Below are 125,033 nucleotides of genomic sequence, written 5' to 3' on the forward strand. Positions count from 1 at the left end.
AATATTATAAATTAATTCTAATTTATAATATTACCCATTTTTGGTCACTAGATAGAGCTATTCCCAAAATTGCAGCATTGCAAAATTGGGTAAAAAGCCCTCGCTCTAGTGAGCTCTCAGCATCCCCCCCTCCTTTATCCTGGCTAGTGCCGGGATAAACGAGGGGTTTGAACGGTGTAACCTCCTACACTGTGTGTCGCCATTTTTTGAGCTAACACACAGTGTAGTAGGTTTACATACAGTAGTAAACACACACAAACACGAACATACATTGAAATCGCTTACCTGCTCCTGCCGCCGCGGCTCCCTCCGGCCCGTCCGCTCCGTTTGCTGCCGCTGGTCCAAGTGCACAAATCCGGAAGCCGCGACCGGAAGTAGTAATATTACTGTCCGGCCGCGACTTCCGGTCCACAGGAAAATGGCGCCGGACGGCGCCAATTTCGAATTGGACTGTGTGGGAGCCGCGCATGCGCAGTTCCCACACAGACGCCGTACACTGAAGTCAATGGGACGGGAGCCGTTCGCAGTCCCTATGGGACTGTGGCTGCCGTATTCCATGTCTGTATGTGTCGTTAATCGACACATACAGAAATGGAACAAAAAATGGCAGCCCCCATAGGGAAGAAAAAGTGTAAAAATAAGAAAAAGTAAAACACAAACACACAAATAAATATAAACGTTTTTAATAAAGCACTAACATCTTTAACATATAAAAAAATAATTTGTGATGACACTGTTCCTTTAAGTTGGGGCCCATCTGCTTCTATTGGCACCCAAGCGTGGTCTGAACATGCTCGCATTTACATATATGTTTCCTTTCCATCCCTGGCAGTGGCGTCTAAACACCAACCTGCTTGATGATGCCGTGTGTAATACAGCGATTGCCAAAGCCATCACAGAGTTTTTCTCTCACCACGCTGCGGATATTACATCTCTCCCCATCCAATGGGAAGCTTTTAATGTGTTCTTAGGGGCATTTTTATACAGCAGGGTTCTAGGCTAAAGAGGGAAAAATCCGCAACCATTATACGGACCCTGCAAAGAATCAATGATTTAGAACAGGCCCACAAGTCCACTCTTAATCCTGATGTTTTTATTGACCTGACTAGTTCCTAATATGGAGATAGGAACAAACAACTTTACTGCAAATTTACTGACAAATGTGGCGCCCCTTTATCTAGGAGCTTACATCACAGGGCAGCTCAGATTTATATCCTGATGATTAATTCGCCCTCTGGCCAGTACATTCATGATCCCTGCCTTATAGCTGACACCTTTCGAAACTATTATCAATCTTTATACAATATTAAGGTACAATTTTCGGACATGCCCCCTGTAAAGAGAAGTGTTCTATATATTTATTTATATGTACATGTGAGTGCAGATATTCCTCCAGAGATAGGTGTGTATCTCTACCCTCCGGGGGGCGGGGAGAAGACAGTGGATACATCCAATGCATTCTCACTGCCTGCCCTCCCCCCCCCCCCTAACCAGGTAATGAGATTCCATGGGGGGCAGCCATAAACAGTCCCATGGCCCCCCCTTGCACGTGCTTGAGCATGTGATGTCATACAGACGTGCACGAACAAGGTATAAGAGGGGCAACAGGCATACTGATCCCTCTCACACTTCCTCCACCCATCACAGAATCTCAATTTCCTGCTCCCCACCACAGACCAACAGCACCGCTAAGTATCCGCCCCATCACTTTCTCTTATCCTACCCTTCTCCCCATAACCCCTACTTCCCCTGATAACATTTTTCCTTCCCTGGTATAGAGATTTCTCCTAGTATTTAACCCCTTGAGTGTATAGGGAAAGTTAGAGCCAGGTGGGGGAGGGTCTCATAGATAGTGAGTGAGTGCATTGCATTGTATTGTATTGTATTGTATTGTATTGTATTGTATTGTATTGTATTGTATATGTATGTTTAGATAAGTGGGTGGTGCTATAGATAGTATTGTGATACCTCGTTTATAATACTGTGCCACATGTAGTGTCATATTTTATATCTTAGAGTGATTACTGTTTGTATTATAAAATATTACCTTTATTTACTATACAGTTGTATACACTTACGTACTTAGCAGCAAAGTGATTACATTGGCGTTAATACAAGGAAAAGGTAGGGGAAACTAGGCATAATCCTAGTGACCCAGATATAAGTTAGGTAGTAAGGGTGGGCGACACTAGCCAGTGAACCCCACTATTATACCAGCCATTTAACACCCCCCCCCCCCATCTTTTTCAGGCTACAATCGACAAATATATAGCAGACATGGCCCTTCCTACTATATCTTTAGCTGATAGGGAGGTTTCAGATTCTGTATTTACAGAGGAGGAGGTTGCTTTAGCCATTAAACTTTCCACAACTGGTAAGAGCCCGGGATGGCTACAATGCCAAATGTTCTAACATTTTTGCTACACAATTGTCCCCTTTTTTGACCAGGGTGTTTAATTCTATTTCACAATTTTTCCCGCACAAGACTTAGAGGTTCATATTGCAGTCCTTCCTAAACCAGACAAGGAATGCTCTGATTTTTTACCTATTTCTTTACTTAATATTGACATGAAATTATACTTTAAGATTTTGGCCTTGATATTAGCCCCATATTTGTGGCATTTGATAAATAACGACCAGGTGGGGTTTGTACCATGTAGAGAAGCTAGGGATAATACCAATAAAACTTTATTACTGATTGCATCAGCAAAATCCTGCAACATTCCAACTTATGTCCTCTCTGTTGAAGGCCTTTGACCGGGTTAACTGGTCTTTTCTTAGAAGCACTTTGATCCAAATTGGTTTAGGTTCTACTATGATTAATAGAGTTATGGCTTTATATTGTGGACCACTGCAAAAGTGCGTTCCAATGGGGTTCTTTCTTCCTCTCTTAGTATCGCAAATTGAATGAGACAGGGATGCCCTCTTTCTCCATTAATGTACTGTATGTCCTTGTTATGGAACATTTAGCGATAGCATTGTGGTAATAATCCGAATATAAAGGGTTTGGTGGTAAATAATAATGAATATAAGGCTACACTTTACACAGATGATCTTTTTTTGTATGTCACTAATCCTAGGATATCATTCCCGTCCATTTTGAAATAATTTGATAGATAAGGGTTTGTGAGTAGTTATAAAGTGAACCTTGCCACAACAGAAATTCTAAATGTTTCCCTTTCTTCTGTGGAAGTATTAGCTCTTAAGGACACGTTCCCCTTTCGTTGTTGATCTCAGTCTGTCAGATATCTTGGTGTTCAGATGCCTTCAGACGCCTCTCAACTTTATGGCCTAAATTTTCAACCTCTGCTTTCTCGCAAATTAAATGAGCTTAACTCCTATAATAGGACACTGTTGACTGGGTTTGGCACAATAAATGTGCTTAAGATGTGTCATGATCTAGGGGTATGTGAACCCATTAGGCCGCTCCGCCGTAGCGGAGAGGCAGCTGACCAAGTCACAATATGTGCCCTCGTCACCTTTCGGATATGGATCAAGTTATAAGCTCCGCCTAGATCCAGCTTTGTGAACACCTTGGCCCCACGAATTCTCTCAAAAAGTTCTGACTACCTGCCTAACTACCGTGTGGACCACTTCATCTCCAACTCCATGGGTAAGACTGGCTATACTGGCTCCCCTGGTGTTACCAGGTGGACATAGTCTTTTCACTTCTGACCATTTCAGGTTAATCCTTTTCCTGATTTGTGTTCTGGATCTTGCAGAGAATACCTTTTTGTATAGTTCTTTAAATAGGACTGCATATGTGCTTGATACCTCAAGGCTACGTATGGCGACATTTGAAATAAACGATAGTCAATTTACCTAGTACCAGCAGTATGAGACTGTATTTGCTTAATGATCCTGGTTATTAACTAATATTGAGATTTGCATTGTATAGCAACAATACCATGCCTGTGTTTGTATAGTTCTGTGATTGATCCACAAATAGACCTCAATTTTTTAGAACTTCGTTGTGTTTTTATATATTTTGTGCGTATATTATTGTATGTAATAAAGAATAAAACTTATATTTTCCTATTACTTGTGGCGTAATGACTCCTTGTTCTCAAGTGTTCGTTAAGTTCTGAGATAAGCAGTAAAGGATACTTAGTCGATACATGGACGAAAAGATCCATCCTATTTCTTCACGAAGAAGATGACTTCCGGATGAAACCTCTCTCGAGGTTCTCCTTAAAGTAGGCAGACATTTCTAGGGTCTCTGGCAGGGATAGAGGATAAACTCGACCTCGAGGTGGCGAGCCGTCAGGAAGTAATTCAACAGGGCAATCGTAGATGCAATGGGGAGGAGGAGTCTCCGCCTCCTTCTTACTGAAGACGTCCACAAAACTAGCATAATGTGACAGTAGATCAGAGACCGACTGTGGTAGTGGAGTCGAAACAGGGCAAACCTGTGGCAGGCAGAGGGCAAGGCATTTGGGCCCCCATTGGAGAACCTCTCCAGAACTCCAGTTGAGAACCAGAACATGTAGGCGAAGCCAAGGCAGGCCCAGCAGGACAGGGTTGATGGCTTTAGATATAACAAGGAATGTAATCTGTTCTGAGTGAAGAGCTCCGATTTGCAGTATCAGTGGTTTAGTGATGAATACGACAGGATCAGGCAAAGGTAGTCCATTCACAGAGGCAACCGCCAGAGGTCTCTCCAAAAGAACTGTGGGTAGATGTAGGCGATCCACTAGATCCTGCTGAACAAAGTTTGCAGCTGGTCCAGATTCATTGGAATGATACATTCCACGAGGAAACATCTACAGGCTCTATGGTCACTGTCATAGCAAAGAGTGGAAGGGAATAATTAATTAATTAATTACATATGCGTGTGCTGGCCCTTTAAGGCCAGGAACCAGCGTACGTGCGCGCCATCACGTGGACATTGCAAGACAAAGTGGCCAGATGCGCTGACGTCTCTGGGGAAAGGATGGTATTGGGGAGGTGATGAGCAGTGCTTGTTTTCCTCCAGACATGACGCTTAGAATTAAGGCCAAAAAGTTCAATCTTGGTTTCATCAGAATACAGAATGTTGTTTCTCACAGTCTGAGAGTACTTTAGGTGCTTTTGTGCAAACTCCAGACAGGCTTTCATATGTCTTTTACTGAGAAGAGGCTTCTTTCTGGCCACTCTGCCATAAAGCCCAGATTGGTGGAGCCCAGATTGGTGGAGTGCTGCAGTTATGGTTGACCTTCTGGAAGTTTCTCCCATCTGCACACAGGATCTTTTGAGCTCAGCCAGAGTGACCATTGGGTTCTTGGTCACCCCTCTTACCAAGGCCCTTCTCGCCCGATTAGTTTGGTGGGGTACCCTGGACCGTGTATCTGCCGGTTACATCAGAACAAGTCAGCCATCTAGCCTGCCTGAATCTTAACTAATTTTCAAGGAACAAGGCAGCACATCCAAAAATAGGAATTTTATTTACTCAGAAATGCGACGTTTCAGTCCAGCAGGACCTTTCTCAAGCAAGGTCCTGCTGGACTGAAACGTCGCATTTGTGGGTAACTAAAATTCCTATTTTTGGATGTGCTGCCTTGTTCCTTAAAAATTGTTGTTTTGATCAGGTTCCTGTAAAGGCTTGCACCCATCATATTACATCAAATATTCTCTCTGGTGCTGTGATCATCTTCCTTTCTTGAATCTTAACTAAGTTTGTGCCTCTCAGTAGTTAGAAGATTGTATATGAAGCGATCTTTATCTTTACTTTTAACGCATTAAATACACAGTTTTTTTAAATCAGTCAAAAATGTATTAACATAAACAAGAATACATTAACAGTCAGATATGAACTGTATCATCATCATATACAACATTTCCAGTAGAGCATCATACAGAAAAACCCCAACATTCCCCCCCCCCTCAACCCCTGCACAGCCCCCTATCAGTATCTCTATCATTCGCACTCAGTACAAATTTAGTTCTACTAACAGGACCCAATGTTGCACCTCCGGTCTACTCTTGACGTTACTAGAAATGATCTGCTAGACTCGTGTCTGTATTCTGCACAGGTCAGAAGACACCACCCCAGGTCAGGCCAACCATCTTCCCCACTGCTTATCAAATTTCTTCACATTGCCCCTTTTCGAAAATATTTTATATTCCATCAAAATATTATGATTCAGCATTCACACAATTTCCCTCTGCACGGGAGGCTCCACATCCAACCAGTGTTTAGCGATGCACTTCCCAGTCTGATATAGAATTTTTGCAATTGCCAAGCATTCCAACCTGTCACCCCCCCCCCCCCCCCCCAGTTCGCCCACAGACCCCAGCAATAACATATTTGGATCCAGCCGCCAATTCCAGACCATATAATTTTTTTTATCAATTACAATATCTCCCCTCATAAGGTTCGTAAAGCCCCACATGTCCAGAACATATGGTAGATGTCTGCTTTCTCCTCCAGGCACCTAGGGCACTTAGCATTCGATCTGAGCCCCATCTGTTTTAGCACGCAAGGGGTTCGGTAAACTCGGTGTATCAAGATAAGTTGCGACCTCCTCTGCGCCATACTGAGAGATAGATGGTAAGATGACGCCAAGATCTCCTCCCACTCTTCTTTGGGCAAAGAGCCTATATCCCGCTCCCATTTCACTCTCACTAGCTCCATAGGATCTCCCGTGTTTTGATAGCAAGCTCTTATAAGCCATCGAAATCAGCCCTTTAGATGTCTGCCTTAGCCATATATTCTACGACCCCCGTCACACAAACAGCCAGGTCCACCACATCTACCTGCGCCCGCTGGGCATGACGTGTCTGCAGATATTGGTAGAACATACTGTGTTCCAGTTGGAATTGGTCTTCCGATTGCTGAAAGGACTTCAGTGTGGTACCATCATACAAGTGACTCAGTCATACAACACCTGCCATTTCCCATTTTTGCATGCCCTCCAATTGATACAATTCCCACAGATCCGGATTATGCCATATGGGAGTATATGTCGTACACATCCCTATGCTCAATATCTGTTTAGATTGCCATACTTTATGTATCAGGAGTAATGTCGGTTTAGTAGTCGACTCGTGAGTCTCGTATACGTATGCGCTTCCAGCCCCTCCAGCGGATTAATCCCTCCCCCATATACGACAATAAGTGTGCACTGGATCCCCAGTTCTCTTTGTCCTCCCAGCCTTTAAAATGTTGGCTCTGAGCAGTGTGAAGAAACTTTAACCTGACTTTTTCAATGGCCTATCAATGGCTTTTGCTGTGTGACATCACACTGCAGCAAATTATCAGAGTCAAGATATATTTAGCTACAAAGAATTGGTAGGGATTTTAAATCCCAGAAGGATGTTCAGCTCACCAGGTTGACCTCCAAGACTGGATTGTAACACACTATAACAAAGAGGGCACTCCAAATGTTAGCTTAATCCAAATAATACATTTATTCAGCCATAGTGAACAGGAAACATTTTGACTCTACCATTTTCAAGCCTATAACCACTTTTTTTTGCCTGTCAGAGTGGTAAAAGATGTACATAAGTTTCATGGCTGTGTGCACAATCAGCACCGGCAAAACAACTGTATATATTTTTAAAGTAAAAGTTTAAGTTGACACTCCTAACTTTTATCTTTCCCCGCAACATCCCTTCCATGGTATCTGCCATGTTGCCTCACCTTCCACCACCTCACAGGTCCATCAAATTCAACCTTTCTCGACACTTGTGGTTCATTGTGTGAAGGGTCCATTTTTTCATACATATAAATGCACTTAAATAGTTTTTCATTTACCAGAAAAGTCATCTGAATAAGGAAGTTTTTTGTCCAAATTGTATTAAACCATAAAATAATTTTCAAGTTGGGGCCTATTAATGCAAATCTGTTTATAAGGCCAAAAAGAGGGAAATTTAGGGGGGGGGCAAAAATGGACAGAGGGATTGGCTCAAAGTTAGAGATTGTCCCTCCAAAAGATGAGGTATGTATGTAATCAATACACGAAGTAACATGCTTGCCGGGAGAGCATCATGAGACCCTACTGCTACATATTTAGCCGTCTTTACCTTGACCTTTAAGGCATTAAATATACTGTGGCTAGATCATTTATCTTGACCTTGTCAATGACTTTTCAATGCTTATCAGAATCAAGATAAAGATGGCTACATCTGTATGTCTACCTTTACCCAGCACAGCTTTTATTGAGACAGTTGTCATATTAACAGGGCAGTTTTCCACTGTCACTGCAGCTGCTATGTATATATATACAAACATTAGCCCCTTCCCTCTTTAGCCACTTTTGACCTTCCTGACAGAGCCTCATTTTTCAAATCTGACATGTTTCACTTTATGTGGTAATAACGTCGGAATGCTTTTACCTATCCAAGCGATTCTGAGACTGTTTTCTCATGACACATTGGACTTTATGTTACTGGCAAAATTTGCTCGATATGTTCAGAATTTAATTGTGAAAAACACCCAAATTTTGCGAAAAATTGCAAAAATTATCATTTTTCTCAACTTAAATGTATCTGCTTGTAAGACAGGCAGTTATAACACACAAAATTGTTGCTAATTAACATCCCCCATAGGTCTACATTAGATTGGCATCGTTTTTTGAAGATCCTTTTATTTTTCTAGGACGTTACAAGGCTTTGAACTTTAGCAGCAATTTCTGACATTTTCAAGAAAATTTCAAAAGGCTATTTTTACAGGGGTCAGTTCAGTTGTGAAGTGGCTTTGAGGGCCTTATATATTAGAAACCCCCAAAAAGTCACCCCATTTTAAAAACTCCACCCCTCAAAGTATTCAAAACAGTATTTAGAAAATGTCTTAACCCTTTAGACTTTTCAGAGGAATTAAAGCAAAGTAGAGGTGAAATTTATAAATTTCATATTTCTTTGCAGAAATTAATTTTTAATCCAATTTTCTTTATAACACAGAAAGTTTTACCAGATAAATGAAAACTCAATATTTATTGCCCAGGTTCTGCAGTTTTAGGAAATATCCCACATGTGGCCCTAGCGTGCTACTGGGCTGTAGCATCGGCCTCAGAGGCAAAGGAGCACCTAGTGGATTTTGGGGCCTTATTTTTATTACAATATATTTTAGGCACCATGTCAGGTTTGAAGGGCTTTTTTGGTGCCAAAACAGTGGAAATCCCCCAAAAGTGACCCCATTTGGGAAACTACACACCTCAAGGAAATTATCTAGAGGTGTAGTGAGCATTTTGACCGCACAGGTTTTTTACAGAAATTATTGGAAGTAGGCCGTGAAAATTAATATCTACATTTTTTCAAAGAAAATGTAGGTTTAGCATTTTTTTTTTTCATTTCTACAAGGACTAAAGGAGAAAAAGCACCACCAAATTTGTAAACCAATTTCTCCCGAGTAAAACAATACCCCACATGTGGTAATAAACGGCTGATTGGACACACGGCAGGGCTTAGAAGGGATGGAGCACCATTTGGCTTTTGGAGTTCACATTTAGCAGGAATGGTTTGCGGAGGCCATGTCACATTTACAAAGCCCCTGAGGGGACAAAACAGTGGAAACCCCCAACAAGTGACCCCATTTTGGAAACTACACCCATTGAGGAAATTATCTAGGGGTATAGTGAGCGTTTTGACCACACAGGATTTTTGCAGAAATTATTGAAATTAGGCCTGGAAAATAAAAATCGACATTTTTTCAAAGAAAATGTAGGTTTAGCTAATTTTTTCTCATTTCCACAAGGACTGAAGGAGAAAAAGCACCGCATAATTTGTAAAGCAATTTCTCCCGAGTAAAACAATACCCCACATGTGGTAATAAACGGCTGTTTGGACACACGGCAGGGCTTAGAAGGGATGGAGCACCATTTGGCTTCTGGAGTTCACATTTAGCAGGAATGGTTTGCGGTGGCCATGTCACATTTACAAAGCCCCTGAGGGGACAAAACAATGAAAACCCACACAAGTCACCCCATTTTGGAAACTACAACGATTGAGGAAATTATCTAGGGGTATAGTGAGCGTTTTGACCCCACAGGTTTTTTGCAGAAATTATTGGAAGTAGGCCCTGAAATTAAAAATCTACATTTTTTTCAAAGAAAATGTAGGTTAAGCTAATTTTTTTCTCATTTCCACAAGGACTGAAGGAGAAAAAGCACCACAAAATTTGTAAAGCAATTTCTCCTGAGTAAAACAATACCCCACATGTGGTCATAAACGGCTGTTTGGACACACGGCGGGGCTTAGACGTGAAAGAGCGCTATTTGGCTTTTGGGGATCACATTTAGCAGGAATGGTTTGCGGAGGCCATGTCACTTTTGCAAAGCCCCTGAGGGGACAAAACAGTGAAAATGCCCAAAAAAGTGATTCCATTTAGGAAACTACACCCCTTGAGGAATTCATCTAGGGGTGCAGTAAGCATTTAGACCCCATAGATGTTTCATCGAATTTATTAGAATTGGGAAGTGAAAATAAAAACAATCCTTTTTCTTCAATAAGACGTAACTTTAGCGCAACATTTTTCATTTTCTCAACAAATAAAGGAAAAAAAAAGAACCCAACATTTGTAAAGCAATTTCTCACGAGTACGGCAATACCCCATATGTGGTCAGAAACTGCTATTTGGGCACTTGGCAGGGCTCAGAAGGGAAGGAGCGCCATTTGGAGTGCAGATTTTGCTGGATTGGTTTCTGGGCACCTGTGGGACCAAAACAGTGGAAACCCCCCAGAAGTGACCCCATTTTGGAAACTACACCCCTCAATGCATTTACCTAGTGGTGTAGTGAGCATGTTAACCCCGCAGGTGTTTTGTAGAAATTAGTGTGCACTCCGTATTGCAGAGTGAAAATGGGATTTTTTTCCATAGATATGCCAATATGTGGTGCCCGGCTTGTGCCACCATAACAGGACAGCCCTCTAATTATTATGCGGTGTTTCCCGGTTTTAGAAACACCCTACATGTGACCATAATCTTTTGCCTGGACATTTGACCAGGCACAGGAGTGAGAGAGTACCATGCGAAATTGAGGCCTAATTTGGCGATTTACAAAGTATTGGTTCACAATTGCAGAGGCTCAGATGTGAAATAATAAAAAGAAACCCCTGAGAAGGGACCCCATTTGGAAACTGCACCCCTCAAGGCATTTATTAAGGGGTGTAGTGATCATTTCACCCCACAGGTCTTTTCCATAAATGAATGCGCTGCGGATGGTGCAAATTAAAAATGTATATTTTTCCCTAGATATGCCATTTCAGTGGCAAATATGTCATGCCCAGCTTATGACGCTGGAGACACACACCCCAAAAATTGTTAAAAGGGTTCTCCCGGGTATGACGATGCCATATATGTGGAAGGAAACTGCTGTTTAGGCATGCTGTAGGGTTCAGAGCAGAGGGAGCGCCATTTGGCTTTTGGGGAGCGGATTTTGCTTGGTAGTAGTTTTGTTTGAGTATTGCTGGTGTTTCCGTTTATAATGTGGGGGTACATGTTTGCTGGGCAGAGTACATCAGGGGCATAGTCAGGTGGTATAATAATGGGGTAAAAAAAACAATAAAATGATCCATAGATGTGTGTTATGCTATGAAGCAATCCTTTCTGCACATGCCGGTGTTGCTCTGATTTATGGCGTCCTTTATTATCCCCCTTTTGGTCCACACTCCGCACCTTTGCAGTTTGGGGAATTTTGCTGGGAAAGTTTTGTCCTGGTATAATACGGGCACCCTCGCTTCCAGCGGATATGTTTGGGCCCTCCCTTTCCTGGTTCCCTAATTTTAGGTCCTTGATAAATCGCCTCTTCTAACAACTGCATATTTTTTATTTCCTGACTTATTGGAGCCATAACTCATTTTATTTTTTCATAGACGTAGTTGTATGAGGGCTTTTTTTTTGCTGGACGAGCTGTAGTTATTATTGGTACCATTTTGGGGTACATTCGACTTTTTGATCACCTTTTATCCTATTTTTTGGGAGGCCAGGTAAACAAAAAAACGCAATTCTGGCATAGTTTTATTTAGGTTTTTTTATAGAGCGTTCACCAAGCGTTATAAATTACATGTTAACTTTATTCTGCGGGTCAGTACGATTCCGGCGATACCTATTTTATAGCACTTTTTTATGTTTTGCAACTTTTTGCACAATAAAACTACTTTTGTAAAAATAATGTATTTTTTCTGTCGCCAAGTTGTGAGAACCATAACTTTTTTATTTTTTTGTCGACGCAGCTGTATGAGGGTTTGTTTTTTGCAAGACGAGCTATAGTTTTTATAGGTACCATTTTTGGAATAAGTGCGACTATTTGATCATTTTTTATTCCTATATTTATAGGTCAAAGTGACCAAAAAACAGAAACACTGGAATAGTTTCTTAAGTTTTTTTTAAATGCGGTTCACCACATGCAATAAATAATATAATATTTCGATACCTCAGGTCGTTACGGTCGCGGCGATACCAAATACGTATGGTTTATTATTTTTTTTCAATAATAAAGGACTTGATAAAACACAATCCCCCTTTTACTCTTATTTTATTACATGCAACTTCTATTGTTTTCAAACTTTTATTTTTTTCACTTTTTTTTTACACTTTTTTATACTTTTTTTTTTAACTTTTTCTCAAGTCCCACTAGGGAAATTGAAGGTCCAGCTGTCAGATTTATTTTTTTCTAATACATTGCACTACCTACGTAGTGCAATGTATTAGATCTGTCAGTTACTCACTGACAGCAAGCCGATTGGGCTTCGCCTCCTGGCGGGGCCTAATCGGCTTCCGTAATGGCAGAGCGGGAGACCATTGTGTCTCCTGTTGCCATAGCAGCAGTCGCCAGTCCCGATTGCCTGTCAGAGCTGGCGATCTGCTAGTAACCGCTACGATGCAGCAATCGCTTTCGATTGCTGCATCGAAGGGGTTAATGGCAGGGATCGGAGCCTGCTCAGGTTGCTGCCATTACAGGTGGATGTCAGCTGTAACATACAGCTGACTTCTACCGCTGATGACGCCGGATCAGCTCCTGACCCGGCGCCATCTTGCCGGCGGCTACGGAAGCTGATCAGACTCCGCCGCCAAGCGGATCTTGACCGGTTTCCATGCTATGCAGACCGGGAGGCCAGTATTAGGCCTCCGGTTGCCATTGCAGCCAGCAGAACCCCGGCAATTTCATTGCTGGGGTTCCGATGAGCTGCAAACACCTTAAGTGCAGCACTCGCGTTTGAACGCTGCACTTAAGGGGTTAATGGCGGGGATCGAAACTAATTTTGGTCCCCGCCGTTACAGTCGGATGTCAGCTGTAAGATACAGCTGAGATCCGACGATGATGGCACCGGCTTTGGCGTATGGGTACGGCAATTTGCGGGAAGTCAATGCTTCATACGGCAAATGTCGGGAAGGGGTTAGACATTAGGTAGACATTATGTACAAACATTAGATATTAGGCTTTTTGTACAGATTCCCTTTGTTATTGTCTAACTCAAAGGTCTGCAACACGCGGCCCATGGGCCGCATGCGGCCCCTGAAGCAGTCGTCTGCGGCCCGCTGACAGTGGGAGAGCAGAGAGAAAGCCGAAGGAGGAGCGCCGCACACCCCCCCTGTAGTTAGTGCCACTCCACACACCCCACCATGTGGACAGCGCTACACCCACCTCTCTATGGATAGCTTCATTGTGACTCGCTCTAGGATTGGAATCCCCCAGCCAGAGCGCTCTGGTCGGGGATTACGCTGATAGACGAGGCCTCTGACGTTACTGTGCTTTGGCTAGGGATTCCACTCCTAGAGGGAGCCCCAATTGAGCTATCTATAGGGGGCTTTGTGTGGCACTATTTACAAGGGGGTGTGTGTGGCACTATCTTCAAAGGGGTGTGTGTGTGTGGCACTATCTACAGAGGGCACTGTGGCATTATCTACAGACGGCACTGGGAAATTATCTACAGAGGGTATTGGGGAATTACCTACAGAGGGCACTATGGCATTATCAAGGGGGGTGTAGCACTCCCTACAGAGGGCACTGTAACATTATCTACAGGGGAAGTGGCATTAACTACAGAGGGCACTGTGGCATTATCTACAGAGGGCACTGTGGCATTATCTACAGATGGCACTGCTGCATTATCTACAGAGGGTGTGTGGCTCTATCTACAGAGGAAACTGGTATTATGTACGGGGGTGGCAGTATCTACAGAGGGCACTGTGGCACTATCTAATAAGGGGCAGCCTAATCTTGACATTCTTGTGTCTGCCAAATGCTGCCAACTGAGCAGTCAGACTGCATTTAGCAACACTTAAACTGGAAAACTGCATTGTTAAAATAAGCACGTGAAATAAACTCGAAAATTTCCGGTACTTTTATATTACAAAGTTCACCCTAAAAGGTCAGAAAAGATCTTTGGAAGACATAATCATAATATTATCTATATTATCCAAAATTATTATGGAGGATATAATCATTATAAATATATGTGAAAAACAGTATTGGGACACCTACACATTACACCTACAGGAGCTTTTATAACATCCCATTTTAAATCCATAGGCATTAATATTGAGTTAGCCCCCCTTTGCAGCTAAAACAGCTTCTAGTCTTTCCACTCTTCTGGGAAAGTTTTCTACAAGATTTCGGAGTGTGTCTGTGGGAATTTTTGCCCATTCAGCCAGAAGAACATTTGTGAGGTCAGACACTGATGCTGGACACGAGGGCTTGGCCCACAATCTGCGTTCTAGTCCATCCCATAGGTGTTCGATAGGGTTGAGGTCAGGGCTCTGTGCAGGCCAGTCACGTTTTCCACACCAAACTAACCCAACCATGCCTTTATGAACCTTGCTCAAACTGTTACCACAAAGTTAGAAGCATACATTTGTCCAAAATGTCTTGAGAAGCATTAAGAATTTCCTTCACTGGAACTAAGTGGCATAGGTCAACCCCAGAAAAACCAACAACAATGCATTAACTGTCACCCAAAAAAAAAAATAGAAAAAAAAATACTGTATTAGCCGAAAAAAAAACAACAAAAAAAACATTTTACAGTGTTTAGTCCTTAAAGAAAACCTCTGTCCATATGTCTTTTTATGACATATGGACTTCATAAAGGAGGGCCCCCCACTCGGGATATATTTTTATGAGTCAAAGTGGGGGCTACGTAAAAGTAGCTCCCACTCTGGCCAGTTTATTTGAACCTGGCCAGTTTATTTGAAGACGCAACACGTAATACTTCCAGCTGCTGCTTTCTTCAGCGATACCAGCTGATTTTCTCGGGATCTAGGATCAGCTTATTGACCTGGGTATCTATATTTAGGGAAGTCGTCTACATAAGACAACTCCTTTAAGGTTAAACATACAGCAAAACATTCTAATGACATCAGGTTTGGGATTTTCTGGGTCTTGAAAGTTCTGTATAATGTCCCCTGTTGGTAGAGCATGTGTTTGAATGCTCTGACATAAATATCCTTTTACAATTAGTATTTAAGTATGAAAAATTATAAATGCAAATATTAAAACTAAACTATATAAACATAGTTCCGAACATACCCCAGGGATCTGTACAAGGACTATTACTGTTTGTCCTGCTAAGAAATTCTGCAGAAGTTGGACTTCATAGCACTTTCTCTGTATTTGCAAATGACACAGAACTCTTGTAGATAGATCCTATGGAGCATCTCTTATGCCCACAGGGTAACTTGGAAAAACTGGATAAACGGGCAACAAAATAGGAGATGAGGTTTAAAATTGAGTTTTAAGTGAAAAGTCTAAAGTATAAATTTTGGGGCAAAAAATATACAAGCTGAATGGATCACTATTAGTGGAGTCTAAAATGGAGAAGGATTTAGTTGTAATTATCAATAATGTAAAGTAAATTTTATCAATGCCAGTTTGCTGCATCCAAAGCTAACAAGATATTGTGGCAGATTTACTATACAAAATGTGCCAGAATTCTGGTGCATATGCTGTGTGCCACATTTATTAACTGCATAAATTGAAAACGTGCATAAATTGACATGCGGTGCTGTTTTTTTTAATTTGCAGCATGTCTATTTTTGCTGGAATTCGTTACACTTTTGTTGCAGTTTTTCCCCATTGAATTCAATGGGTAGGTAAAAGCCGCAACAATTAGCAAAAGTTGCAATTTTTGTGGTGGAAAAGCTGCGATTTTGGTGTAAAAATCGCAAATCTGAAGAAACAACAACTCTTTTTCAAGTTTAAATTAAATTAAAAAAAAGTCTATAGTTAGCGCTATGGTGTCGTCATACCGATGTCTCCTTTTCTCCTTTTGGCTATTCTCCATGCAGCCCGGCCTCCTGGTTTAACGTTTCAAGCCCTGTGACTGCTGCAGCCAATCACAGGCTATAGCAGTCACATGGGCTGCAGCGTCACCACAGGAGGCTGGGCTGCACGGAGACCAGAGGGACACGTCGCTACCGCAACGCCAGTGAATGTAAGTATTGGCTTTTTTTCGCAACCACAATTGGATGCGTCTTTCGGACGGATTTCCCTGCTGGTTCTAGGTTGGATAGGCTGTGTACGTTCACGCAATATATCCGACTTGTGTAGACATACACTTAGGGTATGTTCACACGTAGTGTAAACAATGCAGAATTTCCAACTGTGTGGAACTGTGTCCAACTGTGTTTTCGCAACAAAAACTGATATGCTGCAAATTGAAAATCCACACCGCAGGTCAATTTCCGCTTTTCTTTTCTGCTGATTTTTTCCACAGCGTGTGGATGTTATTTATTCAAATCTCATCCACTTTGCTGATACTGTAATATGCTGAATGTCCACACTGACAAATCTGGTCGAAAATTCCAGTGTTTACGCTATGTGTGCCCTCACAACCACACATACTTGCATTATATTTCCGCAAGATAGACTTTCCAATGTATTCCTGTGGGAAAAAATATTCTGCAATGCAAGAACTAGAGAAATCTGTCTAAGTTGCAGAATATTTTTCACATAGGCATACATTGTAGTTTTCCGCAGCATATGTTTATAATGAAACTTGCAGAAATCCATGCACCTGCTGCAGAAACAACCCCATTTAGATCAATGATATAGATTTTCAGTCACAGAAAGTTCTGAAAAAAATCTGACGCATGAACACAGCGTAAAAATTGTGGATTTTCCACAACGGATTGCATTGCAGAAAATTCAGAGCGTATTACAGTAGCAGCAGAGTGGATGAGATTTGAACAAATCTCATCCACATATAGCAGAAAAGATCAGCATAACTTGACCTGAAATGCGATTTTTAATCTGCCACATATCAATTTATGCTGTGGAATCGCTGCTCTTCTGTTGCAGGTTTTCCCCATTGAATTCAATGGGAAGCCAAAACCCGCAACAAATAGGCAAATCTTGAGATTTTTGTGGCAGAAAAGATGTGATTCCACTGCAAAAATCGAAGATGGGAAAAAAAAGCTTTTTTTGGTTTAAAAATAATAAAAAGGTTCACACTTACTCCCGGGTACTGTCATAGTGACACTATTCTCTGTTCTGAGTACAGCCTGGCCTTCTAGGATGACGTTTCATCCCATGTGACTGCTGCAGCCAATCAAAGACTGCAGTGGTCACATGGACTACAGCTTGATCCCAGGAGGCCAGGCTGTACTCAGAGCAGAGGGACGGGTAAGTATCAAAAAAAAAATTTCTAGCAGTATTTCCACACCGTAGATTCTGCCCAAAAATTTTCAGCACAATTTGATGCGGTTTTTTTGGGCAGAATTCCCTGTGGCTTCCAGGACGGATACCCTGTGTACTTTTGCGCAGAATATTCGCCCTGTGTGCACTTACCCTGAAAGGTTGAACTTAAAACACATTGTGGTTAATTTATCAATGTGTTAATGCCAGTTTTATGGCATAAGAACATTTAAAAATATGACTGTTCGGAATGTCCTATTTATGAAGCATTTGCACCATTTCTTACAAAATTTCCAAATGTGTTGGAAAAAGTGATCTGTGTTTCAGACTTGCAGTCCATGTCACTAATTTATCTAGTTTTTCTGACACTTTTCTTGTGTTATTTCTGGTGTAAAATCCCCAGCACTACTGTATATTCATCCATAGATCATGTGTTCTTTTTCTTAATATGGTGAACGCTGCACTGGGGAGGGACTAACACACTGACTGGACAGGGCACCAGTATTAATATATCACCACCATTGTGTGATGAAGAAGAAGTACACAAAAAGTTCATGTAGATCAGGTAGTGAAGGCCAGCAAAAAATGGCCACATGAAGCGGACAGTCACAGCTGTTGCGCTACAAATCCTCTATACTGAAATACATTGATTTTCACTAGAGTCGTTCGTATATTCAGCTTTCAGGCATGCATCTGGCATGCAGCAAATCATTAAGAAGAAAGATATGGGGTGAAAAGCAGTTGCACACAAGTTGCATGACTGCATCCGCTGGGTGACAAGTCTGTGCGTAGCCCCAAGCTAAGAGACTCTAAGAGTATAAGATCAGACTTGGAACATTCACATTAGCACAGGCCTCAGTTTGCATTATTTCCGGAACAGAAAACAGTGCCCAGTATTTCCCTGGTTGATTTATCTTTATATACATGAATTATAATTTCTAATGGTTGTATTAATAAAAAGAGAATTGTTTTTGATACGTATTGTTTTTATTCTTCCAATATGTCTGGGAGGCTGCCCTTTTTTGAGACGAGTGGACTTTTCTCATGGATGATCATGAGTTCATTGGCGGTTCAGTGATGGCAGCAATGACTGGCATGTGTTTCTTGCTGCGCAAGAGCACACCTGCTACTGTGCTGGAAAGAAGGAAAAACACCTTCCCTTCTGTCCTTATTGTCATGGCTATACAAAAAAGAGGACCCAAGTATCTGGTGGGCTGAAGTACACACAAAAACACATCAATATAGCCAAAGGCAAAAAGATTAGCCCTTGTTTCCCAGATACCTATTGAATGTTTACTGATATTGTCAACTTTATTATGAATAACCATAAGCATACAAATTAAGATTAAAAGCGCAATGTGAACTGAAAAGTCTGCATACAATGATACTAATAATACTCTGTAGTCAGTACCATCTAAGTGCAGAGTCAAACTACCATCTCTGATGGCTACACTACCTATATGAAACAACTATGATTCGCGTCTGCAGTTCGCTTGAAAAGGGACATAGAATTGTCAGAACACATTGAATTTTAAAAAAGAAGAAAGAGCCCCCCGACATGTTTCACCACTGAAGTGGCGTCCTCAGGGGAAAATGGGGCTAATGGCGGCGAACGCGGCTGAGTCTCCTATTTATGACCTCACTTTTGACGTCATCTAAACTGATGTTACCAATCACGGTGATCCTCATAAGAACGGCCCCTAGATGGAAAGATATGCTCCACTCAAGCACAGCTAGCGCCCAACCAATAAGGGACTCGCTATCGCTCTCGTGGTAAGAATGATTGACAGCAATATACTCCAATCCTGCAGCGCTACTGCCCGGCCAATCGGGAACTCGCTTTCGCGCCTGCGCAGTGGAAAAAGATTACACCGGATAGATATGTATGAAAATCAGTTCACGACCATATTACAAGCATAGTGAAGATATCTATCACAGGAACACGAGAAAGAAAGAAAGAAAGAAAGAAAGAAAGAAAGAAAGAAAGAAAGAAAGAAAGAAAGAAAGAAAGAAAGAAAGAAAGAAAGAAAGAAAGAAAGAAAGAAAGAAAGAAAGAAAGAAAGAAAGAAAGAAAGAAAAAGAAAGCCACTGTAAGTCTCATTGGATTTAAATGACAAAAGACAGTGGGGAATACAGAATAGATTATAATAAAAGATAACAATATTCCACTGTCAATAAATTTATATCAATATCCATCTCAATGGTAGAATATCTTACGATCAAATGAGGGTTTTACTTTTGTGGGCTTCCTGTGAATAATAATATAAATAAAGATGAGCCATGGGTCGTGAACTTCCTATGAGCTCTGCAGACAACTTTTGTATTTTCAAGTAATTCTTGTTCTTTCAAATATTGTTAACACTGATTTAACTTTATAAACACTTTTTAATATGGTCGCGTTCGCATATGAAAACTCTACTGATATCTTGTCTTGAAATATATATATATATATATATATATATATACATCGCTGGTGTTTCAATTCTTTCAAGATTATTCTCAGATCCTCACAATTTTTTTTTATACATATACATCCATATAAAGTTCCTTTTTTCATTTGTATGTCATAATCCATTGTGGATATGGTTATTATTATTGAGCAATATTTTAGCTCATTGATATGTACAATGGTCTCTCCTTATACTCCTGACAGTCTTTCCATGAAGTTGAGTTCTGTTCGTTCGTTGACTAATATTTTTTTATATTGCTTTACTAAGGATCGTAAGATATTCTACCATTGAGATGGATATTGTTATAAATTTATTGACAGTGGAATATTGTTATCTTTTATTATAATCTATTTTTCCAATAAACTTAAATCTGTATTCCCCACTGTCTTTTGTCATTTAAGTCCACTGACACTTACAGTGGCTTTCTTTCTTTCTTTCTTTCTTTCTTTCTTTCTTTCTTTCTTTCTTTCTTTCTTTCTTTCTTTCTTTCTTTCTTTCTTTCTTTCTTTCTTTCTTTCTTTCTTTCTTTCTTTCTTTCTTTCTTTCTTTCTTTCTTTCTTTCTTTCTTTCTTTCTTTCTTTCTTTCTTGTGTTCCTGTGATAGATATCTTCACTATTCTCATAATATGGTCGTGCTTCAAGTACATGTGCAGTGAACTGATTTTCACACTTATCTATCCGGCGTAATCTTTTTCCACTGCGCAGGCACGAAAGCGAGTTCCCGATTGGCCGGGCAGTAGCGCTGCGGGATTTGAGTATATTGCTGTCAATCATTTTTACCACAGGAGCTATAGCAAGTACCTCATTGGTTGGGCGCTAGATGTGCTTGATTAGAGCATATCTTTCCATCTAGGGGTCGTTCTTATGAGGATCACCGCGATTGGTAACATCAGTTTAGATGACGTCAAAAGTGAGGTCATAAATAGTTGACTCAGCCGCGTTCGCCGCCATTAGCCCCATTCTACCCTGGAGACGCCACTTCGGTGGTGAAACATGTCGGGGGGCTCTTTCTTCTTTTTTTAAACTCAATGTGTTCTGACAATTCTAAGTGACTTTTCAAGCGAACTGCAGACGCGAATCATAGTTGTTTCATATAAGTAGTGTAGCCATCAGAGATTAGTATCATTATATGGAGACTTTTCAGTTCACATTGCGCTTTTAATCTTCATTTGTATGCTTATGGTTATTCATAATAAAGTTATACGTCACAATATTAGTAAGCTTTTAATAGGTATCTGGGAAACAAACTAATCTTTTTGCTATAGTCATGGCTGTCCCAGGTAAGAGCAAAAGCCATGTATCTGTCACATTAAGAGATGCACTGTGGCAGCACATTAAAGGGGGCACAGTGACTATTACTAGTTTGGGGACACTGTGACTGTCACTGTTATAGGGGTACTGTGTCTCGCACTGTTTTGTGTTTAATGGAATCAGGTTGGGAACATTTGGATGTGTGAATTATAGGGTAAAGGCTATGTAAACCATTGAAAGCGATTTTTTTTTACATTATTATTATTATTATTAAAAGGTCAATCAGTGTGTTTTGTGCAACTTTATACTTCGTTTTTTTTTTAGATACAGCTGCTTTGTATTCTGTATACATAGCAGCTGTATCTTACACTGAATCCTGTACCCGTCAGGTCCATGTCTCTGACACGCATAATCCACCTGTTATCCATCATTTTTATAAAAACTAATTATGAAGTTGCACAAAACACACTGATTGACCTTTGTATTTAAAAAATTAAAATTGCTTTTGAAGGTTTACATAGCCTCTTAGGAAGTAATTTCTAAAAGAAGGCAAGTATGATTTCTACAGTACAGGTGGAAGCATTCTGTAAGAATTTCTACTGAATGATTTTTATTGTATATTAGTCCTGACAGAGCTAAATGGTAAATGCTACCAGTATTACCTCAATGACAGTATCTTCATTTTACAATCAGCCTATCTGTAGAGTGATCTTTACCGAGGTGGAACAGGCCACCAGCAGATACAAGCAAACAATCATTGTTGCACTGAAATATGAAAATATCTGTCATGTCAAAATGCCCAAAATATATATTTTGTTTACTATTTTATACCAAACTCAAAGGAAAATTATCCCTATAATAATTATTTGCTTCCAGATCTGATGTATTTTAATTGAACATAACATACGAACTCTTCATTTGTTAGGACTTTAGAGATAACACATCTTTAATTCAGTATCGAAGTCACTTACTTGCTATTTAGAGGGTGTATTTGCTTTACTGCTAGACTATTCTTGGACACTGAAAGTGCTAGCAGTTTAAGTGTATGCCAGAGAAGACAGCAAGGAGAGAGAAATCTATTTCTGTATAGGTGACATCATGACAGATGTCACATACAGTAGCCATGAGAGATCTTAAGAACTTGGAGTTACACAGTGAAGCAGGTGACAGATCTTTAAAAATTAATATTACTAATGTGACAGGATGCAAAATAAGTGTAATAACCCTATAAAAAACTTTTGTCCAAACTTTTATGAAGTCTGAACTCATAGGGCAGATTAGCAAGGAGGGGTTTTGTTAGACCACCCACTCACCATTTATGGCTGCGTATCTGACCACATGGTACCCAGCTGATGGTACTTATGGGCAATGGGTCACGTGTATTTTTTTTGACCAGGGACAGCAGGCTGGTAAGGAGGAAGCAAGCATTTTGCAGAGAGGATTCCTGGTTAGATCTTCCAACTACCTACGACTGCAATACATTTATTAAGCCATTACCTGCTGGCCAGGGGCTGCAGGAGCCTGTTAATCCAAAGCCAAGAATAAATTCAGAGTTATAACAAAACGTGAGCAAGGGAAGGGTGAACGCAAAAATGACGACCATTGATCCGCATCTACAATATGACAACTCATACAATGCCACAGAAGAAATTTACATGCATCAGGAAGAAGACTGGGATAGGGACCTACTCCTAGACCCTGCATGGGAGAAGCAGCAAAGAAAGGTAAAATCATTGGAATATTAATGCTTTTTGTTACTCTCACAGATTATTTCAATATAACCGGAAGTTCAAGGTAAAGAAAGACAATTTGTTGCTTTTATTCACCATAAATCTCTTAGTTTACCATCATGATATTGGTACATAAAACAATGTTGATAATAGTAGTTAATAGCAGCAAGAAAGCTTCAGGCTGAATGTGCTGTGTGTATAGCCGTCTAGTCCGCTGATTTCTGAACAGGTGCTCACACCAGATCTTTCCCACCCACACATGCAGATCCCTTCCCTGTTCTTCGCCTGGCTCAAGATGTTCCACTGATGCTTTTTTTGGAAGAAGTGGGCTCAGCAATAGTGATGGATTGTTTTTCATTCTCTAACCAGCGCCTTCATTTTAGTTGGAGAGCTGCAAGGTGATCCTTGTAAGGGAGACGACATAGGGGTGGGAAAGGAGGCCTGCATCTGTGTTTTTAGGAGCAGCTGGTCCCTTGTAATAACTCTGGCATGGTTGATGCCTTATAGGTTGGTGACATTTTCAGTAGAAGGTGTCATCATTATGTGGAATGTATGAGGAGGGTGATCAGGTGGCCCAGTGGAGACTTTAAGGTTGGGATATGACTTCAACACACAGATATAGAGGCAAGCACGGTTATCGAATCTCTGATGACATCAGTCTAGTTACTTTATCTGCCTGTGTTAGAAATATTTGGGATGGCATTAAACAGGGTTTGATTTATACCAAATGGAGCGTGACCTCCAATTTTCCACAGGCATAATCAATAAAATGTTTGTTGGCAAACACATGCAGCCAGTGCTTAGAGGCTACTAACATCTATAACCCTGGAATATTTTCTGGGTGATCGGACGCGTTCAAGTAACGTGGGGTTACAATTAAATCTCTAATCAGTGATGTTATATGCATTGTTATAGAAAGTAATCCCTGTTCTCTGATCTGAATAAATAACATTAATTTTAAAAGCAGAATATTTGTTTTTTGGACATAGTCAAATTAATGGAATAAATAAACTAAAAAACATTATTATTATTATTATTATTAATAATAATAATAATAATAATAATAATAATAATAATAATAATAATAATAATAATAATAAAAATGCTAAATATTATAACTTAAAAATATTAATATCATTTCGTTTATACCACTTCTGCGATTTGCTTATATTTGCAATGGATGAGAGACATAAAGTAATAACAAATAAAGATGATGATGGTAATAATAATAATAATAATAATAATAATAATAATAATAATAATAATAATAATAAAGAAAACAATAACTACAACCATTCAGAGAAATTAACATCCGTGTTCTTTCTATATTATAATGTTCAGTTGTTAAGTAATCAAATTAAAATGAAACAAATGTAATTATTTAAGAATGACTAAAATCAGGTTTCATACATCCTTTATATATTGTTATAAGTTGTATCTATCTATCTGTCTGTCTGTCTGTCTGTCTGTCTGTCCGTCCGTCCGTCTGTCTGTCTGTCTATCTATCTATCTATCTCACATCTATCTTTCTCACATCTATCTATCTATCTATCTATCTATCTATCTATCTATCTATCTATCTATCTATCATCTATCTATCTATCTATCTATCTATCTATCTATCTATCTATCTATCTATCATCTATCTATCTATCTATCTATCTATCTATCTATCTATCTATCTATCTATCTATCTATCTATCATCTATCTATCTATCTATCTATCTATCTATCTATCTATCTATCTATCTATCTATCTATCTATCTATCTATCTATCTATCTATCTATCTATCTATCTATCTATCTATCTATCTATCTATCTATCCATCCATCCCTCTTGTAAAGAGCCATACTCCTGTCCCAGTTTTCAGCCTCTGGATGTAAACAAGAATGGTACTTTTCACTGACAAGAAGCAGGGATATTTTCATTATAAAATTAAGCCTCATTTACAATAAACTATTTTTACTATTGTGCATCTTAAAAAAAAACATAAGTAACGTTGCAAATAGTCTTGTTTAAAAAACATCCTGCTGTTTTGTGTCTACAGCTCTATGCAAACCAATATGTCTCCATGGTTAGAGACTACAAACAAACTAACTGGGAATTCTGATCTTGCAGTTAGGTGTTACTCCCTTCCATCTCTTCTAAACTTCTTGCTAACATCATTTATTTTGGCAAGATGTAGAGGACACATAGAAAGGAGTAACAATCTTTGACTGTAAGACTGGAAAATGTTTTAATTAATGGCCTATCCTTAGGATAGGTCATGAATATTAGATGTGGAGTGTCCAACCGGCACTCCCACCGATCAGCTAATTGTTGGGGCCCCGGCAATTGGCGCCGCAGTGTTTACAGGTCCAGCGCCATACACATCTGGAGCGGCTGTGTCTGGGATTGCAGTTCCAGTCCCATTCAAGTTGATGGGACTGTGCTACATTCCCAGGCACTACTACCGAGCCACATCAAACTAACACTGCAGCCACATCAAACGGCTGATCGGTGGGGGTCCCTGGAGTCGGACCACCATCGATCTGATATTGATGACCTATCCTAAGTATAGGCCATTAATAAAAAATGTCTGGACAACCCCTTTAAGGTACAAACTTTTCAATATACTTACATTATGAATTTAACTATGCCACGGCATGCTGATCCTGCTGCTAGTTGCTTACTCCTGTACATAAGGACATGGCACCTTACTGAATATTAGTAATTAATTGCAACCTGTCACAGTGATGTTTCAGATATTTCATCTATAGAGTGGGATTCCGCAGTCAAGTGACATGTCATTAGTATGGACAAGGCTGTAATTGCGGTCCTTTTTCCTTTTGACTACTTTCATACAAGACAAGCTCTAGTTTGTGGCAAAAAAAAATATAACAAAACGCAGTCCGCAAATATGTAAGTGTGTCCCCTGGCAGTATATGACCGGAGTCAGCCACATTGTCCCCCATAACATTATAATCCCCAGTGCTGCATAGGAAGTGCCCCCATACAAGTCTCAGCCATAGTCTCCCATAAGGGACAGCCATAGAAATAACACTTAAAGGTATACTCCAGCCAAAGACATTTCCGTAGGATATTCCATGTATATCTGATAGAAGAAAGAGAGAGCAGCAGCACATCACAGTCCCAATATTCATGGAGGGTAGTTCTACCAATGCTTCATGCATCCAGTGCACGCAGTATGAGAGTCGTAGCCTATCAACTCCAAACAGACATCAAGAAAAGTAAAACTGCAGCACACGTGTATTGAAGGTATAAAAAAAAAGGGCAAAGGAAGCTTATTTCACCAACAGAGGAGACGTTTCGACCCTAGTGTGGGTCTTTTTCAAGCCAAAAGACCCACACTAGGGTCGAAATGGCGCTGTGATGGTGAAATAAACTTCCTGTGCCCTTTTTTTTTTATACCTTCAAGACACGTATGCTGCAGTTTTCCTTTTCTTGATGTATATCTGATAGGTGAGGGTCCAGCTCTGAGGCCTTCATCTATCAGGAGAATGGTGATCCTCAGCCCCCCACTCGCAGTAAAATGTCCATCATCCCCCCACTCACAGAAAAATGACCATCACCCCCCCTCACAGTAAAATAACCATCATCCCCCCTCTCAGAGTAAAATGACCATCAACCCCCACTCACAGTAATATGACCATCATCAACCCACTCATGGAAAAATGACCATCAACCCACCATTGACAGTAAAATGACCATTAGCCACCTCTCACAGTAAAATGACCATCAGCCGCCTCTCACTGTAAAATAACCATCATCCCCCCACTCAAAGAAAGGTTACCATCATCCCCCACTCACAGAAAAATGACCATGTCAACCCATTCACAGAAGAATGACCATCAGCCGCCTCTCACAGTGAAATAAGCATCATCCCCCCACTCAAAGAAAAGTTACCATCAGCCCCAACTCACAGTAAAATGACCAGCAGCCCATCCCTCACAGTAAAATTACCATCATCCCCACCACTCACAGAACAATGACCATCACCCCCCACTCACAGAAAAATTACCATCATCCCCCACTCACAGAAAAATGACCATCAGCCTCCACTCACACTAAAATAACCATCATTTCCCCCTCACAGTAAAATGACCATCAGCCCCCCTCACAGTAAAATGACCATCAGCCCCCCCCCAGTAAAGTGACCATCAGCCCCCTCCAGTAAAGTGACCATCAGCCTCAGCCCCCCCAGTAAAGAGACCATCAGCCCCTCTTGTAAGGTGACCATCAGCCTCAGCCCCCCTCAGTAAAATGACCATCCGTCCCTCTAGTAAAGTGACCATCACAGACAGAAAGTGTGCTTATTCCTGGGGAAGGAATAAATACTTACCCTTAAAGGAGTTTTCCCATGAAGGACATTTATGACATATCCACAGGATATGTCATAAATATCAGATAGATGAGGGTCCCACCTCTGGGACCCTTCACCTATCTCAAGAACGGGGCCCCCTAAACCCCGTTCTAGCTTTTAGTGCTAATGCTGTCTCCCGGTCACTTCCTGACTTTATGGTCGGGAGTTACGAAAACAGCGTAACTCGCTGAGCTGCGCCATTTACGTAACTCCTATACTAGTGAATGGCAGTTTGTAAACGCTGTTTCCGTACTTAACATTCAATTATATGGCACTTACGGAAACAGCGTTTGCAAACTGCCATTCACTAGTATAGGAGTTACGTAAATGGCGCAGCTCAGCGAGTTACACTGTTTTCGTAACTCCCGACCATAAAGTCAGGAAGTGGCCAGGAGACAGAGTTAGCACCAAAAGCTAGAAGTGGGTTTAGGGGGCCCCATTCTAGAGATAGGTGCGCATCCTAAACATGGGACCCGCATCTATCTGACATTTATGACATATCCTGTGGATATGTCAGAAATGTCCTTCATGGGAAAACCTGTTTAATGGCTCCTCTCCCTCTGTCAGGCTCTTCTAGCGGGATGTGGTGTTCGGCACTTGTAGCAGACGTGCGTGCGTCACGTCTGCTACTAGCATAGTTGGAGTAAGCATCGGGGTGGAGCTTGTAGCAGACGTGCGTGCGTCACGTCTGCTACTAGCATAGTTGGAGTAAGCATCGGGGTGGAGCTTGTAGCAGACGTGCGTGCGTCACGTCTGCTACAAGCATAGTTGGAGTAAGCATCGGGGTGGAGCTTATAGCAGACGTGCGTGCGTCACACCTGCTAAAAGAATAGTTGAAGTAAGCGTCGAGGGCGGAGCTTGTAGCAGACGTGTGTCGGTCATGTCTGCTACAAGCAAAAGTTGTCGTTTTTTGTTTGTTTTTTGCAGTGGATGAGCGGAGTGTCGCTGCACCCCTGGACGGTTCTCGTGCACTCCGGTTGAGAACCACTGATATATAGGGATGATAGCCTATTGGTTCAGCATACTTATTAATACTTTTTTTTTTGTAGTGTGTTTTTGGATTTACTTATCCTGCTGATAATACCTTATGACAATGTTTATAATTCTGTCAGGTATTCAATGAAATGATAGCAATGCATTTCTAGTCATCATCACACAAAAGCGTGAGACAATCAGCAGATACAGGCTTAATGGTGTGCGATGTGTACGGTCACACAGGGCACATGTCCTGTCTTTACCAAAAGGGACGCAACTGGCTACGAAGGGGGCACCACTGGCACTGGCCCTGATGTCCTCAGCAACTGGAGCTTTATGTTCCAATCCGAAACATTGTGCTATGGAAAAAACAGCTTCATTCCCTAGTTTATTGTTTCAGCAATTCAGTATTATTTAGGCAACTGTGGTCACTTTACGGTAATGCTATTTGTTCACTGTATGATTGTATTATTTGGGCACTAAATGATACACCATGGGGGGACATCATTAGAAGATACTGTACAGGACACCATCCAACCTAGGGCCGGCACTAATAATAAGAACAACTATAGGACTTGTTTCAAACCTTTCTTAGTTGTTAAATCTGCTAAATGTTATGATTGTAGTGTTTTATTAAACATTAGATGAGAAAATCTGCCACAATACCTATGAGCAATATTTGTAATAGTGGGAAAATCATTCTTCCCACTGCAAGTATCTTTCAATGTGCAGATCTACTCTTTTATGGCCATCTGAATATTTCCCAGGACATGTCTTAACAATGCTACTGCTTTCTTGTGAATGAATAGGAGGTATGTTCATGATTATTATACTATTAGCTTTATACTATCTTAGTTTTCATTAAATAAGAAATCTCTTCTCCATGATGAATTATCCCACAACCCCCTATGTGGAGATGTGAAGTACTGGAAAGGAAAAACAGATTCTCACTGAGATAACCTCAGTGCTGCCTTCTTATTCGCTCCCCAAGATTGGACTGGAAGTGCTGGGGGTCTGTATCAATATATGATGCTGACACCTACACTCTGTGGATGAAGCATCCAGATGTGTGCGTGTGTCGAGGGGGTTTACAGTCCTGAAATATATATGTTACTATGATTATGCAGGCAGACTTGTACAATCACCCACAGCATATATCCTAGAAAGTGATTGTGGAGTTAACCCATTCGCGTACCATGACATGGCATTACGGGGGGGGGGGGGGATGTATGGAGGTGATGAACTGACACCCGATACTAACGGCCAGGAACAGCGATCCCGCTGTTCCTGGCCGTTTAACCGCTCAAATGCTGCAGTCAATCACAGCATCTGAGATGTTAAAAAGAGGGGGGAGGCCCTCTGACAGCTCATCGGCACCACGACAACGCGATCGTGGGGTGCCGATTGTTGTCATGGCAGCCCAGGGGCCTACTGAAGGCTCCCAGGGCTGCCTTCACTCTGCCTCTGTAAAAGCCTGTAAAAATTACTGTACACTGCAATACATTAGTAACGATCTCTGGTTCAAGTCCCCTTGGGGGACTAATAGAATGTGTAAAAAAAAAAAGTTAAATAAAGTCATTAGTAGTAAAAAAAAAAATCTTTCCCCATTTTTCCTTTAAATAAATGTAACAAATAAAAATGTAAACAAAATTGGTATAGCTGCGTCCATAAAAGTCTACAATATAGCATTATTTAACAAGCACGGTGAACACCGTAAAAAATAAAAAATGTAAACCTCCAAAATCGCCGTTTTTAGCTCTTAAAATTTTTTTAATATAAAGTGACGAAAAAGTTGTATGTAGCAAAAAATAAGATCTCATACCGCTCAATCTACGAAAAAATAAAAAAGTTATGGCTCTCAGAATGTGGTAAAACAAAACAATTATTTTTTTTAACAAAAAGTGTTTTATTTTAAAGTAGTAAAATATAAAAAACCTATATAAATTTGGTATCACCATAATCGTATTGAGCCACAGAATGGGGTTAAGAGAGCAAGATGGCCATTTTTGAAGTTTTAAAGGAAACCTCAGTGACATGATCAACAGGGTTTTTCTATTCATACAGGCAGCCGGGTTCCTTGGAAAGCACTCAGGGCTGTAGTACTCATAGTGGACATAGATATATAAGCCAGTACATTATGGTTTAAAAAATACTTATTAAAAGGAAAAAATCCTATATGATATATATTTATTTCATTATTAACATGTGGAAAAACCTGAAATCAAATTTACAGTTAAAAGTAGTTGGACAGATAAAATGTATTAAATATATGTCACATGACAGTTAAAAATACAGGAGGAGTCAAAAGTCTCTATATATAGGGATTAATGGGCCTCATGGTTTTGGGTTCCTGGATTGATCATCGTGTTCTTGTAGAGGGGTCTCCAAGATAACCAGACTTCAGCTCACTCTAGTTTTACTGGTGGGGCACTTAGAAGCCGTGGTGTATAAGTAAAAGACACAAAACATGATTTAACTAAAGGAGCGCAATTAACATGCAATTACATTTTTGTTTCAGCATTTCCCCCATAATATAAATGTATAAATTAAATAACACTAACTTGATTCTGTTGGTTGCAGGGGAAAATCTAATCAAATGATCATCTGATATGTCATAGATACATGTAAGAAGATCACATAGGCGAGTCTATGATCTGGAACTGTTACTTGATTCCACAACAAATTAGCTCTTTTGAGATTTTTGTTACTACAAACTAGACACAGTGCCAAAAGGGTTTAAGTGCTTTATAGAGCAAGTTCATTCTGGTAATCAGTGGTGATCCTAGATCACAGACTTCTCACTTGTAGCTATGACACACCAGAAGAACCTTTTGACTGGATTTCGCCTTTAAGGCTAAAATCGTCTGCGTCCTTAATGGGTTTTCTAAAAGTATACATTGATGGCCTGCCCCTAGGTACAGGACCTCCACCAATCATCAGAAGAAATGGGTTTTAGCACTTTGTTAAATCATGTACACTGTGTGTGCGGCTGTGCCTGGTTCTGCATCTTAGTCCGATTCACTGTTGCGGAACTGCAGTACCAGGCATAGATGCATGCATGGATGGGCTGTTGTGCCTTAATAAACAATGGAGGGGATGTAGCACTCTACACAAGCTCCACTGATCAGTGGTGGAACTGGGGCTCGGACTACACAGTTACCCAGTAATGGACTATGTTACATATACACCTTTTTATTCTGGAACACCCCTTTAAGAGGTTAATTCGATATACTATCAATGTCTGATCGGTGGATGCCTGACCGCTGGTGGGAAGGGGCTGTGGCTAAACAAGTGACACTCCTGACTACGTGATTTGTCAGGAACTGCAAAACAGCCCCCAGTCAAGCGCTAACACAGTTCTAAGATGGAATTCACGTTGTGTTGAAAAAAGCAAACAGACATGGAATCTATTGGTGTCCCAAAGGTTAGACATTGATCAGATATGTCATTAGTGTTCATGCCAGTAAAACCCCTCTAGTGTTGTATATTTGTGTTGGTCATAGTCATAACATATAAATGATTACTAAAGGGGTTGTCCACTACTGAACACCTGATGACCTATCCACCGGATAGGTCATCAGTATATCATCGGTGCGAATCCGACACCAGGACTCCGCAGCGTTAAGCTGCTCCGGTACTTCAGCTCAGCCATTATTCAGTGGCCGGAGCCAACTGCTTCCGGCATGTAAGTCTGGTGCTCGGAGGCAGCCAGAGCGGCTTAACAGTGCGGGGTCTGGGTGTCGGACCCCCACAGATCATGTACTGATGACTTATCCAGTAGTGGACAACCCCTTTAAGTTAGAAAATCGAATTATTGCTTAATTAAAATTCATGACGGTGATGATGGTGAGGATAATGGTCATTTAACAATAGTCTACATGGTATTTTCCCATTTAGTTGTAGTCAAACTTGATTTTACTGTGCCAGCTGAAACAGATTACCATAGGAAACCAAGTGCTATGTTTTACTATCCAGTTTCACACAGGACTCTGGTAACAGATAATGTATATGCTGAAAGATAGCAGACAGTTGGCAAGGTTATTATTAGATATTGAGATTTAAAGACACAGCACTAGTGTGGCAGGAGTGCATGCTGTTTGCTACATGTAGTAACATGTGTGAAACTTTTGTGCTTTACTGATGCAGACAGTTTGCATTGTGTGAAGGAACAAGTGAACAGCAATGGTTTCTTCCCATTGTAATGTAATTTAGCATTTATTCTGATCCGGTTAGAAACCACTTTAAAGATTTACATGCTCCCTTTACAAGCTGGAGGGATCTATTAACAATCCTCCAGAACTATTGAGAAATATCCCTCTGCAATCATGCAACAGTCGACAGTGCTAATGATTCCGTCAAAAACACGGAAACCTTATAGAACGGAGACAAATGGAAACCATTAGCATTGGAAGCATTACCATTGTAAGCTATGTTTTCCATTTGCCTTTCCGTTGATGGGTTACTCCGATGGAAAGGTCTGACGGAACCCTTCAACATAAGAGTATGTTCACAAAATTAACAAAATACGTCTGAAAATACGGAGCTGTTTTCAAGGAAAAACAGCTCCTGATTTTCAGATATTTTTTGAGCAACTCGCGTTTTTCGCTGCGTTTTTTTACGCCCGTTTTTGGAGCTGTTTTCATGAGTCTATGAGTCTATGAGTCTAAGGCTGGGTTCACACGACCTATTTTCAGGCGTAATGGAGGCGTTTTACGCCTCTAATTACGCCTGTAAAACACGGCTCCAATACGTCGGCAAACATCTGCCCATTCATTTCAATGGGTTTGCCCATGTACTGTGCCGGCGACCTGTAATTTTACGCGTTGCTGTCAAAAGACAGCACGTAAAATAACAGCCTCGTCAAAGAAGTGCAGGACACTTCTTGGGACGTAATTGGAGCCGTTTTTCATTGAGTCCAATGAAGAACAGCTCTAAATTACGTACGTAATGGACGCCCCGCAAAACGCGAGTAGATGCAATTAGGTCTGAAATTCGGGAGCTGTTTTCTCCTGAAAACAGCTCCGTAATTTCAGACGTAAACGCAGTTATCGTGTGCACATACCCTAATCTTACACTGATGTGAACACACCCTTAGCTACGCCTCTGCAGCTTCTAATTGTGCATGACTACATAGGGAATACAGTGGTGATGCGCAAGTGCCACTCTGTTCCAGATGCAGCTATGGCTGCACCTGTCTAACATTACAGTATTTGCAAGTGAGGATTTATTGTTTACTGCATACAGAACAACCTCTAATATTAAAGAGGCTCTGTCACCACAGTATAAGTGGCCCATCTTGTACATAATGTGATCGGCACTGTAATGTAGATTACAGCAGTGGTTTTTATTTAGGAAAACTATCTATTTTCACCAAGTTATGACCTATTATAGTTTTATGCTAATGACTTTCTTAATGCCCAACTGGGCGTGTTTTTACTTTTGACCAAGTGGGCGTTGTGGAGAGAAGTGTATGATGCTGACCAATCAGCGTCATACACTTCTCTCCATTCATGTATTCAGCACATAGTGATCCTGCGTTGTTCACTATGTGCAGTCACATACACCAACATTAACGTTACTGAAGTGTCTTGACAGTAAATAGACATCGCATCCAACCAGGACGCGGTGTCTATTCACAATCCCGACACTTCGGCACAGCAAGCGCAATCTCGCAAGATCTCGCTGTAAATGACAGTTTACAGCGAGATTACGCTTGCTGTGCTGTAAATCCCACACAAACGTTACCGAAGTGTCGGGATTGTGAATAGACATCGCGTCCTGGTTGGACACGATGTGTATTTACTGTCAAGACACTTCAGTAACGTTATTGTGGGTGTATGTGACTGCACATAGTGAACAACGCAGGATCACTATGTGCAGAGTAAATTAATGGAGAGAAGTGTATGATGATGATTGGTCAGCGTCATACACTTCTCTCCACAACGCCCACTTGGTCAAAAGTAAAAATATGTGCAGTTGTCTATTAAGAAAGTCATTAGCATAAATCTAAAATAGGTCATAACTTGGTGAAAATTTATAGTTTTTCTAAATAAAAACCACTGCTGTAATCTACATTACAGCACCGATCAGATTATGTAGGAGATAGGGTGCTTATAATGTGGTGACAGAGCCTCTTTAAGAAGGTGCAGCTTTGTGGATAGAATTGTGGATGAGAGTAATAAGTTATGCATTAACCACTTATGAATGATAATAATAATAATCTTTATTTATTTAGCACCAACATATTCCGCAGCAATTTACATTTCAGAGGGAGCATGTCCATATATCATCAGACATTACAGAGGGACAAAACTAATTAACTATCCAAACAAGAGGAGTGAGGACCCTGCTCATAAGAGTTTACAATCTGAGGAAATAAGGGAGACACAAAATTTAAAAAAGTGCTTAGGTACAATGGTCCAGCCATCTTTTATAAAATAGGGTAATACACAAAAAGCTGCATGAGCTGGTCACTAGCCAGTGTCTGTGTATGACAGATATGAAATGCATTAGGGTGTAAGAAATGTGGGGTATACTGGTGAATCAGGGGGTCATGTTCTGAGGACTAATGTAAGGGGGATGGGGTAAAGGAAAGGAGTCAGATAAGGGAATGTTATAGGCCGGTCTAAAAAAGATGTGTTTTCAGTGCACGCTTAAAAATGTAAATTTTGGGAATTAATCTGATTGTCTGGGATAGCGCATTCCAGAGGACTTGTGCAGCACAAGTAAAGCCTTGGAGAGGGGGATGTTCGGATTTTGGAGGATATTAATCTAAGATCGTTGGCAGAGCAGGGGTAGGTTGGTAGGCAGAGATTAGGGGAGGAGATTTAAAGAGGCTCTGTCACCACATTATGAGTGCCCTATCTCCTACATAATGTTATCGGTGCTGTAATGTAGATAACAACACTGTTTTTTTATTTTGAAAAACTATCATTTTTGAGGAAGTTATGAGCAATTTTAGATTTATGCTAATTACTTTCTTAATGCCCAACTGGGTGTTTTTTTAACTTTTGACCAAGTAGGCGTTGTAAAGAGGAGTGTATGACGCTGACAAATCAGCGTCATACACTCCTCTCCATTCATACTCAGCACAGCGTGATCTAGCGAGATCATGCTGTGCTTTCACATACACCGACATTAACTTTACTGAAGTGTCTTGACAGTGAATAGACATTGCCTCCAGCCAGGACGCGATGTCTATTCACAATCCCGACACTTCAGTAAAGTTTATGTGGGACTTAATCGCTGCACAGCTTGATCTCGCGAGATCACGCTATGAATCACAGCAGCACAGCGATTAAGTCCCACACAAACTTTATCGAAGTGTCGGGATTGTGAATTTACAACGCCCACTTGGTCAAAAGTAAAAAAACGCCCAGTTGGGCATTAAGAAAGTAATTAGCATAAATCTAATATTGCTCATAACGTGCACAAAAATGATTGTTTTTCAAAATAAAAAACAGTGTTGTTATCTACATTACAGCGCCGATCATATTATGTAGGAGATAGGGCACTTATAATGTGGTGACAGAGCCTCTTTAAGAAGGTGCAGCTTTGTGGATAGAATTGTGGATGAGAGTAATAAGTTAAAATTTTATTCTAAATGGAATACGCAGCCAGTGTAGTAAGGCTTCGTTCACATCTGCGTCCGGGCTCCGTTCTGGCTTACCGTCGAAGCTTTCCGTCAGAACGTAACCCTGACTGAAATAAACGGAAACCATAGGTTTCCGTTTGCAACACCATTCATTTGAATTGTGTCGGTTCCGGTGCGAATCGTTTCTGTTTGTCTCCGTTGTGCAAGGGTTCCGTCATTTTGACGGAAGCAATACCGTAATCGACTACATCTGACGGAAAGCTCGGACGGAACGCCTGAACGGAGCCCTGACGCAGATGTGAACAAAGCCTAATTGGCACAGAATAGACACATTGGTATAGCGGTTGGTGAGAAAGATAAGTCTAGCTGCTGCATTAAGGATAGATTGGAGAGGGGAGACTTTAGTGAGTGGAAGACCGATTAGTAATGAGTTACAGTAGTCAAGTCGAGAGTGAGTCAGAGCGACAATGAGAGTTTTGGCTGTTTCCACAGTAAGGAAAGGGGCGGATTCTGAGAGATCACCCTTAATGACCAGGTCTGTTTAGGTCTTAATGACAAACAAGCTTTTTTAGTGTTCACCTTTTTTTTAGTTTTTCATTGACATTGCTGTATGAGGCCTTATTTTATGCGATCCAATTTTTGACGTTGTGTGGGGGTACATCTAAATTACTGTGTCATTTATGTAAGTTATTTTGCTGTGCAGATATATAAAAAAGCGACTTTTGTCTTTGTTTTTTGTGTTTACATTTTTAAACCGGTTATGTTTCACAATAAACAAAATTTAAAATAATTCTGCTGGTTATTACGGTCATGTGGATACCTAAAAAGTATATTTTAGACAAAACAAAAGTTTTTTTCATTATTTGAATCTTTTTTATTATATTTTTTTTAATTCCATTGAGGGATTACTATTTCACATCTGTGCTTTGAGCTTATAATGTATTAACATACTTTTGTATGCTAATACATTATGATTTAAGACACAGGTTTCTGTTAAGGCGACACATAAGGTGGTTTCACACTTGGCAATTAACGGGCAAACGATTGTTCATCTGCTGATCGTATTGCTTTAAAAAAGTAAAATATTATCGTTGTCGGCAGCACATCTCGTTGATGTCTCGTTGATCGCGCTTCTTGCACCAGCCAAACTCCGGCCGCTATTTCGTGGTCGGAACCAACTGCTGCCGGCATGTACGTCCGATGCACGGAGGCAACCGGAGCGGCTCAACGGTGTGGAGGTCCGGGTGTCGCACCCCCACAGATCATGTACTGATGACCAATCCAGTGGATAGGTCATCAGTAGTGGGAAAACCCCATTAAGGCCAGCAAGATATTAGCGTGTATTAAAAGAGGCATGGACTCACGGGACAGGGACATAATATTGCCGCTTCACAAAACATTACTGCGGTATCATCTGGAATATGCAGTTCAGTTCTGGGCAGGATGGATGACCTGGAGTTGGGGCCATGATTAACTTGTATAAATATATAAATGGCCCGTACAAAAAATATGGTGAAAAGCTGTTCCTTGTAAATTCCCCTCAAAAGACAAGGGGTCACTCCCTCCAACTGGAGAGAATAAAATTCATTCCCCTAAGCTCACTAGCCTTCTTTACGGTAAGAGCTATGAATCTGTGGAATATTCATTGCAGGAGCAGGTTTTAGCCTTCAATAAGGCTTAGATGATTTATTTAAACAACTTAACACCAATGCTTATGTCAATGTAAATCGTTGTATTACGGCCTTTTTACAACGGCGAATTATCGGGCAAACAAGCGTTCACAGAACGCTCGTTCCCGATAATTGCACTGTGTAAACAGGGCAGCGATCAACAAATGAATGACCAAACGCTTGTTCTTTGGCTGATTGTATCGTTTTAAATGCCGAAAATATTATTGTTGTTGGCAGCACATCTCCCAGATGTGCTGCCGACATGATAGAAATGTATGGGGACAAGCGTTTGTACTAACGAGTGCTCGTCCCCATACTAGCTCCTTGTGAAAGGATCAAACGAGCGCCGATCAACGAGCTGTCTCATTGATCAGCGCTCGTTTACACGGCTCACGTCGGGCCGTGTAAGAGTACCTTTTCTGTTGAGCCAGTCCAATTTACCACTTGGGGAAATTTCTCTTCCATTTTAGGGTAGATTGGATCATGCAAGGTTGTTTTTGTCTTCTTCTTGATCAATAAGTGGAAACAAAGTTTTGATATTTACCCCTTCTCCTTACTTTCATCCATGTCTTTTGCCTTCTCCTAGTTGAACTTATGAGTTTGAAAGTCATTATTGTATAATGACAAAATATAATTTTGTTATAATTATGAAATAAAGTAATACTTTTGAGATAGAAAGTCATAAGTATGAGATAAATTATAAGTCTTTGCAAGAGCTCAAAATAGCTGAAAGTAATGAATTTAAAAGTCATAAATATGAGAAAAAAAATTATGACTTTTAAAGTCATAATGAAAAACTCAGTGTAAATTTTAATTGATAAATTTCCTTTTAACGTTAATCTATATATCTATTACAAGTTAAAACTGTATTTAAAATAGGTTAGTAATATTTCCGTCTTTCCCTGTAACATTAACTTTCATACATTTTATTACTAATCTACTACTAATTTTATCAATGAAGCTATAATTACTCCACATGAATTCCTTGGAATTTAGACATATGCTTGGAATTTATTTCTTGGTGAATAATAAAAGCATCTTAGTTGTTCCTTATCTTTTCTGTAATAAATGAGTCATGGAATAGTCCATTGGTTTTGAACCTAAAGTTATTGAGTATCCATCATGTTAATATCCTGTCTGAGCTATAATGGTTTGCGTGTGTAAGGGGAGTAGCAGGAGGAATCCAGCATCATATAACAGCTGCTATTCCGGACTGCGGATCCTTTAATGGCAATGTCTAAATTAGCTCAAGATTCCTACACTGTAGAGGAGGGGTGGGCATGAAGGAAACACAGGGCATGAGGTCACTTTTGTATTTCTAAAGGAAGACCTGTCTTAATTGGGGTATATAAGAAACATGAAGCTACATTTTAAGGTTGTAGCGGGAGGGTGAGTTGAGGTGATCTTGGAAGCTCTATATTATCAGGAAAATATGTCATAGTTACCAGTGGTGTCCATTCTCCTAGAATTACATAATTCTAAACAGTGGGACTATGGTTATGTTTGTTAACCAAAGAAGAGAACTAACATTGACCTCTACGCTCTGAAGTTTACAAGAATACCTTGTTAGTGAGCAGATCATATACACACTACGCTCACATTGTACTTTATACAAGGTCATTGTGCATCACTTTCTCGCTGTCAATTGTAATTTAGGAAAGGTAGCGTAGAATTGTGGAACTGTCCACTGTTACTTTAACAAACTTACATTATATATCATGTGTATATGTTATGTAGTAATGCATGGTTTGTTTTTTTAGAAACGAAATAACAATCTTTCATAAAGTTAAAGGGCTTGTTTTACATTTGCTGCTGCAGGGGAACTGTAGTATTTCTATAGGTAGTATTGCATTACATGCATGGCCAACCTAGTTTTTTTGCTATAATTTAGGTACTTCAAATATTCTATACAGTTATTAATGGAGTTTTACATGTTGAAATCTTCTTTATTTGTCTTTTATATTTCTCATACTATTATGCCCAAAAGAAAGGTTCAGGAGTGGGGGCCGATCTATACATTTAATCTGAAAAATACACCAGATACTTGATACTTTTACAATCTAGAGTAATCTCTCTGAGAAGGGTTGGAGGATATACTCAAACCTACTCTGTATCATCAAATTTAGCGGCTTTTCCTTATTTGACCTATATTGTGTCTTGAAAAGAGATTTTGGACACTAAATAATGCTGATGATGTCAAAGATGGTGTCTCTGCCTGCTAACACAGATTGAACAGGACGAGTGGGCTGGTGTAACCTGCTACACTCTGTATATGTACGTATATTGGCTCTGTTATGCAGTAATTTGCTAATCGACTTTTTACATGGCAAGTAACTTATCCATGAGATGGGGCCACTAGTGCGTTGTGTCATCAGATAGCCGGATCATCTGTTGGGATGACGTATACTGTACCTGTATATACACACCAACTCTCCAGAACTATTCTATGCTTAAAAGAAATATAAAAATTCCAATGCAAAATTCAAGACAACCTCCTTACACCTGCTTAGAGTCAAAGTTCTCTGAGATATGCTTCATTCTAATATTAAGGTCAAAGCCTCATACAGCACTTCCACAAGAAAACTGAAATTAAATCTTCGGAAATAAAATCAGATATAGATCCATAATACAGTAGTGTGCATGAGCCCTAATGCAAATCCTGCTTTGATGAACGCACACTAAAGGTATAAACCTGAGACCAAGCAAAAACATAGGGGACTCAAGCACCTCCCACGATGCTGGGGCAAACTATTGCTTATATATATGCTCGTACCCGATCATCTGCCTGTGTAAACATGGTAGAAATCGTCCCCATATTTCTGATTATTCCTCCATGAAAAAGGGAGTGAGAAAAGGGGGGGGGATTAAAGAGTAACTAAACGCTCAACAAACTTCTGACATGTCATGGTGATATGCCAGAAGTTTTGATTGGTGGGGGTCCGAGCACTGAGACCCCTACCTATCGATAAAACAAAGCAGCAGAAATGCATGTATGAGCGCTCAGCCGCTTAGTTTCTGTTCGCTTTTTCCGGAAATCAATGTAGCGGAGTACGGGCTCAATAGAAAGTCTATGAGCCCGTACTCCGCTACATCGGCTTTCCCCGAAAAAGCCAAACAGAAACTAACCGGCTGAGTGCTCACACGAGTGCTTCTGCCGCTTTGTTTTAGCGATTGGTGGGGGTCTCCGTGCTCGGACCCCCACCAATCAAAACTTCTGACATGTCACCATGACACGTCAGAAGTTTAATTACTCTTTAATCCCCCCCCCCCCTCACACACTTTTCTCACTGGTTTTCTTTGTTGGAGTGAGAAAACAAATTAATAAATAAATTTTAGTGCAATCATAGATGCAATTTTTTTAACCTGCAGAATTTCCGACAAAACTAGGCGAAAACCGAATATGAAATGTTGGACAATGATTATAGGCACAAACTATACCAAAATTGGGTAATATAATATATCCACATTGCGGTTACAACAGGGGTTGTAACCCAACTTTCCTAAATGGCAAATCTAAAAAGTTATACAACACCGATCTACCAATCCGCCATCCTGCAGATTTCCTTTAAGGATTATGGAAAAGATTGGGGGCAACCCCTATCAGACTTGTAATGATGGCCATATTAGTTGCAACTAGCTTTCCTGCAAACAAATTATTAAGAATCTGCTAAGTAAATTTTCTAACAAACTGACAGAAAAGCAGAGCTCAACAGGCTTTATTAACTAGGATTTATTTAATTTTAATACGGGACAAAGCTCTTTTAATCAGTCTCTTGCATTGTCATTTGTGCTATTTTGTCGCACACTGTGTAAAACACTGACTATAAGCTTTACGTCTCTGGCTATAATTAGTATGAAAGTACTTGAGATTTTTTTATCCTACAAAGTTATAGAAAACATAATTTTTGTACTTCTATACCCTCTAAACCCATGAATATAAGGTTCCAGTGGTGTAGATATTAGTGTGAGAAAAATTACTTAAAATGCAGATACCAAAAATAGAATTTCTCAAAAGTTTTTACTATACCACAAATCAATCAGGAAATTTTAAAAAAAGAAAAAAATTACTTTCTGAAGCTACTTGAGCGCAAGAGATCTGCCATGACAGCTGTGTCAGTGAAAAAATGTTTGTCATTAGCATCGGTCTAGGTGGAATGTATGCAATAGATGTGGGTTTGCCAGTATAACTTATGTTATGCTAAATCGGGATCTGCTATGAGAGCATATGATTTGACTACAATCCCCATGGTACTGCTGCTGGATAAGTGTTACTGTCATAGTGGTGATAATCTCTCCTGCACAGTAACAATCCAGTCCATGCAGCGATAATCTAGAAGGTATGTAATCATCTGGACTGTGATGTAAGTCAGGCTCTGGCAATGGTGGACACACAAAGCCTGTGGTGGCCATTTGAACTGTGCTTCCTAATTTAATGAATGACATATACAGGTTTCTGATGAGTAATACCCTAGTGACATTATAGAGGATGGAAATACAGTGAGTTAAATCTATACATTGTCTACAATAAAGAACTTTTCAATGACTGAAGTAGAGGTGTCATGTGGTATGCAGTGTCCTAAATAGACCATCATTGCTATAAAATCTGCAGGAAGATGTTACCAGCACATTGCAGACAGTAATAGGATCTCCCACCTGTCCTTCCATTTGGTATGGGATAGCCAAGCTCCCTCATTCCAAGATGATGTACAGTGAACAGCCCATAAAACCTCTTTGGGACTCTCCAGGATATCGTTACCCTGAAAATAGCTTTCTTGGAAGCTGACAGATTTGTGGGGTTGGCCAGAAGCCTGAAAAAAAAGGGATTTTTAAAGAAGCATTGCTGTTAGTAGCAATGTTCTCAAGATAGATGTAATAATAGAACCCCGGCTAAAAAAAAGAATCGATAAATAGAATCAAGACATAAAATTTTATTTGTAATTTTAAATTGCAAAAAAAAGAAAGGTTTCCACTCTGATTGTAATAGCAGTGGTCAAGTAGACAACAGGCATGGTAGAATGGTTTGGTAGAATGGCAGCCGAGTTTCAGATAATGTATCCATTAATGATTTGTGACATTCTAAGGCTTCATGCACACCACCGTAGTTTTTATCCGCAATTTCAGATCTGTAATTGCGGATAAAATACTGACACATTCATTTCTATCGGCCATGGACACCTTCCCTTACATTTACTGGTGTGTCCAGGCCGTAGAAATAAGCCGCAAAAAATAGGACATGTTCAAATTTTTGCATTTACAGACTGTGCTCCTATGATTATCACTGTGAGCACGGTCCGCAAATGAGGATGTCACTCCACGGCCCCGTAGTGCATGATACAAAGACACCGATATTCACATCTGTACTCTGTATTATTGTATATTGGGTCATTATTCTTATACCTGCCCAAGTATAAGTGACACCCCCCCACCCCACCGTCACCACAATCTAAAGTTGCTGGCTTATTTTACCCAGCCTGGCAGTGTGACAGTGGGGTTCACTGACACCTGCCCAGTTTGAAAAGTAGGAGATTTTTTTTTAATGTTTTGCTTTATTTTAGTGCAATTAATAAAAGTTACTTTTTATATGAACAAATAATTACATACTCATAATCCATAGCCACACAATTTTCCCTTTTATCCCTTCTCCCAGTACATAGTCATGGCACATATTTGCGCCCTATCGCCCTATCACTGTGATTTACACGCATTAAGGTAAATCATGCCATTTCTATGGAGACCTTACAGGATGGATATTCTGGAATTGGGCCAGGGGGAAGGGTGGCAGCACTACACAGCTGCCCACAGTTGTCAATATTTTGTGAGACGGACCTGAAGGTGCAAGTAGTGTAACAGTAGGGAGGCAATTTGAGCTCCTTATGGACCCTTTCCGTTATATATGCCAGGGGCGATGATAAGTGGTGACTAGTAGGGCATGTGCCCCAGGTACTCAGTGCTAGGCGGGCACCCACAAGCCATTATGCCTTGGTCAGAGTTTTTAAATACAGGGCTAGGGAAGGCAACTAAATTTTTACTCTGGGTAAAGGAAGGCCAAGGTTTGACTCTGGTATATGCTCTGGGCCTGTCATGTTAATATAATTTATTAGTAATTATTTAAAGTTTATATTTAATCAATATTAGTAGCATGATGGATAAAAACATTATTTATTTTCTCTCCACAGACCTTCACAGCCTGGTGCAACTCTCACCTTAGGAAAGCTGGTACACAAATTGAGAACATTGAGGATGATTTCAGAAATGGCTTGAAACTGATGTTGCTGCTTGAGGTTATCTCTGGTAAGTGCTTTACAATGAAACACTTGACAGAAGTGATATAGTAGGCTATAGTTTTGTGTTTTTTTATGTTCTGAATCAGTCATAATTCATTATTGTTATTACACATATGTGCACTAAGAAACTCTTTTAATTAATTTTGAATTATTTGCCTGGGCTCTTGATAAGTTAGAGACCTTGGCATTAACAATGTGACAACCTGTTCACAGCATTCAGACCCCCACCATTCAGGTCTTTATGATACGTCTAATTGACACAAAGGAAACTTTTAGGCTGGGTTCACACCTGGCGGAATTTCACTTAAATTCCGCTGCGGACACTCCGCAGCGTTAATCCGCAGCGGAGCCGTTTCTGCATTGACTTCCACTTCTATTTAGAAGTGTTCGTTTAGACGATGCGTAACATTCCGCTGCGGAGCATAGGCTGCGGAGCGGAATTTGGTGTCCGCAGCATGCTCTGTCTGTTGCGGAGCAGTGGCGGACTCATGGCGGAATTTCTCCATTGACTTCAATGGAGATTCTAAATTCCGCAATGAAGTCCGCAGCTGTCATGCACATGTTATGTGTGCTGCGGATACGTCTTGCTTTTTTGCCATGACATTTCTTCATTCTGGCTGGACCTATGTATTTCTAGGTCTACAGCCAGACTGAGGAAGTCAATGGGGCTCCCGTAATGACGGGAGCGTTGCTAGGAGACGTCTGTAAATAGTCACTGTCCAGGGTGCTGAAAGAGTTAAGCGATCGGCAGTAACTGTTTCTGCACCCTGGACAGTGACTACCGATCCAAATATACAGCTATCTGTAAAAAAATATAAGTTCATACTTACCGAGAACTCCCTGCTTCTGTCTCCAGTCCGGCCTCCCAGGATGACGTTTCAGTCTAAGTGACGGCTGCAGCCAATCACAGGCCAAGCACAGGCTGCAGCGGTCACATGGACTGGCGCGTCATCCAGGGAGGTCGGGCTGGATGCCGAAAGAGGGACGCGTCACCAAGACAACGGCCGGTAAGTAAGAAATTCGTTTACTTTCACTAGGGAAAGTGCTGTCCCTTCTCTCTATCCTGCACTGAATAGGGAGAAGGGAAGCACTTTTCCCGCAGTCCGCAGCAGCTAGTCCGCATCAATTTACTGCACATTTTGTGCAGATCCGCAGCAGAATCTGCAACGCAGATTCTGTGCGGCATTGATGCGGACAGTTGCGGAGGAAATCCGCCACGTGTGGTCATGCCCTTAGGCAGCAATCACAACATTTTTTAATTGACACAAGATAAAATAAATATTTGGGACAGACCTGCATAGTCACTGCAGCTCTGTGTTACAGAGTGGGAGGCACTTTGTATGTCACCATACAGTGCCTTTGTACAGCACCGTATTATAGAGATATTTTCAATTTCTGTGTTTTACGTCATGCGGTGGAACATGCCAAGTTTTTTTTGTTGAAAATTCTTTATATGTCTCCATAGGAAATTATAGGCATACGGAGGTGCAGTATGGCCACAAAAAGTGTTATGAGTGCCACATTATTGCTCTGTGAAACTCAGGGGTTGTACGGAATCGTTCTTTAGTTGTGTGCATGAGCTCTAAATGTAAATCCAAAACACACGTGCTAAATAGCAGAAGAGGCAGACTACAATAGTGGTGTCAACTGAAAAAGATTGACTAACGTCCCATGCAGTTAAGATACAGTAGAAATGTCATGTGTTGGGTATGCTAGAGCAATAAAGAAACAACTTGAATACCTTTATTTAGAGTCTGACCTGGTGTTACAGTCATGATTGGCGCGTGTTCGCATTTTGGTCTGGTATTAATCAATCCCCCCCCACAGGAAGTACTTATAAAATTAAACCATCCAAACAATTTATTTGACAATTGACTGGCAAAAGATTTCTTACTAGTTCAATCATGTGATTGCGCTGAACCAGTTAGCCAATACATCCAGCATGCATTCACCTCCAAGTCAGGAGTTCAGGAGTTTGTTCAGGGGGTCCAATAATTTACATTGATAAACAGAGTCTCTTTCAAGGCTATGTGAACCTTTGAATGGCATTTTTTTTAATAAAAAGGTCAGTCAGTGTCATTGGTGCAACTTTCTAAAAAATGTTTGTAACTTTTTGAGATACATTTGCTCTGTATACCCTATACAGAGCAGCTGTATCGTTCGCTAAATCCTGCTCCCCTCAGGTCCGTGGGACTGACGAGTTCAGTGAAAGCGGGTCCTGCGGGTGTCTGACATGCAGGATCCATCTGTAATCTATCACATCTAAGTTCATAATTTAGATGTGATAGGTTACAGGTGGATCCGTATTGAGAATACAGAGCAGCTGTATCTCAAAAAGTAAAAATCATTTTTAATAAAAACTATTTATAAAGTTGCACCAATCACACTATATATATATATATATATATATATATATATATATATATATATAAAAGACAAAAAATAGGCAGCACTCCATTTTTTGTCTTATATACCATTGGGATTGTGGTCTTATCCCGTTGGCTTGCACCCACAGCATAGCGGTGTGGCTGGATCCATTTGTTTATATATATATATATATATATATATATATATATATATATATATATACACTACCGTTCAAAAGTTTGGGGTCTCACTTTTATATTTATCAAATGAGTTTCAAAATGACTAGAAAATATAGTCATGACATTGACAAGGTTAGAAATAATGATTTTTATTTGAAATAAGAATTTTCTCCTGCAAACTTTGCTTTCGTCAAAGAATGCTCCATTTGCAGCAATTACAGCATTGCAGACCTTTGGCATTCTAGCTGTTAATTTGCTGAGGTAATCGGGAGAAATTTCACCCCATGCTTCCAGAAGCCCCTCCCACAAGTTGGATTGGCTTGATGGGCACTTCTTGCATACCATACGATCACGCTGCTCCCACAACAGCTCTATGGGGTTGAGATCTGGTGACTGCGCTGGCCACTCCATTACAGATAGAATACCAGCTGTCTGCTTCTTCCCTAAATAGTTCTTGCATAATTTGGACTTGTGCTTTGGGTCATTGTCCTGTTGTAGGATGAAATTGGCTCCAATCAAGCGCTGTCCACAGGGTATGGCATGGCGTTGCAAAATGGAGTGATAGCCTTCCTTATTCAAAATCCCTTTTACCTTGTACAAATCTCCCACTTTACCAGCACCAAAGCAACCCCAGACCATCACATTACCTCCACCATGCTTGACAGATGGCGTCAGGCACTCTTCCAGCATCTCTTCAGTTGTTCTGCGTCTCACAAATGTTCTTCTGTGTGATCCAAACACCTCAAACTTCGATTCGTCTGTCCATAACACTTTTTTCCAATCTTCCTCTGTCCAATGTCGGTGTGCTTTTGCCCATATTAATCTTTTCCTTTTATTAGCCAGTCTCAGATATGGCTTTTTCTTTGCCACTCTGCCCTGAAGGCCAGCATCCCGGAGTCGCCTCTTCACTGTAGACGTTGACACTGGCGTTTTGCGGGTACTATTTAATGAAGCTGCCAGTTGAGGACCTGTGAGGCGTCTATTTCTCAAACTAGAGACTCTAATGTACTTGTCTTGTTGCTCAGTTGTGCAGCGGGGCCTCCCACTTCTCTTTCTACTCTGGTTAGAGCCTGTGTGTGCTGTCCTCTGAAGGGAGTAGTACACAACGTTGTAGGAAATCTTCAGTTTCTTGGCAATTTCTCGCATGGAATAGCCTTCATTTCTAAGAACAAGAATAGACTGTCGAGTTTCACATGAAAGCTCTCTTTTTCTAGCCATTTTGAGAGTTTAATCGAACCCACAAATGTAATGCTCCAGATTCTCAACTAGCTCAAAGGAAGGTCAGTTTTATAGCTCCTCTAACCAGCAAAACTGTTTACAGCGGTGCTAACATAATTGCACAAGGGTTTTCAAGTGTTTCTAATCATCCATTAGCCTTCTAACACAGTTAGCAAACACAATGTACCATTAGAACACTGGAGTGATGGTTGCTGGAAATGGGCCTCTATACACCTATGTAGATATTGCATTAAAAACAAGACGTTTGCAGCTAGAATAGTCATTTAGCACATTAACAAGGTATAGAGTGTATTTCTGATTAATTTAATGTTATCTTCATTGAAAAAAACTGTGCTTTTCTTTAAAAAATAAGGACATTTCTACGTGACCCTAAACTTTTGAACGGTAGTGTATATATGAAAATGCCATTCAAAGGTTTACAAAGCCATCCGAAAAATCACACGACATTGTGGTACGTTTTTCTGGCAGAATTTCTGCTGCGTAAAGCAGCACCAGAAAATGTTGTAAGAAAACGTTCATACTTTTTCACCCCCTCTTGCCTGCGCATAGTCCGGCCTCCTCGGATGACGTTGCAGGCCATGTGACCGCTGCAGCCTGTTATTGGCTGCAGCGGTCACATGGGATGAAACGTCATCCCAGGAGGCTGGACTGGAGAAGAAGCAGGGAACTAAGGGAAGTATAAATTATATTTTTTTTCTTACTTGCGATTTTTGCGGCGGAATTGCTGCACAATTTCTGCACAAGATTCTGCCACAAATGTCGCAACACACACCACTTTGTTGCGGGTTTAAACACCCCATTGAATTTAATTAGGAAAACACGCAACAGAAGAGCAGCGATTACGCAGCAATTATGAGATGCTTCGGTTGAGGAAACCGCACCGCAGGTCAATTTCTGTGCGGTTTTTTTCGGCATTTTTTTTTCCGCTGTGTAAGGATAAGATTTGTTGAAATCTCACCCACACTGCTGCTACTGTAATACGCTGCGGATTTTCCGCAATTAATCCGTTGCGGAAAATCCGCAGTGTTTACGTTGTGTGTGTTCGTACCCTCAAGGCTAGGGCACTGCGACATGGAATTGCCTATGATTCCTAGTAAAATCGTAACATTATCGCGATTTGCGTCCAACTTCAGCTGTTCGCTTTATAAATGATTACAGTACTATAATAACTTAAACTTTATCAGGTTATTTCTCCTTCTAACCTCACTAATTTTCTAACAATATATTAATGTTTTTAACTTTTTTTTTACAGGGGAGAGACTGCCTAAACCAGACAAAGGAAAAATGCGCTTCCATAAGATCGCAAATGTGAACAAGGCTTTGGACTTTATTGCCAGCAAAGGAGTGAAATTGGTTTCTATTGGTGCTGAGGGTGAGTTGCAGCTCAGGAGGAACAAATCATTGACAATAATATGACTATATCCACTAATATGCTGGGGATTTAGGTGCCAAGTGAAAAGATTAGACTTGGATTTGGCCACGTGATCAGATTTCCTCTATTAGGGTTCACACGTAGCAGAAATACTGAGGATTTTTCGCAACGGATTTAAATGCGGAAAATCCGCAGCATAATACAATAGCAGCGGAGTAGATAAGATTTCAACAAATCTCACTCAAACGCTACATAAATGATGAGCGGAAAAAACACTCAGAAACTGACGTGCAGTGCGGTTTTTTAATCCGCAGTATGTCAAATATATTTGCGGAATCGCTGCATTTTTGTAGCAGGTTTTCCCCATTGAATTCAATAGGGAGGTAAAACTCGCAACAAATAGCAGATGTTGCAATGTTTGCGGTGGAAATGCTGCAATTCCACCGTAAAAATCGCAACTCTGAAAAAAAAAATCTTATACTTACCCAGAATTCTGGGCTTTTTCATCCAGGCTGGCCTCCTGGGATGATGTTTCACCCCATGTGACCGCTGCAACCAATCACAGGCTGCAGCGGTCACATTAATATGAAACTTGATCCCAGGAGGCCGGGCCTGCAGGATGGCAGAGGGACGTGTCGCCCATGGCTATGTAAGAATGAAACATTTTTTTTCTATGTGCAGTTTTCCGCAGTGGACATTTTGGTGCGATTTTTCGGCTGGAATTCCCTGTGGCCACCAGGGCGAATACGCTGTTTACTCTTATGCAGCGTATCCGCCCCATGTGAACATAGCCTTATAGCTTGTATATGTGGTTATACTGAATACTGAAAACTAGCTAATGCACATACATAACAATTCTTTCCACTCACAATGAAAACACAATATATTTTGTTTGGGTATGTGTATAAAAAAAAGTCATAGCTAAACTGGAGCAGGTTTAGAAGTGACAAAATGAATTTAGGGAATCAGTGTAATTACTGTACCAAGAAAGATATACCTAATCCTATAACTATAAGGGCACGTTCAGACGTGGTGGAATTCTGCTGCGGACAGTCCGCAGTGAAAGTCTGTAGCAGCCAAAGGGTAAAATCTGTGATATCCGCCCCGTCTGAATTATCTGTCACATCTGCAAATTTTGCTGCATATTCGTTGCTCAATTGACGCGAATTTGCAGCAAAATCTGAAGCGGAAATTTTTCGTTACGTCTGAACGTGGCCTAAGGTCACATTCAGACATGACGGAATTCCGCTGTGGACAGTCCTCAGTGGAAATCCGCAGCAGCTTTTTTTTTCCCCTTGGTTTTTATAACTTTTTAGGTAACTTAGTTTAGACATTGTGGAAAATTTGGACTGCGGTGCGGAATTTACACTCCGCTACATGCACAGTCTGTTGCGGAGAAGCAGCGGATTTTCACTGCGGATTTCAGCTTTTGCAATGCAAAGGCTGAAATCTGCAGCAAGTCTGCTGTGAAATCCACCACGACTGAGCAAACTTTGCTGCAGATTCGTTGTGTAATTGCCGCAAATTTGTAGCAAAATCTGCAGCGGAAATTTTCTGCTACGTCTGAATGTGGCCTAAGGCCGGGTTCCCACGGGGCGGATACGCTGCGTAAAAAATTACATAGCGTATCCGACCTGGAACCCGCAGTACATTCCGTCCGAAAAATCGCACCTCATTGAGGTGCAGTTTCTCAAACGGAACTTCCCCTGCTGAAGAAAGCTGTTTATACTTACCCTCGCAGTCTTCTCTGCGCGTAGTCCGGCCTCCTACGATGACATTGCAGGCCATGTGACGCTGCAGCCTGTGATTGGCTGCAGCGGTCACATGGGATGAAACGTCATCCCAGGAGGCCAGACTGGAGGAAGAAGAAGGGCGTTCTGAGTAGTTATGGATTTTTTTTTGTTTTCCGTAGTTGCGATTTTTGCTGCGTAATCGCTGAGAATACCCTGCAAAAGTAGCAACACTTGACTTTCTGTTGTGGGCTTTGCATCCCCATTGAATTCAATGGGGAAAACCTGCAACGGAAAATCAACTAAAACGCAGAATTTAAATCCTGCACCGCACGTCAATTTATTAACGTTTATGCTGCAGGTTTTTTTCACAGCATAAGGGGGGATTTACACGAGTGTGTGCGTTTTTGCACTTAACAGCTCCGTGTGGCATCACATAGGATGTGCGGCTGCGTGATTTTCGCGCAGCCGCCATCATTATGACACTCCGTGGTGCTTTTCTGTTTCCAAACATACTTTTGACTGCTGTTGCGCGAATAACACGCGTCCCACGGAAGTGCTACCATGTGGTGCGCATGATTTTCACGCACCCATTGACTTCAATGGGTGCGTGATGCGCGAAAAACGCAGAAATATAGGACGTGTCATGAGTTTTACGCAGCGCAGCGCAAAAATCACTGACAGTCTGCACTGCCCCATAGACTAATATAGGTCCGTGCGAGGCGCGTGAAAATCACGCACGTTGCACGGACGTATATCACGTTCGTGTAAATCCGCCCTTAGCATGAGGTTTCCCAAATCTCATCCACTTTGCTGTTACTGCAAATGCTGCAGAATTTCCGCACACAATTCAGTTGCGTAAATTCTGCAGCGTTTACACTACGTGCGAACCTGGCTGTGGACGCAATCATGGCCCAAAATATATTAGACTGAAATTTGTAATGGGTATGTCAACCGATACCCGCCCAGATCCTCATCATAGGTTATCGATATATCGGGGAGAAGGAAGACACAGAAACCATGCTTGTAAACTCAAATATTCTTCTCTGATGTTTATTGATCAAAACAATTACAATAATATCTTTCGAAAAAGGAGTAGCTTGATTCCAGGCAATCGTTTACAATGTTTACAATGTGACGTTAATTTGGATTTGATTTAGCCAATAGCATACAGTGACAATATGTTTTGTTCTGAACCAATGATTTACCATGATTTACCCAAAATATACCACGTCATAGATGCTAAGAGTCAAACTACCCCCTCCCTTATAGTAAACAGAACCATTCTCCAGACCCTCAGGCCTCATGCACACGACCATCAAAAATTTCCGTAATTGCGGACCGCAATACGGTCCGCAATTACAGACCCATTCAGTTCCATTGGCCGCAGACACCTTTCCGTATCACTACGGATAGGTGTCCATGCCGTAGAAATGTACCGCAAAAGATAGAACATGTCCTCCTATCTTTTGTGTTTTACGGGCTGTGCTCCCATATTTTGTATGGGAGAATGGGCCGAAAATGAGGCTGCGGCGGTAATCCGCAAGGGCCGTGTGCGTGAGACCTAAAGGATAATAAGCTCTTTTTCACACAACAAAACGTGTAAATATTTAGCTATATTCTCCAGAGCAAGAGAGAGAGTAAATATAAAAATGCAGCTTAGGGACAAAAAAAACGAAGAATTGTTTCAGACAATGCGGACATAGCTGTATTAGCTTTAAAGCAACATGACTTATTAATCTCAAAATGGAACCTTCAGGCCACAATATGGATTCCAAATATCCAATATGGACGCCCCACATACAAGATGGAATCTACACAAAATGTCATAATTTAAACATCTTTTAATCACTTCCACATTTCCCACCTTTTGTTTTTTTGAGGACATTTTGTATCCAAGCCAGGTACTTAACCCTTCCCCGTCCCATGATGAAAATACACGTCATGGAGTGGGGTGTGATGTTTTGAGTGGGCTCACGTGCTGAGCCCGCTCCATACATCGCATCTGTCAGCTGTGTTTTACAGCTGACACGCTGTTCTAACAGCCAGGAACAGCGATCATGCTGTTCCTGGCTATTTAACTAGTTAAATGCCGTGGTCATTAGTGACCGCGGCATTTAAACCGTTGAAAGAAGGAGAGGGAGGGCCGCTCTGACAGCTCAACGGCCCCCCACAGTGTGATCGCGGAGGTGCCGATGGGTGTCATGGCAGCCCGGGGGCCTAATATTCTGTCTGTGGCAGGGGTTAGCAGAAGCCTGTGAAAGTGACAATATACTGCAATACATTAGTATTGCAGTGTATTATACCAGCGATCTAACAATCGCTGGTTCTTGTCCCCTAGCGGGACTAAAAGAAAGTGTAAAAAAAGTAAAATAAAAACCCCCCTTTTGCCATTTTTCCTCAAGCACAATGTAAAAAAAGAATTGGTATCGCTGTGTCCGTAAAAGTCTGAACGATTACAATATACCATTATCTTACTCGCATGGTGAATGGTGTAAAAAAATAAACATTTTAAAACACCAGAAAGGTTGTTTTTTGGTCACCTTAGTGCTGAAATTTTTTTTAATAAAAAGTGATCAAAAAATTGTATTTACCAAAAAATGGTACCAGTAAAAACTACAGCTCGTCTGCAAAAATTAAGAACTCCCACTGCTCAATCGACGGAAAATAAAAAAGTTAAATCTCTCAGAATGTGGTGAAACAGAACAAATTTTTTTAACAAATAGTTTTTTCTTTGTAAAAATAGTAAAATATAAAAAAAACCTATATAAATTTGGTATCACCGTAATTGTATTAAGCCGCAGAATAAAATTACATTGTCGTTTTTACAGCACGGTGAAAGCCGTAAAAACAAAACTTAAAAAACAATTTAGGTATTTAGATTTTTTTCCAAATGCACCCAACAAAGAATTTTTTTTCCACTTCCCAGTATATTATATGGTACTTTAAATGGTGCCAATAGAAAATATTAAAAGTTCAAAAACCCCCCTCTCGCACTTTTTTATCAAGCACAATGTAAAAAAAAATAATTGATATCGCCGAAAGTCCGAACTATTACAATATACCATTACTTTACTCGAACGGTGAACGGCATAAAAAATTAAAAAATTTAAAACACCAGAAAAGTTGTTTTTTGGTTACCTTAGCGCTGAAAAAAAATGTAATAAAAAGTGATCAAAAATTGTATTTACCAAAAAATGGTACCAGTAAAAACTACAACTCCTCCCACAAACAATAAGCCCTCACACCACTTTATTGACGGAAAAATAAAACCGTTATGGCTGGTGGAAGTCGGGGAGTGAAAAACTAAAACATAAAAATGAAAAATGTCTGGGTCGTTAAAAGGGTTAAAGAAGGTACCCCCTTGAAGGCCTAACCTTTTCCTTCCCATACTTGGTCTATGTCATACTTGACCTGCATAATGCAAAAAGGTCTATATAATGGCAACATGCTGGGCCAACTACTTGGCACATGCCCCCTTTGGTAGCATAAAACATCAAAACATAATCTATAACATTGTCAAATATTTCAGCTAATTTTTCTATATTATGCACATTCTTTACTGTTAAACCTACTAATGTTAGCGATAATCCAAACTTGTCCTGCCACAGCACATGTATTGGCCATAATAATTGTGTTGCACTGTCAATTACTGTCCTAATGGGAAATTTACCGCTGCAGATATAACAGGTCGTGGGCAGCATCTTTCTCATACTTAAAAATACCCAGGTAACAAAACATCAGGGTTCTCATTGCTGCCATGTATTTCTTATGAGTGACAACAACCAGTGACCCTCACCTCATAATTCCACACAATAAAACACCTAAGATTGTAATTTGCAGTACCATGGCATATTTACATACATTATAATTATAAACCTCAAACAATATAAACAATTAGGCCTCAACTAATAAAATAATACTATCACCAATCCCAGTATTTCCACTCAGGTTTGTGTCCCATCAGTTTGTTGCCAAATCCTGTACATCATCATCCTCTTCTGTCTTCTGCACTTCACTGACTGTCACTCTAAGGGTATGTTCACACGAGGTCATTACGTCCGTACTGTAATCATGTTTTCAGTACGAGACAGTTGTCCGGCAGCGAGGCAGGGACTCCTAGCGTCGTACATAACTATGATGCTCGGAGCCCGGCTCCCTGCACTGTGTTCGGTCCGGTACTTGCGGTTGAAATACGTCCGTCAATTACGGACGTAATGACCTCGTGTGAACATACCCTTAGGGTAACCCACACAGTTGTGGAGTCAGACTGTAAGGTGGTATCCAGTCAGGGATTTATTATTACCCACCTTCTGGTCACTTACTTGTCTTCCGCTGTAAACACTTGGATGCTGCTGACTGATTCACGCAGGTCTTTGGCCTTTGCTTTACTTTGACGATTGCTGATGTCAGCAGGACTTGGTTTGGTCCTTCTTATATGTCAGTCACTGTAGATTGTTAGTGTATGTCACCGGGCTGTACACAGCACCTTATACTGTGAGCCTGATGTGAGTTCCCTCGTAGGTGGATTAGTGGAGTTTTATTATGACTGCCACAAACCCTCCACATCAAAATCCTCTTCCTATGGCAAGTTGCTTGTCTGAACAACTGCTTAGAATTGTGACACTGCCGTCAGTGCATGACAAGCCCGTTGTATTGGCTCAGGCTGTGCCTGCCGCATCTCAGTGATGGAGTTCGTAATTTTAAAGTCTTTTAGTTCAAGTTTATTGGCACTTGCATCGGACTCAACCCTTATCAATTGTTAAAATAAATGTTCATCTGCTAATAACAACATCTTCATACTCTATAAAAGTTGTTCAATATAAAAAAATAACAAGCCCTTAAAGAGGCTCTGTCACCACATTATAAGTGCCCTATATCCTATATAAGGAGATCGGCGCTATAATGTAGGTGACAGTAATGCTTTTTATTTAAAAAAAACTATCTGTTTTCACCACTTTATTAGCGATTTTAGATTTATGCTAATGAGTTGCTTAATGCCCAAGTGGGCATGTTTTTACTTTAGACCAAGTGGGCGTTGTACAGAGGAGTGTATGATGCTGACCAATCAGCATCATGCACTCCTCTCCATTCATTTAGTGCATAGGGATTCTTTTAGATCAGTATGTGCTGTCTTATACTAACACATTAACGATACTGAAGTGTTTAGACAGTGAATAGACAGTCCACGGGATGTCTATTCACAATCTCTGCACTTCGTTACTCTGTGGTAGTTACAGCAGAGGAAGCGTAATCTCGCGAGATTACGCTGCAGATGACAGGTTACAACGAGATTACGCTTCCTCTGCTGTAACTACCACAGAAACAGTAACGAAGTGCAGAGAATAGGGCTTAATTTTTACCGGACAAGTTATACTTTCTAATGGTACTATTTAATATTATGTGTGATGTACTGGGAAACTAAAACAAAATTCAGAATGTTTGAAAGAAACAAAAAATGTTTTACATCGCAATATTGTGACCCCCATAACTTTTTTATATTTCTGTGTACAGAGCTGTGTAAGGCGACTTTTTGTACATGGAAAGATGTCGTTTTTATTAATACAATTTGGGGGAATGTCGGGCATTTCATTCACTTTTTATTCCATTTTTTTGTGGCGGTTGAAGTGGCAAAAAAACTGCATTTCAGACATTTTTACCTTTTTTCCCGCTACGGCGTTCACCATACATTGGATAAAAAATATTTATTTTTATAGTTCGGGCATTTTCAGATGCGGGGATACCTAATGTGTTTATGTTTGTTTATTTATTTTTACATGTGATCTAGGGAAAGGGGGTGATTAGAATTTTTTAATATTTTTTATTAAACTTTTTTTTCATTCTCTTTTTACTTATGTTTAGCCCCCTAGGGGGTTGAACCTGCCATCATTAGATCACTTATGCCATAGACTTCAATATCACAATATTGCCGTCTATGGCAAAATTAGTGCATTGCTATTGGGACCTGCCACAGGCAGGTCTCAATAGCAATCTTCCTCTAGCAGGGCTGGAAGTATTCAGAAGGCTCCCAGCTGCAAGAGGAATACACCGGCTCCGGCGATCTCAGCGCTCCGGTGCCGGTGACCAGCCCAGAAGTGAAAGGGGCCGTAAAAAACCCTCAGATGCCGGTGGTCACATCTGACACCGGCATCTGAGGGATTAAATGCTTGTGATCAGAAATTTTTGGCCCCCTGTAATACGCAATAGCCTGGAACAAAAGAAACATTCTCCTGGCAATACAACATTTTATCTTTTAGATAACTTGCAGCCGCATACTTTTAAAACATCATACATTTTCAAAAGGATATTTAGGCAGTCTTATGCTGACTCACAGCATCAACATACTACAACAACTGGGTTCGTAATGGCCGGGGTCTAGCCTTGAAATACTTCAGCACACTGTACCATCTGCCTGCATGTGTAAAAGCAAAAATAACAATTGTACTTCTTTATCCAGTAAAACAGAGAATAATATGTCTGCTAAGTCAATTATTGTAAACCAATAATAAACTGTGTGTGGGAGTAGAGTACAGTGGGGGTACATACATTTTCAAGACCCCGTGTCTCACTGTATATGTATTTTAATTCATTTGACTTAGCTTCAAAACATTACAACATCAAATCATATCATAACACATAAATATGTAACATAGCGCCACACATTCCAGCAGGCCATATTTGGTAACTTTTATCTTTTATGCAGACAAATTCAGCTTGCTGCAATATTTTACTCTCTGCGTTTTCAGGGACAGCAGGTCATGTATAAGACACATTCCTTTTCACAGATGAGAAAAAAATATAATCACAGGAGAGAGGTCACACAACCCCACCATTTCTTCCTTCTCCAAACTCATACATTGCTGGAAAATAAATTAAAAACTCCTGACTACATTTATAACTCTAAAATCTGACTTTACAGTTAACCCTAAGGGTATGTTCACACTGCCTATTTTCGACCGTTTTTCGGGCCGTAAACGCCCCAAAAGCGGCCAAAAATTCGGAAGCAGAACGCCTCCAAACATCTGCCCATTGATTTCAATGGGAAACACGGCGTTCTGTTCCGACAGGCCACGTAAAAAAACTGCCGTGAAAAAGAAGTGCAGGTCACTTCTTGGGACGTTTTTGGAGCCGTTTTTCATAGACTCTATAGGAAACAGCTCCAAAAACGGTCGTAAGAAACGCAGTGAAAATCACGAGTGGCTTAAAAAACGTCTGAAAATCAGGAACTGTATTCCCTTGAAAACAGCATGTGAACATACAATAATTATTTAACTCCATACTCAAGGCAAACCAAAAAGCCAGAAGCATTTACACCTTGTACTTAATTTTAATACACCACTTTACACAGTACCGCTGTTAAGAATGAGAGCATGCATAAGCTTGTACCAGCCTGCTTTTTTTTTTTTTACTTTTCTTCGACACACACTGCACACATGTCACATCACACCTGTTGACATGCTATCCCAGATTATTCACTGCAATGTACCTGGCTGCTCCGTATTCTTCACTCTTCCTGTCAAAATCTACACCTGTATTACATCTCTCTCACACCAACTTACTTGTAACCACCTGTAATCACTTACTCTGCCATTTTAAACTAGACCTAGTTAACTCAGTTAACTCTTCATCATTCAACAATCGCTTGTCCATCTCTCCACAAACATTTCTATTTATCACATGCAAACAACCATCTTCTGGCATGCCAGCCTTTTCAAACATTTTTTTTTCCACAGTTTGTTATAGTGTCTTTGTCTGCCCTGTTTATCATCATTTCTTTTGGCTGTATGCCACGGGATTCTGTTCCCCGTGTCGCTCTGTCCTCTGAATTTCTGACGGTACTACTGGTACTATCTACAGGACATCACCGAGGAATATCCAACTTCTCTGCCCCCGACTCTGCCACCGACGGACAGTCTGTCGCCATAGAACAGTTGTTTTACCGACGAACACTTGTGCCACCGATGGACACTTTCAGTACCACTCTACCTTTCTGCCACTGATGGACAGTCTGTGCCACTGACGGACACTTTTAGTATCACTAAGTCAGTAGTCTGTGACTCTCGCCAAGTCAGGCGTCCCCTATACTCAGCTCTCTCAGAACAAATGGGCAACAGGGTAACCTCTTCTTTGATCATTAACGATGTTACACAACAGCTAAATAACAAATGAAACACTACAACAGACCTATAACAATACACAAATCCAAACAGCACAGTTCATTGCAGGTTCATTCTACAAAGCAATCAACTTCCTCACCTTATACACAGACACTACCGAACCCTTGAAATTAGGTTACTTTATCAGCACAAGTTTTTTCACTGTCACTTTAAAACTCTCCAATCAATCGTCATTCACTCACTCCTCACAACTTTAACAATTCTCTCCTTAGCAGTTTCATTGCTGGCAAAAATTCTCTCATGCCCTTTATACCATAAACTCAAGACTTACACTTCTTCAACAACAACTCAAGATAACCGTACGCATCTGCAATCATTCATCACACAAGGAGTTTTTAACATACTTTTGGATTCATCTTTCATACCATTTCTGGATAAATTCCTGAGTCCCGGAGATGTGACGTCATGACATATAAATTCCAGTCCTGACAAAACATGAGTGAAAAAGGTTTGTGTAAGAATAAGCTTCTCACTTACCGTGTTTTTATAAAATATCACTGATGCATGGTCCAACCTTCAGTGACAGCTATCAGACGATTAATCTCCCGGGTTTTGGCACCAAAAACTGTTGACGCAATCATGGCCCAAAATATATTAGACTGAAAATTGTAATGGGTATGGCAACTGATACCCGCCCAGTGAATTTCTCCAGATCCTCATCATAGGTTATCGATATATCGCAGAAAAGGAAAACACAGAAACCATGCTTGTAAACTCAAATATTCTTCTCTGATGTTTATTGATCAAAACAATTACAATAATATCTTTCGAAAAGGAGTAGCTTGATTCCAGCCAATCGTTTATAATGTTTACAATGTGACGTTAATTTGGATTTGATTTAGCCAATAGCATACAATGACAATATGTTTTGTCCTGAACCAATCATAGGCTTAGAGGACATTTTAAATGTAAATCCATGATTTCCCCAAATATACCACGTCATAGATGCTAAGAGTCAAAACTACCCCCTCCCTTATATTAAACAGAACCATTTTCCAGACTCTCAAGGATAATAAGGCCTCATGCACACAAACGTATTTTTTCTCCTCCCGTAAATACTGGTGTAAATACGGGTCCTTGGTCACACGTATTCGACCCGTATTGCACCAGTATTTACGGACCCGTGTCCGTAAATACGGGTCCGGTGTCACCAGTATTCCACCCGTATTTACGGGCACGTTTTCGCTGCAATTGCACTGCACTAATCGGCAGCCCTTCTCTCTATCAGTGCAGGATAGAGAGAAGGGACAGCCCTTTCCGCAGTAAAAGTAAAAGAAATTCATACTTACCCGGCCGTTGTCTTGGTGACGCGTCCCACTTTCGACATCCAGCCCGACCTCTCTGGATGACGCGGCAGTCCATGAGACCGCTGCAGCCAATCACATGGACTGAAACGTCATCCCAGGAGGCCGGACTGGAGGAAGAAGCAGGGAGTTCTGGGTAGGTATTAACGTCTTTTTTTTTTTTTACAGGTTGATCTATATTGTGATCGGTAGTTTCTGTCCATGGTGCTGAAAGAGTTACTGCCGATCGTTTAACTCTTTCAGCACCCTGGACAGTGACTATCCCCTGACGTCGCCTAGCATGCTTGAGAAAGGTCCTGCTGGACTGAAATGTCGCATTTGTGGGTAAATAAAATTCCTATTTTTGGATGTGTTGCCTTGTTCCTTGAAAATTGTTGTATCTTGAGTAAAGTCCATCAATTTTCTGTCACTTGACAACCCCTTTAATATCCATGGTAGCCCTGCTATAGGCTTTGAAAATTGTGGCATGATCTTTTGGAGTGTCTCAATGTATAAATGCATTACAAGAGTACTAATTTGAGTAGGCAAAGATGGGACAGGAGCAACGTATACAGATTGAAAGACATGCGGAGGAGGCAGCAGAAAAGAATTTGCGTATACTTGTATACAGTTGGGTGACTGAGTGACCAGAAGACCTTATTTCTTTCTCAGTGAGTCTTTCTCTTGCGTACTGATCCGGCTAGGCACAGAAGACACAATGTTGAGACTGTGGGTGTAAAATACACAAGAAAGACTTTTGTGTCATTATTTAAATGGAATTCGATTACTGTAGTAACATACCATTTCAAGTGGATCAGCACCAATCAGTGTAAAACACAAGATTGCATGTAAAAAGAGTTAGAGCAGGGTGTGTGGGGAGGGTATATGTGAACATTCCACTATTAACTTCTTAATTCCCTGCCAACAGTTATAAAATGAGCTTGGTGTTAGAGTAATTGTATAAAATACAAATACATATAACAAGGATGTTACAGCTATGAAAACAATAGTACATTGAACAAAAACCTATAGCTGGCTAAAGCCTAGTCGTATAAATCAATATAATGTTTGTCAGCAATTGCCACACCCAGAAACTACATAATGTGAACGGGGAAAGAGAAGTTTGTTGGAGTGACACCTATGGATCAGTCAGGGAAACTACTTTGAGGTTGAGTGCACATCCACATGGGAAAAGATTTTTCAGGAATTGTTCCACTCCATGGCTGTCCAACCTCTGGGACCCGCACCTATCTCTAGAATGGGGTCCCCTAACCCTGTTCTACTGCTCTGTGATGTGGCTGAAGCATATAATTTCCGACCATGAAGAAGAAAACAGTGTATCTCGCTGAGCTTCGCTGTTTCCGCAACACCAATAGTAGTGAATGGCAGTTATGCAAACAGCGTAGCATGCGAGCTACGCTGTTTCCGTGACCACCATTCTGATCTATGGGACTTACGGAAACAGCACAGCTCAGCGAGCTATGCTATTTCTGTAATTCGTGGTTGGAAATCACGCGCTTCAGCCACAACTCAGAGCAGTAGAACAGGGTTTAGGGGGCCCTGTTCTAGAAATATCCTGTGGATATGTCATAAATGTCTCTGATGGGAAAACCCCTTTAATTTCATAGCGACACATACATTTTAATATTTTGTCAGATGGCCATTTCAAATATCTTAGCAGCTTAGAACAATAAACTTGGTCAAAGACAGTCCATTTTGGTCTTTGAAATCAGTGCAATTGATATACATACAATGTTGTATTTTTTTTAATATATTGTTTTCAGCAGTGATTTACTTGTTAATGGATTGAATTTATAGTGCTGTGAGGCATGGAACAGTTACCATTTAAAGAGAATCTATAATGGAAAAACATTGTGCAGCTTGGATCTCCATGACTCAGGAGCTGCTGCTCCTACGAAATACAAGCCTAATGCTCTGGACAGTTTTGCACCTTTTATCTACAGTATATGACAGCACTATTATAAAGGTGCCATCCTTACTGTTTGAAGGGGCTGCAGCCCTCTTCAGTGTTTACATTGGGATCTTTCCTGTTCATTCTTGCACACTCCATTACTTTTGTAGCATCTGTGCATAGTATTGCAGCGCTGGCCCACTTGAATAGGACAGTGCTGCAACACCTTGCATAGTCGCTAGGTAACAGCATTTTCAAGAATAAACAGCCTAAAACCCAAGGTAAACATTGAAAAGGCTGCAGCGCTGCGGCCCCTCCAAGCTGTGCAGCCCCTCAAAGCAGCTGGTTGGACCCTGCCCGATCTAATATTGATGGCCTATCCAAGTACAGGCCATCAATTTTGGATTTCAATTTTGAAACCCCGGATAGCCCCTCTAAATGTATAATAGTATTTACTAATTCATTGTGTTCTATTATTCCATAGAAATTGTTGATGGAAATTTGAAGATGACCTTGGGTATGATTTGGACAATTATCCTGCGTTTTGCTATTCAGGACATTTCTGTTGAAGGTAAATTTAATAGATTGCACTCTTTAAGTTTGACCAGTTTAGTTGATTGTATGATACTATTTTATATAGTCTTTTATTATGTGCTATATATTTAGTGTGTGCTTGGTTATGAGGTTCAAATCATGTAATAGTCACTTATACCACTGATCTTGATGCAAAATACTGACAGAAATACAGTCATGTAAAGGGGCCTTATGCACATTTCTGTTAGTTGTCCTTTTTCTTTAGGCCTCATGCACACTTCCGTCGGCCATTGTACGGCCGTTAATGATGTTTCCGTCAAACACGGGCCATACACGGATGGCATCCGTGTGCAGTGCGTTGTTTCACGGACCAAATTCAATGCAGAGGCCGAGGCTGTTCCGTCAAAAACGGGCAGGAGTAGGACCTGCACTACTTTTGACGGAACGGCCGCACGGTTCCGTTAAAACAACAGAAGTGGGCATTGCCCCATTGAAATGAATGTGTCAGGGTGCTATCAGTTGAAAAAACGGATAGCACCCTGACGAAAAAAAATGAAGTGGGCATGAGGCCTTAGTCCTTTTTCAGTTGTGCCAAGCCAGACATAGCCATCGAACAAATGCAGCTTGGGTTTTTCCTAACCCGAATAGCTCTTTGGCTCATCCACCTTGCTCATGTTTTATAACGTAATATACTCTTATTGTGCTCTTTCAGAAACATCTGCTAAGGAAGGATTGCTCCTCTGGTGTCAAAGGAAGACTGCTCCTTACAGGAATGTCAACGTGCAGAACTTCCACATCAGGTAATATAAGATGAAAGAATAGCAAATCTCAAATATTTTGCAGAAGTATGTACACGTGTGCCAAAATACAGCAACATATAAGGGTTGGTATTGTCATTTTGAAAGTTCTGCTGCACTACATCGTACACTCCATTCAGAAAAGTATAAATAGAAATGCAACATCACCTTATGTACATCAGGACTAATATATACATAGAATAGAGTGGTCCCATAGGAAAAAAAACAGCCCTCCTACCAGGATAGAAGGGCCTGGTGTTTGTTTCCCCTTTTTACGCCCTTTTAAATTCCCCTACCCCTTGTTTGGTAACAATTCAGAACCTCGGGAAATGGAAATACTGCACAGGGTCCCACCACTGAATAGCAAAGACAACCAGCCGCATATTTTGCCACTCTGGTACATAGCCCTTTGCATCAGGATCATGACACTATGTGCTCCTTTACTTGTAAAACTATTCTTCAATAGGAAACTTGCTTTGAGAAGTCTTTGGTCACACAGGGCAGTTTTTTTCTTAGCCAAAGCCAGAAAAGAATCTTAGGGAGATAACAGTATAAAAGTATGACTTCTGCTTCTCCACTGTTTGGATCCAACCCTGGTTTTGGCTGGAAAAACACATGAAAAAACGTCACCAAAACTGGCCTGGGTGAACGAGGCCCTTTAGGTAACTTGGCACGAACCACCCTAAATGCTGTAGCAATACATTAATGATTATTGAATGCTTATTTCATGTATATTTATTGAATCAATGCTTATGGCTCATTGTATCTACATATATATACACACACATATAATTAACTGTTTTGGAACTTCCACACAAATTTTGAGTAATTTTACCTCACTACAGAGCGACAGATTTACAAGGTGCCAAGACTCTAAACTCTTTACACATTCTCCAATCCCAATACCCAGGATCAAAGACAGCTTCAATTCCTGTCCTTACGTTATGTGACTTTGGCTGCTGTAATAAGCTCTGCCTCATTCGGACAACCCTCTCTGGAATCTGCTTATGAGAGGAATTTACAGAGTGCATCTGCTGACATCAGTCAGGACGACTATTTTTATCCCACGGTGTAGCTAACATGTTTCTCCTTATGTCAGGGATGGCAGAAAACAAGTAACATACACTGAAATATTCACAGCCCAAAATTGCCGGTTGAGTCTAAGAGCCAGCCAGCACTAGTATATTCCTAGCATGTCAGTGAATAGAGCGTTCTTGAGGAACATAATTAGCATTCAGATTACTGTGTCTAAGTAAAGGGTTCTGTGTCTTCATCATGTGAGATATCTCACCCATTAAATATTATGTTGGAACACAGATTTTTTTCTGGCATCTTAAAATTAATTTAAAAAAAAAAAGCATTTTAAAGCCCCAGCATTTTTTTTAAATGTAACAGCGATTTTTATGGAATTTTTTGTAGCATTTTTGTTGGCGTTTTTTATTTAGTCTAATTTTTTTCTACATGCAGAAAATAATAAGCAAAACACTGTGTGTGAAACCAGCCTAAACATGAAGATTATTTTTTGTTATCGTAATAACATGTAGGTTGCTCTATATTATGATGTAAATATATGTAGAATTCATTTATTGTCTCCTTGTTCTATCATGAGATATCATGGCTGCATTTTGTAAATGACAATGTCAAAATGAGGATGTAGTAGAGGAGCCTTATTGTTCTGTAATGTTACTCACTATATTACTCACCTATATCTGCACGCTGTGGAAAACTGACAATGCAGCCCTTGCTACAGAAGCAGGACTGTAAGGCTGGACTCACACGAACGTGTCAGTTTCCCGTCAGCAAAAAACACATCATTTTTCCTGCGTTACAATTCCGTGTACCATTAATGTGTGTTCCGTGTGGCATCAGTTTTTTATGTCAGTGTTGGTGCAATTTTCTTTTTTCTATGCATTTTTTTGAGCAACTGTTGCGTGAATCACGGACAGCACACGGATGATGTGCATGTGCTGTCCATGATTTTCACGCTTTCATTGACTTCATTTAGTGCGTGGTGTGTAAAACGCACCAAAATAGGACATGCAGTGAGTTTCACGCAACGGACACACGCTGTGTGAAAAACAACGCAGGTCTGAATACGCCCATTGAATTTCTTAAGTCTGTGTGGTGTCCGTGAAAAAAACGGACAACACATGGACGTGAAATGCGCTTGTCTGAATAAGGCCTAAGTGTGTATTCACATGGTGCATTGTTGTTGCGGTTTTTGCTGCATTGCGATACAGTCTTTCGTGCGGAACTTCCGCTGCAAAAAGCAGCGGTAGAAAAGAAACCAGTCACATGGGATGTAACGGTTTTCAAAATCTCATTTATTTTGCTACTACTGTAAATCCTGCAGCATTTACACTTCGTGGGAACCCGGCCTAAGGCCACTTTCACATGGCAGTATTTTGGTCAGTATCTTGCGTCAGTATTTGAAAGCCAAAACAAGGAGTGGATCCAAAATACGGAAGGCTTGGTTCACACCTGCGTTGTGACATTCTGTTGTTCTGCTCCGTCAAAAGAGAAGAACAAGGCAATAACGGAAGCAACGGTTCCGTTGCACAACGGACACCGCCGGCAGCTGAGGGAACACATTGGCTTCAATGGGTTTCATTGGCTTTCTGTCAGGTGTCCGTGATTTTACCGGACACCACTGTCTCCGGTAATCTCTGCCGGATCTGTGATAAAAGCCCCTAACGGAGCCCACAACGTAGATGTGAACGAAGCCTTGTGTTTTTTTGCTTGTCTCCCAAAAGTAAATCAATACAAAATGAAAGGCCATATAGTGTAAATACCCAAATATGGCAACTGGTCCTGCATCAAAAAACAAATAGTTGCATTGATACAAAAATATATATCAGGTATTATTGGTCCTAAAGGACAATAATTGAAATCTAAGCAAGAGTGATGGGATGCTAGAAAAGAAAGGTTAGATTTAAAAGCAGACCCAATCTATTTGTGCACACAATATGACCTTCTTTATTAACCCCTTAAAAATTTAGCCAATTTTGGCCTTAAAGGGAATGTGTCGCTAGAAATTATTATTTTTTTTTTAGTTAAACAATTATTATTTAAGTGATTACACATTGTTTTAATTTTTTTACATTTTTTCACAAGTCAGGAAATATTATAAATTAGATTCTAATTTATAACATTTCCATGTGCTGGCCACTAGAGGGAGCAGTTCCCAAAATTGCAGCATGGTCAATGTGGTAAAGCAACCTCATTGCTTTATGCTGCAAATTTGGGGTAGACACACTCTCTCTAGTGTCCTCACACAATCCCCCCTCCCTTCTTCTAGCTAGTGCCAGGAGAAGGAGGGGGTTGAATCTTCAAACCTCCTACACTGGGTGCCGCCATTTTCTGAGCGACTACACAGTGTAGGAGGATTAGATACAGTGCTCAGTAGACAGTATAATACGAACATACACGAACATAATACACGCATCACATACACAAACATAAATTACCTTCTCCTGCCGCTGCCGCCACCTCTGATCCTATTCCTTGCGCCTTCGCTTCCTTGAACATATGGCCGGAAGCCGCGGCCGGAAGTCGTCATCTTACTGTCCGGAAGTAGCTTCCGGTCCACATGAAAATGGCGCCGGATTTCGCTCTGCGAACGAGCTTCGTTTTGGTCTGTGTGGGAGCGGCGCATGCGCCGTTCCCACACAGACGGCGTAAGACACAGAATGGAACGGCTCCCGTTCGCATGCTCTATGGGGTTGTATGTGCCGTATTCCATCTCTGTATGTGTCGTTAATCGACACATACAGAGATGAAAAAAAAATGGCAGCCCCATAGAGAAGTAAAAGTAAGAACAAAGTAAAAAGCAGAACACGAGAACATGAATAAATAAAATGTATGTTAATATCATATTAAAAGCAATATGATAAAAAAAATAATAATTTCATGACACCTTCCCTTTAAAGGTAACCTATCATGCACATTATGCTGCCCTCACTGAGTGCAGAATAATGTAGTGACAGACCCATGATTTCAGCGAGTCTGTCACTTATTTGCTTAAAGTGTAACTAAACTTTTAAAAAAACTTTTGAAATGTCATAGTGACATGTCAAAAGTTTTGATCGGTGGGGTTCCTGAGACCCTGAGACCCCCACTGACCACTGAGATCCCTACCGATCGAAAAAACTAAGTAGCAGAAGCGCTCGGGTGAGCTTTGTACCGTTTAGTTTCTGGTCGGCTTTCCTTGGAATGCGAGTGGTGTACAGGCTCCATAGAAAGTCTATGGGTCCATACACCTGTCACTCGGCTTTCTGTGGAAAGCTGATTAGAAACAAAGAGACATACCATAACTGATTTAATGAGCCATTCGAAGTTTCACTGGATCGGTCATGTGTACTTACATTAATACCATTTTGGGGTACATATGACTAGTTGATCACTTTTTCCTTTTTTTGTGAGGCGGGATGAACATAAAAACCACAATTTTCAGTTTGTTTACGCGAAAAGTTTTTTTACTTTTTACTTTCAAACTATTCTTTAACTTTATTTTACAAAATTTATTAATCTCACAAGGAATCTTGAACATGCGATTCTTTTGATCGCTTAACAAAAAAACATAAAACTATTCTGACAGGCAGCCTATTAGGCAGTGCCTCTTGCAAGTCCTAATAGCTTACATCCATGGCAGACATGGGGGCCTTTTTAAAGAGGCTCTGTCACCACATTATAAGTGCCCTATCTCCTACATAAGGAGATGGGCACTGTAATGTAGGTGACAGCAGTGCTTTTTGTTTAAAAAAACGATCTGTTTTCACCACTTTATTAGCGATTTTAGATTTATGCTAATGAGTTGCTTAATGCCCAAGTGGGGGTGTTTTTACTTTAGACCAAGTGGGCGTTGTACAGAGGAGTCTATGACGCTGACCAATCAGTGTCATGCACTCCTCTCCATTCATTACCTCAGCACATAGGGATCCTTTTAGATCACTATGTGCTGTCTTATACTAACACATTAACAATACTGAAGTGTTTAGACAGTGAATAGACATTCCACGGGATGTCTATTCACAATCTCTGCACTTCGTTACTCTGTCTGTGGTAGTTACAGCAGAGGAAGCATAATCTCGTTGTAACCTGCCATCTACAGTGTAATCTCGCGATATTACGCTTCCTATGCTGTAACTACCACAGACAGAGTAACGAAGTGCAGAGATTGTGAATAGACATCCCGTGGAATGTCTGTTCCCTGTCTAAACACTTCAGTATCGTTAATGTGTTAGTATAAGGCTGGGTTCACATGACCATGTTACGTCCGTAATAAACGGAACGTATTTCGGCCGGAAGTCCCGGACCGAACACAGTGCATGGAGCCGGGCTCCTAGCATCATAGTTATGTACGATGCTAGGAGTCCCTGCCTCGCTGCAGGACAACTGTCCCGTACTGTAATCATGTTTTCAGTATGGGACAGTAGTTCCACGGAGAGGCAGGGACTCCTAGCATCGTACATAACTATGATGCTAGGAGCCCGGCTCCCTGCACTGTGTTCGGTCCGGGACTTTCGGCCGAAATATGTTCCGTCCATTACGGACGTAACATGGTCGTGTGAACCCAGCCTAAGACAGCACATAGCGATCTAAAAGGATCCCTATGTGCTGAGGTAATGAATGGAGAGGAGTGCATGACGCTGATTGGTCAGCGTCATACACTCTCCTGTACAACGCCCACTTGGTCTAAAGTAAAAACACGCCCACTTGGGCATTAAGCAACTCATTAGCATAAATCTAAAATCGTTAATAAAGTGGTGAAAACAGATAGTTTTTTTTTAAAATAAAAAGCATTACTGTCACCTACATAATAGCGCCGATCTCCTTGTGTAGGAGATAGGGCACTTATAATGTGGTGACAGAGCCTCTTTAAGTGCCCTGCTGCCATGGCAACCCTTCAGCACCATGTGTTCATGTCACATTCGATGGGCTGACAGAGGGAACCGTCTCCCTCTCAACCTCATTAGAAGCCACGATTGCTGTTGAACACAGCCTCCAAGGAGGAGGGTAAAGTGGCTGGGATCAAAGGTAGCTCCAATCTCGGCCGCTGCAGTATGGTGTCAGGTATATGTTACAACTGACACACACTGCTCATGCGCCGTACATGTATGACACTGTGCGTTAATGTTGGCGGATCTAGCTTAGCCATACATTACATGGAATTCAAGTTAAAGAGGCTCTGTCACCACATTATAAGTGCCCTATCTTTGCATAATGTGATCGGCGCTGTAATGTAGATTACAGCAGTGTTTTTTATTTCGAAAAACTATCTATTTTCATCAAGTTATAACCTATTTTAGCTTTATTCTAATTACTTTCTTAATAGACAACTGGGCGTGTTTTTACTTTTGACCAAGTGGGCGTTGTGGAGAGAAGTGTATGACGCTGACCAATCAGCGTCATACACTTCTCTCCATTAATTTACTCTGCACATAGTGATCCTGCGTTGTTCACTATGTGCAGCCACATACACCCACAATAACGTTACTGAAGCGTCTTGACAGTAAATAGACATCGTGTCCAGCCCGGACGGGATGTCTATTCACAATACAGACACTTCGGTAACGTTTGTGTGGGACTTACAGCACAGCAAGCGTAATCTCGCGATATCTTGCTGTAAATGACAGCACAGTGTGATCTCGATGTGCTGTGTGAGTAAGTCACACACAAACGTTACCAAAGTGTCGGGATTGTGAATAGACATCCCGTCCTGGCTCGACGCGATGTCTATTTACTGTCAAGACACTTCAGTAACGTTAATGTCTGAGTATGTGGCTGCACATAATGAACAACGCAGGATCACTATGTGCAGAGTAAATTAATGGAGAGAAGTGTATGACGCGGATTGGTTACTCAAAAGTAAAAACACGCCCAGTTGTCTATTAAGAAAGTAATTAGCATAAAGCTAAAATAGGTCATAAAATAGATCGTTTTTCGAAATAAAAAGCACTGCTGTAATCTAAATTACGGCGCCGATCACATTATGTACAAGATAGGGCACTGTAATCTACATTACAGAGCCTCTTTAAGAAATGTCACCATAGCTCTGGAGAAAGTTCCTGTGTATTTTCTGTAATTTAAAATACCCTTCTAAAGTCCTGCCCATTCCCTAAATTCACCAGTGAGAGCTGTATAAATCACTTACATCCTCTGTCCAAGGTTTCTTATACCTCAAAAGTATATTCATCACTGTTCTCTTTCTCTTGTTTTTATCTTGTGTAAAGCTGGAAGGATGGCCTTGCACTGTGCGCTCTCATCCATAGACACAGACCTGACCTCATTGACTACTCCAAACTGAGAAAGGTACTGAAAGCTCTGACTCAACTTATCATTATTGAGGGAATTAACATCCAATGTTGCAAACGTGTTCCTGCTGGTCTTTCACTAGACTTTATGTAAATCTGAATTATACTGAATCTTTCTCTTTACCGTACGGGGTTTTTCATTTTTACATAAATTTGCTATTGTATAATGTTATATAACTTAAGTATATACTTTGTGTTTCAAGTCTCTACTATTTATATAAAAATGAGCATGCAATCACGGAATAAAAACATTTATTGTATACATTAAGTGGCTGCCCTGACATAGTCCTGCTCACCCAGCTGGATTTTCCATTTCAACAGTATGTCCACCTTTAGTCACCATTTTCCAAGTTGAGTTAAAAAGTTGAGTAACTTTGTAATTACATTGCATTACTTATCTTGTACTAATCCTGATTTACAGCTCATATTATATCCTACAGCTGTACTGACAATTCTGCTGGTTGTCAGTGGAAACAACAAGCTTGTCACCAGACACATCCCTAAAAGCTTAGCCGAACTCATATAAATCAGTGGAAAAAAATAGCTTTCCCAGCCTCAGATAACTGTACAGTGTCTGTACAAAGATGACCCTACCAGAATGCAAATCACTAGAGCAAGCTCTGAACAGACATATCTTTAAAGTGGTTTTCCCATAATCAATATTTATCACCTATCCATATCTGATGGTGGAGGTCCGCCCACTTGGGCCCCCACCGATCCTGAGAACGCGCTTACCTGGCCATCTCTGTGCGACCAATATAAATAGAGCGGTACTGTGAATACTCGGCACCATTTTTATTGGGCTGCCTAGTGCTATCTTCGGCAGCCACATGCAAATAAACGGAGTGGTGGCCAAGCATGCGCAGTACCGCTCCACTCATATAGGGAGCAAAAGGATGGGCAGGTAAGGCCATTCTTGGGATAGATGGGGGTCCCAGTAGTCAGACCTGTGGATAGGTTATAAATACTGACTATGGGAAAACCCCTTTAAGCTTTATTTAGATACAAATCAGAAAAACCCATTTAATATGGACAATCCATGGGTGGAATTTTGTTCTTCAATATGTATATATTACTCAGTATGTATTGCTTTCATTTGTTAGGCCTTTCTTGCCCATACTGTATCTTTCTGAGCTTCCAATTTTACATGGAGGCACAAAGATATATTTTTTAATATATTCTGTGAAAATCCGGGACTCTGGTTTGCTGCTGTACAGGGTCCGTTCAGATGACAATGCTGCGTGCACGAGAACTTGCAGGGAGGATTTACATTTGTGAATATTTTGATACATTATTTTGCACATTTTTTGTTTTATGAATACATTCGTTTTAATTAACAATACTTATAGGATGACCCCATTGGTAACTTGAACACTGCCTTTGAAGTAGCAGAAAAGTTTCTGGATATCCCCAAGATGTTGGACGCAGAAGGTGTGTGATTTATAAATAATATTGGTGTGGCATAAAATAGCTGCATGTGACACTATACATTAACAGTTATTCTTTTCTTCAGATATTGTTAATACACCCAAACCAGATGAGAAGGCAATTATGACATATGTGTCCTGCTTCTACCATGCATTTGCTGGAGCTGAGCAGGTGACAATAACATATTTTCTAAAATTAGAATCAACAAAATATATATCCTTTCTACAATGCGTGTGTCTATTGATAGTATTTTGATGTGCAAGTCAACATTTCACCTAAATATATCTTTTTTTTCCCACAGGCTGAGACTGCAGCAAATAGGATCTGTAAGGTTCTTGCAGTGAACCAGGAAAATGAAAAGTTAATGGAAGAATATGAAAAGTTAGCAAGTGAGGTTAGTTTATCAATTCAGTTTAATGCTGCTGCTATACTTGACTTTTGTTTTCTCATTCCAAAAAAAAACATTTATTATTGTTGTTAAAGTAAAAATCCAGACACTTCACAATGATTTTTCGTCTGCCCTATAGGACACCAGTAGGGCACCGGTGATAATAAGAAAAAATATTTAAAAAAATGAAGAGTTCCATGCAATAATACGTTGGTCTTGATAAGCCCAGGACGAATTGTTTTTAATTATATTTTTTTACATTTTTCCCATCCTGAGAGGAGCTTAGTTTTTGTATTGTTGTAATCTCAACTGACACCTATGTAGAAAAAAGTGCATAAGTTCCAAAGTAGCTACCCATCCGGTGGCTATGGGACCCATCAGGTGGAGGGGCCAAGTTCAGGTGTTCTTATGGGTAAAGGGAATTTCATAGACACTGCAACATTACCAAACAAATTAAAATAAAATAGACCAGGGAAAGCGTCCGCCAACCCTCTCTCCTACAAAGGATGAGAAGCTGGGTGGGTGAAAAAGTATTGGGGAACTTTTTACCTAAAATGAGCCAAAACATGGAAAAGACTGCATTGTTTATTTTGCTTTAGCGCCCCCTCTTATCTATGTATGCCCCTGGTTATAGAGATCCTAAATATTTGGCTGGTAAATTTTATGGCTTGAAAAAATCTGTGTAATGAAATAACAGCTTAAATTGTAGAAAATATGCCATAACTGCACATAACAGGGAGAATAAAGTCTTTACAATGGCATTCTTATTCTTACAAAAGCATTGCCATTATAGTATTACTATTCTAAACATAACTTTCGTTATATACTTTAGCTCCTGGAATGGATCCGCCGCACTATCCCATGGTTGGAAAACAGAAGCCCTGAAAAATCAATGGGTGCCATGCAGAAGAAACTGGAGGACTTCAGAGATTATAGAAGGGTCCACAAGCCACCTCGTGTTCAGGAGAAGTGCCAGCTGGAAATTAATTTTAACACCCTGCAAACCAAGTTGAGGCTAAGCAACCGTCCTGCTTTTATGCCATCCGAGGGCAAGATGGTTTCTGTAAGTATAATGAAAAACAGAATAAAATGATTAGGTGTCTTCCTTGCTGTAATCTGCTGCCCACCCCATGTTGTTAAGAAAAATACATCTCTAGTTAAAGAGCAGAGATGATGAACTGCAGAAAGTGGAGATGTGTCTTTTCACTGCCTGTCCATGGAAGGAGAGGGGGAGCAGGAGGAGGGAGCACGGAGAGAAAGACACAGACATAGACACGGTGGCCATAGAAGTCTATGTAGAGGGGAGGGAGGAACAGAGGAGACAGGGACGCTGGACATAGAAGTCTATGGAGAGGAGAGGGGCAAGCAGGAGGAGGGATGAGAGAAAGTAAGGTACGGACAAGCTGCTGTCCATAGATGTCTATGGAGAGGGGGAAGCAGTAGGAGGGAGCAGGGAGAGAGAGAAACACAGACAGAAAGAAACTATTGGACCCTAGTACATGATGGGTACAAATCGACATATTATTCAACACAAATTGCCAAAAGGCAAAAAAAAAACAGAAACATAACTTTTATAGCTGACCCTATGGCCAGAGATAGATTAAAATTGAATGTGAGTCCCTAGACTAATAGATATAGAGCTATACAACATTGGTGGTTCTGCTAATTGTAGCATTACCACATTCAGTACTCAGTGCAAAAGTAGTGCTTACAATTGCGGCTACAGTCTGCAATAGAAATAATTGCCAATTCTAGGAGTATCACATTGAGATTAAAATCACAGAACATAGCCCCCCCCAGACAGCGTGTCTGTAGAAGTTTTTGAAGACATGAGAGAAGGAGGTAGGTAGAGCAGAGAGAGATAGACACAGACAGACATGCTGCAGCTTCTGGTAAGAGTTATATGTCACTGCAGTGCTGGATTCTCAGTTACACTGCTCAGTACTGTTGTATAATCTCTTTCATGCTGCTGCAGCTTCTATATATGTGAAAGATAGAGAAAGAAGAGAAGGATTCTCCTCTTCTTTGAGTGCAGTGTATAGAAAATATGATAGCAGTAAAGCCTCCAGAGGGGAAAACTGCAAAAAAAATGCAGAATACAAGTCATATATTGGCCAGAAATAGTGTTATTCCGCATGTACACACATATCATATGACAGCTTATTCTGAAAAGTCACCTGAATAGTTAGGTATGCTTTAAATATCTGAATTTTTTATTTCGTGCTTGTTTGAAAACAAATCATTAATTAACATATTTTACATCAGGATATTGCCAATGCCTGGAAAGGTCTGGAGCAAGTAGAAAAGGGTTATGAAGAGTGGCTTCTCTTAGAAATCAGGAGACTGGAAAGACTGGAACATCTGGCTGAAAAGTTTAGACAGAAGGCCACTCTTCATGAGTCCTGGACCGGAGGTAGGTGGACAAGGATAACTGCTCAATCTAATGATAGACTCAATCATTACCAGCAGATCCTATTAACATGCTATTATATGTGTATGTCAAGAAAACCTCTTTATTATTGCTGATAATGACCATATTGTACAGTACACAGATGGAAGAGGTATGCCAAATGCCATGGGGTGAGCGCCCGCTGACTGCCAGTTGCCTACCACTGATATAAAGAGATGCGATGTATCATTTCATTTACTCCATTTTATATTCTTAATTATTTTTTCCAAATGACTCAACAGACACATAACTGCAGCTAAGTAGCTCAATCAGACTGGACACTTGATGCTTTTCTTCTTTTATCTACCCTTTTGCAGGAAAGGAAGAACTGCTGTCTCAGAGAGATTATGAATCGGCTTCTCTCATGGAGATCAGAGCCATTGTGCGCAAGCATGAAGCCTTTGAGAGTGATCTGGCTGCCCACCAGGACCGTGTAGAACAGATCGCTGCCATTGCTCAAGAGCTGAAGTGAGTTTAGTAAATTAACTTACAGTTTACAAATGACTAAATTGTGAGACAAATTGTGTTATTGTAGGAAGGACAAAGATCAATGTTCATTGGAAATTATGTATATCATTCTTAAGTATATGTACTTTATCAAGAAAAAGTGAGATACGCACATTAATATGCTATTTATTCCAATATTCTTTTATTTTTATTTAATTTTAAGATTTGTGTCAAGCTAAAGTTGGACCTTCCATTCCAGCAGACATTCTGTGGTTAATCAGTTCCATGTATTCATTTAATGAAGAAATATACCTTGGCAGTCTCTTGTTGCTTCAGTAAATCCTGCTCTAGAAAAATCTAATAATGTTCTATGCCCCCACAGTGAGCTTGACTACCATGATGCTGCTGCTGTCAATAGCCGTTGTCAGGCAATCTGTGACCAGTGGGACACTCTTGGTACCCTCACACAAAAGAGGAGAGATGCTCTTGAGGTAGAATAACTGATAAATAAAAATATAGCTGATAATGATATCTGGTAAGCAAATACAATTAAAAATGATTATATAATGTTTCTTCCCAGCGTGTAGAGAAGCTCTTGGAAACCATCGACCAGCTTTATCTTGAGTTTGCCAAGAGAGCAGCTCCATTTAACAACTGGATGGATGGAGCTACAGAGGACCTGCAAGATATGTTCATTGTACACAGTATTGAAGAAATCCAGGTAAGCAAAAATAACCTTATACCAGGCACAGCCTAGAAATCTGAAAAGAGGACTGTCCTGGAATGCAGAACAGATTGGTTCCAATAGAAACTAGCAGCAAACATCTCACTGTAGCTCAGGACTATAAAACAAGCTGGAACAGATCGCTCACCCAATATTGTATGTAGATTATATGTATATGGATAAGTATGTGTGTAAACTGTAAAGTGAGGTTCAAATGTGAACGTACCCTAATGTAATGTAAATGTTATGACAGTTGCTGTTATTAGACAGTTAAGGTATTAAAATGGTAATTTTATGCACGTCAGTGTCTCCTAAGACAACGTGGACAAACAAGAATTGTAGCTCAAAAGAGAGAGGCGTTTCTGACAGAATCCATAGTTGACCTGAGCAACAAGGCCAGTTTTTTGTTTCTGACAGTTTTGATGAGTTAGGCCATTTATGTTCCCTTTTCTGTCTCAGGCCATTTGTTTGGCATAGATATGAAATTGAAAATGGCAAAAGCACCTGCACCATATTTATGAAGCATCTAGCCGCCATTTTTCCTCATGTCTAACATTACTTAGCTTAGGGGTGTAGCATCATTTGTATTAAACACGTGCCGAAACATCCTACATACCGAGTGTACATTGTAGAATGGTATTCTAAAGGAGCAAAATGCTGCTGATGTCACATTTTATTTATTTTGCAATATTTTGTGTGACATTTTACGTTTTAGTGAGCATGCTCCAACATATAGAGGGGGATTTATCAATAAATCATATCTTTTCCAGTGCACGATGTGACATATTCAGGAGTTGTTAGTTGATCTGCTGATGTTTTAATTGGAACCGGTCTGTAATGGCAGGAAGGAGGTGAAGGGAAAGTGAGCCCTAATCTACACACCGCCCTGTCCCTGCCTACTTGCAACGACCCGCCCTAGGCGACGAGGTACAACTGGGCGGCGGTCCCTACGCTGGCTAAGTGCACAGGAAGACAAACAGGGAACACGCAAGGGAAGGGGCAGTAGCCACGGAACGCCACGAGGAAACGGGGCGGCGAACGAACAGTCAGGACCAGGACGAAGTGAGTACACCCGAGCAGGCACGGAGACAGAAGCAAGCCAGGGCAAGCAAGCAGGTCAAGCAGAACTGCAGCAAGGCAGAAGCACGGCAGAAGCAGGCTGGAGCAAGCAGCAGTGGGGCCAGGAATCCAAAAGAATTACAAGCACTGAGGGAGAGCACAGGGCAGGTAATAAAGGGCAGGGGGCGGAGCTAACTCCGAGAGACCAGGCCGCGATAGGCTCTCCCACTCCTGAGCCTGCCACCCTGGTTGGTGGGAGATGGTGTCAGTCGAGCAGGTCTGGCCTCAGGTGTGGATTGATTAATCCCAGGAGTATAGCTAGATGAAGTACCTGGCAGATCCCTAACAGTACTCCCCCTTTTATGAGGGGCCACCGGACCCTTACTAAGGGGACCCGGTTTAGTGGGGAAGAGGAGGTGGAACCTCCTGATCAATACCCCAGCGTGAACATCACGGGCAGGTACCCAAGTCCTCTCCTCCGGCCCGTATCCTCTCCAATGGACCAGGTACTGGAGGGAGCCCTGGACCATCCTACTGTCCATAATCTTGGCCACCTCGAATTCCACCCCCTCAGGGGTGAGAACGGGAACAGGAGGTATCCTCGAGGGGGACCAGGACGGGGAGCAGCGTTTAAGGAGGGAGGCATGGAAGACGTCATGTATGCGAAAGGATGGGGGGAGCTCCAGACGGAAGGATACAGGGTTGAGGACTTCAATGATCTTATAAGGTCCAATAAATCGGGGAGCAAACTTCCTGGACGGGACCTTAAGGCGCAAGTTCCTGGACGACAACCAGACCAAATCCCCGACGACAAACCGGGGGTTAGCAGAACGTCTACTATCCGCCTGAATCTTTTGTGCGCTCTGGGACGCCTCTAGGTTCTTCTGAACCTGGGCCCAGACAGTGCACAGTTCCCGATGAACCTCCTCTACCTCAGGATTATTGGAACAACCAGGGGAGACGGAGGAGAACCTTGGGTTAAACCCGAAATTACAGAAAAACGGGGAGACCCCTGACGAGTTACTGACCCGGTTATTCAGGGAAAATTCAGCAAGGGGAAGGAATGAGACCCAATCGAATTGACAGTCAGAGATGAAACACCTTAAATATTGTTCCAGGGATTGGTTGGTCCTTTCCGTTTGGCCATTAGTTTCGGGATGGAAGGCGGAGGAGAAGGACAGATCAATCTCCAACTTTTTACAAAAAGCTCTCCAAAATAAGGAAACAAATTGTACCCCTCTGTCAGAAACGATATTGACTGGGGCCCCATGGAGACGCAGGATGTGTTTCACAAACAAAGAAGCTAACGTCTTGGCGTTAGTTAGCTTCTTAAGGGGCACAAAGTGGCACATCTTGCTGAAGCGGTCGACTACCACCCACACCACCGACTTGCCCTGAGATGGAGGCAAATCGGTGATAAAATCCATGGAGATATGGGTCCAAGGTCTCTGGGGAATGGGCAAGGAACGTAGTAGGCCCGCAGGTCGGGACCTAGGGGTTTTGGACCTAGCGCAAACCTCACAAGCGGCGACGTAAGCCCTAACATCTTTAGGCAACCCAGGCCACCAATAGTTTCTGGTAATGAGGTGTTTGGTGCCCAAGATGCCAGGATGACCAGATAGAGCGGAGTCATGGTTTTCCCTGAGTACCCTCAGCCGGTATTGCAGGGGAACCAACAGTTTGTCCCCAGGGACGTTCCCGGGAGCTGCACCCTGATCAGCCGCGATATCAGAAGCTAAATCAGAATCCGTGGCAGAGACGATTATACCAGGGGGTAAAATACAAGCGGGATCCTTCTCGGAAGGAGGATTGGCCATGAAACTACGTGACAGAGCGTCAGCCTTAATATTCTTGGACCCAGCCCTATAGGTAACCAAGAAATTAAATCTGGTAAAGAATAGTGCCCACCGAGCTTGTCTAGGATTAAGCCTCCGGGCCGATTCTAGGAAAACCAGATTCTTGTGATCCGTAAGGACCGTTACCTGGTGTCTGGCCCCCTCCAGGAAGTGCCGCCACTCCTCAAAAGCCCATTTAATGGCTAGAAGTTCGCGGTTACCAATATCATAGTTACTCTCCGTGGGCGAAAACTTCCTAGAGAAGTAAGCACAGGGGCGGAGATGGGTGAGGGAGCTGGTACCCTGGGACAAGACGGCCCCCACTCCCACCTCGGAAGCGTCAACCTCCACAATAAATGGCTCCTCTTGGTTGGGCTGAATCAGCACGGGGGCCGAGATAAAGCACTTCTTGAGAGTCTCAAAGGCCTGGACGGCCTCAGGGGGCCAATGGAGGACATCGGCACCCTTGCGGGTAAGGTCCGTAAGAGGCTTAGCGACGACCGAGAAGTTGGCAATAAATCTCCTGTAATAGTTGGCGAACCCTAAAAAACACTGTAACGCCTTAAGGGAGGCAGGTTGGACCCATTCCGCCACAGCTTGAACCTTGGCAGGGTCCATGCGGAATTCATGAGGAGTGAGGATTTGACCTAAAAATGGTATCTCCTGTACCCCAAAGACACATTTTTCAGTCTTAGCAAACAGATTATTCTCCCGAAGGACCTGGAGCACCTTCCTGACATGCTCCACGTGGGAGGACCAGTCCTTGGAAAACACCAGTATGTCATCAAGGTACACAACAAGAAAATTACCCAGGTACTCTCTCAGGATTTCATTAATAAAATACTGGAAGACAGCAGGGGCATTACACAACCCAAAGGGCATGACCAGGTATTCGAAATGACCCTCGGGTGTGTTGAACGCAGTTTTCCACTCATCCCCCTCTTTGATGCGGATAAGGTTATATGCCCCCCGTAGATCGAACTTAGAAAACCATTGGGCTCCCTGAACCTGATTAAAAAGATCCGGAATCAAAGGAAGTGGGTACTGGTTCCTTACGGTGACCTTATTCAGGTCACGATAATCAATGCACGGCCTAAGACCACCATCCTTCTTCCCCACGAAGAAGAAGCCAGCACCTACAGGAGAAGTCGAGGGGCGAATGAAACCCTTGGCCAGGCATTCTTGGATATACACCCTCATCGCTTCACGTTCAGGACATGAGAGATTAAATATCCTACCCTTAGGAAGCTTGGCACCAGGCACCAAATCGATAGCGCAATCGTAATCTCTATGGGGGGGCAACACCTCGGAGGCCTCCTTAGAAAACACATCGGCGAAGTCCTGAACAAACTCAGGAAGCGTGTTTACCTCCTCCCGGGGAGAAATAGAGTTAACAGAAAGACATGACATAAGACATTCATTACCCCATTTGGTGAGATCCCCAGTATTCCAATCAAATGTGGGATTATGCAACTGCAACCAGGGAAGACCTAATACCAGATCAGACGATAATCCCTGCATCACGAGTACAGAGCACTGCTCCAAATGCATGGAGCCAACCAGGAGTTCAAAAACAGGAGTATGCTGAGTAAAATAACCATTAGCAAGGGGGGTTGAGTCGATTCCTACTACAGGGATGGGATAAGGTAAATCAATACAAGGCATCTTTAGAGACATAGCAAATTCCGCAGACATGATATTAGCAGATGAGCCAGAATCCACGAAAGCACTGCCCGTGGCAGACCGGCCAGCAAACGAGACCTGAAAGGGAAGCAAAATCTTATTGCGTTTCACATTAACGGGAAATACCTGTGCGCCCAAGTGACCTCCCCGATGATCACTTAGGCGCGGAAGTTTTCCGGCTTCTTATTCTTGCGCCTGGGGCAGGTGTTCAGTAGATGCTTGTCGTCCCCACAGTAGAAGCAGAGACCATTCATTCTGCGAAACTCTCTACGTTGTCGAGGGGACATGGAGGCCCCGAGTTGCATAGGTACCTCCGAGTCCTCCGTGGAGGGGCGAGGAGACGGGACCTCGGGGGGAATCGCAGAAAAGTCAGAGGGGAGCACACTGAAGCATTCTAGCTGACGTTCCCTGAGACGTCGGTCAAGTCGTACTGCTAGGGCCATAACCTGGTCAAGGGAGTCAGGCGAGGGGTAGCTAACCAGCAGATCCTTCAGGGCGTCAGATAATCCTAACCTAAACTGGCACCTTAGGGCCGGATCGTTCCACTGAGAAGCTACGCACCACTTTCTAAAATCAGAACAGTATTCCTCAACCGGTCTCCTACCCTGACGTAAGGTCACCAGCTGACTCTCGGCTAAAGCAGTCCTGTCAGTCTCGTCGTAAATGAGTCCGAGGGCAGAGAAAAAACGATCAACAGAGGAAAGTTCAGGGGCGTCAGGAGCCAAGGAGAAGGCCCACTCTTGGGGCCCTTCCTGGAGTCGGGATATGATGATACCCACCCGCTGGTTCTCGGAACCTGAGGAGTGGGGCTTTAGGCGGAAATACAGTCTGCAACTCTCCCGGAAGGAGAGAAACGTCTTACGGTCCCCTGAAAACCGGTCAGGTAACTTGAGGTCGGGTTCTAGAGGTGAGGTGAGGGGTACTACTAAAGCAGCGTCACCCTGATTGACCCTTTGGGCCAGGGCCTGGACCTGTAGGGAGAGGCCCTGCATCTGCTGGGTCAGGGTCTCAAGGGGGTCCATGATAGCGTCAGCGTAGGAGAAATGGTAGACTAGGTAAGGGCTTGTAATTATGTAATGGCAGGAAGGAGGTGAAGGGAAAGTGAGCCCTAATCTACACACCGCCCTGTCCCTGCCTACTTGCAACGACCCGCCCTAGGCGACGAGGTACAACTGGGCGGCGGTCCCTACGCTGGCTAAGTGCACAGGAAGACAAACAGGGAACACGCAAGGGAAGGGGCAGTAGCCACGGAACGCCACGAGGAAACGGGGCGGCGAACGAACAGTCAGGACCAGGACGAAGTGAGTACACCCGAGCAGGCACGGAGACAGAAGCAAGCCAGGGCAAGCAAGCAGGTCAAGCAGAACTGCAGCAAGGCAGAAGCACGGCAGAAGCAGGCTGGAGCAAGCAGCAGTGGGGCCAGGAATCCAAAAGAATTACAAGCACTAAGGGAGAGCACAGGGCAGGTAATAAAGGGCAGGGGGCGGAGCTAACTCCGAGAGACCAGGCCGCGATAGGCTCTCCCACTCCTGAGCCTGCCACCCTGGTTGGTGGGAGATGGTGTCAGTCGAGCAGGTCTGGCCTCAGGTGTGGATTGATTAATCCCAGGAGTATAGCTAGATGAAGTACCTGGCAGATCCCTAACACGGTCACTAGATTTTAGGGCACTAAGTCACCAGCATGTCGCTATACTGCTGGGGTTTAGAATCCTAAACATGCCCCCCTCAAAACTGTCCGTTTTAGCATTTTGTCTAAAAAACAGTTACCAGAAAAGTGTCCTGAGTTGAGTCTATGTGTACTGGCCTCAGCTTCATCTGAGCATGTGCATGAAGCCGTTGGACTTTTCTCTGGTAATTTACAAACAGCGCACGCTGTATTACAACTTCTGTTTAGACAAAATGCTAAAACAGACAGTTTTGAGAGGGGCATGTTGAGGATGCTAAACACTAGCTGTATAACGAAATGCTGGTGGTTTAGTGCCCTGAAATCTAGTGACAGGTTCCATTTTGAAACAATGTCAGGTCTGTGCTAGAAAAGTGTTGGAAATGTTTGATAAATGAGTCATGCTCGGTGCAACTCTGAAGCCCCTGCCCACTTTTTCTAAGACATTACAATGTGTTGGAAAAAGTGGGCCTCATAAATATGTCGCTCGAACAAAACTGATAAATCTGCCCCATAGCACAAAATTCACAAATATTCATGTGCAGTTGAAAAGTAAAGGCAAAAAAAAAATGTGTGGAAAAAAGAATAAATGAAGTGCATCATTGTAATTTATACATATAGAATTTGGTTGGCTGTAGACATAAGGAGGGGGTGATGATCTGACAAACTGACATGATGTTTATGATTGCCCCAATTCATATTCCCAGGATAAAAATGAACTAAACACTACTATTGTAAATGTTCAATAATTTAGAAAATCCATTTATGGCCAGCTTTACTTGTTTTCAAGGGATCACTAAACCTAGAAATGAATAATAAAAGTAAACAGGCGATAAATTTGCCACATGCTTTGTCAGTCTGTAGTGTTTTTTGCATGTTCCCAAAACAAACAATCTTGTCATTATCCTGGGGGACGTGGCACCAAGAACAGACAACCACGCGTTTCTTGTGTTTTAAATTAACACTTTTTACGGAATGTTGTGTCAATTTAATTACAGAATACAAATTAAATTCAGATCAGTCAACTTGAGCGGCTGTTGACCCCTTAAGGACCAGTGCCGTAATAGTACGGCGCTGGCAGGAGTCCTCAGAGTCCACAGTCCAATACGCAGGCTACCGCCCCAGCTCAGCATACATTGGTAGACTTTTAGAAAGAACATTACAGACCTTTAACATGAATTGACAAGAACAAGTTATATACATAGGTTACTCCAACCACATGTCACTCAACTGTTGATGGAGGAGTGGTCATGGCCCTTCTAGTGTCACTTTTGCCACTATAAAGCCTGGCTAACAGAGGATCTTCAGTACTGGGGGTTAACTTGTGAGGAGCACATCTTAGCACTGTATTGCTGCTGGTTCACGTTCTGAGACCCACCTCAGAGCTTCTTATAGCTCTCCCGCGCTACTCAAACAGTCCAGGGTCTCCCACACTCTCTCAACATGAACTACTACTTTTCTCCGAAGGCCGCAAGGTACACCAGGGCAGCGGCAGTTCAAACCGCCCGGCCCCATATCCTCTCTCCTGATTTACCAGCTTCCCCCTAGAGGGGAGAAGCATCGAGCAGGACTTGACAGGAGTCCCAGTTCCTTTTAGCTAAGTTCGGTTGTGCTGCGCTTTACCGCCACCAATGTGATACAACTAATAAACTTCTTCTACATAAAGGAGGACACATAAAGCATTACAAAGGGAAGTGGACTCGATCCATGCCCTACATCTTTATCAGGGTTTAACCCCCCTTCCACAGCCACTAGTCATACAGTTAGACACAGGATTGTGAGGAAGAAGAGGGGATGGTTCATCTCTGGGACACATATAGAAGATTTATTTACATATTTCTCATAGTTTGGATTGCAATATGAGATGGAGCATGATCAAAGGAAAGGAGCAGATTAAGGGAGGATATTTTGAGAGTATTTATATGTGTATTTTCTATGTTCAGCTTTTCTTTAAAGCATTTATCACAGAAACACTTGATAATGTTGACTTGATTTCTTTTAATTCCAGAGCCTCATTACAGCACATGAACAATTTAAGGCCACTCTTCCTGAGGCTGACAAAGAAAGAATGTCCATTTTAGGCATCCAGGCTGAAATTCAGAAAATTGCTCAGACCTATGGAATCAAGTTATCTGGAATTAATCCATACACCAACCTCACCCACCTCGATATTGCCAATAAGTGGGAGACGGTGAGTGAAAAGAGAATAAAAAAATATATATCTTGGAATATTACAGAACCTGAAATGCTTAAGACCTTTTTACTTTATACAGGTAAAACAACTGGTTCCCCACAGAGACCAAACCCTGCAGGAGGAGCTGGCCCGTCAACAGGCTAATGAGCGCTTGCGTCGCCAGTTTGCAGCACAAGCCAATGTCATTGGGCCTTGGATTCAGACCAAGATGGAGGTTGGTTCAGCAATATCAAAGCTTTGATAGCAATATATAAGAACTAATGCATTGTGCCATCCTAAACGCTTACTTAAAGCTACAGTTTTGTAAGACAAAGGACCTTTAAACAAGGGCATCTATAACATGTGCATTATGCGTTATACTACCCAGAGCTCCTTCTGTACAGCAACAAAAAGAACATTTAGGAGACTGTAAACTGTGTCTAGAAACTAGCTGAAAAGAACACCTAGGAAAAGTTACATAAGCTGTTGTCTGTCAGGTAGATGCTCTCAGCAAATCAGCATTATCGGGAATATGCTCAGAAATGTTAAATGATTGACAGCAGCTGATAGACTGTGCTCCCCTCATAAACATTGCTCCTCATAAACGTCCTTTTCTGCTAAATGCCTGTAATGATGGGGCTAGGGAAACAGACAAGTGAGCCCTAATCTACCCTACTCAGTCCCTGCCTACTTGCAACGACCCGCCCTAGGCGACGGGGTACAACTGGGCGACGGTCCCTACACTCAATAAGTGAACGACAGACAAACAGACAAGGGAACACAGAACCTAAGGGAAACGGGGCAGTTGCCCACGGCAACACCGTGAGCAACAAGAGTAGTAAACGAGCCGAGTCAAACCAGGAGAGCACGAGGTACCAAACGCAGAGCAGGAGAGTAGTCAACAAGCCAGGGTCAATACGAAGCAGGGACAAATAGTACAAGAAGCTGCAGCAGGGCCAGGAAACCAACAGAGAAGATTCACAAGCAAGGAGGAACAGGAAAGGCAGGTATAAATAGACAGAGGGAGGGAGCTAGCTCCATCTGGCCAGACTGTGATAGGCTCTCCCACTCCTAAGCCTGCCATCCTGAGTGGTGGAAGATGGAGTCAGTCTCACAGACCTAGAAGCAGGTGCAGACTGATTACCTATGGGCGTTGATAAAGAAGCTGTGCCTGGCAGATCCTTTACAATGGCAGATAAAGTATATATCCATTCATGCTCTGTTCTGGGAGCTATATAGTGGTAGTTGTTAACACCCGCTTGTTTTATTTAAGGGGTTCTACCACTAAAACATGTTTATGGCATATCAATCCAACCCTAAGAATGGGGGTGACCGGTCCCTGTGACTGGTTCCTTCTCCAATCAAAGTGAGTGGAAAATCAGATATAGCCGAGTGAGTTTGATTGTTCCTGTATCACTTATACACTGAGATGGAGAGTGATCACGCATGCATGGTTATTTCTCCACCAGGAATTGGATTTTTCACAATGTGGATATGTAATTTTTCTGATATGTAGGACATGTTATTGGCCATAATATTTTTTTACATGTAATATTTTGGTATAATTACCTATATTTAGGAGATCGGTCGCATATCTGTGGACATTAGTAGTTCTTTGGAAGATCAGATGAACCACCTTAAGCAATATGAACAGAATATCATTTCCTACAAGACCAACATTGATAAACTTGAGGGAGATCATCAACTCATCCAAGAGTCTCTGATCTTTGACAACAAACACACCAGCTACAGTATGGAGGTAAGGAATCTCATAAAAGCCTTTAAAGTCTTTGATTTCTGCTTGTTAACTGCATTATAATTGGGTTCACACATAGGAATATAGCTATTGACAATAAATGACTCTCTAATTACTGCACTTTCCGGCCATGAACATCACAAATATATCCAAAAATAATCAGATACTTAACCCCTTAATACCAAAGGTATTTTAAACCTTAATGATCGAGCAATTTTGTAAGTTTTTCCATTGTCGCATTCAAAGATTTTTGTGTCGACATAGCTGTATAAGGACTTTTTTTTTGCGGGACAAGTTGTATTATATAATAGCACCATTTTGGGGTACATATAATTTATTGATTAACATTTTAATAACCTTTTTAGTGGGGTACTGGAAAAAAACCTGAAATGTTGCCATTTTTTTTGCATCTTAATTTTACGCCGTTTACCGTGTGGTATAAATAACATAACAACTTTATTCAGCGGGTCGTTACAATTGCGTCGATACCAAATTTATATGGATTTTTTATGTTTTCCTACTTTTACACAGTAAAAACACATTTTTTTCAAAATTATTTGCTTTTGTGTCGCCATATTTTAAGAGCCATAACTTTTTTCTTTTTTGACCGATGAAACTGTATGAGGGCTTTTTTTTTGCGGGACGACTTGTAGTTTTTATTGGTACCATTTTGGAGTAGATGCGACGGTTTGGTCACTTGTTATCAAATACTTTTGAAGGCAGGATGAACAGAAAACAGCAATTCTGGCGTAGTTTTTTATTATATTTTTTTACGGCGTTCACCGTGCAGGTTAAATAATGTAGTCGTTTTATAGTTGGGTTTGTTACGGACGCGGTGATACCAAATATGAGTAACTTTTTACTTTTTTTCATAATAAAGTAGTTTGTAAGGCGAAAAAGTGGGGGGTTTTATTTTTTTGTACTTGAGACATTTATTTATTTATTTATTTCAAACTTTATTTAACTTTTTTTTTAACTTTATTTTTAGTCCTACTGGGGGACTTTACTGTGCAAACTTTTGATCGCTATTATAATACACTGCAATACTTCGTTATTGCAGTGTATTATTGCCGGTCTGTGTAACACTGACAGGCACCTGTTAGGTCATGCCTCGGGCATAGCCAAAGAGGCAATCACTAAAGGCAGACCTGGGGGCCTTTGTTAGGCCCCCAGGCTGCCATAGAACCCATCTGCACCCCGCGATGCACACGGGGATGCCAGTGGGATGAGAGAGGGAGACCCCTCCCTCTAAAATCACTCAGATGCGGTGCTTGCTATTGAGCACTGCATCTGAGGGGTTAAATATGATCGGAGAACGCTGTTAGTGGTCTCCGATCGTTGCCCTGAAGCCCAAGGCTGTTTGCAACAGCACGGGCTTCAGGAGATCCCCGCATGATGCGGGGAAAGTTCTTCTGAAGTGCCGACGTGAAAAGGCGGCGCTTCCGAAGAACTGCCCTGAACGGCCGACGTAAAAACACTATACGCCGGTCGTTAAGGGATTAAAGGGGTTTCCAGGATTAGAAAATATGGTCTGCTTTTTTCCAGAAACAGTGCCACTCTTGTTTATGGGCTATGTCTGGTATAGCAGCTCATCCCAATTGAAGTAAATAAGGCTAACCTGAAATACCAAATGACAAGCGGGAAGCTGTTTCTGGAAAAAGCAGGCCCTTTTTCTTATCCTGAACAACTCCTTTAACTTTAAAAGTATTTTTTAAATACCCTATTAAGAATTAGGGTATGTGCACACACACTAATTACGTCCGTAATTGACGGACGTATTTCGGCCGCAAGTCCCGGACCGAACACAGTGCAGGGAGCCGGGCTCCTAGCATCATACTTATGTACGATGCTAGGAGTCCCTGCCTCGCTGCAGGACAACTGTCCCGTACTGTAATCATGTTTTCAGTACGGGACAGTTGTCCTGCAGCGAGGCAGGGACTCCTAGCATAGTACATAACTATGATGCTAGGAGCCCGGCTCCCTGTAGTGTGTTCGGTCCGGTACTTGCGGCCGAAATACGTCCGTCAATTACGGACGTTATTAGTGTGTGTGCACATACCCTTAAACAGTTGCATAGCTGATAAGGTTGAAAAAAGACACAGGTCTGTCGAGTCCATGGTATAATCCTAACGTGTTGATCCAGAGGAAGGCAAAAACCCCCATGAGATGGATGTCAATTGCCTCATTAGGGGGAAAATTCCTCCCTGACTCCAAAGATGGCAATAAGAATAAATCCCAGTATCAGTGTCCCATCTCCAGAATCTATTACCCAGAATTTTAGAATATTATATATAAGAAAGGCATCCAGGCCTAATCATCGTGTGGCAGAGTTCCAAAATCTAACCGGGCCAGGCCAGGATCACACACACAGTTTTGATGCAGTTTTTGTGGCAATTTTTGTCTCAGTTTTTTCAGCCAAATAAAGAAGTGTACACAAAAGAAAAGAGATGCATTAGTCATTTTCTTATACCTCTTCTTCCTTTTGAAGCCACTTCTGGCTTTGATCAAAGAAAACGGAGCTAAAAACTGCATCATAACTGGGCGTGTTATCCTGGCCTTACAGTAAAGAATCTCCATCTATGATTACAGTGAAACCTCCTTTTCTCCTATAGACGTAGAGGATGTCTCCTTGTCATGGTTACAGACCTAGTTGTAAAAAGATCATTAGAAAGATCTATGTACTGTTCATTCATAAATCTGTACATTGTAATTACATCGCCCCTAAGCCGTTTTTTTTATAAACTGAATAACCCCAAGTTTGATAACCTTTCTTGGTACTTCAATACACCTATTCCCTTAATTACCTTAGTCACCCTCTCTTGCACCCACTCTAGTTCAGCCATGTCCTTCTTATACACAGGTGCCCAAAATTGTACACAATATTCCATGTATGGTTTTAATAGTGATTTGTATAGAGGCAAAACTAGATTGTGGTCACGAGCATCTATGCCTCTTTTGATGCATCCTATTTTATTTGCCTTGGCAGCAGCTACCTGACACTGGGTGCTGTCCACCAACATCCCCAAATATTTTCAGTGCAGTTTTGTCCAATGTTTTACTATTTAATGCATAAGGGTATGTTCACACGCAGTAGCAAAATACGTCTGAAATTATGGAGCTGTTTTCGCCTGATTTTCAGACGTTTTTTAACAACTTGAGTCTTTCGCGGAGTATTTTACTGACGTTATTGGAGCTGTTTTTCAATGGAGTCAATGAAAAACGGCTCCAAAAACGTCCCAAGAAGTGACATGCACTTCTTTGACGCGGGCGTCTTTTTACGTGCCGTCTTTTGACAGCGACGCGTAAAATTACACCTCGTGGGAACAGAACATCGTAAAACCCATTGAAAGCAATGGGCAGATGTTTGTAGGCATAATGGAGCCGTTTTTTCAGGCGTAATTCGAGTCGTAAAACGCCCGAATTACGTCTGAAAACAGTGCGTGTGAACATACCCTTATTCTAGAATTTATTTCCTTGGCCCAAGTGCAGAACATTTATCCATCTTAAACTTAATTTGCTATTTCTCTGCCCAAACTTCCAGCTTCCCAAAATCCCTTTGCAATATTATATTTTACTCCACTGTGCTGATTACTTTACAGAGCTTAGTATCATCTGCAAATACAGAAATTATACGGTGTACTCCCTCACCAAGGTCATTCGTAAACATATTAAAAAGAAGATTTCGGAGTTAATAGAGTAGGGTCACCATTTAGGAGCCCACGTAATAGCAATAGTGGAGAGTGGCTACAAAGAGCGTCTTTTGGTCTGAAGTAACTATGCATTACTCAAACAGTCCATTGATTTCAACTGGCACTTTGTAATACTCCATCTCTGGTGTTAGGGTATGTTCACATGCAGTTTTTTCAGACGTAATTTGGGCATTTTACGCCTCGAATTACGCCTGAAAAAATGCCCCTAATACACCTACAAACATCTGCCCATTGCTTTCAATGGGTTTTACGGTGTTCTGTTCCCACGCGCCTTAATTTTACGCGTCACTGTCAAAATACGGCGTGTAAAATGACTGCTCATCAAAAGAAGTGCAGGACACTTCTTGGGACGTTTTTGGAGGCGTTTTTCATTGACTCCATTGAAAAACAGCTCCAAAATCGGCCGTAAAATATACAGCGAAATACCCGAGTTGTTACAAAAACATCTGAAAATCAGGAGCTGTTTTCGCGTGAAAACAGCTCCGTATTTTCAGATATTTTTTTGGTCACTGCGTGTGAACAGACCCTTAGTGTTGCTTCCAGGTCTATTCTTGGAAAGCAGCTGATTGCTGGGGGTTAAAGCAGCAGTGCACCCTGTCATTACTTGTTTATCAGGGGACTTTTTTTTACAAATTGTGCAAATTGGACAAAGCCTTTAAAAAAATATTTGAAGGAAAAGTTAGATTCTATAATTTCTAAGACCCTGTAAGCCCCCATGTACTGTAAATATTACATACTTTGTTAGACTAGCTTTTCACCATACCACTCTGAACTTTAAATTACAGTTCCTTATAGTCAGTTAAGTTGACGAAATCATTAGTTGCTTCCATTCTCATTACTCTTTATATTACTTCCTACCTTTTTCTCAGCACATTCGTGTGGGATGGGAGCAGCTCCTTACTACAATTGCTAGGACCATCAATGAAGTCGAAAACCAGATTCTGACCCGTGATGCTAAGGGCATCAGCCAAGAACAGATGAATGAGTTCCGTGCCTCATTCAACCACTTTGACAGGGTGAGCATTTCCTACTTATCGACAAGACCATGTTGGCTAAAAATGTGAATATTTAAATGCCTATAGTTTAATATAGTTTAATACGCCGTTTACAGTTTAATGCAGTAATCATTTCACTTTCTGCTTCACGGTATCAATTAACATGAATATCAAACGTTTATATATTTAACCCTTTAAAAACTATACACAACTAGAAATTCCATTACATTACCTATCGTTGTTTATGTTTAATCTTTTCTCATTATTATTATTTTTTACCTACAGAAGAGGAATGGCATGATGGATCCTGATGACTTCCGTGCTTGCCTGATTTCCATGGGTTATGATCTAGTAAGTCTGTGAACAAAAACCAGCTTTATAGCAAATACAATTTAGAATTCTGTTCTAGTTGTCTCTAAAACATTGAGATTCATTAGTATTCTGTTTTTTTTCTAAAGATGTTTTTATTAACCATTTTTTTTATACAAAAAGAAAAGACAAAAACATATCAATACACATATCTATATTGTACTCCTTGGTGGTCACACCCCATAATAATAATAATAATGTAGCATTAAGCAAAAACACAGGAAATTAACCATGTAGTAATCACAGGAAACGGAGAAAGTGATGAAAATATCTTCCTGTGGATATTTTTAGTACTACTGAACGTTCTTTTCTTTATTCATGAATATTCAATATATTTTCTTCATTTTTTAGGGTGAGGTTGAGTTTGCTCGCATAATGACTTTGGTTGATGCTAACAACACAGGAGTTGTGACCTTCCAGGCCTTTATTGACTTTATGACTCGGGAGACAGCAGAAACAGACACTGCTGAACAAGTTATGGCTTCATTCAAGATCCTGGCATCAGACAAGGTCAGTTGAAAACTAAACGAGCCTAGAATTGTATGAGAAAAACCTCTGTCAAGGTACCTCAACCCCATGCTGCATTTGCTAGCCAAACTTCCGCACTTATGTTTTACTATTTAACCCATTAGACACTGCAATAAAACTAAACGTGACTGTGTTCTTAAGGGGTTAAATTGAAATAGTTAACGGAGTTATTACATACGTCTGACTTATTTTCTTTGATTTTCAGAGCTTCATCACCATCGAGGAACTCCGTAGGGAGCTGCCTCCCGAACAAGCCGAATATTGCATCAGCCGCATGACAAAATATATGGCTGCAGATGGTGTTTCAGGAGCTCTGGATTATGTGTCCTTCTCCAGTGCTCTTTATGGAGAGAGTGATCTGTAAAAACAACACCTTTTTGCCCGATTCCCTTGACTGTACCCAAGATCTACTCCCCTTCCCTGTACCGCAATCATTTATCTAAAGACAAAAAATGACCTTTCTAGTGTAGCAAAGCGCCAAATAAAATGTATATATACACTTGAACGAAAATAGCTGAAGAGTGGCAACAAACATTGAAGTGAGTCATTAGCCCAGTAATGTCTTCAACATATATTGTCACTTATTTTAAATGGGAGTTTTATCATTTAGGGTATTTATTTTATTCTCATTCATGCTCAATGGAGTTTGTCATATGTGACATTACCTATTTGATGGCTATTTGACATTTAGATTATTATTCTACAGACATATGTTCCAAAAGCACTAAAGCAGTATGCACTTTCGTTTATCATTGCCATAGCTCTACCTATTTCAAAGAAAGAACACATATTACAACCATATCTAATAATTTATTGTGCCCGTGGAAACGGCCGCTGTTGTAGCACTATCAAGTTGTTCTCTGGAAGCTGTGTTGTTACTGCGCTCATCCAAATGGTCATTACTGGAAATTGGCCAAATAAATGTTGCATTGTGTTGCCATTTGGAATTCTTTAATGCAGCACGTCTACAGAATTAATTATGTGAACCCAATAAGTGTATATATACATTTTTAAATCAATGATTGCTGTATTTTCATGAAGGTAGAATTTGTAGTTTAGCTTTCCAGGCAAATAGCATAAAATTATAATTTTGTAACGAGCACAAACTGTTGAAGCAACAAAAGGTCACTGAAAGAGGTAAAATGAGTGGGACTCAGAATCAAGGTTGGTGAACTCTCTGAGCCAATACATGTCAGTAATGTGCTTGTTTGCTCAGTGTGGTGTGCTTATGGTTCAGGAACTATTTTTTTTAAACACATAACATTGTCAACCATTTCTCTGGCCTACTCTCAGAAAAATCCTCTAAATATCAGAGGAAATAAATGTGAATATTTAATGGTTGTTGATTGTTTTGTTCTACTCTACAAACATTTCACTGTGGATTTTTATTATTATATGTTGCTAAACACTTTAGAATAGAAACACAGTGAGCCTCATTTATAGAATGGCAACGTATGGGTGACAGACTGGCCTAGATGGCAAGACAAGTGCTGGTATGTGTTTGGTCAAGATGGTAATGCGGAGGGATAATCATTAAATCTGTACTGCACAAAGTGTTTGCCTAACGCTTAGGTTCAATTTCTGTACCAGTGCTCTTCACTGCAAATACTTGAAGATATAACCCCCTGTTTATGCCCCTATTATTAGCTATTGAAATATGATGATAGAACCATAGAACAATGATTTCCACTTTACAATTTATAAATTGTGCAACTAGCAATTGTCATATTATTCTTTTTCTAAATGAAATGTTTAAATATCTGACTATACAGTGAAATAAATACAGACAATTGGAATAAATATTCCCACAAGGAAAAATAAGCATAAAAGAAAAACATAGTCCTGCTCAAAAACAAACTCATTGGCAGAGACATAGTAATAAAAGGCTCTAAATAAATAAAATGTCTTCATAAATTTATTTTGCTCATACAATATAACAATATAATAGCACTATCTCTCCGGTCCAGCAGCTACTACTACTACTACATGCAACCTTTACAACCAATTTAGTATTGGTTAAAAATATCCTCCTGTTTTGCATCTACAGCTCCTATGCAAACCTATGTGTCTCCATGGTTACAGACTGCAAATAAATCCTGTGTAGTCTGATCCTGCAGTTATACTCCCTTCCAACTATTCCCTGCGTTTTGCTAACAGACATTAGCAAGAAATGGGAAGAGATGGAAGAAAGTATGATTGCAGGTTCAGACTACACAGGACTTGTCTGTTGTCTCTAACCATGGGGAACCATGAAGTTGGGTACCCACGGGTTGGATATGCTGCGTAAATTACGCAGCGTATCAGTTCTAGAACCCACAGCGAATTCCACCTGAAAAACGAAACCAAATTGTGGTGCAGTTTTTCAGGTGGAATCTCTGCAGTGGAAACCAGCCCTTGAAAAAAAACAAAGTTACCCATGGCCGTTGTCATGGCGACGCATCCCGTGCAGTCCGGCCTCCTGGGATGATGCTGCAGTGGTCACATGGAATGAAACTAAAAGAAAGGTCCTGCTGGACTGAAACGTCGTATTTGTGGGTAAATAAAATGCCTATTTTTGGATGTACTGCCTTGTTCCTTGAAAATTGTTGCTTACATGGAATGAAACGTAATCCCAGGAGGGAGGCCCACTTGGATGGAGTGCAGAAGAAAGCGTCGCTATGTCGACGGCCAGACTGTAAGTATAGACTTTTTTGTAAATTTTACAGAAAAAAAAAGGTACAGGTTTTTTTTCTTATTTGCGATTTTTGCTGCGGAATCACAGCGTTTCCATTGCAAAAATGGCAGCATTTGCCTATTTGTTGTGGCTTTTACCTTCCATTGAATTCAATGGGGTAAAACCTGCAACAGAAGAGCACCAAATCTGCAACATAATGTGACAAGCTGCAGGTTTAAAATCCACACAGCTGGTCAATTTATGAATGTTTTCGCTGCAGATTTTTTCTGCAGCGTGTGCATGATAATTCTTTAAATCTCATTTAGGCTGGGTTCACACAGTCTTTTAATGAGTTTCTTGACGCGGAAACCGCGCCGCAAAACTCGCCAAAAACCGGACGAAAATTCATCCCATTGATTTCAATGGGAGGCAGAGGCGGTTTTCTTCCGCGAGCGGTAAAACTGGCTCGCGGGAGAAAGGGACATGCCCTTTCTTCGCGCGGTTACGCCTCTGACCTCCCATTGACATCAATGGGAGGCAGAGAAAGCGTATTTCGCCGTGTTTTATGCCCGCGGCGCTCAATGGTGGCGGGCAAAAAACGCCGTGAAAATAGGCGTGCAGGCAGAGGAAAATCTGCCTCAAACTTCCAAACGAAATTTTGAGGCAGATTTTCCACCTGCAAAAAACTCCATGCGAACCCAGCCTTACTTTTCTGCTTCTGTAAATGCTGCAGGATTTCCGCACGTAATTTGAGGAAATTCCGCAGTGTTTACGCTACATGGGAACCCAACCTTAGGCCTCATGCAGACGGCCGCAGCCATGTGCACGGCCTGTGGTTACGGTCATGGTTAGCCGCGGAGTTTCATCTGCGGGCCGTCTGCAGTTACTGACAATGCACTCAAAAGATGTGTATTCAGTTCAATGGTCCCGAACCGTGATTGCGGTCGTAAATGGACTTGTCCTGAGTTTTTGCGGATGATTTGCGGCCGCAAAAACACGTTCGTGTGCATGAAGTCTAAGTCTGCACAGGAGCTATATGCATAAAAGTTTAGCAGATTTTTAATCAAGACTAATTGCAAAATAATTATAGAGTTTCACAGAGGAAATTCTAAGGGTAAGTTTACACGGGTCAGATTTACTGCAGAAAAATCCGCAGAAAATCCAACCCAGATTCAGCAGTGAATTCTACCAGAAAGTCCGCACCAAATGGTGTTCGGGGAGAAGAGTAGAGGATTCAAAGAAAAAAAAAAGACCACACTCACCTCCTCTGGTGCTGCCATAGCAAAGAGTCCCTGCGCCCCGGTCTGTGTTGAGCCGGCCTGCTGGCATGACGTCTCGCAATGGTCACATGGGACAAAATATCATCCCAGGAGGCCCCCTAAACACAGATCAGCCCATGGAGCAGGGACGTGTTGCTATGGGAGCGCCTGGGGCGGTGAGTATAGACTTTTTTTATTCTAAAGTAGAAAAATGTCTTTTTTTTTTAAGTTACGATTTTTGCTGTGAAAGTGCAGCTATTCCGCAGAAAAAAATGACATTTATTGCGGATTTTCACTACATAATTGAAGTTAATGGCGAAAATCTGCAACAAATGCACAAACATTCGGCAGCATAAGTTAACACCACAGGTCAATTTCCGTACGGAAATTTTCGAAAGGGTGTGGATGTTTTTTTAAAATCTCATCCACTTTGATGCTACTTCAGTACACTGTGGATTTCCCACCTGCAAATCTGGATAGAAAATCTGCAGTGATTACACTATGTGTGAATATAACCCGAGAAGGTTTGTTGTTGGATTTGGGAGAGGTATGGCTGTGGGGTAGAAGAAGAGGGATATGCAGAGCAGCATGTTTCACATTCATAGAGGCCTGAAATTGAAGGCCTTACAGTATTATGGCAAAATCACCAGGCACTAATTGTTCTAAGTACCATGAATTTGAATCTGGAAGATTTATCAATTCGTGAAATACAGTAGTAGTATGTTTATTCTTGGCCCATTTCTTTTTCTGTAGTGTTACATCTCTCCAGCTAATTGTAAATATGTATGTTAAGGTTTTCTTGATTGTACCAAGGTAATTTGTAGAACTGTTATCGATCACATCTAAGTTCATGAACTTAGATGTGATCGGTAACAGGCGGATCTTGCATCTCAGAGTCACGCAGGACCAGTTGTCTCCAAAGCTGTCAGTCCCGCTAACCTGACTGATTCGGCTTTGAGCACAAAATAAAGCTTCTATGTATGTAGGATACATAGAACCTGTATTTCAAAAGGTAATTTTTTTTTTTTTTTTAACAGAAGCAAATTAAAAAGTTGTTTAACCCCTTCACGACTGCCATACAGCTATATACCTTCCAACTGCCTATGCCCCATGCACTTGTCACATATATAAATGTTGGCAGCCTGAAACAGAGTTTAATAAGTGCAGTGCTGCTTCAGTGTGAGCAGCGCTGCACTCTCATGTCTGCCAGGGCTTTGAGAGCCCTGGAATACAGCCCCACTGTAGATAGTGCCACATATAACCCCCTGTAGATAGCGCCACCTAAGCTCCCTTTAGGAGCTGAATCCCCACCCAGCACCCTGGCTGGGGATTCCCCTCCTAGAGGGAGCCCCCGACATCTCTGCATCCCCGCTGTAGATAGTACCGCCCCCTGCAGATAGCATTTGGACAGTGATGTTAGGGGCTCTCTCTTGGAGCGGTATCCCCAGCTGACACTCTGGTCAGGGATTCCGCTACTGGAGAAGCCCCTGGTGCCACTATCCATATATGGAGAGTGATGTCAGCGGCTACTCCTGCAGCGGAAACCCCGCTCTGGCAGGAGATTCCGCTTTTAGAGTTAACCCCTGACGTCACTGTCCATATATGGACAGAGACATCAGGGGCTCCCTCCCTCAGAGAGATTACACTCCTACAGGAAGCTACAGTGGTGTTATATACAGGGAGGGGGTGCCATTTACAGGGGGTGTGGTGGTGTCGCTATCTGCACGGGGGATGTTGTAATCTACAGGGGGGATGGTGCTCTCTACAAGGGTGGCTCTATCTGCAGGGGGTGGCACTATGTACAGGGGGTGTGGTGCTATCTACAGGGAGGTGCTATATACAGGGGATGTGGCACTGTGGCATTATATGGGCATTACCTACAGGGGACACTGTGGCGGTATCTACATGGGCACTGTGTGTGGCACTATGTGGGCACTATCTACAGTGGGAACTGTAGCACTATGTGAATTGTGGCACTATTTACAGTTGGCACCATCTATGTGGGCACTGGAACTATCTACAATGGGCAATATGGCACTATCTACAGTGGTATTGCATCACTATCTACATGAGCACTATGGTGTTTTCAGGTGACTGAGACAAAAAAACCCTAAGAAATATAATTCATAAAAATTTTTAACCCCTTCCCGCACCTTGGCGTAACTGTACGTCCAGGTGAGCAGTAACTTCGCGCACCCGGGCGTACAGTTACGTCCGTGCTTTAAAAGTTAACCGCCGCGCTGCGCTACACCGCAGCGGCGGTTAACTTCTCAGGCAGTCTGCCCTGATGTCCGGGCACACAACAAGGGACCAATTGAAGCTGTCCCTTGTTGTAGATCGCTCTGATTGGTAAGTCTGTGCAGACTTACCAATCGGAGCTCACTTCTGAGAAGGAAATACGTCACAGGCTCTGATTTCCTCTGTTGGAGTTAGGAAGTCGAGGAGATCAGAGCCTGTAGCGTCGTCCTCGTGTGAAGAGCAAAGAAAACACTATAATATCCCGATTAACCGCTTGATCACAGTGTGTAACTGTGATCCCCCCCCCCCTCCTCTCCCAGTCTATAAGGGAGATTTTTTTTGTGTGCTTTTTTTCAAAAAAAAATCATAAAACTCTAAAAAAAAAGTCCATTTAGACAGCGTCCGTGTTAGTCAGCATCAGCGTTAGTCAGCGTTAGTCAGTGTTAGTGAGCGTCAGTGTTAGTGAGCGTCAGTGTTAGTGAGCGTCAGTGTTAGTGAGCGCCAGTGTTAGTCAGCGTCAGTGTTAGTCAGCGTCAGTCAGTGTTAGCGTCCGTGTCCATTTAGTCAGCGTTAGCGTCAATTTATTCAGTGTCAATCAGTGTCAGCGTCACTTAGTTTCAGACCATCTGTTAGCGTCAGATCGTTCCATTTGTCAATCAGTCAGCGTCCGTCATCGTCTTTTTGTCAGTGTAGTTTAGTCAGTGTTAGTTTTAGTGTCATAAAATAAAAAAAAGTAATAAAAAAAATAGTGTACGTTAGTGTTAGGTCAGTCCGTCTGTTAGTCAGTGTCAGACCGTCTGTTTATAAAATCAGTCAGCGTCAGTTAGTCATCGTCTTTTTGTCAGTGTAGTTTAGTCAGCGTCAGTTAGTCATCGTCTTTTTGTCAGTGTAGTTTAGTCAGCGTCAACTTAGTCTGCGTCAATTTGTTTAGTGTCAGTCAGCGTCAGACCGTCAGTTAGCGTCAATCAGTGTGTGATTGTCAGTTAGTTATTGTTTTTTTTGTCAGTATAGTTTAGTCAGTGTTAGTGTCATAAAATAAAAAATCATTAGTGTACGTTAGTATTTTGTGTTTTACGTAAAAAAAAAAAAAAGACCAAAAAAAATATTTTTTGTATACATATACATTCAATAAAAATGGCCCACAAAACCTTCACTGCAGAGGAGGCATATGAGATGCTCGCATCGGACACCGATACTGCGAGTGATGCTGGGTCCGCATTTGCTCTGTCCTCCTCAAGCGACACAGAGGAACCCCCTCGCAGTCGCAGGAGAGTTAGTGTTCAAGTAACACCTGCACCTGAACCCAATTGGTTGCCCCCAACCTCCTACACCCCCCAAGTACCGGACTTTACTGCTGCCGCAGGGGTCCAAGTCCAGACAGCAGGGCTGTCCGAGATTGAGTTTTTCCAGCTCTTTTTTTCGGACAGCCTTGTGGAAAATATTGTTGAGCAAACTAATCTATGTGCTCAACAATTTATTACTGTCAACCCCGAAAGTTTTTATGCCAGGCCGTACAGGTGGCATCCCACTGACAAAGCAGAAATGCTGCAGTACTGGGGATTGGTACTAAATATGGGCCTTACGAAAAAGCCATCGGTGAGGTCTTATTGGTCCACCGATACTTTGTACCACTGCCCCTTGTACCGCACCACAATGCCCAGGGCTCGTTTTGAGGCAATACATAAATTTTTACATTTCAATGACAATTCACAGTGCCCCCCCCCCCCAGGATGACCCCAATTTTGATAGACTCTACAAAATTAGACCCCTTATTTCCCATTTGGCCCAAAAATTTTCAGCATCTTATACCCCTGGCAGAGAAATTGCCATTGACGAGTCCCTGGTGCATTTCAAGGGAAGGGTGAAGTTCAGGCAGTATTTGCCCAACAAACGTGCCAGGTATGGCATAAAAATGTACAAGTTGTGTGAGTCGGAGTCGGGCTACACTCACACGTTTAAAATATACGAGGGGAGGGACAGTCAAATTGAGCCCCCAAACTGTCCACCCGTCCTGACCACAACTGGGAAGATTATCTGGGACCTCCTGCACCCACTGTTTAATAAGGGGTACCACTTGTATATAGACAACTGGTATACAAGTGTACCCCTATTCAAATGCCTGGCGGAGCAAAAAACAGTGGCGTGTGGGACGGTCCGCAAAAACCAGAGACAGCTCCCAAAAACCCTTCTCGGCCAACCCCTGCAGCGTGGGGAGAGCAGGGCACTCCTTAGCGAAGGGGTCCTCTTTTTGAAGTTCAGGGACAAGAAGGATGTCCTAATGCTGACATCAATCCATGATGCCACCTGCTCTCTTGTCCCTGTGCGTGGTGCAACACCCACCACCACGTCACGGCCTGTCTGCATCCAGGCCTATAATAAGTTCATGGGGGGAGTGGACCTTTCTGACCAGATGCTCAAGCCGTACAATGCCATGCGGAAATCAAAAATTTGGTATAAAAAACTTGCGGTGCACTTTATCCAAATGGCATTGTACAACTCCTTTGTCATCTACAGGAGCACTGGTCAGGAGGGGACATACCTGGAGTACCAGGAGAAGGTGATCAAATCTCTTCTCTTTGGGAATGTGGCAGAGGTAGGGGAAAGTTCTGCCTCAGCAAGCACGGATGTCCCCAGAATAGTTCCAGGCCAGCACTTTCCTGGTGAAGTGCCGCCCACAGAAAAAAAAAGGCGCCCCCAGAAAAAGTGTTGTGTCTGTGCCAGAAGAGGCATAAGAAAAGACACGATATATCAGTGTAACACCTGTCCCACCCACCCTGGACTGTGTATCAAGGAGTGCTTCCAAATATATCTCTCTGGAGTTCTAAATGTTATTTTCACCCGTCCCTTTCATTTATAATTATAGTCCCTTCCATTTACAATTACCGTCCCTTTGATTTACCATAACCATTTCACCATTTAAAAATTGAAGATCCCCCATAACAAAACTAAAAATTCCCATTATACCCCTAGATGAATACCTAGGATTTGTAATACTGTGTAGTATCTGCACAATATTTTAGGCCTTTGCAAACATGACATGTGCCCAAAAATCATCCAAGTAAAATAAGGCCTCAAAATCCTTGTGGTGTTCCAATACTTTCTGGCCCTGCCATACGTCCAGCAACAGCAGATTAGAGCCAATTTGAGGGTATTTCTAAACTCAGAAGAAATGGGCCAATAAGTGTTGAGGTGCTTTTTTTCACTTGCATAATCAGTGTCTGAAAAATCTGTCCTATAAATGAAGCATTTGTGAAAAAATGTGAAAATGTCCTTTTTCACTCCACATTTCCACAAGATTCTGCAAAGAAACTGTGCCGTCAAAAAAGTGATGACACCCCTAGATAAATTCCTTGAGTGGTGTAGTATTCAAAATGGGGTAATTTCTGGGTGTTTTCCATTGTTATGGGGGCTCAGAGTCTCTTCAAAGATCAAATGGGGCTGTTGAACCAATCATGCAAAACTTGGGCCCTGAAAATCTAAGGCTGCTCCTTCACTTCCAGGCACTGCCATGTGTCCACACAACATATTTGGATCACTTTGGGGGTATCTTTGAACTCGGTACAAATGGGCCAATAAGTATTGAGGTGCTTTTTTTCACTTGCATGCTCGGAACAATCTGTCTTATAAATGAAACATTGGTGAAAAAATTGAAAATAGCTTTTTTCACGCCAGATTTCGACAAGATTCTGCACAAAAAAATGTGTGGTCAAAAATGTGATCGCACACCGAGAAAAATTCTTAGAGGGGTGTAGTTATCAAAATGGGGCCATTTCTGAGGGTTTCCCATCATTATGGGGGCTCAGAGTCTCATGCAAAACTTGAGTCCTGAAAACCTAAGGCTTCTCCTTCACTTCCATGCACTGCCATGTGTCCACACAACAAATTTGGACCACTTTGGGGGTATCTCTGAACTTGGTACAAATGGGCCAATAATGCTTTTCTTCACTTGCATGCTCTGTGTCTGAAAAATCTGTCCTATGAATGAAGCAGTTGTGAAAAATTTTTACATGTTCTTTTTCACGCCAGATATCCACAAGATTCTGCAAAAAAATTATGGGGTTAAAAAAATTGATCACACCCCTAGAAAAAAATTCATTGAGTGGTCCAGTTTCCAAAATGGGGTCACTTTTGGGGGTTTTCCACTGTTTTGGTCCCTCCAGGGCATTTCAAACGTGACATGGCAATGAAAACTATTCCAGCAAAATCCGTTCTCCAAAATCCAAATGACGCTCCTTCTCCTCTGAGCCCTGCTATGGGTCCAAACAGCAGTGTATTACCACATATGTGGTATTGCCGTAATCGGGAGAAATTGCTTTTCAAATGTAGTGGTGCTTTTTCTCCTTTATTCCTTGTAAAAATGTAAAATTTCTATGTTTTTTCAGAAAAAAAGTAGATTTTCATCTTCACACACAAATTCAAATAGATTTCGCAAAACAACTGTGGGGTCAAAATGCTAAACATACCCCTAGAAAGATTCCTTGAGGGGTCGAGTTTCCAAAATGGGGTCACTTTTGGGTGTTTTCCACTGTTTTGGTCCCTCCAGGGCATTGCAAACGCGACATGGCACTGAAAACTATTCCAGCAAAATCTGTTCTCCAAAATCCAAATGACGCTCCTTCTCTTCTGAGCCCTGCTGTGGGTCCAAACAGCAGTGTATTACCACATATGTGGTATTGCCGTAATCGGGAGAAATTGCTTTACAAATGTAGTGGTGCTTTTTCTGCTTTATTCCTTGTAAAAATGTAAAATTTCTATGTTTTTTCAGAAAAAAAGTAGATTTTCATCTTCACACACAAATTCAAATAGATTTCGTAAAACAACTGTGGGGTCAAAATGCTAAACATACCCCTGGAAAGATTCCTTGAGGGGTCCAGTTTCCAAAATGGGGTCACTTTTGGGGGTTTTCCACTGTTTTGGTCCCTCCAGGGCATTGCAAACGCGACATGGCACTGAAAACTATTCCAGCAAAATCTGTTCTCCAAAATCCAAATGACGCTCCTTCTCTTCTGAGCCCTGCTGTGGGTCCAAACAGCAGTGTATTACCACATATGTGGTATTGCCGTAATCGGGAGAAATTGCTTTACAAATGTAGTGGTGCTTTTTCTCCTTTATTTCTTGTAAAAATGTAAAATTTCTATGTTATTTCAGAAAAAAAGTAGATTTTCATCTTCACACACAAATTCAAATAGATTTCGCAAAACAACTGTGGGGTCAAAATGCTAACTATACCCTTCGAAAGATTCCTTGAGGCGTGTAGATTCTAAAATGGGGTCACTTTTTCTCTGTTTTTACTGTATCGGCAGCACAAGAACTCTTCAAACCTGACATGGTGCCTAAAATATATTCTAAAAAAAGGAAGCCCCAAAATCCCCTAGGTGTTCCTTTGCTTCTGAGGCCTGTGCTTTAGTCCGTTAGCACACTACGGCCACATGTGGGATATTTCTAAAAAGTGCAGAATCTGGGCAATAAATATTCAGTTGCATTTCTTGAAAAAAACTTTCTGTGTTACTGAAAAAAATGGATTACATATGAATTTTGGCAAAAAAAATGAAATTTGTAAATTTCACCTGTAGTTTGCTTTAATTCCTCTGAAATGCCTAAAGGGTTAAAACACTTTCTGAATGCTGTTTTGAATACTCTGAGGGGTGCAGTTTTCAAAATGGCTTGATTTATGGGGACTTTCTAATATATAAGGCCCACAAACTAACTTCAGAACTGACCTGGTCCCTGAAAAAATGGCCTTTTGAAATTTTCTTGAAAATATGAGAAATTGCTGCTAAAGTTCTAAGCCTTGTAACGTCCTAGAATAATAAAAGAATGTTCCAAAAATGATGCAAATATAAAGTAGACATATGGGAAATATAAACTAGTAAGTATTTTGTGTGGTAATACTATCTGTCTTCCAAGCAGATAGATTTAAATTTCGAAAAATGGTAATTTTTGAAAATTTTCTCAAAATTTTGATGTTTTTCACAAATAAATATTGAATTTATCGACCAAATTTTTTCACTAACATAAAGTACAATATGTCACAAGAAAACAATCTCAGAATTGCTTGGATAGATAAAAGCATTCCGGAGTTATTACCACATAAAGTGACACATCTCAGATTAGAAAAATCGGCTTCGTCCTGAAGGCCAAAACAGGCTCAGTCCTGAAGGGGTTAATGTCCATGAAAAACGGATGGCAAATGGCAGTTAAAAACAGTCAGATGGCCGGGAACTGGATTCAAATTTTAGGACACACTGATGTAAAATAGCCATGGAAAAACTGACAGTTGATGCGTTGTTAACTGCCCTTTTTTTTCACGTCATGTGAATAAAGCCTTATAGCCCTCTTCACTCTCCCCTCACAGCGATCCGGGTGACAGAGAGAGAAGACAAATTGTTACAGAGCTGTGCAGTATATATATATATATATATATATATATATATATATATAGCAAACAAGAAGGCAGCAGCACTCACACAAGAATAATCGACCAGGTGCCCAGCAAAACGTCCCGATCCTCGGACGTATTATAATATATAGAAGAAGAAACTTTGCAGCACTCCAACATGAAAAAGGTGGTGGTTTATTCAATCCAAAACAACAGCAACGTTTCAATCCTACAATAGGATCTTTATCAAGCCTAGTGACACATCTACTCAACAAACTTATATATGGTTGAGACTATTTTACATAATTGGCCTCATTATAATACAATAAAGTGCAAAGTGTATAAAAACTTACATAATACATAGTGTAAGGTATCATCATAAAAATAAACATGATACAGAAAATACAGAAGTGTATATGTGACATCGTGAGTAACAATATACAATATCATAAACATTAAAAACAACTGATTACATCATAATCATTTATGCAGCAGTGGTGTAAAATCTATCGTCATACCGTCACTCACCAATCAGAACTTCAGATTTAACTAGTCAGTCGTTGATATATGTATTCATAGGGATGTATTGCAGCAATCAGCTGCAGCCCTCGTGGTAATTAAAGTTTGACACATCAGTGTAATCCCACGAGGCGGAAGTGTATCATCATTCAGCAGCAGAGAGCATCGATCGCATCCATATGATGTAATGCGTGTCAATGCGTTCCACTGAACTGACCCGTGTGTAACGGCATCATAGGTTGCTAAGCAACTGTTGCAACTCTGTCACAGATACCTATTGACAAGGCTATGTCGGTCAAGAAGTCTATAATGGCAAAAAAATGCAAATGTATTAGTCAATGCTCCTCATGGTAAGTGATGGAGATATTAAGGATATCTAAAAGTAACTTTATATCGGCTTTTTAAAGACGATCCACACGTGGGTACAAAGATCTCTGTTCACAATCAAGTATCCAGAACAATCTTGTTCCCGGAGTTATGGGACCACATAGCTACGTCTTCACGTGTCTAGGGTGTCCCATCACCCTCATCCGTGTAACGGACCCAGATAGTCACATCAGTGACATAGTATCTCATAAAGCATAAATCATGAAAAATATATATGAGAGTCCTTCTCATTTTTCTTACAAAGGCTTATAATATCTCTATATCACTTAAAGACCAAATAGGAGACTAGAAAAAATTCAACAAATAATAAAAATATTTTATTGATATAATAAGACTCAATGAATTAAACACAGCCCCGTCAGATATCCATAACACAGTAATCTTACTATTTGAAAAAAATCAAAGAAGTTCCGAAATTCTGTTGGGAGTGGTATTCCAATCTAAAAAAATAAAAAAAAAGTTTCTTCTTCTATATATATATATATATATATATATATATATATATATATATATATACACATATAATATAGATAAATATACATAGAAAAAAAGATATTATCGTTTTAAGAAGTGCATATCAAAAATGGATAATTTGACCTGGACACAGGTTGTTTTATTTTATTTTTAAAAAGTGTGCAAAGGTTTACATAGCTTTTAACACTTTGATGTCTACAGCACTCAATCAGGACTCTCATCTCTTAGCCAGGGTGGAGAGCAGCTACAAAGAGTGTCTCACTCTGGTGGACCAAACACTTCCTGACATTACACAAACAGCCCATTCATTTTCCATGCTTTCTGTCCTTTGTGGTGGCACAAGAAGGAAATTAAACACTTGCTGCTGGGTTTTCCTACAGATTACAATTGACAACTGTGGGTACCGTCATCAGGGCACCCTGTGATCAGCCTTTCCTTGGTGGACACTTTTAACAAAAAGGGATTGTTCAAAGCAAAATCATTTTGTATTTCCATTATACTTTGAATAAGCAGAGGTTAACACATACAAAGCACCTGTAATGGAGGGGGTAGGGAAACAGACAAGTGAGCCCTAATCTACCCGCCACTCAGTCCCTGCCTATTTGCAACGACCCGCCCTAGGCGACGGGGTACAACTGGGCGACGGTCCCTACGCTCAATAAGTGCACGACAGACAAACAGAAAAGGGTACACAGAAGCAAGGGGAAATGGGGCAGTTGCCCACGGCAACACCGTGAACAACAAGAGTGGTGAACGAGCCGAGTCAAACCAGGAGTGTACGAGGTACAAAACGCAGAGCAGGAGAGTAGTGAACAAGCCGAGTCAAACCAGGAGTGTACGAGGTACCAAACGCAGAGCAGGAGAGTAGTCAGTAAGCCAGGGTCATATGAAGCAGGGTCAAATAGTACAGAAGCTGCAGCAGGGCTAGGAAACCAAACGAGAAGAATCACAAGCAAGGAGGAACAGGAAAGGCAGGTATAAATAGACAGAGGGCGGGAGCTAGCTTCGTCTGGCCAGGCTGTGATAGGCTCTCCCACTCCTAAGCCTGCCATCCTGAGTGGTGGAAGATGGAGTCAGTCTCACAGACATAGAAGCAGGTGCAGACTTATTACCTATGGGCGTAGACACAGAAGCTGTGCCTGGCAGATCCTTAACAGCACCAGAAGGGAATATGGACATGTTATGGTCTTAGATCCAGATAGTTTATCAGTATAGTGGTAATAAAGGGAAAAGGGATGGGAGGAAACCTCCAGCTCACCAGCCTGATACTCCTGTGTAGATAATCGCCCGGATCATCCGCGACGGCACATGGCAGAATATAGTAGAAAAAACAGAGAAGATCCAGCGATGTGTGGTATAAATCGGAAAAACTGAATTTCCACTTTATTCAGATGCAAGCAAACAAAGCTTTTGAAAAACACCAGGAGAGATGACAAGGTGGTAAATTATGGCAGTAAAGAAGCCTACGCGTTTCAAGCACTAGCTGTGCTCTTAATCATGGCTAGGTCAATTCAGTTTTTCCGATTTATACCACACATCGCTGGATCTTCTCTGTTTTTTCTAGTTTATCAGTATAGCCTATAAGTAAAGATGAACTCGCTCTACTGAAACAGACTAAGAATAAATACATTAGAGGTTTCATGACTTAAATATAATATCACAAAAAATAATCGAATGTGTTCATATTAGTATCCGAGCTACAGAAATATTCTATATCACTTATAATCTTTATAATTCATTTTTGTCCATAAACAAGTTCCAAGATTTTTGGCTACATTGTCCAAAAAAAAACAAAAATGGAGGCTGGAGAAATAAGATCATTCTAGTACTATAAATACAAATAGAAAATGAAAGAATTTACAGCCTGCAAAGAATGTATGTGTTGAACATTGCATTGATATATTAATATTCTATTTCCCCTCACAACTAAAACTTCATGATTTCGGGTGCCCGTACACATAGCGGCATGGGAACCATGTGCTTCATCTGCAAAACCACAGTGGGTCTTTGCCGAACTCATCCGGTAAATGAATGGAGAGATGGACGCATATGTGCGTGGTTCCCTCCATTGTATTCCCCTTTAAGACTATACACACTGCCATAAAAGGAACTAGTTCTGCCTTAGAAAGAAGGGCACTGTGGGGATGTAAAATCCTGCATTCATTGTCAGGACACATGAGTAGAGTTATAGTGTGTGTATGAGGCTGCACATAGCGATATAGCTATATCGCTATTTGCAGTGTAAATGAATGGAGAGAAGTGCATGACGGAGATTGGTCACTGATTGGTCAGCGTCATACACTTCTCTACACAACGCCCACTTTGTCAAAAAGTAAAACACGCTCAGTTGCCCATTGAGAAACTCATTAGCATAAAGCTAATATAGGTCATAACTCCGTCAAAAATGATAGTTTTTCTAAATAAAATACACTGCTGTAATCTACATTACAGCGCCGATCACATCATGTACAATATAGGGCACTTATAATGTGGTGACAGAGCCTCTTTAACTTTTAATACTATTAACTCCAGCGGTAGTCACTGTCCTGGGTGCTGAAAGAGTTACTGCCAATCAGTTAATTCTTTCAGTACCCTGGACAGTGACTATCCCCTGACGTCGCCTAGCAACGCTCCCGTAATTACGGGTACACACACGTAGCCACCCGTAATTACGGGAGCCCCATAGACTTTTATGGGCCTGCCCGTGCCGTAATTACGGGCTGAAATAGGACATGTTCCATATTTTTAAATGGCCCGGGCACCTTCCCGTTAGCAAACGGGAAGGTACCCGTGGCCAATAGAAGTATATGGGCCCGTAAGTACAGCCCGTAATTACGGGCGTTTTTACGTTCGTGTGCATGGGGCCTTACGCTGACAAAAAAGTCTGACTGCAGTTCCACCTGAATTTGCTGTTTCGCCAAATTACATTATACGTTTAGATAGGGATCACTGACTCCACTGGGCTTTAGTGATCTAATAAAAGCCACTCAATCTAAACTTTGTGATACTCCGCTGATCCGGTGGTAAGGGGAGACAATAGGAGTCAATGTGATGAAAGTAAAAAGTATTCAACTCCTGGAAAAAAGTTATAAAAATAACAACAATTATTAGTCAAGATACTGTTACCTTCCAAAGTGTTCCTGAACTTTCACTTTTACTTCCTCCCACTTAGATCTCTGGTTCTCCAGCCCTTGATTCTATAGTGAAAGGGATTTGGCAGGACCTGGTAATGTTTAAGATGGCAATCTACTTTTAATTACAGAGTAAAAACACACAGCATTATTAATAAAACTTGTCAAACCAGACTAAAAGTTTGATCCACTGAACTCCTCTTCGGAAAGCCTGAAGGTCTGAAGTGAAGGGGACGCGCCATCCTAGCGAGTTGCAGATTCCATTTATTGTTTGCGCAGACACAATGGCTAGTCCATACTGCAGCTCAATTAAAACTCCCTTCAGTTGCAAACATCACAAAAACAATAAGGCCAGGTTCACACGTAGTGTAAATACTGCAGAATTTCTGCAAGGGATTTAATTGCGGAAATACCATAGCGTATTACAGTAGCAGCAAAGTAGATGTGATTTCAACAAATTTCATCCACACACTGCGTAAAAAAACAGCCGAAAAAAACGTTCCTAGATTGACTTGCGGTGCGGTTTTTTAATCTGCAGCATTTCAATTTATGTTGCGAAATCGCTGGTTTTCTGTTGTGGGTTTTCCACATTGAACTCAATGGGAAAGTAAAATCCGAAACAACGGAAACGCTGCAATTCCATCTCAACTCGCAAAAAAAAAAAAAAATCTCATACTTACCCAGATCTCTCTTCTCCTGCATCCAGCCCGGCCTCCAAGGATGATGTTTCATCTCATGTGACTGCTGCAGCCAATCATAGGCTGCAGCGGTCACATGGAATGAAATGTCATCCCACCATGCCGGGCTGCAGGACGTCAGAGGGATGCGTCGCCATGACTACGGGTAAGTATGAGCTATTTTTTACCTGCTATTTTCCAATGCGGACAGTCAGGCCGAAAAACTGCACCACAATTTGGTACGGTTTTTCGGCCCGAATTCCCTGTGGCATCCAGGGCAGATACGCTTTGTACTTTTATGCAGCGTATTCGTCCTGTGTGAACTTACCCTAATGGTGCAATCACATGTGTCAGATTTTGTGTCAGAAATTTCAGCGACTTTTAGGGTAGGGACTTTTACTTGTAGGGTAGGGACACACACAGCGTAAACACTGATTTCGAATTTCATTGTAGAAAATCCACAGCATACAACGCTAGTAGCAGAGTGGATGAGATTTGTAAAAATCTCATCCATACACTGCGGGGGAAAAAACTCTGAAAAACAGTTAATAAATTTACCTGTGGTGCATTTTTTTTTTTATCCGCGGCTTGTCAATTTTTGCTGCGGAACCACTGCTCTTCTGTTGCGGGTTATGCCCATTCAAATCAATGGAAGGTCAAACCCGCAACAAATAGGCAAATGTTGTGATTTTTGTGGTGGAAAAGCTGTGATTCAGCCACAAAAATCACAGCTCAGAAAAAAAACCTTACTTTTTTGTGTAAAATGAATTAAAAAAGTCAATATTTACAGCCCGGCCGTTGTCATGGCAATGCTTTATTTTGTTCTCTCTCCAGACCGGCCTCCTGGGATGACATTTCATCCCATATGACTGCTGCAGCCAATCACAGACTGCAGCGGTCACGACAGGAGGCCGGCCTGGACAAGTACAAAAGAAATGGTCGCTATGACAACGTAGACCAGGGTAACTATAAAGTTTTTTTTCAACCACTGTTTTCCGAAGCTGAGATTTCGCCCAAAAGAATGCACCACAATGTGCTTTTACTCAGCATATCCGCTCTGTGTGCACTACCCTTAAGGTATATTTACACCGGCCAATCGGCCGATGCAACGAGCTCCAATCAACGAGACAGCTCGTTGATCGGCGTTAATTTGCTCCTTTAACAAGGAGCTAGTATGGGGACGAGTGCTCGTTACTCCGATCGCTCATCCCCATACATTTGTATCATGTCGGCAGCATGTCTCCTTGTTTACACAAAGAGAAGTGCTGCTGACAACGATAATATTTTGCACATTTAAAACAATACAATCAGCTGATGAACGAGCGTTTGCTCGTTCATCTGCTGATCGCTGCCCTGTTTACACAGGGCAATTATTGGGAATGCTCGTTTGCCCGATAATTGGCGAGTGTAAAAGGGCCTTCCGCCACTGTTGTGCAGGGCTTCCCGCAAAGCCCAGTACAATTACGTTGTGGTGATAGTGCGGGCTCAGCTTCTGTATGTTACAGCTGGCACCCTGAGATAACGGTTAGGACCGGAGCTAGCATCCAATCTGGCCAATTCAATAGAGATCGCCTTCAATAGAGATCGCAGCACGTAAGGAATTTTTAGCCACCGGCAGCCCAGCAACGTGATCGCTGGGTTGTCGGTGGCTGCAATGGCAACCGGAGCCCTAATAGTGGCCTCCGGTCTGCCAGCAACGGAAGCCTCCTATGCCCCGCTCGCCGACGGGGCCTAAAAGGCTTCCGGTACCATCGGTAAGATGGCGCCGACTCAGCCTCCGACTCAGAAGCTGAGCCGGCGTCATCAGCAGTGGGTGTCCGCTGAATGTTACAGCGAACACCCCGTTGTAACGGCAGGAACCGGAGCTAGCTCCGATTCCTGCCATTATCCCCTTAGATGCAGAGATCCAACGCGATCGCTGCATCTTAGTGGTTTGTAGCAAATCGGCAGCTTGCCATGCGATAGCAAGGATGCTGACTGCTACTATGGCAACAGGAGGGCCTAACAATAGCCTCCTGTCTGCCATCACGGAAGCCGATTAGGCCCCGACCGGAGCTGGAGCCTGATCGGCTTGCTGTCAGTGAACAACTGACAGTTCTAACACATTGCACTGCATAGGTAGCGCAATGTATTAGAACATCAATCAAACAGTTGATCCTTCAAGTCCGCTAGTGGGACTAAAGAAAAGTGTAAAAAAAAGTGTAAAAAAGTACAAATAGAAGTTGTAAAGAAAAAAGTTTCAAGTAATAACATAAAACACGATTTCCCTTTTTCCCTTATCAAGTAATTTATCATTGCAAGAATATTATGTTATTTGTCCCGCGCAGTGAACGCCGTAAAAAAAACGAAAAAATAATGCCAGAATTGCTGTTTTTTTGGTCACCTTGCCTCCCAAATAAAAGGATAACAAGTGATCAAAAAGTTGCATGTACCCCAAAATGGTACCAATTCTAACTACAGCTCGTCCCACAAAAAAACAGCCCACATACCACTACGTCTATGAAAAAATAAAATAAGTTAAGGCTCCAATAAGTCAGGAAAGAAAAATATGCGGTTGTGCAGGCCCGAGGGGAACATTTCTTCTGTTTCAAGTGCCGATTTATCAAGGCCCTAAAGTTAGGGAAATAGGAAGGGGAAGGCCCAAACATATCTGCTGGAAGCGAGGGCGCCTGTATTATACCAGGACAACACTTTCCCAGCAAAATTCCCCAAACTGCAAAGGTGCGGAGTGTGGACCAAAAGGGGGATAAGGAAGGACATTTATCAGTGCGACACCGGCCTGTGCAGAAAGGATTGTGTCACAGCGTAACACACACCTATGGATTATTTTATTGTTTACTCCATTATTATATCACCTGACTATGGCCCTGATGTACTGTGCCCAGCTCACATATGCCCCACATTATAAACTGAAATACCAGTAAAACTCCAAACAAAACTGCTCCCTTCTGAGCCCTACAGTGTGCACAAACACCAGTTTACTTCTACATATATGGAATCGCCATACCCGGGAGAAGCCTTTTAACAATTTTTGGGGTGTGTGTCTACAGTGGCACAAGCTGGGCACGACATATTTCCCACTGAATTGACATATCTAGGGAAAAATTTTAATTTTTACTTTGCACCATCCGCAGCGCAATCTTTTATGGAAGAGACCTGTGGGGCGAAAATGCTCACTACACCCCTTAATAAATGCCTTGAGGGGTGTAGTTTCCAAAATGCGGTCACTTCTCAGCGGTTTCTTTTATTATTTCACATCAGCGCCTCTGCAATTGTGAACTTAGTTTTGCATGGTACTCTTTTACACCTGAGCCTTGTCGATAGTCCAGGCAAAAGATTAGGGCCACATGTAGGGAGATTCAAAAACCGGGAAACACAGCATAATAATTAGAGAGCTGTCTTGTTATGGTGGCACAAGCTGGGCACCACATATTGGCATATCGATGTAAAAAAAAAATACAATTTTCACTCTGCAACACCGAGTGCACACTAACTTCTGCAAAACACCTGCGGGTTAACATGCTCGCTACACCCCTAAGTGAATACCTTGAGGGGTGTCGTTTCCAAAATGGGGACACTTAGTGCAGGGTTTCCACTGTTTTGGTCCCACAGGGGCTTTGCAAATACAACATAGCGACCAAAAACCAATCCAGCAAAATCTGTACTCCAAAAGCCAAATGACGCTCCTTCCCTTCTGAGCCCTACTGTGTGCCCAAACAGCAGTTTATGACCACATATGGGGTATTGCCGTACTCAGGAGAAATTTATTTATGAACGTTGTGGTTCTTCTTTTCCTTTATTTGTTGAGAAAAGGAAAAATTTCGAGCTTAAGCTACATCTTATTGAAGAAAAAGGATTTTTTTTATTTTCACTGCCCAATCCTAATAAAATCTATGAAACATCTGTGGGGTCAAAATGCTCACTACAACCCTAGATGAATTCTTCAAGGGATGTAGTTTCCCTTTTGGGGAGTTTCCACTCTACTGGTACCTTAGGGGCTTTGCAAAAGCGACATGTTCCAAGAAATCAATACAGCAAAATCTGTACTCCAAAAGCCAAATGGCGCTCCTTCTCTTCTGATCCGTAGATTAATTCCTCAAGGGGTGTAGTTTCCAAATTGGGGTCACTTGTGGGAGGTTTCCACTGTTTTGTCCCTTCAGGGGCTTTGCAAATGCAACCTGGCCTCCGCAAACCATTCTTACTATATTTGAGCTCCAAAAGCCAAATGGCGCTCTTTCCCTTCTAAGCCCTGCTGTGTGTCCAAACAGCCTTTATTACCACATCTGGGGTATTGTTTTACTCGGGCGAAATTGCTTTACAAATGTGGCAGTGCTTTTTCTCCTTTAGTCCTTGTGGAAATGAGAAAAAATTTGCTAAACCTACGTTTTCTTTGAAAGAATGTCGATTTTAATTTTCACGGCCTTTCCAATAATTTCTGCAATAAACCTGTGGTGTCAAAACGCTCACTATACCCCTAGATAATTTCCTTGAGGGGTCTAGTTTCCCAAATGGGGTCACTTTTGGGGATTTTCAGTGTTTTGGCACCGCTAGAGCCCTTCAAACCTGACATGGTGCCTAAAATATTTTTTAATAAAAAGGAGGCCCCAAAATCCACTAGGTGCTCCTTTGCATCCCTGGCCTGTGCTTCAGTCCATTAGCACACTAGGGCCACAAGTGGGATATTTCTAAAAACTGCAGACTCTGGGCAATAAATATTGAGTTGCATTTCTCTGGTAAAAGCTTCTGTGTTACAAAAAAAAATGGATTAACCATTAATTTCTGCAAAAAAAAAGTGACATTTGTACATTTCACCTCTACTTTGCTTTAATTCCAGTGAAACGTCTTAAGGGTTAAGAAACTTTCTAAATGCTGTTTTTAATACTTTGAGGGGTGAAGTTTTTAAAATGGGGTGACTTATTGGGGGTTTCTAATATATAAGGCCCTCAAAGCCACTTCACAACTGAACTGGCCCCTGTAAAAATAGGCTTTTGAAATTTTCTTGAAAATGTGAAAAATTGCAGCTAAAGTTCTAAGCCTTGTAATGTCCTAGAAAAATCAAACGATATTCAAAAAAACTATGCCAATCTAAAGTAGACATTTGGGGTATGTTAATTAGCAACTATTTTGTGTGGTATAACTGCCTGTCTTACAAGCAGATACATTCAAATTTAGAAAAATAAAAATGTTTTTCACAAAATTCTGGTGTTATTCACAATGAAATACTGAAGGTATCAAAAAAATGTTGCCAGTAACATATAGTCCAATGTGTCACGAGAAAATAATCTCAGAATCGCTTGGATAGATGAAAGCATTCCGAAGTTATTACCACATAAAGTGAAACATGTCAGATTTGAAAAATAAGGCTCTGTCAGGAAGGTCAAAAGTGGCCAAAGCGGGAAGGGGTTAAGTTTTGATTAAGTTTTTTGAGCCAAAACCAGGAGAGTATTCAAAAGGGATGTGAAATATAAATGAAAGTCTTGTACTTCTCTTTTCATATGGATCCACTTCTGGCTTTAGCTAAAAAAAACTGCTTCAAATGCTGCACCGCAAATTGCATTAAAGAGGCTCTGTCACCACATTATAAGTGCCCTATCTCCTACATAAGGAGATGGGCGCTGTAATGTAGGTGACAGTATTGCTTTTTATTTAAAAAAACAATCTATTTTTACCACCTTATTAGCGTTTTTAGATTTATGCTAATGAGTTGCTTAATGCCCAAGTGTGCGTATTTTTACTTTAGACCAAGTGGGCGTTGTACAGAGGAGTGTATGACGCTGACCAATCAGCATCATACACTTCTCTCCATTCATTTACTCAGAGCATAGGGATCCTTTTAGATCGCTATGTGCTGTGTTAGGGTATGTGCACACGAGAAGTGGCTTTTACGTCTGAAAAGACAGACTGTTTTCAGGAGAAAACAGCTGCCTCGTTTCAGACGTAAATGCTCCTCCTCGCATTTTGCGAGGCTTCTCTGACAGCCGTAAATTTTGAGCTGTGCTTCATTGAGTTCAATGAAGAACGGCTCAAATTACGTCTGAAAGAAGTGTCCTGCACTTCTTTTGACGAGGCTGTATTTTTACGCGTCGTCGTTTGACAGCTGTCAAACGACGACGCGTAAATGACAGGTTGTCTGCAAAGTACGTCAGCAAACCCATTCAGATGAATGGGCAGATGTTTGCCGACGTATTGTAGCCCTATTTTCAGACGTAAAACGAGGCATAATACGCCTCGTTTACGTCTGAAAATAGGTTGTGTGAACCCAGCCTAAGGGCAGATACAGACGGACGTTGCGCTTTTGCGCGCGCAAACAACGCAGCGTTTTGCGCGCGCAAAAAACATTTGACAGCTACATGTGTCATCCGTGTATGATGCGCGGCTGCGTGATTTTCGCGCAGCCGCCATCATAGAGATGAGGCTAGTCGACGCCCGTCACTGTCCAAGGTGCTGAAAGAGCTAACTGATCGGCAGTAACTCTTTCAGCACCCTCGACAGTGAATGCCGAACACAATATACAGCAACCTGTTAAAAAAAAAAGAAAAAGTTCGTACTTACCGAGATCTGCCCTCCCGGCCATTGCCTTGGTGACGCGTCCTTGGTGACGCGCCTCTCTTGACATTGGGCCCCACCTCCCTGGATGACGCGGCAGTCCATGTGACCGCTGCAGCCTGTGCTTGGCCTGTGATTGGCTGCAGCTGTCACTTGGACTGAATTGTGATCCCGGGAGGTCAGACTGGAGGAAGAAGCCGGGAGTTATCGGTAAGTTAGAACTTCGTTTTTTTTTTACAGGTTCATGTTTATTGGGATCGGTAGTCACTGTCCATGGTGCTGAAACAGTTTAACTCTTTCAGCACCCTGGACAGTGACTATGTCCTGACGTCGCGTACCGGACATTTTTTTGCCGAGTTTGGCCGAACCCGGTGAAGTTCGGTTCGCTTGTCCGGGTTCGCTCATCTCAAAGACACTCCGTTTGGATGTTCGGAAACAGAAAAGCACGTGGTGCTTTTCTGTTTACATTCATCCTTTTGACAGCTGGTGCGCTGTTCCAGTCGGTTCGCACGGAAGTGCTTCCGTGCAACCTGAGTGGTTTTCACGCACCTATTGACTTCAATGGGTGCGTGATGCGCAAAATACGCAGAGTTATTGAACCTGCCGCGTTTTGTACGCAGCGAACAAACGCTGCGCAAAAAGCACGGACTGTCTGTACTGCCCCATAGACTTGTATTGAAAACCACGCAGGTCGCACGGAAGCACTTCCGTGCGAACCGACTGAAACAGCGCACCAGCTGTCAAAAGGAGGAATGTAACCAGAAAAGCACCACGTGCTTTTCTGTTTCCAAACATCCAAATGGAGTGTCTTTGAGATGAGCGAACCCGGACAATCGAACCGAACTTCACCGGGTTCGGCCGAACTCGTTTTGGCCGAACCCGGCAAAAAAATTTCCGGTATGCGACGTCCGGAGATAGTCACTGTCCAGGGTGCTGAAAGAGTTAAACTGTTTCAGCACCATGGACAGTGACTACCGATCCCAATAAACATGAACCTGTAAAAAAAAACGAAGTTCTGACTTACCGATAACTCCCGGCTTCTTCCGCCAGTCTGACCTCCCGGGATGACAATTCAGTCCAAGTGACAGCTCCAGCCAATCACAGGCCAAGCACAGGCTGCAGCGGTCACATGGACTGCCGCGTCATCCAGGGAGGTGGGGCCCGATGTCAAGAGAGGCGCGTCACCAAGGACGCGTCACCAAGGACGCGTCACCAAGGCAACGGCCGGGAAGTTCTCGGTAAGTACGAACTTTTTCTTTTTTTTAACAGGTTGCTGTATATTGTGTTCGGCATTCACTGTCGAGGGTGCTGAAAGAGTTACTGCCGATCAGTTAGCTCTTTCAGCACCTTGGACAGTGACGGGCGTCGACTAGCCTAATCTCTATGATGGCGGCTGCGTGAAAATCACGCAGCCGCGCATCATACACGGATGACACACGCAGCTGTCAAATGTTTTTTGCGCGCGCAAAACGCTGCGTTGTTTGCGCGCGCAAAAACGCAACGTCTGTCTGTATCTGCCCTAATACTAACACATTAAGGCTGGGTTCACACAACCATGTTACGTCCCTAATGGACGTATAGTTATGTACAATGCTAGGAGTCCCTGCCTCTCTGTGGAACTACTGTCCCGTACTGAAAACATGATTACAGTACGGGACAGTTGTCCGGCAGCGAGGCAGGGACTCCTAGCATCGTACATAACTATGATGCTAGGAGCCCGGCTCCCTGCACTGTGTTCGGTCCGGGACTTCCGGCCGAAATACGTTCCGTCCATTACGGACATAACATGGTCGTGTGAACCCAGCCTAACAATACTGAAGTGTTTAGACAGTGAATAGACATTCCACGGGAAGTCTATTCACAATCTCTGCACTTCGTTACTCTGTCTGTGGTAGTTACAGCAGAGGAAGCGTAATCTCGCTGTAACCTGTCATTTACTGCGTAATCTCGCGAGATTACGCTTCCTCTGCTGTAACTACCATAGACACATTAACGAAGTGAAGGGATTGTGAATAGACATCCCGTGGAATGCCTATTCACTGTCTAAGCAATTCAGTATCGTTAATGTGTAAATATAAGACAGAACATAGCGATCTAAAAGGATCCCTATGCACTGCCTAAATGAATGGAGAGGAGTGCATGATGCTGATTGGTCAACGTCATACACTCCTCTGTACAACGCACACTTGGTCTAAAGTAAAAATACGCCCACTTGGGCATTAAGACACTCATTAGCATAAATCTAAAATCGCTAATAAAGTGGTGAAAACAGATTGTTTTTTTAAATAAAAAGCATTACTGTCACCTACATTATAGCGCCCATCTCATTATGTAGGAGATAGGCCACTTATAATGTGGTGACAGAGTCTCTTTAACCCCTTCCCGAGATTTGACGTATCCATACGCTAAAGTCGGGTAGGGGAAGTATGGAACGGGCTCAAGGAGTGAACCCGCTTCACACGATGCGGGTGTCGGCTGCATGTTACAGCCGACACTTCAGAGTAACGAGCGGGATCGCGCTCGAGCTCAATCCCGCTAGTTTAACTCGTTAAATTCCACGGTCAATAGCGACTGCGGCGTTTAAATCGTTAGAAAGAGGGTGGCGATGGTTGCTATGGCTGCCTGGGGGCCTAATGAAGGCCCCCAGGTCTGCCATCTTTGTGGTCCTATTAAAGAGAACCTTTCACCTCCCCATACATGTGCAGCTGAGTGCAGCATGTAATGGGGAGGGCTGCACAAAGTCTGGAGCACTTTATTATACCTCCCTCCGTTATTTAGATATCGGTGCCGTTATATTTGTCGCCCGATATTTAAATAACCCCCTGAACAGTCAATGGGGCGTGTACTGTCAACGGGGGATGTTACTATGGCTGTGACACTGTCCAATCAGATATGGACAGTGTTACATCAAAAAGCGAATAGAGAGAAAGAGTGTGCGCGCACGCTCTCTCACTCTTCAGCTTTGAAGATCAGTCTTCTGCCGAACTGGCAAGAGGGCGTGTCTCTGCTACGGACAGTGTAAGCGCTCCCCAGCTCTTTTAAAACTGTCCGTAGCAGTGACACGCCCCCTTGCCAGTTCGGCAGACAAAGTACAAGACAGATCTCTCACAAGAGCTGAAGAGATGAGAGCGCGCATGCGGGCTCTTCTCTCCACAGCTATTTACACTGTCTGTAGCAGTGACACGCCCCCTTGCCAGTTCGGCAGAAGACTGATCTTCAAAGCTGAAGAGTGAGAGAGCGCGCGCGCACACTCTCTTTCCTTGCTTTTGCTGTAACACTGTCCATATCTGATTGGACAGTGTCACAACCATAGTAACATGCCCCCTTGACAGTACACGCCCCATTGACTGTTCAGGGGGTTATTTAAATATTGGGCACCAAACATAACAGCACCGATATCTAAATAACGGAGGGAGGTAGAATAAAGTGCTCCAGACTTTGTGCAGCCCTCACCATTACATGCTGCACATGTATGGGGAGGTGAAAGGTTCTCTGTAAGCGCTGCCTCTAGCAGGACTTAATAGATGCCTGTCAGAATCACGATATACTGCAATACTTTAGTATTGCAGTATATAGTGCAAGCGATTTAACGATCGCTGGTTGAAGTCCCCTAGGGGGACTAATAAAAAAAGTAAAAATTTGTAAAATAAAAGTTTTTTTTATGTAAAAAAATAAATAATTAATTTAAAGTAAAAAAAACACCTTTTCCCATTTTCCCCCTAGAGCATAGTAAAAACTAATTAAAATAAACATAATTGGTATCGCCGCATCCGTAAAAGTCTGAACTATTACAATATATTGTTATTTAACCCGCACGGTGTACGCCGTAAAAAAAAAAATTTCAACGCCAGAATCGCTTTTTTGGTCACCTCATCTCTTACAAAAAATGTAATAAAAAGTTATCAACACGTCGCATGTACCCCAAAATTGTATCATTAATAACTACAGCTTATCCCACAAACAATAAGCCCTCATACCACTTAATCGACAGAAAAATAAAAAAGTTATAACTCTCAGAATTTGGCGACACAAAATAAATTTTATTTTTTACACTTAGGTTTTTACTTGTAAAGTAGTAAAATATAGAAAAAACTATATATATTTGGTATCGCCGTAATTGTATTGACCCACAGAATAAAGTTAACATGTTGTTTTCATTGCACAGTGAATTCCGTAAAAACGAAGCGCAAAAAAACAATTCAGGAATCGCTGCTTTTTCATTTTCTACCCCACAAATAATTTTGTTCCTGTTTCCTAGCAGATTATATGGCACAATAAATTGTGCTACGAAAAACTACAACTCGTCCCGCAAAAATCAAGCCCTCATAGGACTATATCGACAGAAAAATAAAAAAGTTATGGCTTTTGGAAGGTGGGGAGGAAAAAACTAAAATGAAAATCGGAAAAATGGCTGCGGCGGGAAGGGGTTAAAAACTGCATGTGTTTTCAGTCTTATATTTAAATATGAGTTTTGCAATGCAAAAGGGTGAGATCTGCGTCAAATCCGCAACGTGTGAGCTAAGCCGTAACCCCTTAATGACCAGCCTATTTTAAACCTTTTTTTAAGTTTTTCCATTGTCGCATTCCAAGAGCTATAACTCTTTTATTTTTGCGTCTACATAGCTGTATAAGGTCTTGTTTTTTGCAGGACAAGTTGTATTTTTTAATAGCACCATTTTGGGTACATATTATTTATTTATTAACTTTTATTAACTTTTTTTTGGGGGGGGATAGAAAAAAACCTGTAATTTCGCCACACTTTTTTGCATCCTAAATCTACGCCGTTTACCGTGTGGTATAAATAACACAATAACTTTATTCAGCGGGTTGTTACGATTGCAACGATACCAAATTTGTATAGATTTTGTATGTTTTACTACTTTTACACAGTAAAAACGCTTTTTTTTTTTCAAAATTATTTGTTTTTGTGTCTCCATATTTGAAGAGCCATAACTTTTTTATTGTTCGGCCGATGCAGTTGTATGAAGGCTTTTTTCTTTGCGGGACGACTTGTAGTTTTATTGGTACTATTTGGAGTAGATGCGACTTTTTGATCACTTTTTATCACATTTTTTTAAAGTCAGGATTCCGTACTGAAAACATGATTACAGTACGGGACAGTTGTCCGGCAGCGAGGCAGGGACTCCTAGCATCGTACATAACTATGATGCTAGGAGCCAGGCTCCCTGCAGTGTGGTCGGTCCGGGTCTTCCGGCCGAAATACGTTCCGTCTATTACGGACGTAATGTGCTCGTGTGAATCCAGCCTAAAAAGGCTTATACATCAGAATAAAGCCTATTAGTGGCCGCCGTGAAAAGGCGTATTGGCGGTCACTAACGGGTTAAGGCCGGTATCACACATACAGATTTGATGCCGTTTTTGTCTGTTTTTTGAGTCAAAGCCAGAAGTGGATGCAAGAGAAAGTAAAGGTATTAAGAAAAGATTGATGCCTCTCCTTCCTTTTATGTCCACTAATGTGTTTTGCTCCAAAAATCACATCACAACTGTGTATTTTTTTTTATTTTTAGTTATACAATTATTATTTGAGTGATTACACATTGTTTTAATTTTTTCACAAGTCAGGAAATATTATAAATTAGATTCTAATTTATAACATTTCCATGTGCTGGGCACTAGAGGGAGCACTTCCCAAAATATGCTGCAAATTTGGGGTAGACACACTCTCTAGTGTACTCACACAATCCCCCCTCCCTTATTCTGGCTAGTGCGAGGAGGGGGTTTGAATCGTCAAACCTCCTACACTGTATTCCGTCATTTTCTGAGCGACTGCAGTGTAGGAGGATTAGATACAGTGCTCAGCAGACAGTATAACACAAACATACACGAACGTAAAACACACAGCACATACACAAACATAAATTACCTGCTCCTGCCGCCACCGCTCCTATTACTTGCGCCTTCACTTCCTTGAACATATGGCTGGAAGCCGCAGCCAGAAGTCGTCATCTTACTGTCCGGCCGCGGCTTCCGGTCCACATGAAAATGGCGCCGGATTTCGCTCTGCGAAAGACCTTCCTTTTGGTCTGTGTGGGAGCGGCGCATGCGCCGTTCCCACACAGACGGCATACGCTGCAGTGAATGGAACGGCTCCCGTTCGCATTCTCTATGGGGTTATATGTGCCGTATTCCATCTCTGTATGTGTCGTTAATCGACACATACAGAGATGAAAAAAATGGCAGCCCCCATAGAGAAGTAAAAGTAAGAAAAAAGTAAAAAGTAGAACACAAGAACACAAATAAATAAAATTTATTTTAATGTCATACTAAAAGCAATTGGATAAAAAAAAAAAAAAAAGTTTCACGACACATTCCGTTTAAAGGGGTTGACTAGTTTACAAGTAAAGGCTTTTAACATGTAGCGTGAGGTAAAAACAATACTTACTAATATAATGTCTACAGGTTTTCTGCCTCTTTCTCCAGTTGCGGCAAGCCACGCCTCCAGGTGAAGAGAACGATATTCCCCACCGTCACGCCACCCTCATCCATGGTAGCGCGCGAGAAAGTTACGTAGAAGACTGAGCTTGTCAATGCCTGAACGAGACAGAACCTCCGGCCCCTGTTCTGCACTTGCGCTGGTTTCTGACTCGTCCAGGAACAGCGCAATTGCACTGGATGCTCTGCAGACGGCCCCCCCTTTCATGTACATATTGCGCATGTGCGATCTTCCTGTCAGTTCAAGACGATCGCACATGCAACAGTAATAATATAGAATGAGAAAGAGCTCAGAGGCAGTGTAAAGAAAAATATATATATTTGTGGCGGTGGGTACCGGGGTAATAATGGGGGTTAGTGATTGCCTTTTCACCAGCTAAAACTAAGCCCTGCTTTAATAATGGATGCTGTCAATCAGACAGTGGCCATTATTAAGGCAGTGGTAATATAGTTTAAAAAAACAGACAAGTAGAAAAAATATTTTATTGAAATAAACCCCCCCCCCCACAAACCCTCAATAAACATTTTAATGAAAATAAAAACAACGCCGTAATCAAAGTAGTCCTCATATCCGAAGTAGTCCAACAACCGAACATGTAAAAAAACACAAAATAAAAAAAATTATTAGGGCTGGGTGATTTTTGGCAAAAAATAAAATCTAGATTTTTTTCAACACTTTTCGATTTAAATCTCGATTTCCTTATAATTTTTCCCGCTTGCACCGAGTGAGCACCCTGGGACGAGACTACATTATAGCGTCTGATGGGTGAGCAGGACCCTGTGCAGTACTAGCCCTACTATGGGGTTTTAATAAATGACATTAAGGCTGGATTCACACGACCGTGATTGGACTGTAAAAAACGGTCCGTGTGTCCGCTGGATTTCCCAGCCCGATCACGGTACACGTAAACGGGACTCGTGGCATCATAGACATTTAGCCTGCAGTCACACGACAGTAAAAAAATGGTCATTAAAAACTGATCAAACGTCCGTTTTTCATGTTAATTTTGCATCAGTGTCTCCAAATTCTCAACCATTTCCATGGCCGTTAAAAAAAAAGAAAAAGGATGGATTTCATTTGTCAGGGTTTTTGTATTAATCCCCTGAAAACAGCTGTGCCCATATAGATAGTGCCCACGTATAGTGAACAGTGCCCACATAGTGCCACCCCCCCATATAATGCCATGTACATAGTGCCACACACCGTTGCATATAGCACCCCCACCCCATGTAGCTCGCAGCACCTCTCCTCCCTTGTACATAGCAACCCCACATGTAGGTCTCACCCCCCTTGTAGATAGCACCCCCTCATGTAGACCGCACCCCCTTCTTCCTTGTGGATATCGCCACTGTAGCTGCTACTGGGAGCTGAATACCCAGCCAGAGGTTACCGACGCTTTGGCTGGGGATTCAGGTCCTAGTGGGAGCTACTGTGGTGCGATCTACAAGGGGGTGGTGGTGTTGATGCGATCTACAAGCGGGGCGGTATCGCTATATACAAGGAGTCCCTGCTTCCACTCGGAACTGCTGTTCCGTACTGTATCATTTTGTTCAGTACAGCAGTTCCGTGGGGAAGCGGGGACAGAACGGGGCGGACCAGGCAGAGCACGACGGCACTAAAGAATCGATTCAACGGTTCTGTTAAAAGACAGAATCTTAGGAGTCCTTGAGGGCGAATTAATCAAATTAATTTGATGAATCGCCCAGCCCTAATTAGGGCTTGTCCAGACTTAATGGAATTGCTATAGAAAATTTCTGCAGCATTTCCATTGAAACTAGCAGACATTCCGCTGCGGAAAAAACACACCATTTCCTTTGTTTTTTACTGTAGAAAATGGTGCGTATTTTGCAGCGTTAGGAGACGGTGACGTCTCTTCTTAAAAACGCAGCAATTCAGTGCACTTTCCGCAGCAGGAAATGACATGCTGTGGTAAGAAAATTAAGCACCGCTGGTCAATTTCTGGTCGGAATTTTTACACAGCATGTGGAGATTTGTTAAATCTCACCCACTTTGCTGCTACTACATTCTGCGTCCAGACGGAAAATACACAGCAATTCCACTAAGCGTGCACAAGCACTTAGACCCTGTTCACACACAGAAAATTCTGCCTCAAAATTCTAAATTTTTAACTGCCTGCATACCGTTTGCCACGTTTTTGCCTGCATTGAGCGCCATGGGCAAAAATGCAGTGAAAAACGCTTACTCCGCTTCCCATTGATGTCAATGGGAGGTCAAAGACGTAAAGGCCCGAAGATAGGGCATGTAGGTTCTTTTTCCCGCTAGAGGGTTTTTCCGCTCACAGGGAAAAAATGCCTCCGCCTCCCATTGAAATCAATGGGA

At 41.6% G+C, this 125,033-nt stretch overlaps 1 protein-coding gene and 1 long non-coding RNA gene across 3 annotated transcripts; one reads left to right on the plus strand and one right to left on the minus strand.

Annotated features, from left to right (window-relative positions):
* The first annotated feature begins 22,725 nt into the window (after window positions 1–22,725).
* ACTN3 (actinin alpha 3) lies at window positions 22,726–93,828 on the plus strand. Its single transcript, XM_075837392.1, has 21 exons — window positions 22,726–22,973; window positions 43,760–43,874; window positions 48,905–49,024; window positions 62,611–62,697; window positions 63,373–63,460; window positions 70,690–70,768; window positions 72,120–72,201; window positions 72,284–72,369; window positions 72,500–72,592; window positions 73,419–73,649; window positions 74,852–74,999; window positions 75,353–75,503; window positions 75,865–75,973; window positions 76,063–76,203; window positions 84,454–84,636; window positions 84,719–84,853; window positions 86,198–86,377; window positions 90,954–91,100; window positions 91,365–91,430; window positions 91,800–91,958; window positions 92,182–93,828. The coding sequence occupies exons 1-21, from the start codon at window positions 22,842–22,844 to the stop codon at window positions 92,338–92,340; spliced, it is 2,691 nt and encodes an 896-aa protein (XP_075693507.1). The 5' UTR covers window positions 22,726–22,841; the 3' UTR covers window positions 92,341–93,828.
* On the minus strand, window positions 71,062–109,330 carry LOC142660667 (uncharacterized). 2 transcript variants are annotated; one of them, XR_012850551.1, is made up of 3 exons: window positions 109,012–109,330; window positions 91,359–91,436; window positions 71,062–73,647 (listed from the first exon to the last, which is right to left on the minus strand). It is a non-coding gene; the product is annotated as an uncharacterized LOC142660667 (long non-coding RNA). The 2 variants fall into 2 exon arrangements; XR_012850552.1 differs by lacking the exon at window positions 109,012–109,330 and adding an exon at window positions 105,034–105,189.
* Between the last annotated feature and the right edge of the window lie 15,703 nt (window positions 109,331–125,033).

Source organism: Rhinoderma darwinii, chromosome 9 (genome assembly GCF_050947455.1).
Source record: "Rhinoderma darwinii isolate aRhiDar2 chromosome 9, aRhiDar2.hap1, whole genome shotgun sequence".
Taxonomy (NCBI): domain Eukaryota; kingdom Metazoa; phylum Chordata; class Amphibia; order Anura; family Rhinodermatidae; genus Rhinoderma; species Rhinoderma darwinii.

Coding starts and splice junctions, on each gene's coding strand:
- ACTN3 (XM_075837392.1), top strand. CDS start 22,842: ATGACGACCATTGATCCGCATCTACAATATGACAACTCATACAATGCC. Junction 72,593..73,418: donor ATGAAAAGTTAGCAAGTGAG/GTTAGTTTATCA, acceptor TATATACTTTAG/CTCCTGGAATGGATCCGCCG. Junction 73,650..74,851: donor CCGAGGGCAAGATGGTTTCT/GTAAGTATAATG, acceptor ATTTTACATCAG/GATATTGCCAATGCCTGGAA.